Source organism: Cygnus olor, chromosome 5 (genome assembly GCF_009769625.2).
Source record: "Cygnus olor isolate bCygOlo1 chromosome 5, bCygOlo1.pri.v2, whole genome shotgun sequence".
Lineage (NCBI taxonomy): Eukaryota > Metazoa > Chordata > Aves > Anseriformes > Anatidae > Cygnus > Cygnus olor.
In genome coordinates this window covers 14,281,805-14,394,554 of record NC_049173.1, presented here as the reverse complement: position 1 = coordinate 14,394,554, position 112,750 = coordinate 14,281,805, and the positions used below count along the sequence as shown (strand labels likewise).

The 112,750-nt window shown below is 38.4% G+C and overlaps 1 long non-coding RNA gene across 1 annotated transcript; it reads left to right on the top strand.

Moving 5' to 3' along the window:
- Nucleotides 1–23,035: 23,035 nt before the first annotated feature.
- Nucleotides 23,036–107,557, top strand: LOC121071385. The gene is made up of 3 exons (XR_005820559.1): nt 23,036–23,246; nt 63,000–63,087; nt 107,515–107,557. It is a non-coding gene; the product is annotated as an uncharacterized LOC121071385 (long non-coding RNA).
- Nucleotides 107,558–112,750: the final 5,193 nt, after the last annotated feature.

Here is a 112,750-nt window from a genome sequence, read left to right as displayed (position 1 = left end):
AATTATTCTGATTTTGTATGAGGAATAAGAATTCAAGGAACAATTCAAATACACAATACAATTATTTAATCTATGCAAATCTATCTTTGCATTCCAACTTTGAGACAAGGTTGAAGGTGGATTTCTTCTTAGGCGCTGGGTCTACAGGTTACGTATAACTCTCCAGAGCTCAGGCAGGACCGAAGGATAGTCACAGCAGGAGCAGGTGGAGTGCAAAAAAGAGGAGTAGGCAGTGGGTGGAAAGCAGGTCAGAAGGCCCTTGACTCCAGGGCCACGTTAGCTGGGTCTGGAGATGTTTCCTGAAAACTTTTTTTCCTATGTGACTTAAGAATGAAAACTGACTACCTGTTTTTTCTATGCATGGGTTTGAACAGGAATATTACTGAAGGTAATAGCATTTTGGAGGTGGGTGCTGCCAGATCCCTGTTGCTTTCATATGCAGTGACTCATCAGGTCTTTCCTCTATACTAAGCATGTTTTTTATTTTTTTCATCCAGAGCATTACAAGTGTTTAAAAACCTTAACTTAGCTACGATTTCTTTTTAGAAGAGGAAAAGCTAAAAATAGCAAGTGGAGTCTGCAAAGTTTATATGAACATTCTATCAACAAGAGAGATCTCTAAATCAGTCTGTACATGAAAAATGAAATGAATTCTGTTTTCCTGTGGAGTTAGTGGTTATCTCCTGCTTTTGTGCACTAGTATGTAAAGAACCCCACTTCTCTTGAGGGGCAGAACGCAATTGACTTCCTTAGGGCAGAGCCTTTTCTTCAGCATTTACACTGGCTGAGGACCTAGCTCTGATGTTCAGCAGAGGGTGCAGTTATTTGAACATTGTTTTGATGGCAAAATCAATTTAAGGAGTTCTGTATTCCTGTACTGTAGTTTGCTGCATTCTAGGCTGAACAACACCAACCCTTCATGGAGCTGCACTGTGAACTGACTCTTTGGCATAGACTGTCTTTAATCCACGTTTGTTACCAAAGCAAAGAGCATAGCATCAAGGACTGCTTCTTGCTCACATCAGAGAAGCCTGTAAGCAGTCAAAGTAAGCTTTTATTTTCTCTCTCTCTTAAACAGAAAAACGGAAAATTTGTTGCAGGATTTTTCTGACTGTTGTTACCAAACAGGCGTGAAAAACTTTCAGAGGTTGTTGCTATAAGGTTGGGTTGTGATAGTCTCACTCATTCAATAATCCTTTGCTCCTATAGACTCCATGGGATTTCCCTGGCAAGTTATAAATAAAGGTATTAGATTCCAAACCAGTTTAGCCAGATTGTCATCAAAACAAAAACAATGGGAAAAAAAAAAAAAAAAACACAAAAAAAACCCCACAGATTTTGTACCATATATCCCCTGAATCAACTGTGAATAAAACTGCTGAGTTTGTTTTGTAGGAAACACAATTTGCTAGTTGTGAATGTGCAGGGCAACTCCCTTGCATTTCTGAAAGTGCCTGCAAAAAAGGAAAGATTCACAGAGTTTGCGATGAATGTTTCTCAAAATTTGCATGAGAGTGTGTAATTTGCCTCTTGTTAATCGTTATTTTCCTTCTTAAAATATTTCAGTTGAGTAACGGCAATGATAGTATGACGTGGATTAGCTTTACATATTTGTTTACATTTAGTATTTATATTGCAGTCAAGTGTAGCAGCTCTCCTCAGGGACTGATGTCTATTCACTGCCTCCAGAGCAAATTGCTGAGTGCTTTTGTCCAGATCTGATTCTTGTAGTAGAGCTACTCTCACACTTGGAGGTCTCTGCTGGATGGGATCAAAGATGACCAGCACCTTGCAGCCCAGGTCTGGGACTCCCTACCTCAAGACTTTGTAGGAGCTGGTCCTCAAAGGCTGCAGTCCAGCAAAGACTTACGTCTGCTTCACTGTATGTGCTCTGAATAACTAAGTTCAAGCTAATCTTTTCAGGATTAAGATCCCAAAATTTAAGTAACTAACTCAGACAGAATGAATGGCAAATAATCTATATAACCGGACTGTGAACAATCCAAAGGCTGAAAGCTCTTGGTCCTAGCCTGTGAATGAAGTAACCAACACAGAAGAAGGCTAACTTCAGTTCACAAAGAAAGATTTACTAAATAGAAACAAAACGGGAGGGAGAGGATGGGGTGGTGATGAGGGTGACGAGAAACAAATTCTTAGTGAATAGTTTCATTTGCTCAAATATTTCTTTGCTGCCAGGGCTTAATTTAACTGCAGGGTATTCGGAGTTACAGAGAGGCAGTGCTACTAAGAAAATGTGCACATGTGAGCTTTAAGAGCAGCAAGTGAATCTGTGAAGAAATCATAGCCCTAATGCAAAATTTATAGGAGCTTATTTCCAAGTAGATAATAGTGTACAAATTCCTCAGGACCAAAGATGAGTTAAAGGAAGATGTCATGCAAGAGGACACTGTAGAAAACAACCCATCAGCTGCTACCCCACGTGACAGACCCAGAGGCAGCTCCAGAGCCATTAACACAACTGCCTGGGGACTTTGACAAGGAAAAAGATTCTGACACTGGAATAATATCTGCCAGCACTTGGCATCTGTGTCCCGTGACGACCAACCATCCTCCATGGGTACCGACTCCACTGCTGGAAAAAGGAGAGCAGCAGTGGAGAATTATCTTTTCTTATATGAACGGATAATTTTCACAGTAATTTAGAATCAGGTGCTGGAAACACAAAGCATTTTGGCAATACGTATTCACAATTTGTATTTACCAGAAAAAGAAATAGCAAAAATGTGTATTTGAAAAATATTCTGGGAGCATTTGACTTTATAACATGGTGGGTAATAAAATCATTGATATGGTATTTTTGCAAGTCCCAAGTTTCACAGAGGGTATGTGTCCTGACCCTGTGCTGCAGTAGTTGCGAGTTTCTGGTGTGAAAATTATTTAGCAAAGTGTTTGGTTGTCATACACATTTTTCCTACTTGTGGTCAGATTGGTAATCTGAACATCAGACAAAATGTAGTAATAATTAAGAAGCAAATTTGGCAGTTCCTATGCAGCCCTTGACACCACTGGTATTTGGGAAACAGGCAGGAGGAGAAGTAGTTTCCATTTTGAGAAGTTGCCTTTCAGGTTGGATAGTACAAATGGCTGAAGTTTGGATGCTGCCCAGTACTCTGAAAGGCTTTTCTTATGGAGGTCACCCCAAGCCCCTTGGAAATCTGGTCACCCCGCAGTATGAAAATTGTACACTTTGTTTTTAAGTATATTGGCTATTTAAAATCTTGATCAAGCACTTTATTCCACTGCCAAAGTATTTTCTGAGTAGTTTATCTACTGCTACTAAATCAGGCCCTATGAACATCCGGTGGGATAGGACCGGGTGCTGAAGCCCCAGTGCCTCTAACACCAGTGAAGGACTGGTCTAGCAGATCCAGCCACCAGAGACTCCTGCTGAAGAACGTTCCTCCATAAGCTTGCTGTGCTAATATTCCTTGTGAAAAACAGCAAAATGCCTGCAAATATCCTTTGAGCCAAGCTGCAGTTTTACTCTAAACTCACATATGAATGCCTCCTCGGCAGCAGCATTTGTCCAGCTCCTGTCATCTCAGCAGGATACGGCCTTAAGAAAGCTCCTTGCTTGAGCCAGCACCTTGTGTTTTGAAAATGAAGTCCCTCCATTCCAGAACCATTTATCTTATTTGTTGCCCTTGTGGTACTGGAAGAGGTCCCTGCTCCTTGTGGCTGCAATTATCATTGCGGCTGAGCCACTGGTACTGGAAGCAAGACCCCAGCCCTTGAGAACAGGCGGCTGTAGCCTCTAGCACGTTGTTCCAGTCCACTGACATCTTAACTAGACAGCTTTAGTTTTAGCATAAAATCCATATTCCTAACCTTATGGAGGAGTGAGGCAAATTCTGTTTTCTTTCTCCTTCTACCAAAAACATCAAGCAGCCTGACACAGAGTTCACAAGAATGAAGGCTGTTTTTCCATCAACTTTTTGCCTCCACATCTGCCTAATTTACCTGCACCTTGAGAAAGGTGTGGTTCATGCTGTAACTGCAAGATGTAGTGAGAGAATAACCCTATCCTGAAAATAGATTGAATAATTTATTATTTAAATGAGATTTTGTGAGGTAAAATGATGAAACCAGTACGGCCCCCTTCTGAGTTTTAAACATTGTTTCTTCGAAGGCATAAATTTGCTTTGCAAAGGTTTCTTGATCTACTGTAGACGGTATTCCTACTTATGCTACATGGTGACAAAACCTAAAGAGGGAGTCAGATGTGTGCTCTACAGTACTTGAGAATTTAAGTTAAATCTGTAATTTTTCCCCCTGCATTTCCTCAGAGAAATTAGCTATTCTATTCACTGCATAAATTTTCAGGTTTTGCTAGCACGACACTCAGGGTGTTGAATTTTTTATGACAAAAATGCTGTAATAATTGTTGAACAGATGTAAGTGTTGGAGAGTGGGCTCTGGCAGACCTCATGAAACCTCTATTAGCAATTTAACCCTGTCGTTACTTGAAAAAAATGGAAAAGGAAGAGGACAGAGTTTTGAAATGTTTCATTCAGACATGCACAAGGGGTTCCCAGGTGGGGGTAAATGACCTTTAATTAGACATAGTCTTAATGAAAGCAGAGATAAAAAAAAAATTAATGAGTGCTCACCCAATATTACTGCACTACTAGGACTTTCGACCGTAATGTGTGGAGCTAATAATAATTCTGGATGGAAATATCCCAGTCCAGTGATCTGTGATATCTGAAATATTCACAAGATCTAATCCTCGAATTTCAGGTCTGTCTCTGTAACACGCCTCCTTGTCACTGCAGCTGAATTAGCAAATGATGACAAGACAAAAAGTTTACATTCAAGAAACCAGAGAAGCTTTAGATTTTCCACACCTACCACATTAAATAAGTGGCTTTTGAAGCCTTCAAGGCAACATTTAGCAGTTAGACCTCAGAAAAATAAGCATTTTTGGAAAAAAACTTGACTTGCTGTCTAAAACCAGAAATGTTGCCCAGGAACGTTGTCCTTGAAGTGATTAATTGGTCCAAATTCCTCAGAATCAAAGAAGAGAATTGATGAAGAAAGGACAGTCCATCAGCAGTGCAGACACAGGGCAGGGCTTGTGGCCACCCAAAGTACGTAAGAGAACAGCCTGGGATTTCTGCCCTGCAGATCGATGACACCAAAAGCTTTGTATCTGAAACAGAGATTTTGTGTATTTGTTCATAGATATACACACACACACACACACAGACATCCACATAAACACATCAATTCCTAAAATATGCACACTTTTAAAGCTAGTATTGGTGATGAAGTCTTATTTTGAAATAGAAGACAATAACTAGTAAACTATTACTCATGGAGTCCTAAGAGGAAATTGTCTGTGTGCTTGGCTGGGAGAGCCAGAACTACATTCTGCACCACACATGGGCAACTTAAGAAGGGTGGTTGTTTTCTGATTCTTTTTTATATGCATATACTGTGAGTTTTTACAATTAATGTATAGGTTTGGTACAGTGAATTCCACTTTGCAATCCCAATTAGGAAAGAAGCTTAAAAAAAATAAAAATAGCGTGTCAGGAACTACGACAGAGATAAAGATGCAGAAGCCCATCCTGAGGGATGATATCTTTCAAGAATTAAGTTACTTCTCTCATTTTTGCATCAAGTGTACAAAAGGCTAAAACTTATTTGGCTTTTATTTGTGTGTTTATATATATATATATATATATACACACACACACACACACATATATATATAAAATGTATGTGTGTGCCTGCTCCATCTGCTTTTGTTTTACATGCTTCTGTGGTGCTTAGTGAGGCATGGGGAACTTTAGTGCAGTGGCTCAGAAGTTTTGTGGATAAAAACGGGCAAATTATATTCCAGCCCTAATTTATGACACACATGATAACATGCATCTATAGGATAAGATGTTAAAAAAATAAATAAAAATACATAAATGTGTTCAAAGCTCTGTATGTATGTATTAAATGTGCTAAAAAGATGTTCGAAGATCTGGCTATTTCTTTTATAAACATTTATCCAACCAGTTGTGTTAGTAAGCATAAATAGAGGTATTTCTGTGCATCTACATTTTCTACAACATATTCAAACATTTGTAGGGGGACTGCTTCAGAGAGATGCTTTCACAGCCCATCCCGGTTGAGTGGCTTGTTTGAAACCTGGCATTTTTCCTGCTTCTTTTTGTTTTTCTTTTCTATGCTGACTTCTGAGAGTCTTATAGGTAAAACAGTCTTAAATAGGAAGCAATGTCCAGTGGAAGTGAAGGAGAAAGTAAGATAACGGTCTAAGGAAAATGTCACTAGTGGCTTTGAATATGTTTTCAACTTATCTGCTGCCTATTATCCATATAGATATAGCAACACAAAATATTTGTTTTGAGTGATTTGCTAGAGTGATACTGTTCTCATCCCCAGAACACAGCACTTGTAGTTACACTTCAGATTTTCTAAAAGAAAATGAGGCAAGTACTTCACAGGGTGCTCTGGGTTGAAATGGGCACTGTCCATATGGCGTCACTCTGTAAAACTGATGTGATGATGTCAAAATTTATGACAAAAGCATGCAAAACTTGCCCCATGGTTCAATGTTCTGTGTCCCCCCCTCCCCCTAACTCAAAACCCCAAATCCATGGATGCTAACTTTCTGGGGGAAGTGTGGGTGTGGGTGGAGGTGGAGTCTAATGAATGTGTTATTTTGCTTAGAAACTCTGATAGATACTAACGTGGCCAACAGCAGGGACTGAACAGATGATCTCAGCAGCAAAATCTGTGTGGCTGGGTGGACAGGCACAGCTTCTGCAGCTACAGCACCATGCACAGGAGATGCCACGCACAGACCAACAATCACATAAGAAATAATGTGACTTCTGACATTGCAAGATATCTTGTGGCTTTGCAAATTTGGATGGTCAAGTCTTCTTAGAAAGGGCTCACTTTGTTTGCTGTTTTTCAGTCACTATTGAAATCTGACTTTATTTCCCAAGCTTTGAAGAATCTCTTCAATCTCATACAGACCACTAGAGAGACATGGTATTACAGCTAATTGCATTATTTGTTTAAGCAGAAAGAATATTTAAGAGAGCATGAGCTGTTTGAAGCTGTCTAGTTTAAAGGAAGTTGGATACCTGAAGTATTGAATGCCGCAAGTTTGAATTCATTGCTTCTAAATTCATTTCTAATTGCTTCTAATTCATTTTCCTTCCTGTGATTTACTGGACCAGGCATAGTTTAGCAAGCTTGTGGAAGTACATTGGTGATTGAGCTAAAACACAAAATGTCACTTACTTGTACCTCCCAGCCACGCAAAAAGGGAAAAGTATCTTCAGTAGCTATAAGATTTGCAGCAGGGAGTATTGCTCTTTAGACGCCTATGTGTGAGTTTTTTTATTGCACAGTGCTGCAGCAGAAGAATTATCAGGAGTTAACTTGACAGATATATTTTAAATATTCTTGTTGTCAGTAATCAGATATATAAAGAATGCATATTGTTAGAAAAGAGCTCAAAGAAAAGAATTAATCTGATGTTTATTATCTCTACCAAGGTTGTCCTAAGATCACAGCTGGAAAATTTGAGTTTGAAACTCAAAAATCAAAAAAAAAGAAACTGGTTAGCAAATGTACCTGCCACTGTGGCAAGGGCCATGTAAAAATACTAGAAAACAGATGCTGTTGTATGATTTTATGTTGTGAACAGATGAAGAATGGCTTGGTTTTGCTCAGAACAGCAATGCCATGCAGGTGCAAAACCAAAACTCTACCCCATGCTTTCTAAAGAGGCTTCTGGGTCATTTCTGTTCCCTCAAGTTTAGCATGGTTTTTGGACGCCTGGGTGCCAAAGCAGCTTGTTTGTGCTGGGTTGGTAGTGTGGAAATGAACCTTTAGTACTCTACAGCAATTCACAGCACATAAGGAATGGTATAGGAATGTACTACAAGACAGTTAATGAGCTTGGAGGCTTTTTGCCAGTGACACTGAGGCCTGAACACTTGTTATACAGGTGAGCAGACTGCACCTAGGGGTTGACCATCAAGGACTTCCAGTACTAAAATCTGATATCTCACACGCAATCTCGAAGCCAAAGTGGAGCAGCCCTTTTCCTTTTCTGAACAGCCTGTATGCCCCTTACTCAAGGACTGAAGGTGGGGAAATACAGCATAATATGTTCCTGAGGCCAGGTCATTACAAAGCTGTAGATTAGAAACTGTAAAAATAATAGGCCTAAAGAAATGGCACTTAAGTTAATGAAAACTAGAAGACTCTTGTCATAAGTCAGAGAATGAATCTACAGAGTAAGTTCAAACTTCATTTTAATCATGTCATCTTCTTATAAGCATTGACTGAGTGGCTAATGCAGAAAAAGAATATATTCCCAGAATTTCAGCTGTAATTCAGGTCAACCTAGCTGGAAAGTGAGCTGAGCTTTGATAGTTTCATTACTGATTTTCACTGTTTATCTTTCCAAAGATAAACCAAATCAAAGTGGAATTCTCACATGTAAAATAGGGAAATCAAAAGTGAAAAACAAAGCCCAGGCCTCAAAGAACATTGCCAGTGAAGTCATTCTGTTAGACATACACACGATTAAAGCATGGAGGGATAACGTCAAGATCATGCCCTTTATCCTGAGACTTTTGGCTCAGTACTCAAGTATGAGATCTGTTGTCAAAAACAGCATTTGCATTATTGTTTGTACTGATGCGGTCAAAGAAAAGGGCACGTAAGTAAAATTAATTCATTTTTGGTTCAGGAATTTAGGCTTTACCTATTTATTTTTCTCACATCTGGTGAGCTTACCATTTCTTTTATTTGCCACAATATTATGGCTTGGTTGGTTACGTTCTTAAACTTTGACTGTTCTGCCATCACTGCTGCTTCTCAGCGCTCATGCATTGACTTTTTCTTTGGACAAAATGCTTTGGTTGGTACGGGTTCAAGGGCAAACAGCAGGCTAATTTTTCTTCAGTGTATGTGAATCATGCTTTGCCTAAGCTCAGTGTAAATCTGGGGTCAGCTGTACTATGTGTAAAGCTCTCTTTATACTGTTGGAGCGTGTCTGCATTAGAAGTTTACGTTGGTGTAGTTACAACAGCGTAACTTCACCAGTGCAGGAGTCAGTGTAATTAACGCTGGGGGCATAACTACCCTATTGGTTTGATTCATAATGAAGACTAAAGATGGAGCTTTCAAAAGTGCTGAAGTGACTTACAAGCGCGACTTGCATTGTATTGCAGGTTGCAGATTCATTAATCACTCTTAAACCATGTCTACACACAGAGATTTTATCCCCACCAGCCAGAGTACTGTAGTCAAATGGCTTCCATTCATAGTATGGAAATAAATCTGTGATTTCATATAAGAAACTCTATCACAAGTTACTTTTTTATGGCACTTTCCTAAATAACATATGCATCCATACTGAGACAGTTGCACCTCTTGAAGTGAAACAGCACAACCCTCCCTGTGAACAAGTTCTAGTGTATTTTGATAATCCCACACCTTAACATTGTTGTTCCTTTTGCTAAGTAGTGAGGGTTTTCGATGTGATCATGTTTTGTTGGTTTTTTTTTTCAGAGGGGTGAGGGAAGAATCTATAAACCTCTGGTGTCTGAAAGAAAGATCTGAAATCACACAGCTTGCTGGTCTCTGCACACAGTTGACCAGCTCTGTCCTCATCAGCAAGTGGCACTTGTGTTAGAGGGAATCCATATCAGGTTTCAGCGAAAGGGAGACTTTTTGCAAGGAGACCATTTTATTTCTACACGTTGCTGTATTTCTGCTAGCAGTGCTAGAAAAACAAGATTATGGTGTGTATGTGTTTAATACAAAAAGTAGATTTGCTGATATAACTGTTATTTGCACTGTTTATATTCAAATGTCCTTTAAAAAAAGCATCATCAAAATTTACAGATAGTGAGAGTGTGCAAATCAGAACACTTATCTTCTTTTTATAGACTAAAATCAAATTATTCCTTACATTTTTCTCAGTTACAGAATATTAGATTGCAGTGTCTGTAAGTTACTTGCCTTTTTGAGAAAGGTATATTTTAAAACCAAAATTGAATACCACATCGAGACTTTTTAATTTAATTTTATTTTTTTATTTCTCAGCAGTCATTACTTGTCCTACTATATCAACCTAGTATGGTTCCTAATCCTACCCACGGCAGAGGAGAGTAGTTCACATCACAATCAGATTCCTAATTAATTACCTTGTAGTCTGCTATCTTAAAAATACAGGTCGAAAAATGGTATGTTAACCTTTTAATTTTTTTTTAACCTAATAAAATAACCAACTTGCTTTGTGACCTGTAATTCTGAATCTGATTGAGTTTTCAATATACTGTAATTCACAGATTTTCTCCCCTCTAGCACTAGGTTTGTATCTGTCACATGGTTTTCAGTGTTCCTAATGAGCTGTTAACAAGCTGTCAATTACCTATGCAAATGAGGCAAGCAGAAATGGAGGGGTTGCTGTACCTAGAATTAAAGTGTGCTACCTCGGATTGTTACGAAATAAATCATTTCAGTTTTAATAGCTGTCTGTGCCCATGTGGCTTGTGTCATGTAGGCACTTTTTCATTATATTATTTACCCAGCAATAAAATGCTGCAGGGGATTTTGGGGGTGATTAAAATGGGGAGGGGGAGGGGAACTTGCACTTGCAACCTGATTCTTCTGTGGTTTGCACCTTCTGCTCTTCTTGGGTTGGGGCTCCAAGGCTACAAGCTGTCAGGTGCCCTTAGCCCTGGTGAAATCAATGACAACTCAGGAGTCTAGGCCTGATCCTGCCAGAAGATTTAACGAGCATCCTTGCCTAGGTACGTAATGGAGTCGCATGAGTATATAAAATTAAATAGAGTAAATAGGAGTTGAAATATTGAATTTTAGAGAGAAGGATACATCTTATATATAATATATATTATATATATTGTATATATATATATTTTTTTTTCAGTCTCCTAAGAGCTTTCTACAGAAAGACCTGGCAGGAGAAAACTTGCAATTTTATTTGTGCTGTTCTGTAAGGAATTCTTTCCCCCTTGCTAAAGTCAATGAAATGTTGCCTTTAAATTCTCTTTCCCTTTGCTTTAGCTGCAACTGATGCTTACTGTAAAACATTTTGTGATACTTTGTATGAAGAATGTTATATAAAGTGAAATTGCATTGTATTTATGACCGGCACTATAATAATGGTCTATCAGTGTTTCCATTATAAGCCCCTATTGTTGAGGGCTTTAAAACTTACCCATAAAGATTCACTCAGGACTGCAGCACAGTGTACAAAGGATAAGCAAATCCTCTTGGCTATTTTTGAGTTATAAAAAGTGAAATTAGGAATGCAAATTAGACTTTTAGAAGTTGCCTCTCTTTTTGGTGTGTGTATAAATGTATGTATGTGTATATATATATATATACACACATTTTAAAAGGTGGTTCAGAAGCATTGTTTCCATTATTTAAAAGTGTGTTTTCAAAAAGTACCTAAGAAAGTTAATGGATTGCACTGTTTTGCACCATCGCATGCCTAGGAAAGGATGCTCGTTAAATCTCCTGGCAGGATCAGGCCTAGACTCCTGAGTTGTCACTGATTTCACCAGGGCTAAGGGCACCTGACAGCTTGTAGCCTTGGAGCCCCAACCCAAGAAGAGCAGAAGGTGCAAACCACAGAAGAATGAAGTTGCAAGTCCAAGTTCCCCTCTCCCCTCCCCATTTTAATCACCCCCAAAGTCCCCTGCAGCATTTTATTGCTGAGTGAATTTGCACACTCAGCTACCTCAGCTGAAACGTCATTGACATATGTACAGTTCTTCTGTCCTTATGTCCATTATGTTTAAGGTTCAGGAACCTGAAACTGTACACACTGAAGCCAGGAAGCCTGGGGTGTAGCAGAGAGAAATATTCTGGTAGGAAGCCAGGACGAGAGGAATTTGAGAAATATGATGACATGAAAACCAGTAAATGGAAGTGAATTAAATAAAAATCAAGAATGCCTCTTTAGAAGAGAGAAACCCCAAATAAATGGTCTGCGGGGGAATTAGTAGGCTAAATCTTTCACTGATCAATCCTGATGGAAGCTTTCTGGTCAAAATGTCAGTGGTAACTTTATTTTCTGCTGGTATGTACAATAATCCTTTTGTTCCATCTGCAAACACTAGGGGGTAAATTTTTAGCGTGATGCTTAGGGATTTAGCTGTAGGACTCCCATTAACGATAATGGGAATCATGTAGCTTGAGCACTCTGCATCGTGCTGAATATTTACCCCTCAGTTCAGAGCACTCTCTTGTTGAATTTTTAATTATATTTACAGATAAATTCCATAACCAAATATCATCAGCTCTCAAGCAGATTGTTTTATTAAAAGGTGCAGATTTCCAACTTCATTTTGAGCTGCAACCTACGGTGATTGGTTTAGCAGCTGAGTAATTTTTTTTAAGTGTCTATTTAAAAATGCTTGATTTGTCAGCTTCAGTGCATTTGCAAGACAATAAATGTTAGAAAGTGTCACACCCTGCATGCATGTGCCAGGGAAATGCAAAATGTAAATACTCCACCTTGTACTGAGCTTTCAAAAGGTGTGTCATGACACAGCTTCTCTACAAGCTCTTTCTCAGAAAGCACACCTTTGTATAAACCTGTGGTTAAAATCAGCAGTCGTATACATTCAGTGCTAGTATGGCGTAGCCAGTGTAGTTTTATTTTCATTTGCGAAGATAAATGATAGCAGCCAAGAAAGTTAGGAGATTTGCACAAGACCAAAGAGGTTGATGTAAGAGAAGATATTGGAATTCAAGAGTCCTTTGCTTCTATACTGAATAGCCTGTGCTTACACCAAAATCTAACACCAGCAGAGGCAGATATAAAAGAGGTGATATACATACAGATCTACTTAGCTCCTCCCTGAGGCACACTTTCATTGGCTTTTGCAGATCTTAATACTTGAAGTAACTACAACCAGCTCTGCTGTGACCCTGTTGAAGTCATCTGAGACATAAGAACGGTTCTGGCTGCCTTAGTTTCTGCTTGTCTGTGTAGAATGGTAGAGCTGTTCTTTGTTCTAAGGTATGGGCAAGATAAATCTCTCTTTCCAGGTGTTTTGCAAAGGAGTCTAAAAGGCTACTCAACTGGTCATGGAGGGCTGCAATGTCAGTATTTTTCTAGTGCAGCAGTTCTGAGAGCCCCTGTGACAATCCTCAGCTGCTGTCAGCAAAGATGTTATGAGCAGGAGCACAAGCTGTAACAGCTTTATAGTGCCACTCGTGCCTGCTTTGTTTCACATGTTGCTTTGGCTTGTGCCAAAGGACTGGACTGACACAGAACAAGTCCAAGATCAAAAAAGCACAAAGACGTTTTGAATGAGTCTTGTTGCCCCCACCAATTTCTTCCCAGAAAATGATTAGTTGTCCTCAGTTGAAACTGCAGTTTCAAAGTGTGCGTCTATAAAAGCATGCTTGCACAGGAGGTTGTCTTTGAAGATTTTTTTTTTTTTTGTGAATGGACCCAAAAAATCTATAAACTTAAAGTTGCTGTATCAATTAATGCTCACGAACTGCCCTTGTGAAAGTGCACACCTTGGTTCCTTCGGGATGTGTGATGCTTCCTGTGAAGAGGTGACTGCATTAAAAAAAGTGACTTGAATGCAGAGCCCCTCCCAGGATATGTTCTCTTTTTATCCACTCGACTCATACTACAGCTACCAAAAAGTTTGGATAAAACATGATGCTTCATCACCCTTTCCTCACTGTTGTCATTTTGGGCAAAGAAAATATGCTGTCAGTAAACAATGACCTAGCACTATGTAAAGTTTCCAGATGTTATGCCTCTGCTTGCCCCCAGCATTCGGGTTTGCATTTGAACAGTTCCCTCCCCACTCCAGAGGGACTGGTGGGGCAGCCACTTGACTTTGGTAGAGAAAAAGTGAGCCCAAATCTCCATTCATGGCAGCAGTCTTTAGTCAGCATTGATTCCCTCTCAAAGTCAGTGGCAATCCCCTTCATGGTCAATAGCCTGAGATCAAATCAGAATATCCTTTGAAAAACAATGAATAGTGATCAATCTGTCTTCCCACTGCTGGTGACTGGCAGGACAGGACAAGGGGAAGACCTCCTTAATATTTCCCCCAAGAAAACTTATGTTAATCTTATATCTGAATATATAGCCTAATCCTAGTATTCATATCTCTGCCCTCAGTGATCATCAGCCCATCTCTAATGTTTCTTTTGTTCAGAAAAGGTAAACTCTTCTTACTTTCCAGCAGCAGATTACACAAAGGGAACTTTATGGTATATATTACACTCACAAAGCAGTTTTCTCCATCTTGCAATCACTTTAAAAAAAAAAAAAAAAAAAAAAACTTCTTATCTCATCTTCCTTCCTGCATGAATGTCTGAGATAATCAATGAAGTTCCTGTGTAGAGAATAAATTGAGCTCGAATGGCTCCTCTTAAACTGTACAATCAAAGAAAGAGGAGGTTTTCTGCTGATGATTTTGATATTCAGTTTAACTTTCTTCGCCAGGCTGTCAGCTCAGTGAAAGTGAGGTCAATCTGACCACACTCTTCCTAAAGGATCCTCTCCTGAACCATCTGCTTGAGTATACATCTCCTGACAAATCAATGGCAGAATCGAGAGGTATGTACTTTGCACAGAGACCTGGGGGCTGATTGTCCTTTGCTGTGCATCTTGCGTAGCCATTGAGCCATTGAGTGCAGAGTGGGCGTAGGATAGTGCCTGAAAACAATAGTAATATTTAGCATCTGTGTCCCAGTGATGTAAATGCCTTCCTGAAGATGCAGGACAACAGAGATGCAGGCTTCTGTCCTACAATGCAAAGGGACGTAGGTCGTAGAAATTGTTGGAGGGGGGTAAGGGTACTCACACACAAATACAGAAGGCAACTTTCTGTGACAGGGTGGTAAATGGATGGCATTTTTAAACTAGGTTTCTGGAGTTGCTGATTCAGAAATCTGAGTCATTTGCAGGACAGATGTGAGGAAGTAAAGCACTAAGCAAAATACAGGAGCTTACAGAGACAAAGAAACCTGCTTTTCGCTCCTTTAGGGTAATTTTACGTTTCTTGGCCACGTGCTGGGCACCCAATTGCAAGCTCTGGGTAGAGGCTGTCTTGCTGCTGTGATGTTATAGTATGGTAGGCTTGGTGCACAGGAGTAACACAAGTGTAACAAATGTGACTGATTCTGTTATCCCCTCCATCCCCATTCTTTTGGTAAATTATCCAGATCCAGTCACATTTCTCAGGAGTGAATAACAGTTGTTTCAAACAATTCAGATTTGTCCCTAGGGTTACTGCCCTCACACATTTACCGGTACAGCATTTTCTTGCTCAAGATGAGAAGGGAGCTTACAGAGGAGCAACAAAACTCAAGGGCAGAACTGGAGTGTTGGAAAATTGGTTAGCTGGAGAGATTTCCTTAAAATTCACACCCAATGTCACTGAATCTGTGCCTTCCACTTGGGCCTGAGAGGTTTTGTTAGTGAATCAGATGCATCTGTTCACGGACAAACCCTTGTCCCTCATCCTCCCCCTCTCCTCCCATAAGTTCTCTTCTGAGTTGTCTGCATCCTGATGTGAAATGAGGTGGTATGTATGAGAATAAGGGTATTACATCTTGGGTAATATCCATTATGTTGCTCTCTATTAGCTCTCAATTCTTGGGAGTGCATTACTGCATTATTTCTTTTGTGCCAATGCTATTCCATCAAGGCCAGTGCTGGTTTACTCAGTTGTATCAATGATTTCTTCTAAGACAGCCTAGACAATATGTTGTAATATATATTATACTATGTGATTTTTGAATCAGCCTTGCAAATGTATTCTAAAAATTTTGCAGCTCTTCAGACAAATCCTATTGTCCATCACTTATGATGTCTGATTAGCAGAAAACAAATAAGAGGTAGTTTTTATCCACACAAAAAAATTGCCTGACTGAACACGATTCTTCAGGGAGTTTAGGAGTGAAAATTTTTGTTATGACCCATATTGTAGAAAGCTTTTCAGTTGTCTTGTAAAAGAAGAAACAAAATACATTAAATAATTTGGGAATTGTACATGTTACAATACAAAAATGTCAAAAAGTTAAATGCGAATGGAAACATATTTTCACTTACTCTGAATTACAATTGTATTGAGATAATTTTTTCAGCTGAATAAATGAATTAAACTTTATTCCCTCAAATTTAAGACCATTAAAATAATGCTACATTTCTCTTTTTTGAACATATTTTTAGATAGCTAAGATCACATTTCTGTTCGACAAATGTTGCAATTTTTAAAAATAAAGTTGATATTTAGGAACATTTTAAAGCTTTTGAAAAACAGTTTCTTACCATGCTTATTTTCTTCCCAGGAAAAGTTGTGGTTGCTGCAGTTTCTAAAATTTCTTTTGTGTCCCGTATTAGCAGTGAATGATGCTAATGTCCAGCTATTTTTCCTAGCAATGTATATAATATAGCCCTATATAATATTATATACTCACTATGAATGGTTAGTGAACCTCACTAACCCAACATATCTTAAGTCAAATGAAAGGAATGGCGCAATCTGGGCTGTGTGTAGCTGGGTTGTCACTCACAAGTGGAGAGGGCAAGGCTGTTGCACACAATTGTTGCACTCCCAGCTCCACTTGCACCACTTACAGCTGCCTGGGAATTGTTCTGGTTTGCGCCAGATAACCTGGTGTGTGTAATACGGTAGCTGGAAGAGGCTGCAGCACATTGTTTTTCTCCTACAGAGAAAAGTGCTGCCAGCTTCCTGTGGGGCAGGTGTGCTGTGCTCCAGCTGAACGCTCCTGGGGCTGCCTTGCACCCACTCCCTGCACAGAGGCTCTGTGGTGGAGCACAAAGGCAACAACCTCACCGATGGCTGCAGTAGGGTGGTAAGAGAACAGTGTTGGCAATGTAGAAATGGTTTTTGCTAATTGGATCAGAAATAAACTTTTTGTAGTCACTCCTAGTGTTTTGTAAATAATATTTGATGGCGACACTAAACGAGGCTGATGTGCAGGACTCCGGCACTGTTCCCCATTGATGGTTGTGCTCCACCCCTCAGTGCTGAGCAGATGAAGTTGAGGAAGCTCCCTGCAGTCAGAGTCCTGACCTCTCATTTTGACCACTCAGCCTACCCGATATGCCTTTGTGGTGGGGACACCATTCTACTCAAAGGCAGAGCTCCCCTGCCTTCTCACACTGATTTTTCACGTTTTATTCTGTAATGGCCAAAATCACACTGCAAGTTTATTTGGGAGATGAAAGTTAAGAATGGAAGCATATTTGAGGCAAGAGAGAAAAGAGGGGTAGGAGAGAGGACAGATACTGAAAGGATTAGTTGAAGAGCAGGAGGGATGCAGGACATTTATCAGAAAGATGAAGCTGAAATGCATGTAAATCCAGTTAACAGCTTGAAAACAGGTAGCTACATTAAAGGGAGTGGAAATAAAGTCAATTAGTGGCAGGAGGCATTAGTTGAGGGTGTCAGCTGGTGAACGGTGACTAATTTGATATAGGCTAATCACATAGTTTGGCTATTTGATTACCAAATTGAGATCCAAATGCCGCTCCTTCCAGGGCAATCACTTCAGTTAAGAGGGTAGCTGGAATCATTGAGAGATTTGATCCATTCCTTAATTGAAATTAGTTTTAAACAGCTATGACATATGTGATCTAAAACATAAGGAATAAATAGTTGCTGAGACACAGTGTGAAACATGGCTGCGCAGGGAAGCTGAGGGTGCAGCAGGAAGGGCCGTGCAAACCTGTGAACGTGTGCATGGTGGTTTACGTGCACGTGTGTGCCAAGAGTGAGCCTGTGCAGACACTTCCTTGTCTGCTGTGCTCTGAGCTGGGGGATAGTCTCTGACCCATGCTCTATTGACACTTGCTCCTATTTGGATGAAATAGGTCAAGAATGCCATGAATCAGCTCCTTTCTTGATAGCTCACCAGTGGAGAAGAGCTAAAACACATCCGAATTTGGTATGTGCCATGCACCTGTTTGTACAAGGCTGGGCAGCATCTTTGGCTTTGTTTACGGTCTGGCATTAACAGGAATGGATGGTTGGGAGAAAAGCAGAGGAAACAGGAGACATATAAAGTGATTTTTTTCTGACAGTCAATGGTTTTGCAATTTCCTGAATCAGAGGTTATATCCAGACTTAAGAAGCTATCTCTCACGAATTTATCTAATCTTTTTTTCCAAATCTATTGGTGTATTTGGCCTCTTATAATCATCTCACAGAGAAAATTGCACAATTATGTGCTCTGTGAAAAAAAAAAAAAAAAAAAGAAAGAAAAAAAAAAGTCTTCCTCTGCTGTAAATATGTTGTTTGCTCATTTTGTCAGGTGCCCCTTCTTTCTGCTACTGTAGGAATGGGAGAAATCAATGGCTATGTACTTCCTCTGGGCCATTTGTGGTCTTACACATCTCTGTCAAGTCCTCAACCACCCATCTTTCTCACTAAAACATGTTAATTTTCATATGTATCCTTTGTCCTTAGCCACGCTGCCCTTCACTCTACTGTTTTCTAGCTCTTTTTAGACTTGATGGTCTGGAAATATTTTTCAGGATATTGTTCCCTCTGCCTTGTCTGCCCATCCAGTCACTGTTGGTTATATATGTGCTTCAGGAGGAAGGGCTTCCAGTGGAAGACAGCTTCTCCAACTCTTTTGCCATTGCTTTCCTGAAAGAGTTTTGGCCACTGTGGAACTTACCTCAAGGCCGGACACAGCAAAAGCTCTGCCCAAGTCATAGGCATAATTTCTAGTGTCTGTGATCTATCAAACGGAACCACAGAGTATAGTGTGCATCTCCTTTAAAGGGCCTATCTGCTGTTACTTTGTGTCTGTAATCATTCAGGCCATGATTCAGCAAGAAGTTGCCCACCATTGTGCAAATAAACAGCCTCAGTGAGATGCTCTGAGTTAGGCATGTGCTTAACGGTTCTGCTAAAGTGACGTGAAACCCGACGTGATCTGCTAAACCACTGACATGAAAGGTAGGCAAGGGAGCAGAAAGGTGGGAGAGTTTTCATTCCCGCTTTCTAGCACATATCATAAGGGGGGACAAAGCTAAAGTGATGCTCTACAGAAACAGCAAATCACCCTCTAAGCATCTCCATGTATAAGGTTGCTGCTCCAACTTACACCAGAGCTGAAATGCAGTCTACGTTCTTTCTCTTTTCAGGTAGGGATGAATACCATCCAGGAACAAAAGAACAAGTGAATAGAGTGTCCTAAGCAATTTTTGCAAAGAATATACATTTTTAAGTTGTTCTGGAGATGATAAGGATTGGACCTTAGCACCAGCAACCTCCAGCAGACTGCAATGGCTCTGCCTTTAATACACTTCCACCCCTGTGTGTTATACAGCCATAATACTGAACACATGAGGCAGACAGCTGCCCTGAGGCATTCTCTGTTAAAAACTTTCATATCACAACGGAACTGAATGCACCATTATAACACCACGTCTTCTCTTCTTCACTGTAAGAATTGTTCTGAGAACCAGGCAATGTCATGGAAATGTTATAATAGACACATCCAGAATATATGGGTGAGTTAGTCATCCCCAGTGATATATTTAAGCTGTTTCTTCTACTATACATAGAGCAGGTTAAATATAATTAACAGTGGTCAAAGGGTCCTTTTACTTTACATACTTTATGAATGTATTATCTCAATTATCAGGAAGAAAAAAGGAAAAGTGTATTTCTCCATATCTTCTGGTACAAGCTCCTCTAAGTCATTTACATCACAACACGATTTTTTTTTGCTCTCCAAGAAGCAGGAATATTTTCTCTCTCCCTAAATCCCATAATTGTTTTATTGCTACATTAAAAAATGTAAATAATCATTCCCCTCCCCATAATAAATTAGATGCAACCTGTCTAGCTCTGAAAATGAACATTTCAATATCTTCAGACACACAATGACATCATATCAATATTTAAAATCATTTTATGCATGTATTCCAGGTTGTCCAACTTCATTAAGGGCATCCATCAGCCCTCCGGCTACAGTGTATTCCCATTGGAGTTGTAGGCCTCAGGCCCTACCAAACAGAAATTTAAACTAACTTGCCTTTTTAATTCACATTATTCTCAAATATTCTCTTTTTTTACCCCCTGCCATGACTAAGGCATTTAGACCTGGCTATGATTTTGTGCACAGCAACATTTAACAGACAAAATCTCCATTTTTATGTCAGAACTTGAGTACATGAAAATAATAATCATTCCCCTTTAATTTCCCTCCTTCTCTTGCCACATCCATCCCTATTTTCTGGGTGCAATAACAGCTTTGCTTCTTTTAATGCTGAATGCTAAGTTAATAATTAGAGCTACAGCTTGATAGGGATATGGGGTTGCTGGATTTTTATATTTAAAAATTTACAAACATTTGAACAATATTAAGTTTCATTATATTTTTCTCTCTCTTTCTCTTTCCAAAATAATGAAAAAAAAAAAAAAGGGCAAAAAAAAAAAAACAACCCTACTCTTGATCTATTTTTTATACTGCTGAGGATGCGCAGCATGAATATGTATCCTTGCTAGTGGCATCAAATACTGTTGTATTAGTATAAAACTTTTTTTCCTCACAAACAAAATAAACAACCTTCCCATTGTTCTGCTCTATGGGATGGCTGTGGATCTGCTCACCAAGATGTTTAATGACCTTCAAAATTCCAGAGTAAAACTTTCAGACACTACACAGGGCTGGAAAGAGAAAATTGTGATATCAAAAAACTTTCTTTGCCATTGGTCACACAGTGTAGATATGACTGCAGGCTCTGATTTATCCTCCCAGACTTATGTGGAGAAGATTTAAACATCCTGCATTTGTTACAAAAAAGGATGGAAGCATGCAAAAGTAGCCAGGTTAATATAATATGATTCTGGGGATGGAACAAGCCTGGAAGAGATACTGGGCGCTGAAAATGTAAAAACTAATGTAATATAGATCAGTGTTACTAGGTCTTCTGTCCAAAATGTTCTGACCATGGCCTGCCAGTGTACATGGCCAGAATCCTGAAAGGCATATACTGATGGATTCTGGCCCATTTGCATCCAAAAAGAAAAGGTGAAAGAAGGAGGAATTAAAAGAAAAGGAAAAACAGTAACTGCAAGTTCAGCTTTTGGATACTTTTTCCACAAGTAGCATTTTTTTTTTAAACCACTGTCATCCTCAATTTTCTTCTTTCTGCATCTCTTCCCTCTCCCTCTCTGCCTTGTTCCACTGTTCCTGCAGCCACTTTTTTTCTTTATGTCACTCCAACCCTCTCCCTTTTTACATTTTTTTCCTTTGGCTTTCACAGCCTTCTGGATTGAAGACCTCTCTTAGTTACAATGCAATGCTGACTGTCAGAGTAAGGGAATTTCAACCTTCTCCAGTTACCTGGGGTTCCTTTGGATGTAGTACAAGTAATCATTGGCTAAGTTTTATCCTTCTAGAGAGAAGCAGGTCTTGGGTATCATTCCCATCCAGTACAGCTGTGAGGATCAGCTTCTCATAGGCATAAACCCACAAAAAGATTCAGCTTCCTAAGGCCAAAGTTGGCTGTCTGAAAACCCTGGTCAGCTCAAGGCAAGTGGAAGCAAGTCAAGGGCTGCCATAAAACCATACCTTACCACAGCTAAGAAGCTGCTTGAAATACTCCCACTGCAGCCCAGAAAGCTCCACAGTGTTTGCTTGTTTGTTTTAAACACAATTATCATCAGACTCACTCCTTTAAAAATACCCAGGCAAATGTTCCATTCTTCAGCCATAGGTTGCTCTGAGTCATTTTGTCTCCCATTCCTTTATTTTATTATTTTATTTTATTTTATTTTATTTTATTTTATTTTATTTTATTTTATTTTATTATTTTATTATTTTATTTTATTTTATTTTAATTTTATTTTATTTTTTAATTTATCCTTCTTGTGGTGGAGTGTACTGGGCCAGACATGCACAGATTCACTTATAGTCTTCATCTTGAGGGCAATCCTAGAAAAGAGTAATTCTGCTTGTGACAGCCACGCAGTCAGTAAAGTCAGTCTGGAGTCTGCTAGTTCCCTCTCCACAGTCACTAGCCAACCTGATTTTGGAAGAGGTAGAGCTGTTTGAGGAATTTATATCCTTTGAAACTACTGGCAGATACTCTGCAATAAATGAGTTGGTGTTCTTCCTGGAGATCATGTCGCAGTGTGGCCCCTTCTCCACAGACTCCAAAGCAAGCTGTCCTTGCAGCCAGAACCTATTCTCCTGACTTACTGGAAGGACAAGATAATCCTAATATTTTCATTGTCTGGCAGCTTCAATCTGCAGATAGTAAAAAAGGAGAAGGAAAAGAGAAGATGTTTGAGACAGAATGCCCTTGACTGTTCATGTAGATCCCTGAGAAGGGTTATGGTGGTGGTGTTGAGAAGACAGTCAAGATTATAACTCTGGGCACTAAGCTATATAAATAATAATAAACACAGGAGATGAGAAAGGGAACGGAACATGTGAAATGATCACAGCAAGTAACAGGATGTAAGAAGAGGGTTTTGAAAACAGAGCTAGGAAGGAATAGAATCACTGTCAGAGAGAATGAAGAGAGAAGGCAACAGATAAAGAAAAAGAGATGTAGGGAAGGGGCAAGCAGACAGGCAAAGAACAGAGAGGAGGAGATGCAGAAATACAAAGTAATGAAAAGAAGTAGAATACTAGAAAAAACAGATCCAAAATCGAAGCTAAGTGAGAATAAAGAGGATGGAAAAGAAAAGAAAATGTCAACAAGAAAAAAAAAAAGGACTCAATAAAGAAATACATGTATAAAATCTGTTTAAAAGTGAAAAAAAAAAAAAGAATGATTCTATGGAGATGGAGAGAGAATGAGATTGGGAAACAAAGGGAGACTTTCTATTTTGTAAAGTAGTAGAAACTTATGCATAAAAAGGGCTATATACAACTTCTTATTACTGTCTATTATTTATTGCTCCTTTCTCACTGGGCAATCTACACTGCAATGATGATACAGCTATGTCCAGGCCTTAGAAAAGGATTGAGCCACTTATGGTACAAGTTTAGATAAAGAGGTCCATTTTTATGTTTGCAGACAGACTCCTATTTTTCTACGCAGCTGCTGCTTCCTCATAACTGAGACCTGTGTAGTGCAAATGAAAGCAGTTTTCTGGATGAAGCAACCTTTTCCTCAGAGTCTTGGGCTCCACATCCACTCCCTGCCAGGACAGGTGCATCCCACACAGGTAATACCCATATCAGTTATTTACAGGTTTCTCTCTCTGCAGTGCCAGACTGCACTGTGTCTGGCTAAGACCAATGCTTTTTACTCTCTCATTTTCATGAACACATAATTCATTCATAAATTTTTAAAGGAAAAAGAATCATTGTTTAATGAACTTAAACAATGGAGCAAGGGAAGAAAGAAAAGAAAGTATGAGTTCCTTACTCCCTAGATTTATGACCTGCATAACTCCAATCATTGTGTTATTTAGACTGCCTTCGTATTTAGCCAACATTAAATTTGTATGCTCCCACATGATTGTGTTGCTACTTTTATTTTTTGATCTACACTGCTGGGATTCTCTGAGGAAACATGATGGTCAGGAGGAGGAGGGGAGGCGAGGACAGCCATCTCAAAAATGAGGTGGATGCGCCTTTCCGGCTCTACGCTGGTTGCACTCAGGCAGGTACAAGCTGACGGGAATCAGTAGTGGCAGCCATGCGAATGAGGTCAGAGTTGGTTCCTCTGTGGCTTTTTTTTTTTTTTTTCCCCTTCCCCAAGCTCTCTGAAAATGTGGGTGTGCATGTTAAAACTGCCCTATGAGGCAGCTCTGACAAGTGGGGCTGCCTGGCACCAACGCAGCACATAATAACACGAAGCATTTGGCAGCGTTACAGGGCTAATCTTTACGTAACTGTTCCTGAACAACTTCTTTAGTGTACTGAGCACAAACAAGCTTTCCATAAGCCTTTGGCTGCATGCAGATTGCCGTGTGTCACCTGCTCCTCTGCTGAGCAAACACTAACTCTGATCAAGGCAAGGAGAACCTTGTTCTGCATTTGTAGCTGACTCTCCCTAAATGACCTAAAACACCTCAAGGGTGTTCATGAACCAGAGGCGCACTTGTCACGAAGGTCCCTTTTAATAGGATTTTTCCTCATAAACATGGATGTACGCAGGAAATTATGTTGTAGATTGTTTTTGGGAGAGCTGTGGTAGAATGGTTTGATTTTTCAACAGTTGCTCCACTGTGGGCTAATGAAGAAGTTATGTCTTTTTTAGTTAAGACACTGATATGAGACTTTGGGGACCTGGAATTGAAATAATGTTTCATTTGTTCTACCCTTTGCACATTTTGTCAGATGTCAATGTAAGTTCTTTACCGTCATCTCCTATGGTTTTGTTACCTACTTCAATGGGGCCTGGTCTCCATTAATACTTTTGTGCTGCAGAGAGCAACACCAGGCCACAGGCCGACAATAATGAGATTAGGGTGAGGAAACAGACCAGAGCTTCCCAAGCACCTGGTAATGAGGCTTTTGCTCTTTTAAAAAGGCAACTGAGTGCAAACTTCCCCTCTGGCAGGCAGAAGAGGAGCGTCTCTAGCTGCCGCCCCGACCCCAGGTACCGGGGCCTGCCTGTGCCACTTCCCCACAGCAGCACTTCTCCAGCCACGTGCTCTTTTCACTCTGCATTGCATAGCCACAACACATGTGCTGCCGCACAGCAGAACCATGTAGCAAATACATAAAAGTGTGTACGTTTCCGAGTGCTGGAAGAGAGCCCTAATTTTGCTGGCAGCGAGGCCAACTCTTCTCCTTTCTTCAGAGTGAGGCCCGCAGCGTTCGTCAGTCCCACAGCCATGAACCCTTCCCAGATGCTTGCTGGTGTGGCTGTGGGCCGCCAACCTGCGTGTCCGCCCTCGGTGGCCTCGGTGTGAGGGGACGGAGATCCTGGCAGGCTCCTCTCCTCGCCGTGTTCTCCCTTTCATCTTAGCTCGCAAGGAAGTGTTGCATACCGGGAGGGAGGCAAAGCAGAAGGGGTCTGCCAGACCTGCATATTGCAAAGTTGTGAAATTGGTTTTGGAATTCTGAGCTTTAAAAATAATTTGGGTTGTGTGGGGAGGAGTGAGAAGGGGGAGATCTTCCTATTTGTCTGCTAGAATTTCGAGTCTAGCTTCCTGGGGATATGTTTCCAAGTTTTTCTCATCAACTGCAGGGACTAGAAAATACACTCTCATGTTAAATGAAAGCTGAAATCCCCCATAGTCCTACACACTGAAGATCTAGAGCTTTAACCCTGACTAAATCACAACAAAATCTTTAGAACCAGCCCATGCAAGATGTCTTGCACCAAAGGAAGAAAAATCTATACAAAAATGTTGTTAAGCAGTTGTGGGCAAGTGCAGCTGTTAAGGGAGCAGACACTCAGATGCAACCAGGAAGGAGGAGAGGCATTTTCTGTGATGTGAAGGAAGTTCATATAGCCAAAGGTGAGGAGACAGGGTCACCATGTTCTATTCCCAAAACCATACTGTCGCTCCAGCAGTGTATTGATTTGTGGATTTCTGCATAGCATACAGACCAGGTCAGAGATGTCCCTACAATTCCTTGAAGGTATGTTTTTTTTTTCGTTTTTTTTTTTTTTTTTTTTTTTTTCCCCTTCTTCTCTTGCCTACGTTCTTTTCCATCTCCCTTTTACTTTCGGTGGCTTTCAGGGCAGGGGGGTGAGGAGGTAGTGTTATTATTTTAATTATCCTCGCCCGCCCGCCCCCCCCCCCCCCCCCCCCGCTTTGTTTTGCATAGGGTTCAATTTTTAAATCATTCATGAGTTTGCCTACTATGATAGAATGCTTTTTGATTCACTTCCAAAAAGAAGTGCATGCTAAAAAAAAAAAAAAAAAAAGAAGCTGAAGTACTCCAGTAATTTTAAATTGTTCTGCATAGTGCATGCCCAGACCTCTGATTCTTTCCAAATGCAATGCTTCACTTTTTATTTATTTATTTATTTATTTATTTATTTTAAGAGCACTTCATTTTGGAAGTGAATAGGGTGCTCTGGGCACGGGCACTGTAGACCAATTTAGATTTCCTAGATTGCTTCAATAATCTGAAGAGTACTCCAGTCATTTTTAACTATTCTCCACCACATGCCTGCAAACCCATTCATTTTTGTACTGAAGTGACTATAGTTAGGACAAACTCTGCTGTTCATTTGAAATTGTTCCATTCTCCATATCCATAGACCTCAAATTCCATTACAGAAACTTAATACAACATTTTGCTGTAAGAACACATTACCATTTCATGGCATAACATTACTGGCCAGCCTTTTTTATGTGTTGCTCCTTGTTGTTTCAGGCAGGGCCATGTCACTACTGCCAGTTTGCTGGAGGAGACATTCCCATAATTAGTCAAGCCATTTTTTTTTTCAGTGTTTCTGTGTTCAGCCCTGAGATTTAATTTATTTTATGTCTTTTTAATCCACAGATCAAAACGCCTTTTGGCACATATATTTTATTTCTAGTTTTGGTAGGGATTGAAGTGCATCATTAAATATCTCACAGAGTATCAGCAACAGAGCAAGGAAATAATAAAACACAAGTAATGTTAGTCCATTTCCTCCTTCCTGTGGCACTCAGCTGCACTTGTATCAAATAGGGTATGGCACTTCCCAGTACTAATACTATTGTATCTATACTGTTACTTACTGCTTTTCTTCAGGGAGTACTTCTATTTCAAACACTATCCTGAAGAGAAGGCTCATGATCTGTCCTGTGAGGGTTTCATGCCCTAATTCCCTTCCCTGCCTTTACCTTGCATATATTAAAAAAAAAAAAAAGAAAAAAAAAAAAAAAGAAAGCCCTTATTCTTAATTCATACTTCTATAAAAGACTGTCTGCATTTCTAAGAAATATGAGCATCTTGTTCCAGGGAGGCTCTATGCTGCCTTAACTAATTAAAGCTTAACAGTAGGGCAGTGTTATGCTATACTTTGCAGTCCACCTAATGTCTTACTCAATCATGATCCAGCATTAAAATTATTAGAAGGAGGCACGGTTGCATTGATCTGCTGCTGGCATAACTTTTTGCTATATGAGTGTCCATCTTTCACAAGAAACATTAAGAGGACATGGAAGACACGTGAACGTGCTCTGGATTACGACCTCTGTGGCAGTCCTGTGCTGCTCCTGGGGAAGCAACTGCCCCGAGGCTGGTTTTGCAGTCTCTCTCCCACAAGGACAGGCTTTGGTGATGCTTTGGCAACTCTGTTGCTGAGACACTATAGCTAAAATAAAGCTTTCTTTTTTTTTTTCTTTTTTTTTTTCTTTTTTTTTTTGTCTCACCATTTTTTAATTTTTTTTTTTCTGATGGAGGTGCAGACCACTATGCATTTTCAGTCTTGAAGACCAAATACTTGTGGCATGAATTAAAGAATCTTCGGGATTGCTATATCATGCCCCTGAGAACACAGCTGGAGCTGAAACTCAGGTTCCAGAAACTGCCCAAAGTCAGTTCCAGTTTGTTTTGCTATTTGCTTCAGCTGAATTTTGCAGTTTTCAATTGCTACTGACAATTTTAATGAGAAAAACAAAACAAAACAACAACAACAACAAAAAATTATTGGAATATGAGTAATTGATGGACAGTGAAAAATATCATAAGCATAACAATACTGTTTCCACTTAATAATTACTGATGCAGCCTGCATAGGGAACTCATGCTGTTTTCAGGAATCTTGCAGGCACAAGGTTAGTTCTTCTGTGCCAAATGCTCTCTTTTCTTGCCTTACAGAATTTCTTTCTAAATGTAATGTTTGAAAGAAAGAAGGAGCTCCAGGGGCAAGAGAGAAGGTGAATCCTGGGTTTGAACTTGTGCAGTGTTAAGATTTCAGCCAACGATACCGTTTCCTCTCCATGTCTGTCCCTGCTTTGTTGGGAAGAGTATGCTGTTTGTGAGATCCCACCTTTTGAATGAAATGTTAACTTGTCCTAGCCACTTAGAGAAACTAAAGGTCTCACAGCTGAAAGAGTGGTATCTTAATCAACTTCTGACTGGGTGATTACATTCTCCCTACTTATATTCCTTGAGATTTCAATTGGGTACAATCTTTTTCTTCACTTACAGTTATCCTTTTTTATGTGTTAAGTGCTTGCTCTGTTTCACCTCTGATGGAGATGATTTTTAGAAGTAGCTAAAGAACTTTCATCATCTACACGGAACTTTGTGCTCTTTTAGGAAGAAAGTCTCTAATATATATATGTTTTACTGTGTTGCTACAATATTATGACATGAATAAGAGGGACAGACACAGGAGAATTATTTCACATAGTTAAATTAATTTTGAAGAAAAAGTATTTTTTTTCTTTTTCAAATAATTCTTCTAAAGTTAGATGATGGGTAATAGTTGTTTAGTCAATTTCTCATATAAATATTATGATGATGTTGTTTTAAGTTCTGTTTCCCACCTTTCTACTTTTAAGATTAAAAACACTGTTTCATAAACAAAACTCAATATTATTCCCTTATGCTTAGCTTTGCAAAACTTAATTCTGCTTAAATTTACCTTTTTCAAAATGCTAATGTAACTCCATGGGCATCAGTAGTTTTCGTATTTAACTCAAAAGTAAACGAAGCATCATTATAGGCTAGAGTTTCCTTCAGAAAGTTAAATATTAAGGCAGCATTTGCTAACATATGTCTTATCATTCATCCTCGCACCTGTCCAGTTAGCCGTAGATCCATCCAAGCATAAGATATAGTGTAGGAGGATTCAATTCTGCAAGGTTAAATCTTCAGTTAAATGAACCTAAAGTGGCTTGGGGTGGGTCTGGCAAGCTATCCCACTGAGAAATAAGTTAAAGAAAAAAGAGAGAGGAGGGGATAAGCATATATCCATAAGGCTATGTCTACAATCTGGAGAGAACTCTGTGTATTTCGTGCTGTTTTACTTGTACTCCTAAGGAAATGGTTTATTTTTGAATCTAATTTGGTGGCGTTTAAGGATGTATATATATAAAATAAGAATAACCTCAATCTACTCAGTAGAAATACATGACTGTAAATCTCCTATGCAAAATAAGAATCAGTCCTTAGATCTGTTAGCGTTCCTGAAAGTATCAGTAAGATTCAAACTTCTAGGGGTCAAGTAGCAACCTCAATATAAGGAAAGAGAGGGTGCAGCCTTCTGATTGCTTAGGATTCTGCAGAAAGACAGAACAACTGCAGAAAACTAATCAGCTTTAACGCTTCCAAAATGCCTGTTTTTTAAATGTCTCTTCTCTTATCAGAATAGCACCTCCAGTTTCTGTTTTTCCCCATGTGTGTTCTCTATCTCTAATTATCTCTATACCAGTTACTGGGTAATGGAACCAAATGAGAAAAATGTGCTGGAGTCTGTGCAGACATTAAGGTGTTTTTTTGTTGTTGTTGTTGTTGTTTTTTCTACAGGGGAATGGTTTAAATGTTACCATGTCACTACTGGTTACAATATGGAGTTCTCCATAGTGCATGTCCTTGGAGATATTCCAAACCCAACTGGACAGAGCCCTGTGTAACCTCTTCTAGATGATGCTAGTTTGACCATGGGGTTGGACTAGATGATGTCTAGAGGTCTTTGCCAACCTCAGCGATCCTGAGATTTGAGGAGTGTTAGTGTTGAGAGAGACAAATCCAAATGGTCATATGGAAAGCATTTACTCACTTTCATTCTGACAGGCTGTGTAAGTTTGGATGGAGATTTCTCAACGAGTGAGTTCAGCTACAACCAGAAGTACTAGGAGACATGTGCTGACCGTGTCTATACAGAAATGGCCCCATGAGCAGCAGGGGACCCAGGAAGCTAGAGGTCAACAAGGTAGCTGTTAACAAATGCTAAAAAGAAGGGAAGCAGGAAAAAGGAGACAATGGGGAGCTAAAAGCCCAGTTTGGGAGAAGGGGTCTGGATGCAGGGAGGTGTTATGCATTGCCAATTCTCCCAAGCAAGTCTTGACTGCAGAAAAATTGGGAATCATTGGTCCGTGATACACAGGCTTTGTTGGCTGAGCTCTACCAGGGGAAAAACATATATTGGAGTCTTTTTTTCTTCAGCTACCTTTTTGAGTGACATAAGCCATGCCAGCAAAGGGATTCTTGCATCTATACAGAGGGTGTTGCTGGCTTATCTGTATCAATTAAGGGTGTGATTTTTTTCATGCTTGTGACTGAAACAGCTTTGTCAACAACACTTTATAATTTAGACCTGGCTTGAGAGCTGTCCTGGCTCTCAAGCAATTGCAGAGCGCTGGGGATTTTAGAATGAACTCCTTTATTGCTGGCAAAGAAATAAAAGGACACAAATGCAGCATAGTCATTTTGAATAGATTTTTTTTTTTTTGTTATTCACATCACACGCAGAATTCCTTTTTTGTTTGGAAAGGTGGTGACTGAAGAAGCAAAAATAGCACCCTCATAGCTGCTGTGCAGCTTCATGGCAGGGCATCCACTGAAATATAGGCTTTCTTCGTAATCAAAAGCCTAAAGGTTCCTGTTATGACCATATCCTAGCTAGAAAGGGCTTGTGATATAGCTAGACTGTCAGACACTTCCATTGGAAGCTAAGTTTACACTGGCACAAAAAGCTGATAAACTGATACAACTTCCTGAACAAGATAAGTATAGGGCAAAAGTACTCTTTTGTAGATAAAATGGCATATATGTCAGGGGAGTTGCAGCCATAGCAGTGCTAGTTAGGAGAGGAAAGTGTGGTTTGCTTTTTCTTTGTCTTCTTTTTTTTTTCCCTTCATCATAAACTTAACCAACATAGCAATGCCAACAACAAATCTCAACTGCCAGGCTGCTGTATTTCCCTGTGTAATTCATTCCCACCCTGAAAAAAAATATGGTTGTTTTTGTGTAAGTCTTGTCTTTTTTTCTTACCAGATGTCCCTGTATTTGGTTAGAACAATATCTCTGACATGAACAAAATGGTAGCTCTAAATGCAGTGACATAGCACTGTTAAGGGGAATGGTGTCCCCAGTGAACTGATCCATCCTAAAATCCTGTTGATACTGTGAGGAAACAACCTGCCTTCTCCCTCCTTCTAATGGTGGTTGTGGAGCTTGTTTGATGCCCTAGTAAGCTACTTCAGCTCACTATAGAGGCAGAAAACAAATTCAGCAAATAACAATGCATCATTTTCTGCCCATTTGGTGAACTAAATCGGTTAACACAGGGATCAGATGAGCACCAGTGTCCATGCAAAGCAGGGTGTAGCAGTGTAGAGCTAGGTGCAAGGGATATGAATGTCAGCATTAGATAGATTTAACTGTCTTGCAAAGCTTCCTAACACTGGCTTAAACGTGGGTCACAAAGTGATAAACCAGTGCAAGAACGTCCATCCACACCAAAATGTGGATTTGTTTATCTGATTCTGAATATCAGTGCTCCTAGTGCTTGTCTGCACTTGAAAGTATTTCTTGATGTGTCTTGACTGTCACACTCCCATCCCTCTGAAGAGATGCCATTTATGAGAGTCACTTGCTGAGGAAGCTCAAACCCAATTCCAGGAATAGGACCTCCTTTTAATATCAGCATTACCAGGTCTGCCTTAGTCTCCTTTTTGCCACAACCATTTTGATCAGAAAAGGCATTTTTTTCAGACTTGTAATCAACAGAAATGATTATCATACTAGTAAAACATAGAAATGGAGACCAAGTTAAAAGCAGTGTACTTAGAGTTCTTCTGCTGGATAAGAAAATAAGTGTTTCCTTGATCACACAGAAACGGGAGTGTTGTCTTTAAGATGGTGTGCTTAGAATTTAGCAGTGGCCCATACAGCAGTTTCTGTCAGAGCTGCAGTTACAGAAAGTGATGCTTCTTTTCCATGCAAGATGTTTTCATTCTGTAAAGTTATAGTTATTAATTTCTCCTTTTTTTTTCCTCTCTGTAAAGTGTCAACCTTCAGATCAGTGAACACTTTTTTTTTTTTTCTTCTTTTTTTTAATTGCATGCATTACTTTGTTAATTTTAATTGGAGAAAGAAATGTGTTTGGCTAGAAGACTAGACCAAACTGGGGACTGGGGGGAGACTGGGGGAGGGGTAGGACAATGTGGGGAGCTTGAGCAGAAACCAGTTTGGAGAGTGAATGGTGGAAGGTTGTTTTTTTTGTGAGTCACAGGAAGCTCTTTAGTTGGAAATACTCAGACAGCTGCCCCCACGGCAGGGTAATATTTGTGAATGCTGAAAGTTGCACAGATATTAATACGAATCACTTCACATCTGCAAATTTCTCCCTAAAAATACACAGTCCATTGCTTATTATTAGTTGCTATGTAATATTCATGTGTCTAAAATCATTCGGCACAGGAGGAGAAATAATTCCCTGGGTTTGATCAATTTCTCTGTAAGAGCAGTGACTAAATTTACTGGATACTGAGCCTGTCATGGAGCAGAGGTTGGAGTATTTCTTACCTTTACCTTAGGGGCTCTTTTAACAGTACTTTGTGTGTCATAAATACTGTGTGCTTAGCACCGGGATAGGAGTGACTACTGAAAAGCTGAAGCAAACAACCGACAAGCTGAAATGGTTGGGTGAACTATTCAACAAATACCTATGACAAATAAAAGCAAAATCCATTTGCAAATGATTTCCTAATCAAAATGAGCTGAATTCTTAACTAGTATTATTTGTAGCTAACAGTTTGTGAAGCTCTAACGGGCAAACAAACACTTGAAAGAAATGAAATACCATTGCTGATTTTAATTAGAATTTTTTTTTTTTTTTTTACCATTAATGCACCCAGAGATATTAATTTGCTTCTCATTATGAGTGAATTAACTGAAAAAATATCAGGCCATGAAACAATATATATATATTTTGAATTACAGAGATGGGAACAGCCACAGTGAACAGGAACTTCTATTTGTGGTAGTCTAGATACATCAAAACCTAAAAGTGACATTAGCAATTGAAGCAGAGATGTATGGTTCCTGGGCACTTACAACACCTCCTGAAGTCTCTCAGAGGCATTTGTGACCACACTTCTCAATACCCTATTTCTCTATCAGAGCTGGGAGATTGTCACCAAGACATACACCAGGGCAAAACTACCCGCTACCCATCCCTTTGACTACATGCAGCCTAAATCAGCAGCTCTCAGGCTGATGTCATCGCCCAGTGGTTTTGCACAAGGCTATAGCAGAAGGTAGCTGAGGATTATCAGCTCCTTAACATTTGTGTGGTTACTCTGATGGCTAGAAAGTTGGCTTCACAGGCTTGGGAACCACTAGACACAGACTTATGTGTGAATCCTCCTGAAATTTGAAGAGTACTGTCGTAACCACCTAGCATACATATGCATTTAAATGCTTGTATTGGGATGCTTAGAGGTATTTTAAAGAGACAAGAATGCCCTTAATAATATTGACTGTAGGTGCCATTTAAACAAACAGCTACATGGCTGTCTGGCAAGTGAGAGCTTTAAAAGTATAATTACTGCTTGGCTGTAAAAGCAGAACTTTGTTCAGGTCAGGATGTTTGGATCAGAACATGCTGTTTCAAGTTTTATTGAATAGTATGGGAATCATTACATCTTTAAGGTCTGCCCTGAACCACTATTGAAAGAGAAGCCAAAATGGAGTAAGGCTCATTTTAACTTATAATCATTTTTTTTTTTCTCAGTCTCTTCAGTTTCTTCCTCTGAGAGACTTCAGGAGGTGTTGTAAGTGCCCAGGAACCATACATCTCTGCTTCAATTGCTAATGTCACTTTAGGTTTTGATGTATCTAGACTACCACAAATAGAAGTTCCTGTTCACTGTGGCTGTTCCCATCTCTGTGTTTGCTTGCTCGGTGTATACATCCACTGTCTTTCTCAGACGTGGATGCAAACTACAGATAAGAATATGCACTCCTTTTTTTTTCTTTTTTTTTCTTTTTTTCTTCCCCTTATGGCTGCTGTGAAGTTACAGTCACAATATTAAGATGACAAGAAGTTCAAGACAAGATAAAGGACCTCAGTGTGATTGGACACTGAGAGAGGTGCACCAGACTTCCTCCTTTTGCTTGGCACTTCTCTTTTTATTCTTTGATTAAAGTCTTTTTCCTTTACTTACATCCTCCATTAAGATGTCTCAGTGTCATTTAGGGTGTTAATTGAGAGGAGGTTTAAGCTCATCAAGGCGATTATAAGTGATAGTTAAAAATTTCTATATATGGCCTATGCTGGAATCAGCACAGTAGGATGCCATTTTTCTTTTATCTAACTGACATTGGTAATAATAGATGAAATTATTACTAAATCGCAGCTGCAGAGATGATATCATGATTTTTTTTTGTGTAATCTTTGATGAAAAATTAATTTTTGAGAGGGATAATTTAAAATGATTTAAATAGTATTATACTGAAGTCCTTACTGGTAATTAACACCAATCTTGTCAGAAGTGAATCCACTTTTGCAGCTGTTTCTAAAGATACCTACAGTATTTGTAACTTTTCTGGGAGTGAAATTATAGTGTTTGGACATTATTTTTACTGCATAAGGACCATTAAGAGAAAAGGATGCTAATAGAGAAGGCTTTGTTCTCCATTGGGGCCAAATTCTATTTTACATTTGCAGTGTTTCTCTATGTATGCCTTTAATTAGCCATGCTCAGCATGTAAGCCGAGTTTAAGCAGAGTTTAGTATATGCAAAGCAGACTTTACATGGTATTTATATGTATGTCTTTGCATGCCAGTGTACACATAGATATGTATATCTATCTTTATGGGCTCGCTATATATGTATACACAACTTTATTTGTGAGGGGTTTAATTGCTTGAACAGATGGCTGATCAGAAATGCTTCTTCATCTTCATCAGTGACTCGTCTTTCTTTCTTTGCATCGACTTTCATCACAGTGGCAAAAAAGTGCTCTAACGAGAAACAGCTGAAAATAGATTTTTCTTTGGTACTTTCATCATGCTTTAAATGACAGAAGTGGATTTTTTTGTCCTATATATAAAGACCTGCAGGAGAAGGTTAAAAAAGGAAATATAGTGAAATCTAAATAGAAAAATTTGAATGAGAATATGGGAGAGCCTCAGATTATTCCTCTTATCTTCATATTTTACTTTCTTCTTTTTTAAAGTACATGCTGATTTTTGACAAGATATATAGTCGTGGTTATTCACGCCAGCTACAGTACCTGCCAATCAGTTTTTCTTTTCCTCGAGTTTGGTGCAGAAAGGGGGAGGGAGGGACATGAGTTGAAAGATGACACAATGGCTTAGAGGACTGTTACTTTAGGTATTCATTAAAATAGGAGTTACATGGCCAGCTTCTGCTGTTTCTGCAATTTTATTGTATTCAAATCAAAGTCTGGCTTCTGTAGGCTTTATAAAGGAAACAATGTGCCTTATAAACAGAGTGCAGGGTTCACATAGGAGTGGTTCACTTACAAGCAGATTCAAGGCTTAAGTTGATGTGTAGATATGCAAATAATCTTTCACATTTTTAATTTCTAAGAATAAGTTATCCAATATTTTATTTTTTCCATTTTGGAAGTCTTTCTGCAAACATTTGCTTTTCCTTTCTGCTTTCCTGTGGAAATGTCACTGTTATTGTAGCATGTTTGCAAATTGGTAAACTGAGGAACACTTTGAAGAAGGGAACTAAGAAAATCTTACATCTGGCTGAGAGTTGAAAGCAGAAGTAGAACCTGGGGATTCGGGTCTGTCTTTTTTTTTATTATTATTATTATTATTTTTCAACAGCTGACCGAAACCATTGGAAAAGTTTGATTTACAAAGGAAAAAATTGCTCTTTGCATTTTTAGATGTGTTTGAATGGAAGATGGAAGAAAGACCCTATGGTTTCATGACAGCATAATAACCTGAGGCTTATTTTCCATGTAGAGCCTAGATTTCATAGGTTTTCTCCTCAAGCTGAGTCAATAACATGTCCTCATACTCAGTGCAGCTGTAGAAGGACCATGGTCCTTGAAAAATGTACAGGGGACCCAGAGGAACCTTTCTACTGTAACATGGGATGAGACCTAGGGGCTGAAAGCACAGGTTTTTCTCAACAAAGAGGAAACAGCAGGAAAAGCATCAGAGTACCTTACAGATTAGAGGAAGATTAAAGCTCTTCAGAACCACTGTGGTGTGTCAATCCAATGCAGATGCTTTAGAGATGAAAGGGAGAAATATATAAGCAAGAGATTCCTGTAGGTTAAGGATGTGTAGGGACCAGTCAGTGTATCACAAGCATGAGATATGGGAATAAGCAGTGCGGTCAAGCAAACAAAACAATCCTTAAATTCTATTACTAAAAGTCTTCACTATAGAGAGACTGGGATTCAGGTATAAGTAAGTATATCCACCATCTGGGTCTTCAGTTTCAGTTCTTTGGGTTGGGACAGTCTGGAGATAGAGAAGATATAATTAAGACGATCACCTCACAGATTTGCTGGGGCTGCTCATATGCTTAAACCAGCAGCCAAAAGTTGTAATGAAATTTTCGTTTTCCACCAGAACAATTACTGCAAGATGAACAGGATGTTTGTGTGCTGGAAAGAGAAAGAAAAGATGCTGGGAATAAGAACAGCAGTTTCAGATTTTTTGAGCCTTTCTTTTCAGATTGTGACCCCTTGTTTGTAGGCTTTGAAACCCTGATAGAGAGGGTGTGGGCTTAGGAGAAGGTAATCTTGGCTCAGGAGGTCCAGCAGATGGTGTTGGCAAATGGCACTGTGGGCTCCTGCAGTGTGGTGCAACACTCTGGAGGTGGGTAGGGGAGCAACGAGGTTGTGGGAAGCAGCTGGTGGCAAATACACTCAAGATGGCTCCAGCGAGCAACCACAAACAGCTTGGTAGGGTGGAGAAGGAGCAGAGGATAGCTCAGAGTAAATGAGCCAGTGCTGCATCTACATCCCACTTCAGGAGGATGCATGAGAGATGAAGATCAGTAGCTGACAAAAAGAGAAATTCATTGCTGTCCTTTTGACTGTTACCCTCTGTGGAGTAAACCTTTCTTAGTGCAAGCCTAATGTCTTAGATCCTGGAAAGGTTGCCATTAGAAATGTATCTTCATGATTGGAGGCACTCAGTTCCTTTTCATAATGAAGTAAATCTATAGGTTTTGCATTGAAGTCTGTGACATACCCTGATGAACATCTGACGCTTACTCAGAATCGAGCATAAATGAGAGACAGTCGGAGGACTGAGCTTCTTCCCTCTCTCCCTCTGTCCCAACATTAAATATAATGAGAATAATCAAGGAAATTCATATCAAACATTTCTTTCTCCAAAGAGATTAGTAGCTTGGAAAAAGTAGTGGGTAGTTCTTTTTTAAGCTATTGCTACTGATATGGCTTCAGCTACAGAGGTTTTCAGGAGGTTGAGTACTTGGGGATAAAGAAATAAAAACAGGCAAGAAGCATAGAATTCTATCCTGATTTGTTCAAAGCACTAAGACAGGTAAGACAAAGGGATCTGTCAGCACTTACACATCAGGCAGCACCAGCTAGGAGCTAGAATATTATGGGCATGAGTTTACGCAAAACAGCTTCACACAGCTTTACCAGTGCATCTCCATCCAAAACAGCAGTAGTATTCACAGCTGTGGACTTTCATCTGCAGAGCCTTGTGAAACTGATGAACTTAACCATTTTATATTACTTGCAACAAAGGTTTTCTGTGACAGTGAAGACAGGACTAGTGTCACTAGTCCTTCCTTGGGATTGAGCTGTCTCCTGCATTTCTCAATGCCTCAAGATGCCTCTTGATATTATTTACATCACCTCTCTTTTTAAAAGGCTATCTCGTCATGATTGTCTTTTACTTCATAGGGACATCACCTTAAGTACTGACTATGGCAATTAGGTGTTCAAGCCAGAAGACCTCAGGCTGCTGCCTGCAGAGATAAGGAAGGCAGACACAAAGCACTCTTGGTTAGCTGAGTAGGGCATCCTCATTGCAGTCCTTGAACTAGGGTCTATGCCAAACATGCTATGCCGTTGCTTCCAAGATGGATGGATGAGGACCTTATAAATTAAGACAGGATGATTCTTCCTTGCCAAGGGAAATTGGCTGCCTCCATACCTGTTTCAGGTGTTGATGTAAAGGAGCAAGGTGAGTCTCTTACACATCATGCATAATGTGCTCGGTTAAACAGAACTGAATATCAATTCTCCCATCTTTTGCTACTGCAAATCAGTGCCCTAGGTCTTCAGTCCATTCCTAAGTAGAAAGAACGGCTATTGGCTATAATAACCGTTAAAAACTGAACAATTTGAGATCTTATCTGTATATGTTAGGCAGTAAGGTGTTTTTTGTTTGTTTTTAAAGTAAGAATGAGTTAAACATAAACAAGGAAAAAGTGAACATAGCTTGGGTTAAATTTTAGCATTTTATTAAATGTAAAAAGGCTTGACAGTTGTATTACATCCCCACCCCGTTCCTTCTTTTTCCTGTTATATGTCCATTTACTATGATCTATGTGTGAAGAGCTGGTGAACAGATGACATCATAAGAGTTAAAAAAGATAAAGGGAGGAATGAATCAAGGAAAGAAAAGGAGTTTAACTGATAATCCCTGATACTTTTTGTATTTTTCTTTTGTTAACGCTGTAGTAGCTGTAACGCAGAACAACCTTCTAAAAGGGTTAAAAGGAGGGTAAAAAAGTATAAAATCTTTCTTATTTCTCCATCCTCTTCAACCATGCTGATATGGATTTTTTAAATCGCTAATCAGTTCAGTGATTAAAATACAGGAAAATGAAAACTGACATTTAAAAATATCCTAAAGAAAAAAAAAACCAACACACCTTACACAAGTAACAAGTATAAAATAAACCTTTGGCACTCTTGATTCATTCATCATAAAGTATGAGCTATATAAAACTAACTGCTGATAAATTATTTGTAGGTCACCTTTAAACAAATTCCTGAGATAATAATACGTCCTCTGAAATAAAAAGGCAAATAGACTTTATTTTCTTTATATGAAGCATGTTTATACTTTAAAAACATTTTACATTGGATTTAAAGAATGATAAAGATGTTTCACTGTTATATGATGTTTGCAGTTATTCACAGCATTGCCTAATGATCTTAAATACACACACAAGTGCAAAAACAATCTTGAATACTTTGGCAGACATGTTCACATGTTAGTCACTGCAGAATAGTTTCAAATTATCAGAAATGCTGCGGCCAGCAGGACTATGGAAGTAATTGTTCCCCTGCACTCAGCTCTGGTAAGGCTTCACCACGAATACTGTGTTCAGTTTTGGGTCCCTTACTATAAGAAGGACACCGAGGTGCTAGAGTGTGTCCAAAGAAAGGCTATGAAGCTGGTGAAGGGTCTAGAGAACAAGTCTTATGAGGAGCAGCTGAGGGAGCTGGGGTTGTTTAGTCTGGAGAAAAGGAGGCTCAGGGGAGGCCTTATTGCTCTCCTTATCGTGGGTGGGGGTCAGTCTCTTCTCCCAGACAAGTGATAAGACAAGAGGAAATGTCCTCAAGTTGCACCAGGGGAGGTTTAGCTTGGATATTAGGAAAAAATTCTTCACTGAAAGTTGTGAGGCATTGGAACAGGCCACCTAGAAAAGTAGTTGAGTCACCATCCTTGGAGGTATTTAAAAGATGTGCAGATGTGGTACTTGGGGACATGGTTTAGTGGCAGACTTGGCAGTGCTAGATTAACGGTTGGACTTGATGATCTTGGAGGTCTTTTCCAACCTAAAGGATTCTGTGATTCTACGAAATTAATGAAAAGAGTACAATTGTTTCTATATGAGTGCCTCACTCTGGGATATAATTGAAACAGAAACTTAGTGTAGTAGTTTACTAGGCAATGATTAATATTTACATTTATCACACGAATAGCCCCAAAACATTACAAAAAAAGGATAACTTTATGAAGCAGAATTCTTGCTTCCCTGCTATTAAGCAACACTTAGGCATCTAAAGTCAGACTCTTTCTCTCCCCTTCCCCTCTTACCAGAACAATTGTGATGCTGACTGTAATGCCAAAGTCATGTACATTTTTCTTCTTGTTATGCCATTAAGATGACTCATTTGCAGTTAGACTATATAGCTTCCTCCTTTTAAAATTTATTTTATCTCACAGTTGTACTTTACTTTTAACATACTTTTATTTGATTTGTATATTTTTTAACTCCATACATAGTGCCGAAAAACTTATTTATTCTAAGCTGTTCATGAAGAGAATTTAAATGCATCACAGGATAGGTAGATGTACTTGAACACTCATAGCCAAACACACTCAAAAATATTGTTGTTTCTACATTTGATTGTTCCCTTCTACATATTCAAGAAATATTTGATCCAAATGTATAACAAATATGAAAACATATAAAAGCTTTGAATTTTCTATGAGGAAAAGAAAATATGATATTGTACTATACTTAGGGGCACTGGTTAGGGTGTTTATGCTGGAGAAAACAGCAAAATGTAAAGAGTCTGACTAGTTTCTTGGAATCTTATGTTTAATACTTCTTCAGTATGGAAATCATGCAAAATTATTTGAAAATGGCTGTCAAGCATTTGATCATATAGCAATGTAGAATCCCCTGGAAGAAAGAAGAAGAAAAATCCCAGTAAAGTTCTAAGAAGGTTTGAATATCAAGTAACAGACTGGGCTGCTGTCTTCATACTTCTGGTGCGTTCTTAACTAGGCTACCTTGTGTTCTTTTCTTTCCTTTCCAAACCCAGTATTTAAAAGTCCCATATGGCAATAGATATTGCTGGAATAGAATGCATACCGTTCTGGAATCAATTTGATCTGAGTTAACTTTATATGTTTTAAAAGGCAGCTGATATTTTAAAAGGCAGCTGAAATATTTTGCCTCCTTTAAATTTTCTTTTGTCCTGCTCCTTATCCACTCTCCATCCTTCTCACATCTGCAGCCCTCCATATGGGTGTTTCAGCAAGATACAGAACTTTCTATTTCAATCCTTTCAATCCTGGAAAGAAGGTGGGGGGAGCAATATAAGTGTTCTTCTGCCCAATAGCGTATATGCTTAAATTACAGACAGAAGGGGATTGAAGGTTACATGTTCTATATGTGATAATACCAAACCTGGCACATTAGGTATGTGCACTTCATCATTAATGGGATGAGGATGGAAAAGAATGTGAATAGAAAAGACAGGATTTTACTTGGAACTTATTGATGCCAGAAGCATTATTTAACTTTTAAAGAATGAATTTGATGTTTAAACTTAATTTTCCCTTGTGATCTGTACTGACGACTCTGCCTTTTATTGGCAGACCCTTATCATAGGAGTTAACTTATGCCCTAGGTCAATAAAAAATCTGAACTGGGACACTGTTAGGGAATAATCCCAAAACGTGCTTGTTTTACTTCATATACTGCTTAGCAGAGACTTCAGTGTTAGTGACTGACAGCTCTTTTCAACTATCAGAGTTTTTGGGTCAATAGGTCAATAGATTTAATATCCTGGGGATATCCCCTTCAGATTGCTGATCTCCACCTTACAACAGCCAAAGGTCTGACCTTGGACCATTTGCAGATTTAAGCTGAACCAAGTGGATGTCAAACTAGGACTTTGGGAGCCTAATCAGTACAAGGTATATAGTCTCATAGTACAACCATGATCTGAACTGGGCAGATGCTGAGTTCACCAGGACCTTTTCCTTGTGTAATAAAAGTACAGAGAAAAGAAACCATGTATTCTTTAGCTGCTCTTTTCTGGGCAAAGCTGCTTGTGAATTTGGACTAATATCCTCAGCTGCACAAAAGCTACATAAAATTGGAAAACTAGTTGTTAGTGGAAAGCTGCTTGCATATTTCTTAATGTACATTTTAATGGTGTTTTTGACTGATATCACTTATGTCACGTGTATACTTTCTTCTTGTACCTGATATTATACAAAAAGTAAACGTGACATTATTACTGACGAAAGAATGACAGAAAATTTCATCTGATACCTAAAACTCCAGATCTTATCCATAGTTTTTCAAAATATTTAAAAGATAATAATAACTTCCAGCTTTCTTGAGAAATCTCTAGTTTAGCCAGATTTCTGCTGGAATCAAAGCACAGGAACAGACCCTTGTCAAATTTACTTTTTTTTTTTTTTTTAGATTCTTTTTCCCCTCAAGATGGCTTTTGTCTGTCTGCCTAAAAACTTCTTGTTTGAAGCCAGCTGATGGTGATTCTAAGGTCCAAAGATACAGCATTCTTGCTAGTTTTATGAAAATAGGTGGAAAAACAAAGAAGGGACACCCAAATCATGTCCTTACTGAAAAACAATACAAAACTGATACATCACTGTAAGCTAAACTGCATTATTAGTCAGCAGAGAATAAGCATGGGATAGAGACATTACCAATGCCCCAGTTACAGTAAAGGCTTCAGACTTAGCTTGAACCCCATTAGATAAAGATAATACAATCATGAGTCAGGAAGCCATAAGCTTCATGAGTTGTATATCTCATTGTTTCCTTTTCTGAGTCCAAAGGAAGGTCTTGTGCAGGGTCACCAGAAGCTCAAGGATGTGTCACTGACAGCTTGAGGGGAATTGGAGTTGTTAGCATGAGTAGCACTGTCACAGGAGAATGTTTTTTCTCCGTTCCCAAAGGATCTCCAGTGCTTCCATACACTAATTAATGATGGAGGCTGCTGTTGTGGGAAAATAATATAAAGGCCCAGATTTTCTGCTGCAGGCAAGGAGCAAGGAGTGCTAATTGGGAGGGAGGTGTGAGCAAAGATGCCACCTTGCACTGACTGATCATTAGCCAGCTTTTGTTCCTTGCCATGAGTTAGAGCAATCTGAGGGTGACTGTAAATTATGTGGACTGCTAGTGGCACCAAAGGACCATTATGCTAGTTAGACCTTGCTGGTGTGTGAGATATACTTGCTACAGTCTATACATTATCCACCAAGAAGCAGAAGTGGAGAACATCATACTTTGATTTTGAGACTGGGCTAAGCTGCTTTAAGGACTATTTTGAATGAGTGGGAGGAAGCATTAGGTCAGAACCTCAGCCCTTTACTGGGATTTTTGCATTAATGTAAGTCTTCATGTCATTCAGATGCTTAGGAAAAGGGCCCTTTACAGAAGATATCGATGTATAGAAAAGTTATCTGGCTGAATGTATAGCAGTGCTTTAACTTCTGATACTGCCTTAGTGTAGTGGGTTCAGCATCTGTTGAACATCCCATGCAGTGCATTAGGCTGTGACTCTAGAGCAAAATCAAACTTCTCAGATGTTCTGCTGTTAAAAATCCCTTATGAGTTTCTATACAGTGTCCTTTTTGTTCCTTTATGCCTTGGTCTTCTTCCCCTGCAGCTGTCTCACAAAGGTAGGGGTGACAGGATTTGGCCAATATGTATGACGAATATGTGTAGGTCAAGGATGACATGAAGAAGTAAAAAGAAAAAAAGGAACAAATTACATGTTGTGTGTCTAAAAAAAAACAACGGCCAGTCAAAGATATGGAAGTCTTGTTCTGAATAGGGTTTATGAAATCCATCAGATATGTGAGCTGTCATGTTAGTTTTACATTTTATTTTTTCTATCATATTTATCACAAAGAGTCAGAGCAGAGACAGAATCATTACTGTTCCTGCACGTTATGGTACTTTGGCACTAGGCCATTCTGAGCATACATGCCAAGATGCTTTTATAAAACCATTAAAACAGCAGTACTAATTAGATATTTAGAGGAATAGAAATTCTGAAGGTTAAAATACCAGTGAAGCAGTTATGACCACAAGTGGAAGCCCATAAAAGGGCTTTCTTCACTGGTGAAAGCAAACGCTATTAACCCAACATAGATTTTAGTACATATAGTACAGTGTATAGTGTATAGTATAGTGTATAGTACAGTGACTTAGTCTTTAAATGTTCTTATATTTGTGCTGCTATTCCATACATTTGTTATCAGTATTTACTATCTTTGTAACAGTCATGTTTAAAGGCACCACCATCATAGGTGTTACTGTACATGCAAAGATACAGTCTCTACTTTGAATTCTTTGTAATCTCTTAATCTTTCCATTTATACACTTGTTCAAAGGCATATTTTAAGATAGCAGATGGAATGCTCTCTATGATGTAACAGAGAATTAATATGAGCGTGATGTAAAAGTTTTTTATTTAAAATTGTATGCTTTCATGCATCAGTTTCCATATTCTGCAAACTTGTAAGTACACTAGGCTACTTAACTGGGCAAAACAAAAGATAACCACAGAGAGAAAAGTCTACTGTGTCATGAATGGCTTGGAGAAGGTGAAGACAGAAGAAAAATTCAAAGAACAAGAACCTGGGAACAATCAGTGAAAGGACCATGGAACAATTTAAAAAACAAAACTACTCCTTGTACTTTCTCTTGAAGAAAGCTTGTACTTTCTCAGAAATATTGTGCCTGGCTGCTAGAGGGTATTGTGGGGACCAAAAAGAAAAATGGTTTCAAAACAAGATAAGACAAAGTCATGTAACACAAGGTCACTTTGTCCTCCTGTTGGGACTATTAGACACAACAATCTGATGCAACTCCCTACTAGATATCAGTAAGTAGTCAAATGCTGGAAGCAAGGAGGGTATATTTAAGGAATGACCATTCTACTACATTTCTTCCCTAAGCATTTAATACCATCAATGGTCACAGAAGGGATAATGGGTCTGATCCAGTTTGGCAGTTCTTATATGTGTGACACTGATCCCTGCATATAGTTGTGGCTGACAACTCATGTGAATAATGTGATAAGGTTTAAACCTGATTTCACCGTGGATACATTTTAGAGACTTGAGTCCAAAGCTGAGGAGTGTTCTGAGGGTAGTAGTCCTTCACTGCAGCTGTGAGGTACAAGCATCACTCTTGCAACATATCATGTGGTTGCAGTCATGGAGTTGTTCCATCCATCTTCTCCTCCCCATTTAAATTGTTTGCATCTACCCTTACCTTCTTTGGTTCATAATAAATGTGACTGCCTTCTGAAGCATGAATCCAGAAAATTGGACAAAGCCTTTCCCTGCAGCAACATTTGGCCACCCACTGGATTAGCCCAGTTTTATATCTTTGTGTAAAATTAACAGGTCCAACAAGTCCAAAACTGATAGTAGCTTAGCTCACAGCTTGTTTAGATTGTAATCCCTGTATCTCACTGTGTAGCGTGAGCTTTGGTTTCAGAAGGTGACAAAAAAAGAGGCTATTTTTTCCAGCTGAGTACAGAGTATAGCTGAGAAATAAAGGTGAGCATATTTCTGCTACATGTCCTGATTTGCCTCTCTGCCTGTTGTTTGATATTCTGACCTTGCTGTTTGTTTCCCAAATAACTTTTGTTTCCAGAAATATTGAGAGGCTCTCCCAAACAGCTGCAGAAGGTGTCACAAGCACTGAAAAAAAGTATTATATAAATCTAAATATCTGAAATGCAGAGTAAAATTATTGTCTGGGCTGTGGTGATTCAGACTCACTGTATTCACACTTACAGACTAGCAAGTACACATGGACTCAAACACACGCAGACACACATAAAAGCACAGAAATCACAGGGGGAAAGGAAAGAAAATTACACAATTATGAGGCTCACAGAAAACAAGACAACAGGGCTGTGATATTGTACCTACAGTGGTGTTTGATTCAGAGATTCCTTGCCTTAAATGAAATACATTATCAAAGTTATCCTGTGTGGATGTCTCTCTGTTTTTGTTCCCTGGATTTTGTAATCCTCTTTCAGCTTGACACCCTACTTTCCTTAGCCGCAGGGTATAATATAATAAAACAGGTATGCATCCATCTATAAGCTGCACTTAAGTTGATGTATGCAACTGTGTGTACATATACATCATATTTTTAGAAAGTATATAAATGTGGTACATATATAGGCATATATATATGCATACACAAATTAATACTTTGATGTATTTAGCATTTTCAACTAATTATACCTTGCAGTCTCATGTTAATTCCCATTTGAAACATTTGGCACTGTTCCTCCTAATTCATTTATATTAATGAGGGGAGGATCCTCTGAGCAATAATCAGTTAAAAATCATGACTAGCTTTGTTAATAAATACCAGATTGGTACATGATACTGTATTGGCTTGTCCTTAATTAGGAAGCACTGAAAGGAGTACCAAGAGGGAAATACTCATAAATTTTTCTTTTAAAGTCTAACTGCTCTCTTTCTGGAATTTGCATCTTTGAAACAGAGAGAAAAATGATAAATTTGATTTTTTTTAATTTTCCTGCACTTAAAACAGCTTATCTTTAATTAAGATATACATTTGATACAGAAGTTTTTCTAACCCAAGTCCATGTAGGAAAAGAAAAATCAAGAGAAACATAAGCAGCATTGCTAAGTATTAGGTAATTTAAATACTTAATTTAAATATTAGAAATCTAGAAGTTTTATGAAGCATTTGGGGAGGCTGGATGGCTCAGGGAACTGGTAATGAACTAGTGAAGACTTCATTTGTAGGTGATTGATTGCAATTGCATCTAGTAAAGGCTAGAAAGTCATTCCCATAAGCCTGTGTGCAGCAATGGCTGGGCCCTGCTTTCATAGACCAGCTCCTTACTCTAAGACGGGGGAGCAGGAGTGAGCAGGCATCAAAACTGAATTACAGATGCCAGGAAGAACAGGCATGATACATCTTTGGAGCCCGAATGGTCTGGAATGGTAATAAGTAAGTTGCCCATATACTCATGGAATTTTTCTTGAGTTTTTAAATCTCAGAAACCTTTGGAGTGGCAACTTTTTTTTTTTTTTTTTTTTTTTGGCATCAATTACAATGATTTCTTTTTCCTCATGTCTTCTTAAATATTTAACATCACTGTAGGCTTGCCAATGTGAAATCCAATGGTGCTTGTTGATGCCAGATACCTCCAGCTTATGTAGGCTTATTTTATTAGTAATCAGTAATATGAGTTATTAATACAGGAAAAACTCAGTTAACTAACACCACTTGATCCCCTGTTTTATGTTATGGTGAAAACTGATGTCATCACCTTTTCTTATAAGGAATCTTTACAAAAGGTTAGTACTTTGAAGCTTGACTTGGGGATATGCTGATCTGGAGCACAGCAGCAGTGAACTCATTTCCTGTCAGGACAATGGTGCTATAGAGAAGATGCAAATATGAACCTTTATGTTGTGTTTGAAGATGACCTCACAGGGAGCCATAGAAATATTGCTTATGCATCCATTTTATCTGTGACTCTTTTTTGGTCTATCCATAGCTCTTTGCTCTGTGACATGCATATGAGTGGGGAAGATGGGGGGGTTATTCATGGACAGGCACTTGGCATAGTGCTTATTCTAGCAGGCAGCTCAGATTACATGAGACAAGCCTGAAAGGCTGCTTGTGAAGTTATACTTCTATTTTCCCCTTCAACGTTTGTTTGTCCAGTCTGTTCACCCTGGAAGCAGCTTGAGCAAGACAGTGTTTGCATATGGCTCCTGGCACCCTGAACTTGACCTCCCTTTGAGCCTCAAAAAATGGCTGGAGAACAGAAAGTCCCTTGATGGCAACAAGAGGAGAAAAAACTTGAGGAACAATGTGTGGGAAAGGGCAACATGGGAGGGATGGGACCACAAGATGTTGTAATTATGGTTGTGAGGAATGACTTTCCAGGGCAAACCAGGGACATGTCCATTGATAGGAATGGGGTGGTGATGTCCTTTGGTCTAGTGATGCTCAGCTGGCTCATGGCATGGGGTGGCAGGCCTTGGGTGCTCTGGGAATGAGTGGAGAGCAGTCATGAAAAGGCAGAGTGCAGAGGAAAGGAAAATAGTTCTGTCTTGAGAAATTGTGGTTTTAAGGGACTTCCCTGTATCAAATGTTCTCTGAATGTCTCTTAGCCCCCATTGTACCTTCTCCTTTCATGCCTTTTCAACCCTACTGTCCTTACCCACGCTCTCTTTTCTCTTTCAGGACTTCATCTTTCCTGAATGAACAGTATAGAAAAATCTATTTGTTTGGGACCAAAGTGGGACTGGATTATGCCTCCTAATCTGACCAGTCCTGACCCGGTCTTCCCTTCCTCTGGTGCTGAGATACAACATCAGTTTTCCCTTGGGCTGGGAGGGAAGTGCCAAGGGATGAGGAAGAAGAGGGATCCTTGAGACTAGGACAGAGGAGGTGGTCTGGTCACTTGAATAATCATCAGTGCTTATGAACAAAGAAATAAACAGCAGTACTGTAACAATTTCAAATGCTTTTTAGCAGTTCTGAGGAGCAACTCCCACCGTTTGTCAAATAAGAGTGAGGAAAAACAAAAAGAAAGAAATTACTTAATTCCAACTATTTTTTTAATTGTTCATAACAAATGATAAAATATTTCTAAAATAGTAATCTGAAAACTGTTTTAAAGTCACTTGACACGGTCTTTTTAAATTTACCCAAGACAGAATGATTGCAAATGTATATCAAACAGCTGCTTTCAAATGCAGGTAAGCTGTTGTTGAAAATAGGTTTAATCCTAACTGTTTATGCCTGCTTTTGATGATAGTGCAGTAGAGTATTGTGTTATTTAATAATGCATTCAAGCACCTGTTTAGAGAAGGTATATTCCACTATGGTCTAAAATGAAAACAACCCCATTACATGTCGGGGTTTCATTCATAATTCTTGTATCATGCTCTGATTAGAGTATACATTGAACCTCAGATGAGCATTACCTAAGGCACATTGAGTTAAATGCACTGTATAAACTAGGCACAAACCACAAAGCTACCTTTAACTTGCACAAAACAGCAAGTAGAAATTGATTAAAATATGCATTCTACTAATATAATGGCTGGTCTCAGTATAGAAATTAATTAATGCTAATAGTACACAATCAAAACTGCTTTTAGAAATCTTCTTAGAACATTAACTAAAATGTTCATCTTTTTAATGCATTTGACTGAACCTCCGAGACTAAAAGCTTTGCTTCCTCCATGCAAATGTGAAAAAAAAAATCACAGCCTGAATTTTCAAGTGGTTATTTTATAGCAACCTCCCCCAGCCATTTGCTTTTGGATTTCTTGTTAACCTGAGCCTGGTCCCAGGCCATGTGTGAGGTTGTACTATTAGCTACTACAGATTAAGGTGGCAGCCCTGGGAATCGAGGCCAATAACATATGCAGATTGAGCCACAGAGCAGAGAAGGAGATAACTAAATGAAAAAAAGGGAAAGGGTATTGTGTTTAAAGAGGCAGCTCAGCTATATTCTAGGCTTTCAGCTCACAGTTGTTCTCAGCACAACATATGAATGTTTGTCAAAAAAGACTCCAGGGTGCTCTCTTCCTCGCAGTCATGTTATGCTATATATATATTTTTTTCTTTTACATTTGGACAAGGCATTACACGTTATTGGCATGAATTTTCCTTAGCCAATTTCATTTCCAAAACATAAAACTTTAAAGAGCCACCACTGTGGGCACAGCAAGGGTCTACTTCTATGACTCCCACAGGACCTGGTTGAGAGGTTGTCTGGACTGACCTTGGACTTTGAGTCTCCAAAGCAAGAATTCCCTTTGGATAGTGTCAATTCTGGTGGTATCACTGGTGCGTATCTCCAGGAATCTCAGGATGAAAAAAAGCCTTCAATCTGAGGCACCAGTTACTTAATAATAGAAGTGTTTTTGATACATGTATTTTATATATATACACACAGGCACACACACGTGTATACATATGCATAAACTTCTCATTATTCACAGGTACTGAGTTATTCCCTTTCTTCTTCTCACTATTTGACCTCCCTCCTTCCTATTCCATATCTTTTCCTCTTCATTTTTCTTTTCCTTCCCAGAATCCACCTCCCACCTCAAACCTTTCTGAGTTTCAGGTCCTTGTTTTTCCTTATTCCCCAGACACTTCTGCCTCTTTCTGAAAACCCAGACAGGCTTAAAAACAACAATGGCTGGCCTCAGGAATGTACTACTAAAACCTACAGAGACAGTAGCAGTTTACATTGCAAAATGTGTTTGTATGGATCTTAATTGCAGCAAAACTTCTTAGATACCTGCTACCATGAAATACACGATCTTTCATACTTCTAATGCCCATCAGATTTTTTCCCATGCATTTTTTTAGCAATATGAGGTGATGCAATTTGATGGCTTCATTTAAAAAAACACACATCTCTGAATGATATAAACAAAAGCAAACTCCCCACTTTGTTGATGTGCTCAGCAATCCTGGAAAGCAGGAGGACTGGATTCAATTTCCAGCTATCGGAGATCATTGCTTTGCACACTTCATTTGTCAGCTTTTCCTCTTCAGAGGAAAGGACTGTCTATGAATGGCTTCTTCTTTGCTCCATCCCTATTTAGTTGAACTAATTTTGGTTAGGTTCCTCATTTTCCTGAGGGAACTTAGGGAAATTCATCCAGAAGAAAACACTTCTTTGTCTTAAATATCTACCTCCCTGCTTCTGCTCAGGTATGGTTGGCATAATAGTAGCTAATTTGCCACCTTCTCAGCTTTGCCTTGCGTACATATTTTGCTGCCTTATGCCTTCTTTACAGTTGCATCTTATCATCTTTTTTTTTCTTCCTTTCTAAACTTACAGTGACCTGGCTCATCTCAACCATGAATATCTATCACTATTAGAGATCCAATGTGCTGTTCTTCCATGGAGAACTACTGTCAGTGCAATCCCTGATGCTGTCCATTCCATGTTTTTTTCCTGTGCTTATATGTTTTAATAACCAAAACATTAATATACAGAAGCATTTCATTATAAGCCAGGTGAGAGCTAACTAAGGCTTTTTTTTTTTTTTTTTTTTCATTTGTTCTAAGTTTCAAAGACAATTTAACATTGCAAAATTTGAACAGATGACTTAAGGAGACATTATTGATGGAAATATTAAACAATTAAAATCAAATGCCTAATGTAATTGAACAAAATGTTCATCCACTCTGCCAAATGGAGTGAGTAGTTATAGGTTCTGAGAAGACAGATGGATGTGTGGTAAGCTATCTAAGTTCCTGGGTAGCTAGAGATACCGGCAAGCTACCTAGAAAGACATGGATAACTGGACCTGTGGGATACTCAGGACTAAATGATCCTAAAAAGAAGATGGCTTTCTTTCAAAAGTATTTACAATTACACATTAGAGAATTTGCTATTCTATAAGAAGAAAATACAATCCATGATTACATACTTTACAGTTCCTGTCTAGGGATGATGATTTATTGGTAATTCTGTGAAAGGCTGCTTCCTTTTCACTATTTCGAAGCAGACAGAGATAAAATTAAGTGCTAAGAAGCCTACAGACTGTCACTTCAACTTCTTCTCAGAAAGAGTGGTTAGGCATTGGGAAGGGTTGCCCAGGGAGGTGGTGGAGTCACCATCCCTGGGGGAGTTTAAGGAAAGGTTGGATGTGGTACTAAGGGACATGGTATAGTGGACATTTTTTGTGGCTGGGGGGACAGTTGTAGTGGATGATCTTGGTGGTCTTTTCCAACCTTAATGATTCTATGATGAACTTGTCTAAAAGATCAGTGGAAATACACTATGAAGGGTATGAGCAGCAAATCTTCTGGCTTCGGCTCGAACCTATCTGAGAACTGATGGGAGCTACACTGTCTATTCCAGCTTCATTAAGCAAGATTGATAAAAAAATACCTCCAGTTAAGGAAAGTCTCATTGCTTCAAACGAAGTCCTTACAACTTCTTCTCCAGTAGAGCAAACATTTTCTACTGGTATTCATTGTAGTATTTGGATCTTATTTGAAAAATTTCTTTGGTCATATCTTACCAAATTACATTAAATCTAATATAAGAATGGAAATACTGGCAAACAATCGAAGGTCCATCAAATCAAGTCTACTGTCTTTAAAAATAGCCTGTAATCATTGTTTAAAGAAAGAGTATCAGAAAGAAAGCAAGTACAGATGCTTGCCCAGCATACTAATCTCACAGTTTCTGGTAATACGTTTTCCAAGGGAATTCCAAGCTGACTGTGATATCTGATATATATCCTGGGAGATTTTATTTTATTTTTTTTTTCATAAAGATTCCAGCTATTGTTTTGTTGTTGTTTTTTTTGAAATTCATTATACTTTTATCATCCAAAACATATCCTGGCAAGGAGTTCCACAGTTATATCAACAGATAACTTTGTTTTAAATCTCATACTTGATGATTTCACTTCAAACTGACAATCCAGGTTACTTTGTCACTTCTTTTATTTTTTATTTTTATCTTTTTAATTTTATTTTTAATTATAATAGCTACTACAGGACCTATCATTAACTAGCTTTATCTGAGAGTTTTTTCCTTTATATCGACTCGAATTTTTATTGTCTCTGCTGTTTTACTGCCCAGATACTCAGAAATTAATTCTCTAAAATCTAAACTTAACTCTCTGGATGTCAGATATTACAATATTACAATATTTCCAACCAATTTGCCCAGTGGAGAAATTAGGCTTACTGCTCTACAGCTTTCTGGATCTACCCCCCCACTCCAAAATGCTTTTAAAAATTTGTAGCATGTTTCCCACCTCCATTCCTTTGGTACTGAGGCCAATTTAAGCACTAGGTTACACACCACAGTGTGTAGTTTGGCAATTTCATATTTGAGTTCATTTAGAGCTCTTGCGTGAATACCATCTGGTCCTGATGATTTGTCACTATTCATTTTATCAATTTGTTCTTAAACCTCTTCTACTGACACTTCAATTTAAGACAGTTCCCCAGATTTGTCCCCCCGTAAAGAATGGTTCCAGTGTGGAAACCTCCCTAAGCTCCTCTGTAGTGAACACTGATGCAAAGAATTCATTTAGCTTTTCTGACATGGCCTTATCTTCCTTGAGTACTCCTCTTACACCTGTAGGCCTGATTGACTCTCTGGCAGGTTTCCTGCTTCTGATGTATTTGAAAAAAAAATTATTATTATTTTTATGCCTTTAGCAAGTTATTCTTCAAAATTTTGTATCCCCTGTCTTCTTTTGGATTTGTGTTTAGGCTGCTAGAGTTTATATTCTTTTCCATTTTCCTTTGTCAGGAAACATATCATGAGACACAACAAATAAAGGAAGCAAACAAGTAGGTTATTGGGGACAGGGCAAGAGAGAGAAAGTAACAAAAAGACAAGAGTGTCCGTATTCTTGAACAATCATGAACGCTATGAAATGTCACTGCTTGCCTGGTCTCCTTCAGATATTGTGAAAAAGGAGAATTTTACTAAAGAGTTAGACTGGTTGCTAATATTTATTTGATAGGTTCACTAAGAATCTTGAAAAAAAAAAAGTTCATTTCAAATTTTAATTTTCTTATCAGGTTTGAGAAAAGTCACTGGGTATTTTTGATATCCACCGATTAGTAGAAAAGCCATATCAAAAGGCAATAACATTTTTCAGTTGTATTTTAAAAGAAAATGAAGTGACTGAAGAGGAAAGAGCTATTGTAATGAGACATAATTTTATTGGTTGCAAACTTATATTTCTTGGCTTCAAATGTTTTCAACCAGCTTTCATTTCAACTTTACAGTTGCATCTGTATGTTCTCTCTTTCAGTTCATCGTCACTCTAGATTTTCAAGAAAGCTTCATTAATGTCAGCCTTTTCTTTGTGTTCTCTTTCTCTCTCCCTTTTTGTCTTTTATTGGAGGAATAGATAATAGCTGAGTGTTAGTGGAATTTTCTCCTCTATATCTGATTTCTATTAACTGAGAACCAACATGGGTTCATCAAGGGAAAGTCCTGCCTTAGTAATGTGATTTTCTATGATAAGGTCACCTGCTCAGTGGATGAAGAGAAGGCAGCAGATGTAATCTTTCAGGATTTCAGTAACTTTCAGTAACCTTTGATGTCATCCCTCATGGCATCATCCTGGACAAATTGTCCAACTGTGAGACAAACATGTTTACACTATCACCCATGAGCTGGGTGATGAACTGGCTCAACAGTATTGCTCAAAGGATTGTAGTAAATTAAGCTCCCTTTGGCAGGTGGATGGTGACTAGTTGTGTTCCCCATGGCTCAATTCCAGGCCCAGTTCTGTTAAACATTTTTATCATTGATGTGGACACAGGAATGGAGTGCGTCCTCAGCAAGTTTACCTATAGTACTAAACTGGCAGGTGCTGCTGACTCCCTGGAGGGATGAGATGCCTTGCAGAAGGAGCTAGATGGATGGGAGCACTGGCTGATTAGCAATGGCATGAAGTTCAACAAAGGAAAATACTGGGTGCTGTACCTGGGACATAGCAGTGCTGGACCCAGACACAGGCTGGGGACAAGTGGCTGGGGAGCAGCTCAGCTGAAAGGGACCTGGGGGTACCAGTGGGCTTAAGGCTCAGCATGAGCCAGCAGTGTGCCCTGGCAGACAAGAGGGCAACCTTCATTTTGGAGGGCATTAAACCCAACGTACGTAACTAGCCAGTCCAAAGAAGTGATCCTCCTATACTTAGCATTGGTATGGCCTCACCCAGAATATTGTGTACAGTTCTGGGCTCCATAATATAAAAAGGATGTTAAGGTTCTTGAAAGTGTCCAGAGGAGGGCAACAAAGCTGATAACAGGACTGGAAGACACATCCTGTGAAGAGAGGCTGAGGACACTTAGGTTGTCCGGTCTGGAGAAGAGGAGGCTCAGAGGTGACCTCGTTGCTTTCTGCAGCTCCCCAAGGAGGGGAAGCTCAGAGGGCAGTGCCGCTCTCTGCTCCCAGCACCCAATGGCAGAAGTTCATAAGGGGAAAGTTTCTTTCCTCCACCTGGTTTCTCCTCTGTGAAGCTCGTCACACCACGTCCAGTGGCCACAGTTTTTTTCATCTAGGAGACCTTTGTGTGAGGTGTCAAGGGACCTAAATTTACATAGTGTCTTTACCTTGATATTTACCTCATCAGCATGCCCGATGAGAGATTGAAGAAACATATTTCTGCTTTCTCTTTGCACCTCATAAGGGCAAAGGACAATCATCAAGGCAGCTATTGTGGCCTACTATGAACACAGGAGAATCAAAAGACTTTTGTGGCTAGTCTTCCCCTGGTCATTTCTTCAGCAGAGATTTTAGTAGACAGAATTTATTGTTTGCAGTTATCTGTCATGTTTAAAACTTGAAAGAATAAATCAAATCACTCTTTTTTTTTTTTCTCTTACCAGTCCAGCAGTAAATAACAACACACAGAAGTCGCATTCTTGTAATGTCTTTGCTTATGCAAATTGCTTGACTTTCATGCCTAGTTTAATTGATTTTAATGGGAGCTAATTATGTCAAGGAGGTGTTCTCACTTGTGAAATAATTTTCAGGATTAGATTTTTGGATAACGTAGATAGCAAAACCCCATTTTGGACATATACCTGAGGCAAGGCGGAGAATCATAATTAAAGGTGCAATTCTTGTTAACAGACTAGTGCAAAAATGTTTTATTTCTTCTTTAGTGTGTGGCAAAATTTTACTGTGTGTAAGTATTGGAGCTGGATTAACATCAACTCTTTGCTGACTAGATTATCAGAAGAACTGGTGGTTGCTTCTGTGTAAGGAATTCACCATTTCAAGGCAGTTACAGATGAGTATGTCTCCTCACTTATATCTGAAAGCAACAACAACAACAAAAATCACAATAAACTACGTATTCTGGGAGAACACCATTTGGTGATCATTTTGGTTGGTGCTTTCTAACAAATTAATGAGAATATAAATAAGAAAGAAAAACATTTTATTTTACCTGTGTTTTCCCAGATTTTCTCTGAAGAACATGTAACTTTCTTACATAGGAATCAAGTATCTCTACACTATAGTGCAGAAAGAAGTGCAGATGGTGGGGAGTGGTGCCAGCTAAGGCGACACTTCAGCTCACACAACCTGGTCACAGTCACACAGCTGTGCAGAACCCTCCATCCAGAAGGCATCAGGATCTAGCCCTGAGAGAGTCGAAGCCAGATATCAGGATTTTTTCATGCTAAGAACAAAAAAGGGGGAGAAATGGTCACAATTTTCTTCTTATACTGCTTTTAAATTACTAAATTACACATTCACAGTTAGTGTTCAAATGTTTGAAGTGCCTCTGGATGCTCCTGTCCTCACCTGAAATTGTGGGTTCTCTCTGACACGGCAAAATGGATCTTTTGGAATGTAGTGTTTGCAATGTATTTAGATAATTAAACTTTTTTTTTTTTTTTTTTTCCTGTTTATTTTATTACTTTATTTTGCTTGGAAATGTAATTAAGCTGTTAGTAAAGAAGAGAAAGTATTTGTAGGTATATTGTTGTTGTTGGCCCTCTACTATCTAAAGTTCTAGAGAACACCTTATTTTTAATTTTGCTGCCTATCTTTCCATATAACATAAAGTGTTATTAGTACTGCAACATAAAATGTCTCAGCGGGTCATCGGTATGCTTATGGGCCTCATAGCCAGAGGTATCAAAGCTAATGGATTCTGAACCATAATATATTTTACTTTGCTTCTTTATCTCAGACACAACAAAGAATCTGTGAATACCATTGTATGGTATGTAGAAGGTTTGATGAGTTAGACTTCTCAACTTGGGGTTCCGTAGTTAGCTGTTTCTCTGTTTACACTCAGGTTACAATAACTTAATAATTCTGCAATTGCATAGATATTTTTGGACTGGCAAAAGTCAGACATTGTGGAGTGGCAAAAATGCACACCACTACTAGCCAGTCTGACCCATCAACTTGGCATGATGCAGAACGTGAGTAAGAAAATACAGTACTGGACTGCTTTGGGGGGTATAACCTCTGGTTCAGGAGGGAGCAGGGACAGAGAAATGGAAGTGGAGCCCCTTTATTGCCTACAGCACAATTTGGAAGAACTCCATAGGAGCCGTAACAGTGGAGTGACAAAAATGCTAAGTGTAATGAAGATGTATTATTGGCTGACAAATCTAAACACCACTGCAAAACACAGAAGCATTGTCATCATCATAATAATCATCATCAAAATATTAATTTTCCAATAGGCCCAACAACATCTAGTTGAATTTCTGAGAAAAGATCAACAAATTTCTCTATGCATTTCACTACAGTCATAGTGACAGAGACATGAGTATTCCATCTCAGGATTGGACAATGATCAGTTCATTGCAGAAGGGTATTTGCAAGCACATTCTAACAGAAGAAAGTAACAGCTGCACTGCATTTACAGAAAGTTACCTTAGCTTATTTATAGTCTTGCGCTCAGGACAAGCTTTTCATCTGCCCTCATCTGCAAAGGCAAGTTATCATAATGGAGGCCACCAGCAGGCTAAGAAGGGAACGTATGGAAGAAATGCATGTCAGAATCTGTTTAAGACAATATGAAAAACTGCTCACGTACATACAAATAGGTGAAAATTCTTTTTCAGCTTTATTTACCTGAGAATGAATTTCAGTTTGAAGAGGCCTTTATGTCGTTTCAGGCAAAGCACCTAAGATATAAGCAATTTTCAACAAGAGTACTACACATTTGTCTTTATAACAATTTGTATGTAACAGCTTTTATGCAAATGACACTAAAGTGGCACCTTTTTTCTAAATTGGACATTTTTATGGTTATAATTTTCTCCTGTAATAACAGCAAAAAAAATGGCTGTCCCAGTGGAGTTGAGAATTTCATCTCTAGTGCCATTTTGTGAAGTTGGAATGACAAGTTTCTTTCATTTGTGCAAAGAATGACAAAAAATACTTTTTTTGTCATTCTTGTCTGACTTGGTTGAGGCAGTTACACTTGGAAGCAGCACCAGTCCCCTGACACCAACCTCTTCTCTGCCAGCAAGAATGGTCTCATAAAATCATAATAAAACTTAAAGGAACTAAAAAATATTGCATTCTGTCTCTTTCTGCTCTTTGAAGGACATAAATTACTTTGTTAGTTTAAGCAGTTGTTGCTTCGGTTTGGTCTTTGGCATTGATTCCCACTCATTCTCCAGATGTCAGACAGGTGACTTTTACAGACCGTGGTCTTGGGTTTAATTAACTACAATACAAGAGAATTTATGTATTTCATGCAAACATCCCAAGGGATTAGTATAATATACCAAGTAAAATAGACAGGTTATTGTTGCTTAATTGACTACGCAGTTCTGCAACAGCAATGTATGAAATTGCAGGTCTTTAACAATGATTAAAATCTATCTCAGTTACCAGTTAATTAGTGATCTGTAACCAAGAAACTTTGTGATGGATGATTTTACCCTCACAAACTGATAGATTGGTAGACTTTAATTGAGGCATACAATTAGGTTAACAAAGTCAAAGTTGAAGTCTGATACTTCATCTCATAAAATAGAATCTCATAAAATGTAATTAACTGTAATTTTTAGTAAAAAAACCACAAACGTTTATTTTAATGGGAGCAGCCCATAAATGCTAAAAGGCCTTGTGCCTTTCTATATAAACTATGCATATAATGCATATATATTTTTTTGTTATATAACCACTTTTCTGTTAGTGCTGATTTTTATTCCTACTACTCAAGCATTAGCAGGAGCACCAAGGCTAGCTTAGGAAAGCACATATGTACCTAAATGCAGCATTTCTTACAGAGAAACTAGCTGACTCAGCCTGGGTCCATGAATAGTATGTTTTGGCATACAGAAGCCTAGAGCTGCACTGAAATAAACCAATGTTTCAGCTGCACCCTGAAGCCCCCAAGCCCAGGGTACACTGTCTCTGGGAAATAACCCCCTGCTATCTGCAGCAAAGACTATCCAGGGTTCTATCATTATGGCATAGCACTGCATAGTGCATATAAACCCAGTTACATTCCTTGTCTTGAACACAAATGAAAGAATAATTAGTCAATATATTCAGCTATTACACACAATGCTACATTTTGAGGAATAGAATTGTTACTGCTTACCTCATCCATATGAGCTTTCCTAATGAGTGGGATAAACCCCCAATATAGGAGAAGAAAGACCTAGAAGAGCCCTGTTTCTCTTGAGCTTGGACTAGAGGCAGGGAATGCATCCTCACAGCCAGGGGATGCTTTAGGGGCTGAAAAAAACAGCAGCTGCCAGTTTCTGAGACAAAATCTGGCCATTTTTAAGTGAGGCAGAAGGAACACCAGAGTTCAGTCTTCCTGTGGTACAACCAAAGCAACATGCTGCTCATGGCTTGTGACACCCTGATTTCAAAGCTGCTGTAGTTGCTAATCCAGTTGTCCTAAAAAGGCAAGACATAGTTGCTGATCATTTTTTTCTAAGCACCAAACAACTACACAGTCGGTGTTATCATTTAGCTTTTCTGAGTCTGGACATCCAGTACAGATAACTTGCTCCACTTTCATTTCAGGAGGTAAAGTTATCTTTGAAACAAGTGGTTTGTGATCCATAAGTCACTCAGTACGTGGGGAACTTCTTAGAGCTAACTCTGGTTACTGGTTTGATGAGTTCAGCCTATAGCCTGAGAGAGTTTACATTAGAAAAATAAGATGTTCTCTGTCTGATCAACAGTTTCTGTCTCTGATGTTTCTGTTTTGCACTATACCTTCCATTTCAGCTATACAGTATCTATATATATAATTGGTGAACTTCAAGAGTGACTTGAGACATCTTAGTATTCCAGTCAGACAAAGCTTCAAAGCAATTAAAGAAATAACTTTCTACGCAAGAGGAATTTCCTGAGAATAACGACTGGGGGGGGGGGGGGGGAGGTGACATTAATAAGTATATTAGAACATTAACACTGAAATTATGCTTTAAAATCCCCAGAAAAAAATTAAAAAGTCCAGAACAATTCACATTCTTAAAGAAAGATAGTGGAAACCTCTATCCTTCTGTTCCTCCTCTCCTCCCACCCACCACACCCCCCCAAAAAAAAAAAGAAAAAAAAAGAAAATGCAACAGTGTGGATACAGATGAATAGGTGAAGCAGTCTGTATGTTTGGAGCACTTCCATGCCAGAAGTTGTGTTCATTTGGATTACTGAAATAATTTCTCAGTACACCATATAATTTATAAATATCTGCTTATGAAGAAGCACTTACAGTATTATAGATGGGTTTTAATGCATTATTTACATTTTAGAAGCACAAATGTCGTTTTCTCAGCATAATATTAATTAATAAATACTTTGTGCATTTAATAGCACCTTTCATCTGAAGACCTCAAAATATCTCTAGACTTTTACAAGGGGGCAGACTGAGGCAGATAACTACTAGGCTGCATTTTCAAGGTTATTCTCTATGTTCCTGGTGGAGCTAGCAATGGATACCCTCGTGTGTTGACTATGAATCCTGAAACCAACCCCCTGGCCCATTGCACTGCATGAGCAACTCTATGTAGACTAATAGATTATTAATGTTCTGACAATCTAATGGTTTACTTAGTTTGACGTACCTTTAGGGCTTTACAGTTAAAGAAATGTGTTAACATTAGTATTAAAAAATACTTGTTGTGGTCAAATATTCAATGGAATCAAGTTAACAAATGCTCTATTTGCTCTCTGAAACCTTGTGATGAAGACTGCTCATACAAGGGTAGTGAACAAAAGGACTGATTTCACAAAAAAAAAAAAAGAAAAGAAAAGAAAAAAAAGACGTGTTTTTTTACCTCTTCTAAATAAAATGTCATAAAGACTTTGAAGCTCTGCATTGTCACTCAAACAGCAGGGCTAGGAAAGAAGGCACATTCTAAAAAAAGAACTACATTAAATTTTTTTTTGAAAATCCTATCTACCTTGGGCCTAATCCTCATTTGAACTAAGGCCTCTCTGCGCTTGCAACATAAAGTGACCTCGAAGTGTGGGTGTATATTAAAATACTTTTCCCCAATAGTATAAAGGGATTTAAGAGTCTGAGGAAAAAAAATATTGCTTCAATGTTACCCTCTGCTATATTCCTAATTACTTTAACTCAGTGAGAAAACAAAAGAAATACGAGCTCTTCTGATAACGTTTTTAGTTTCATGCATCATATCTACCTTCGATTAAAAGGTTTTTTGGTACAAGCACTGCTATCTAGAGTGATCATTGCATCATGAATAATCAAATAAGATTAGCCAACTGTGTCCAGGTCCAAAAGTCCTATTATTGTCTGCAGGAAAAGCATCATTTGGTTTTAGACTATTTTATAGTCTACCATAATCCTTGCTAGCCTATCACCAGAAACCCACCTGAAACCCACTTTTTTTTTTTTTTTTTCTGAAAAAGCATTACATGTCATTTTTCATTTTCTGTTTATCTTCTATCTGTAGCATGCATGACAGTCCACTATTCCTGTCATACTGGTGTGTTTTGTGCTTCGTTAATTATGAAAATCACATGGTGATTGCAAAGCCTTCATGTGCAAATCAAAAAACGTAACACAAACAGTTACATATAGCCCTTGACTGAGCTCATCACTCACTACAGGGCTGCAGAAAGAAGGTTCACAATTCCCCTAACACCATTATTTCTCACAAGTGTTCATTTTCTATAGCAAGGTAACCAACTGAGGAACGGGACAGATCCTGATCTTACCTTGATCCTGATCTTATACCTTAGTGTAAATTAGGAACAACTCCTCTGAGATTGGAGCGGTTACTCTGATTAACCAAGCGAGATCAGAATCTGGCTCGGAAACTTTGCATAGTCATTATTTAATTTGGAAGAGGGAACCCCTGTCTGTCTCAGTTTCTCAAGTGCTATCTGTCTGTTACCAGGCACATGCACATTAATTGTGTGTATTAAACTTTGTTTGGTTGAACCTGTCATCCTAGGCTAAAATTGTGTGACCTAACTTGTAGTAGCTTTTGCAGTGAAGGTATCATTTACTGTTGAGTATATTTTACTGTGCTGTTATAGATCTTTTCACTCAACCAGCTGTCTAACATGTTGAATAGTCTTTCATCTTGTCAAACACTTCCATTCCCCTTTCTACAGCTTTCTCAGCCAACATGTACACACCTAATCAATCTAATGCCACTGTCTCCAGACTTTAAAACCAAAAAACACTGCCCAAACTACTTTTTTAAAGGGACAGTCATCCTTTTCCAGTAAATTAATCATCAAAAGGACTGATAAATTGTTAAATGAGAAGAAACACTTCTCTGAAACTGTTACTCTAGGTCCAGCCTTAGAGCTCCAGTTCACTGAATCTGTCATTCGGTAAAGGCTGGTGGGGGCTTCCCTTCACACCAATCGTGTATATGTTAATGTAATTTAATTTAATAAACAACTTACCCATGGAACTGAGCTTAAATCCTTTTGCTTTTGCTTATATATACTTTTTTGTTGTTGCCATTTTTAGGCAAACAAGATTAGTCTGTCTCAGTCTGTTCAACGCTTTTTTTTTTTTCCTTTTTTTTTTTTTTTCCTTATCCTTCATCAATGGGAACTCCATTAGTAGATTGATATTGACATCGTATAAGAGACAGGTGTAAAAAAAGCCATTGGCACTGCTTTCAGGTGTCTCCTGCTATGTGATATAGTACATAACTAACACAGTATGTAGTATTCATTAGGGTTGCTTTTATTTTTATTACTTTTATTTTTATTAGATATATTACCTCCTGAGACTGTATGAAGTGAACCATGTCACTGGGTGAGATTACTACTCAGTTAATAGCAGTTCTGAAATCAGTCAATTGGGAATAGGCTATGTTGCAAGAACCTCTAAAATGCGTATATGTGCAGTGGGGGACAGGGCAGCTCTCTAAAGGGGAAGGTTTTCTGCTGTTGCTGGATTCTCCAGTGGAACATTTTTCAATTGCATGCTCATTTCTATATGTGCTTTTAGTTAAAACAGATAACAACAACTGAAACAAACACTTTTATAGCCAGCAGGTACACATGAAATAGAAAGGCCTGAACAAACAGGTAGAGGTGGGTGCTTTGTATTTTCAGCCTGGTTTTGAATTACTAAGGATGGAAGGAGGTAAAGACACTTCAACCTTTAAGTCCCTTTGACATTCACAAAGTGCTAAAAGTCAGCTGGGGTCTAAGCTCTGACAAATTTGCATCTCTTTGAATATGACGCTTGAAAAGCCAAGCCGCTAGATTAAATTTTGCCATGGAGAAAATGAGAAAGGCTTCCATCTCCCAGGTCTACTGGGAGGATCTTTATGGTTGATTTACTTTTTTTAAATAAATGTTTCTTTATGTGTTTTCTCTAGTTTGTGTCCAGCCTTCCTCTACCAGGCATGCTGTAACTTCCGCCGTTTTTTTTCAGCCCACAGTAAGTCAACCTGGGCATAGCTGAAGGTGAGAGAATATTTCAATCCATCTGTGTTTTCTGATTAAAATTTGCAAACAAATCTTGGAATAAGCTATACCTGATATGACTTCTAAAATAATTTACACAGTTTATAAACCGGGGTCTAAATCCTCCAAACCCTCCCCACGCTATTTGTATGCAGAAGTGATGTGGGTTTGCAGGAGTGAGCCCAGCTGTGTAGCTGAAACCTTACTAGGACAGCAAGCAAAATAATGGTTACAGTGAACCCATAAAAATAATAAACTGATTGTCCATTCAACAAAATCTACTAAAGTGTGAATTATCTAATGAGCTGCTGTGGTTCAGGCTGACTTGTCCTGCATTAACAGTGACATCACTGACATGTGGACATGCAGCAGTGAGGGTGAGGGCAGGATTTGGCACTGGTTTAGGTGTGGAGCTGTTTCAGATAATGACAAATAAAAGGGTGTACATAGAGGCAATTTTTGGGGGGTATATAGAAGCTTATAATATGGACTCAATTTATTTGCTATTTATATATGGCAATTCCCAATTTATGGCTATCTCAAGAAAAAAAAACTTCACAAATGTTGAATGTAAACATTGTTTTAATGTTCATTGAAGAAGCCCCAAATACATTGCTGTTGTCCTTGCATTATTAAAGAAGTGTAGTGCTTGCAAACAATCTAGATTTTACAACAAAACTTAATACCACTCCCTTGTATCTACATTTGCTACTACAGGAGACTCATTATTTTGGGGATTTCTAAAGCAGAACAAACCTTTCCTGTGAGCCAGGAGAAGAATCCCTCAATACTCTACTGTCTTTGAATCTTAGCTATACATGAAACGTGTACATAATAGAGATCATACACAGAGCCAGTAGGAGATGTTGTGTATGAAAGTTTGTGGTTTTTTTTTTTTTGTTCTCTACACAAAAATCATTTGCAAGCTCTGTGAACAGCATAAGTAATGAAAAAAATCAAATATAGCTAGTTTCTCTCGTATTTATTTATTTATTATTTTTAATTCCTTGCTGGGTTCTTATAATTTTCTGGCAGATCTTATAACATTAGAATGAAATGTGTTCTGGAGTTAGAACTTAGCAATGCATCCTGCAGTTTTAACTCAAGTCACTTGGGTTCTGATTTAACTCAACATGTGTCTCTCAAAATAACTCAGGAGAGCAGATTGATATACTTAGAAGAGGAAGAACAGCACTAAAGACTGGCAGTACTAAACAATCCAGTTATTAAATGCATTTAAGCATCTGAAGAAGTCTAACTTTCTGGGGAAAATATACATATATATATTTAGGAATCCAACAAAGCACCTGCTGACATTGAAGGAAGGTGTAGGGAGCAGGACTAAATTGTGTATCCAGCTACTAAGCTGATCCTGAGCATTTTAACCTCAGCATGTTACTGTCATATCGGGGTATCATTCAGGTCTATTTGCTTCACTTGACACTGTGGCACTCCAGTCGCAGACCCTGAAGTTTCTTATCTTTAGAGAAGGAAACCTTTTAGAGCAACTAAGTGGTTTAATGCTTCATTTATCCACCTAACTACTCTTTTGCCTTTCAGAGGCCGTTACTCTTGGTACTTTGGTTTTCCTCCCTCAAGTCCAGTTGCTCTTGGTGTTCTCAGGCCAGCTTCCACCTCTGCATGGTCTTCAGACTGCAGGCTGTGCATTCATCCACATCATTCTCTGCTCCCAGATACCCCACCTAAACATGGCATTTTGTTGGTGATAGCCATCACCTCCAGGATTATAGCAAACAAATAGCAGTGGGCTCTGCCAAGTGTATCCTTGCTGAAGGAGGAAAAGCATATTGCTACCACCCAGATACATCCCTCCACAGACCAGGAACGCTCAGGTGTGCAGTGATCTGCTTGCCCCAGCTCTGAGCCAGCTGTGGTGGGATGGTGACCAAATGCTGCCTACCAGGTTCAGCACAGCCCAGCAGGTACTTTTTCTCAGAATTAGGCCCCTAACTCCTGGCAAGTCTGCTTCCCAGCTAGGATAATGACTTGGATGACCTTTTTTTTTTTAGAGAAAGAAAAAAAAGTGAGTGATCTGGGAGCCTCTGAGAAAAAGCATTTCAATACCTCATTTGAATAGAGTCTTATGAGATGTATTGGAGTTTCTAGGACAACTCTCTTACAAATGGATCATTACAGCGGTAAAAGCCAGTTTATTATTTAACCAATTCAGGCTGAGTGGAGACTGGAGAGTATTAGCACTTGCATTGATTGTAAGTAAGAGTCTAGTAATTAATGATCAGAGTTTTCAGCAACAGTCTTGAGGAGAGAGTGCAATGTGCCCAAATAGGTATGACTGAGGAGGTGGTAACTGAGGTGGTAACTGAATTCAGAATTAGCCTGAAGACAAGGGCAATAAAAAGCAGGACATTCCCATAACCCATTGCCAATACTTTTCTACACAACACAAATGTTACTCAGTGATTGCTCACTACTACACAGTGAGTGGATTAAACTAGGCCCTTTGGATCTGGATTGGCACAATAATTTTCAGCCTTTGTATGATGCTTATCCCTGGTAGTTGCTAGAATACTTTACAGAGGAAGGCAATTGCCTCAAAAGCCTCCTGGGAATTGATCTGAGTGGTCAGAAGCCAAACTAAGGGGTGAGGAAATGTCTCTGGTAGCCAAAGGCTGGAGCTAATGTACAGATACGACTAGAAAAGGCCACCTTTGTCTTAGTCCTGGCATGGTGTCTTGGTCAGAAGTGGTCAGACCGTGTTACAAATCTTTGCCTACATTTCTTCAGTAAAGAGCAGTTCTGAAAAAAAAAAAATAGTTTTTGACTGCATTCTTTTTCTTCTGCTTATTTCCCATTTCTATGGTAATATACACCAGGAGCTCCTTCTTTAAATCTACCCAATGGATCCACATTTGCTAGAGCCTTTAACCTACTTTTCCTCTGTAATAACAAATTTCAAAATTATTTTGTGTTTAAGAATATAGGGTGATATAGATGACCCTACATTGCATTTATACATATGGTGGAAAAGTATGGCTTGGAATCAGCCCTTTACCACACTTTGACGTGATCTGCTAATTTCTAAAGCTTCAGGATTTACTGTGGTCCATTTTAATGCTTAAAGCAGTAGGCATATTTATTTATTTTAATGAAACAAGAGATGTATAAAAATGCCATGACTTCTGAACTTCCAGATTTACGAAATCCTCCTTTTTCTTGAAATATTTTATTCTGAAGGGATAGGCACATTTGGGACAAATTTCATCCACTGTATGACAATAATACAGCTGTCTTTCCGTATCTAAGAAAGAGATAGACATTAGTCTTTTAAGGATTAATTTATTCTATAATTCTTACAGTGCAGGTCACTAAATACTACTACTACTACTACTACTACTACTACTACTACTAACCCCTTAAGAAATAATTAATAATTAAAATGTAATCAAAATGAATAATAACAAAAAAAGCAACACCCCTTTCCCCTCCTCCTCACATCATCATTGTGCTTGAGTTCTAACTGTATTTGTCCTTCAGAAGGCATGATCTTTAGAGTACTAGCTTAATTTCTGATTCATTCAGTGGAGACTATATAGTCAACATATAGCAAAAGAACACATAATAATACACAGAGTTATGATAGGTGCAGACACACACTCTGGGTGCAGTTCTTCAGTGGCTATAAATCTGAATGCATATATGGTTGCTTGCACATTTAAAATCATGCATGTAAACAAATGAGGACAGACACATACACATGAAATGCTATCCTCATAGCACCCATGTCAGAGTTATGCAAATTTTTTTTTTTTATTTTTTTTTTGCGTGTGTGTGTGTGTGTGTGATTGAGGTAGAAGCAGATACCCATGATCTTAAAATGTTACTATTAACATGGCATGTTTAAATCCAAATGGACAAGTTTATGTTCCCTTCTGCCCCTTTCTTTCTCTCTCTCAGTCCCCCTCTCTCCCGCTCCCCCCTCTCTCACTTTACCTTCCCAATGGCACTATTTTATTTCAGAAGAAAACTTATGAAAATTGTTGAAACACACACTACAAAGCATTTCCTTTTTTTTCTCTCCTTTTTTTTATTTTTTATTTTTTATTTCAGCAGATAGCCCCCAAAAAAGGCAGGGATGTCAAAGGCTTCGAGTCCCCCCTTTGACATTCACGCAGTGCTGAGAGTCAGCCGGGGTCTCAGCTCTGACAAATTTGCATCTCTTTGAATGTGACGCTTGAAAAAAGCCAGAGCTGCTAGATTAAATTTTTTTTTTTTTTTTTTTTTTTTTCCGTCGAGAAAATGAGAAAAGCCTCTATCTCTCCGCCGAGTCTACTGGGAAGATCTTTATTCTGATTCTTGTTAGAATTGTTTATCACCCTGACAGACCAGACTCGGACGAGATAAAGGCGCTGCTCCATCACGGGGCCTGACAGTGGTAGGACATGCAGAGAAATGAAAGGAGCAGGGGAAAATATTATTAATAGATGCCGACTTGATTTGCCTCTATGGCACGTCAAGGAAGGAAAGGAGGGGGGAGCCACGGCTTGATTGCAAGCCTATGAAGTTCTGTCCAAAAAAGAAGCTATTTTTCATTAAGTGATAGAAGGGCTTTTTTTCATGTTCTTTCCTGAGGAGCTGATAACTTATGCAGTTTATTCTAACCCTGCTGATTTCTGTCAGGGAAAGAAAACTCCTGAAAGATGGCTCCAGCTCGTCCTTTTCAGAGAAGGAGGCTGTCTTGTCAAAAATGGTAGCAAAGCTTTAAAGCCCTGGCCTTGACTCCTGCAAGGTCCCTTCGATGTGATTGGGTGTGTGTGTTGGTGAGCATGGGGGGCCAGGGGAGGAAGGCATTATTATGTGCCCACTATGGCCCTCCTAAGGAAAACAAAAAAGCAAAATATATATGCAGAGCAGTGCTTGCACACATATACATGCACGCAAGCACTGCATGCACTGGGGCTTTGCGTGTTCGAGCATACACACAGAAACATTCATTCTGCTGCCTAATTGCTCTGCAGTTAGAAAATATTTGTCTGATATGAGCATGTTCTGAATTTGGGAACAGGAGGCTGGGCATAAATTTAGAGCAGCCTTATTCAAAATGAGCATTAAAAATATAACCAGTTCCCTGCTACCTCCTTTATGTAAGGGCTCACATAGAAAACTGACCAGCGATACCAGCTGAGGGGGTACTGCAGTGATGCTGACTCTGCTGAGACTCTCATGTGTTCTGTGGCAAAACTGCCTCTACATGACTGTCATTACTCCTAGGCTAGATTTATTCATTTTCAACAGGAAAAGCAGGAGTGAGAAATACCATTTGTGGGCATCATGGACACACTTATTTTTGGATCTTTCTTATCTGCAGCTCTAACCATTTGGGGCATTCGCTGCAATCACAGTGTTGCATGAACACAGTTCCTTACTTTTAATTTCCTTGTTCTTTGTCTGAAAGGACTGTGTTTGATCACTGAATTTTAATTCCATTTAAATTAACTGCTGGAGAAATGCTTGCCTGAAGGCAATGGAGTAGGTCTGTTTCTGTGTACCTGCTCTTTGAGATCACTTCCCACTCGCTCCATCCTACAACATGTTGAGCATCCCCTAAGAAGCTGTGAATGCTGCTTAGCTCCCTTTGGTTTTAGTAGGATGGGAATATCTGCAGCTCAAGGGAATTACTCAGCACTTTTCTGGTGGAAAGGAGAATGGCTTTTTTTCTGGAAAGCTCATAGACAGTCTGACTGCTAGGCAGGTCACTTTCTCTTCCTCCTTCAGATTTTTCCTAATGAGTTGTTCTTTATAGTAAGACCAATAAATACTTATGAAATCCCAGATCTTTTCTATTCAGTTCACAATAAAAGATGAATTACTGAATTTGAAAGTGAAAAGTGCAAAAAATTAAATGGTAACATGTCCACACAGTCCACAGAATTTTAATCTTTGTCTTTTTTTCTCACTGCCATTTGTTTCCCTTATTCATTGTATTATATTCAGAGCTAAAGAGATTTTTTTTTTTTTTTCCAAAGAGCTTAAGAAAGACTTGAGGCATCTATCTAGCTAACTAACTGTCTATCATGTCTCTCCCATACAGCCAGTAGCATAGTCAAATCTGGAAATGACTTTCAAATTCAGATGCAGAGGAAAAAGATAGGGTCTACCTTGGGGAAGTCCTGGTAATACTGCATGTAGGAAGTACACGGATGCTTAGGTTAAACAGTTGCCCAGTTTGGGGTTACGAAAGATTTTTACCACCTTTTGAATCACTATTTTGGTGACCCTCCTGACCCCTCCTGAATATTTCTCTTGGTACATTGTTGCTTTTCTATTAAAGATGTCATAAAACATTATGCAGCCTGATGTGCCTGGTGTTGTTGGAGAATTATGGACTGCTGTGTGCTAAATGCATGTGTCATAGTTAACTGTAAGCTGATAACTACACGAGACTGAATTTGATAACCCAGTTATCCAGCTGTCTATTCCTTACTACATTGGATGAGAATCCTTATGCAAATCTGTTGAACTACTCTTGGATTTAAAATTAAGGACATTTTTACCTACTTCTGAATGGTACTCTAGTTACTATTACATAATAGCAATAATAAAGGTAAGGGTGCTGGAGCGCTTGATCAAGAGAGCATAGACTGGAGAGCTTGACCAGGAGAACATACGGAGGGAGAGCATAGACTTTGCTCAGATCATCTCAGGGGAAGTTAAGGGGATCTGCAAGCTGAGAAGGGGAAAGCAGCTACTGTAGGTTGATATTCTGGTATGCAAAAAAAGGCACTGAAAACTTCCAGCTTGTGCCCTTTCTACATTTTCTGTGTTATTTACTGGGCTGATGTCTGTGAATCCTCAAGAGCCTTGCGCATGGAAGATTTGTTCTGACTTCAGGGGCTACATGAACATTTTGAGCAATCCTGCCTTGGCTCTGTGTGATGAGTCTTCTGGTAAAACATAACGACCAATTATAATAGATAGCTCCATTTATTGATAGTGAAATGACAGAAGCATTGTGTGAGCTCAGGATCATATACTCAGTTCTGTACAAAGCATGTAGCAAAAGACTGTCTACACACATCAGAAAGCCAAAGGATGGGAGAAAAGACGTATAATGACTGCCTTTTCATATCTCCGGATCTGAAGGATGTAGATACTGAGCAACCCAAGATCACACACAAAGTCTGCAGAAAGGCTGAATGATTGAACAGAGACCTTCAGTCCCAGTTCAGTTTCCTAACCACAGCACAGCCCTTCCTCAGCCCAACCCAGGGTGGCTCAAGGCTGTTTTGGCTGAGCTATGTTCTTCATATCATGTTCTGTTGTAATGTGGACATGCAAAGCAATTTAAAAAGCCCCCCCTTTTTTATGACCACATGTAGTTTACTCAAATTCTGTGAGAAGCATCATGACGTAGGTAGGGATTTGCCTCTTTTTTTCAACAGCATTTGTTTACATTGCTCCAGTGACAAAGGGGGATATTGTTAATGTAACTTTGAGAAAGAAGGCTGAGTTATGCATCCCCAAAGTCCTCTATTTGCATACTTTTAGAAAGTGGATATATTTGGCAGGCGTTCTCTTTATTCAGCCAAGGTTTTGGCACATGCCAGAGTACAGAGGCTGAGTGAGCATCATGTAGCAATTTAAACTGAGAAAACAGATGTGGTTTTGCATTTTGGTATGTGTGGAGTCTCAGGCTACCATGAAAATATCTTTGGGTAATCAGCACACCCAAACTGCACAGTTCTCATGTAGCATAAACTTACAGTTATGCTACAAAAGGAAATATTTTACTGAATCTTTTACTGATTTTTTTTTCATTAACTTATGCTGCTCCAAGTTAACTCTGCTTTGTGTATAATTAGAATTGAATTTATGAAGATTCATTTAGTGTTAGATAATCATCCAGAAGTTTGGGTAGTTTTGTACTATTCAGATCTTTGGATCTATAGGGTAAGAATGAGAGAGGGTGACATCATAAGATTTTTGAGGTAATAATTCCATATGATCATACTGCAATACCCAGATGAAATTATTTTTCTTCTGGTACTTCAGCAATTCTAATGCTGAGTGGGAGAACATTTTACACAATGTGCAGAAACTAATGAAATAGTGAGTTAGTTAAGCAGCACTGAACAGAAGAAAAATACTTGCTTAGAAATCAGTTCAAATTTAGACTTAAGAGCTTATGAGCGAAGTACAAATTTAACAAAAGGAGTTTAATACCCAGTCCCATATCACTGGCAAAATTACCTTGATTTAAATGCACATCAGTTCAGGTCAATAAAAGTCAATTTTTTTTCACCTGATGATAAGTAAGATAACCTGAGTAATGTCTAGAATGTGTTCATTGCTAATTTGTCTGAATTAGGTGCGGAAAATAGTAATCTTTGCATTGTTATACACTCCTTTATTAGATAATGTTAAGTGCGATGGTTTCAAGTTGTAAAGTAGGAAGTTAGGACTATTAAATCATGACTTTTGTGTATTTATGGAAAACATGTATTTCTACATTAGAATAGTTACTGGTTTGCTAGGTTTTTTGTTGTTGTTGTTGTTTGTTTGTTTGTTTTACAAGATTGTGTGGAAAAAGTGCTACTAACATGTTCAATAGCACTTAATTTTCAACTGAAAAAACAATTGCAGATTGACTCAGAGCAATCTCCAAATTAGGTTTAAAAAGTTGCTGTAAAGTTACTCGCTGGCTGAGTAAAACGCATTCATTCACACTAACTGTCCAGTTGGCTGCCATTGTGAACATTTCCTTTTTAGTTCCTACTTTCATCAATCTAATTTGTTTTCCCATAGAAAGTTTTGCATATGTGGCAATAATTTGTGGATGTGGCCCTAGAGGAATTCATTAAGATTGTATTTTTAATATCACCTCTTACTAGAAGGGAGTTAATAATTCATAACCATTTATCTACAAATTTGACCTTTTTTGTCTTCTTCTGAAAAGGTCTGCAATCACACTGCAGGTTTTACAAAAAACAGTGTCAGCGGAAAATGCTTTTGAAGATTATTTTGCCAATTTCTGGCATTTGAAAAGCAGACTTCAAGAGATGTAACAAATGTAGCCGTCAGTCACAGTTGGCTGTCACATGGTTTCAGCTCTGGTGAGGGCCAGTATTAACAATACCACTTCAAGGAAATGTATGTACAGGTCCATCTATTGCTGCACAGCCTACAGGAAAGTGCTTCTGGGATATCTGATCAGGGACTAGATCCTGTTTAAAGACTTCGTTCAGCTCTTCTTGTTTAAGGACTCATTGAAACTTGATTAAAACTTTGTTTCTCTCTAAATATCAAAGCATGGAGGACTCATTCATTTCTCAAAATAACTATGTTAGGGTATCTGAAGTAACTTTTTAATGATATCCACAATACGCACCCTCCCACTCCAAAAGTGGCATTAATGGAAGAATTGTAAAAAACTCATTTGAAACCACTTTCAGTCTCCAAGTAACTCTACTTCTTAAGTCATCAACTTTAAGTGAGGAAAGACTGACAATAGAGTGTGCTTTTTTTAAGGGGAGCAAAAGACTGGGGGAGAGCTGTCCTTTGATATTGGTTCATATTCAGGAAACAGCCTGGGTTAATAATTTAAAGGTAGGAAGTTAATTTATGCATCCCTGAAAACCTCCTTTTGTGCAGTTTTAGAAAATGCATACATGTGACAGGATATCTCATTGTTCTCAGGATGTGTTATCGTGTATATGTGGAGTAGCTTTAGTGCGATATGAAATGCAAATTTGCCTCACTTTGTTCTTGCCACTTTTATGAATATTAAAAATATGGATAAAATAATTGTGAACACTTTTGGAAAAGGTCTTTAGCTCCTAATTTCAGTGCTATGAAATTTTTATATTGGTTCAGTAGAAAAAAAAAAATGAAAATTTTACCAGCTTATATTGGCATGAATGTAAGAAATTTAATTGAAAATTTGCATTTTGAGTGCACTCTGAGTAGAATTTTATGGTGGCATGAAACCCTAATGCTAATAAATGGCACAACAGTCTCTCAGGTCAAAACAATATAGTTCATTCATGTTAAGTCAAACAAAACATCATTATTTAGTTGACTTTAGACCAGCAACGTGTTTGTAACAGAGGAGGGGCTCAAGAAGAGTTGATCCTAGACAGATAAGGCAGTTATTTTGCAGCATATGGGGCAACACCAGTGCTACTGTTCTGAGTGTTTTAAGACTGTATCCCTCACAACCAATCCATCTCAATCCTCCCTGCTAAGTGGACTGACTTGATGAGAAGCCTTTGTGTAGCAGTTTCCACTCTCACTAGCAAATTCTTAGTCATAAGGGTGTCTCTAAGGCTGTCATGCATGCCTCGTTTAACATTTAGCACTACCTTTGTAAGCAGTTCCTGATTATAGACATATGCTGAATAGTGCTCCAGAAATTGAAATTATGTTAAATCAACAGACTAGGCTTGTTTAAAATATTGTGGGAGACCAAAAGGCCAGGTCATTATTTTTGCATGTGATTCTTTAATGTAAAAATAAAAACCCGTAGACTTTGCTTTCCTAGCATCCACTAATGTTACACCTGTGCATTAAGTGCAGTCTCAAATACTTCATATTGCAAGACAAAGAATTACAGTGTAAGTACTAGAACAGACTATGGCTATGCAAGAATATGGAGATGATCCTTTAATTTAATAGCAGTGTATCTGGGAAGCTTTGGACACAGAATCATTGGTCTTATTTGTTTAGATTATTGAAATAATAGTGTGAATATAATTCACATCTTGGGCTGAGATTCTTTTCTACTTTAACTCTTCGGAAAGCTGGACCTATTTCAGGACTGAACACCTTTTCCTCAGTGCAGCTTTTAGGCTGCAGTTATAAATATCTTCATCAGCATGTAGTGACTTCGCACATTTCTTTGATAAAAGGCTGATAATTTGCACTAATGGCTTTGGCTGACTCATATATTTAGCTCCTAACTGACTTTGACTGACAAACTGAAGAATATTAGTAATATGGAAATGAAGGTTGATCATGGGAGGAGACGGACAAGCATGCTGAGCCAGATTCTATGTTCCTTCCATAAGAGTTTGCTTCTTTCAGAGGTTGGACTGCTCTTACACCATATTTCCTTTTCTGGTAACATAAATTTTCAGGTCTTCTCAGATATAAAGTTATGCTTGAGTGTGAACAGACACTTACCCCTTAAGAGGAAGATATGAGAAGTATGAAAACCCCTTCATTTTCCTTTGAAAACCATTCACATCCAGGATCTAGATTTATAACCACTTGTCTAGTTACCCACTTCATGAGGACCTTAGAGTATTCTCCGTTATCACCAGTGATAGGACCTGCGGGAACGGTGTTAAGCTGAGGCAGGGGAAGTTTAGGCTAGACATCAGGAAGAGGTTCTTCACCGAGAGGGTGGTTGCACACTGGAACAGGCGCCCCAGTGAAGTAGTCACTGCACCAAGCCTGTCTGAATTTAAGAAGAGATTGGACTGTGCACTTAGTCACATGGTCTAAACTTTTGGACAGACCCGTGCGGTGCCAGGAGTTGGACTTGATGATCCTTATGGGTCCCTTCCAACTCGGGATATTCTATGATTCTATGATTCTGTGATTCTATGTGTTTTCTTTCTTTGCTTTAATTTTGGAATGGTGATACTCTTCTGAGCTTCTCGTCCATAGTAAACTCATGCAGAAACTCCTACAAAAAAAATTGACACCAACTCTGGTATCTCTTATAGACATCAAGTCCTGTGCTAAGCCACAATTTCCAGCAATAGCAAACCTGTACACCACCTTTTCTTTCATGTAGGGTTATAAGAATATGTATTCTAAGACTTAATGATTAAACTGGTGAAAAGTTCTGTACAGAAGAATTTTATTGTATACATCTATGGGTCATAATAACATGTGCCAAAAAAAAGGAAAGGATTATGGAATCATAGAACCACAGAATGGTTTGGGTTGGAAGGGACCTTAAAGACCACCCATTTCCAACCCCCTGCTATAGGCAGGAACACCTCCCACCAGACCAGGTTGCCTAAAGCCCCATACAGCCTGGCCTTGAACACCTCCAGGGATGGGGCATCCACAGCTTCTCTGGGCAACCTGTTCCAGTGCCTCACCACCCTCATAGTAAGGATTTTCTTCCTAAAATCTAATCTAAGTCTACCCTCTTTTAGTTTAAAGCCATAACTCGTTGTCCTATCACTGCACATCCTGACAAAGAGTCCCTCCCCAGCTTTTCCTGGCCCTCTTTTCTCCAGCCCCCCTTTAGGTACTGGAAGGCCACTATAAGGTCTCTCCAGAGCCTCCTCTTCTGCAAGCTGAACAACCCCAACTGTCTCAGCCTGTCTTCGTAGGAGAGGTGCTCCAGCCCTTTGATTATCCTTGTGGTCCTCCACTGGACTCCTTCTAATATATCCATGTCCTTCTTGTGCTGGGGGCTGCAGAGCTCAACACAGTATTTCAGGTGAGGTCTCACAAGAGCAGAGGAGAGATTAAGTGGACAGTGAGCAAAGATGTACTAACACAAAAATTCAGAAAGATAAACATCATCCAGAACTACGCCTAGCAGCTGGACTGTTCCTCTTAAGTAAAAGGTATGGAAGTTGAAGTTTAGGCTTTGCTACTGATTTAGATGCCCTATAAAATAAAATTTGACAAAAATAAAACTGAATTATAAAATTCTAAAATAAATTCAAGGTAAAAAAAATCACTATTTCAAGGTTGGAAAACAATGGTTTAAATGGGTTATTAGAAATGACACACAGGGAAAAGGGGAAGATGTGCAAATCAGCAATGGTTTTGCATCAAGAAAATATTACCTGTGCAAAAGATAAAATTTCTTTTTAAGGAATATACACATGAGGTTCAGACAGGTGTTTAAGCTTGACTTTAGTTTATTGGCAGGTAATTTTGAGGAACTGTATACTCAAAATAATAGAGAAGACATTAAATTATTTCTGACTGTAGGTACCCCCCTGTCTTAATTAGATAGCTTTACATAAAATATGAAGCATTCTGAGAGTAATGGGGCCCATTGACTTTCCATTTCATTTTGAGCTTACTCCCCCACGAGCCAAATCAAAAGGCTGAGAACTTCAGTATGAGAAACTGAAAAAAGAAATTGTTGAAAAAAGTGAAAAGCCAGTTACTGAGTTTGATCTGAAGTTTGTCTGTCTTCTTGTCTTTGACAGGAGCTGATCAGAAGAACTGAAAGACAACGGTTCTTTTACAAAATATATATATATATATATGAAGGACAAAAAACCTCTCTCTGTCTCTGTGGCTCCAGGGACAATTACATACACATATACATAGAAGTATAAAATACGTGTGATGTTACATATCAGTTTGCAGTGGTGCTGTAGTATTGTATAGATGAAGACATAAACCTGTCAATTCAGATTTTATTGCTGGGAGTGCCAGATGCACTGTCCAGGTATGCAAACAAACCAGCCCATGCCACCAGCTCAAGAGGCCATGTCAGTTATTTCCTCTGCTGCTTTTGCAGTTTTCGCACTTGATAGACTCATGTTCTCACACTGTAAGTACCATGGCCCCACTTTGTGAGTTTTTGCTTTTGATAAAGATGCTATTGTATATAACAATGTTTATGTTTCTTAAGAGTTCCCATATCGGCTGTAAGAAAATCCTTAGGTGCTGACCTAAAACAGATGCCATGAGTGCTCATTTTTTCTACCCTTTAAATGTTTTAATGGTTTGTGTATTTTAATTTTACCACTCGCTTAGCCTCCTTATTATATGCTGCTTCTCTCTCAGTTGCCTACAGGGGAGACATGGAGAGATAACCTTTCTCTTTCTCTCTTTCCAAACTCAAATTAAAAGAAAAACATGGGAAAAATTAGTAGCCATGGTGTGACTGTGGGCAACAAAGCTTGCTTTGCTTTGCCAGAACCTGTTAGCTCTGTTTCAAATCTTGCACAAGAAGATTGGGCTTGTCTGTCTCCCATTCAAGGAAATGCAGTGGGCTCAGTTTCCTTGGGTGTCACCGCTGAAATGTCCATGAACAAGGCTGACAGCACAACCTGAGACCCAGAAAGATGGCTGAATATATAAAGATCTCAGGATAAAAATAAAGTGAAGATATCGTCACTGTCTTTCAAAAGACAGTTCCAGCAAGGAGATCAAACTAGTCTGCAAGAAGATTGAAAAGCTGGAATGCCTATAGCCTAGATTCCTGGTACCATTAAATGTTGCCCTATGTTTTCACAGTTTTTATCAGCTCTCCACAATGCTTCAGTTCGATCACAGAAAATACAATGAAATAGAAAACACAGTGGGATTTTGAAAAGCACTGCTGTGTTTTTGAGACTCTCAGCTAAAAGTTACATTCACAACTGGCTGACAAAATTTGTTGTGCCTTAGCTCTGTCTTCCTGAGTCACAGAAACTCCATAGGAGTTATTGTCTCATCAGGAAAGGGTTTTACTCCCATTACGGAAAAGGAGAACAAAAAAAAGCCCATAGACACAGTCAAATCCACTAGGCCATGAGAATTTCACTTCCCCTCAATGACACTTTGCTGCAACTGTGGGCAGCAGATTGTGTTTGGATTGTCAGGGAAACAGTCGGGCCATTATTGTTGTTTAATTTTTTTTTCTCCTAGCCAAAGTATTAAAAAAAAAAAGTAGGAAAAAAAAAAAGTTGATTTCTTCAACAAGCAGCTGCAATGACAGATGGCTGATGAATGCACTACCAGCAGTTCCAATGGAACTCGACTCCGTGGGAGTCGGGGCACCACGCACCTTCCAAAGGGCGCCACGGTAGTCGCTTGGGAAGGGGAGTGAGAGTCGGAATTTCTAACCATGGTGAAAATGTACTGAAGGAAGAGAACATGATGACAAGGGGTGAGAAAGGGAAGGGAGTGATTGAGATCCATCCAGCTGAGTCTTTATCCCCAAGGATGAATTAAGATGAAATAGGGGCCTGGAGCCATGAAAACTTCAGGAGCACTTTAAAAATAATGCCTCCTCTGCTAAAACATATCATTTTAGCCACCCACTTGCCGTTAGGCTTTGTTGATCTTTCTTCCCTAGCCCCAGATGGACTTTTCCTCTCTCTATTCCTTCTATATACTTTTCTACTCTCTTTCCCATTCCTCCTTTTCCCATAGCTTCTTCCTAGCCTCATGACTGCATGTGATTGTGAAGGAAATAGCTAGGCTGTTGCTCTTCTCAAAGCTGTTCCAAAGCTAGATGTTTCCTGATGCCAGTCAGACCTCCCCAATGAGTGTTCCTTTATACCCCAACAGCAGGTAACCCCTGATCAGCCCTGCCAGGTAGGTTAGCCCTACCTGTGCTTTCACTGCTGATCTGTTATGCTGTGCCCTCCTCATAGTGCCCAGACTTGAAAAAATGGTTTGCCCTGGTTAGTAATCATCTCATTGTCCAAACATGTCCTATTTAAATGGATAGTGAGCAAAGTTAATGATGCTCTGTAGTGAGCCTCCTCTTATTGCCTGCATGTTTTCGCTCATTGTGGTGTCAGAAACACAACAGAGAAGGAACAGAAGGCCCACTCTCAAAATAAGTAGATAGTTTCCCACATCAAGCAGAATTTCATATCCTGTAAACCCCCCAGCCTGTGATAGTCCCCAAGACTGATGTTCTCCTTTCTTCACCTCCCCGTGTGGAGAATGAAGTGAAAGGAAATAAACTGATGGTGGTTGAAAAAACAATAGGGGTTTGCAACAGGGCAGTGAGTACAAGAGGCACAAAACTCCTCAAGCAGTAAAAGCACTCTGTAAACATAAACAATAACAACAACCAAGACACATATTCCAAATCCATCTCCAGTGAGAATCAATTACATTATATATGAATCAGGAGATGGGGCTAGTGTGCGAGAAAGGGGACCTATTATTATTTTCAAGTCAAGTCAACCAGACAGATCCGCAAACAAAAGCATTTTCTGTCTTTTTCTCTCTGTTTTGTTGATCGCTTCCCCTCGTCTCTCTTCCTTGGCATATTTCCTGCAGTTTCCCCATCCAGCAGGAGTTATGTACATCTGAATAACAGTTCAGATCTAACACCAAAAGAATTGTTTTCCTATGGCATCTAAATGTCTTTTCTATTTCCTCGTATTCATAATCCTGGCATAAGCAGTGCTTATCAAGGGGTGTTCTATGTTAGAAAACTCAAGTGTGTCTGTCTACGTGTGTGCATGCGTTTGTGTGTACCCACACATGAGTACATGTGATCAAGGAGGCAAGAAAATATTGTAGATCATTAATGAAATAATGATAGATATTTCTTTTATACCTGTGGCTGAAAAAAGGATAGCTTTTATTCTTGTACCTACACATCGCTAACTAGTGCTAACACACACACAGGTTTTTTTTTTGTTTGTTTGTTTTTTCTCCTGTATCCCCAAAATCACTAAGTGGGAAATGAAAAGGGGAGGGGAAGAAAGAGAATTGCTGGAAATGATTGTCTCTTAGGGTGTTCTCTAATAATGAGAAAGGAGCCCCACTTTGAACTCTTGATTCTTTGCCAACAAAAGCCTTACAACAAAAAACCTTAAAGCATTTTGCTACCTTTAATTGTATTACTCTTCTAGTAATCAATAAAGATAAAAAAGGATCATTCTATGTACAATATGAAATCACACAGGGTCTGACTATGTGGAGATAGATTCCACTTATCTGTCTCTAGGGGTAACTTATCTTGTAGTAGAAAACTCAATTTTTATTTGGATTTTAAAAATGTTTCAAATTATCCAGTCAATGCTACATGCATATTAAAAGATTTATTACCAAATATTCTCATCTTGATGTACTGGATCTATGCACCCAATTCCCACTAATGTTAATGGAACTGCATCTGCAAATCCCTGTACATCAAAGCAAGACAGTACCCATAAGTACTGCAGATACAGAGGTATCTGGATAAACAGCACAAAGATTAACCACCTCTAGCATTACTGTTTTTCATCCTCATGTAAACCTTGATCTCATCTTTCTAAGGAGTAAGTATCTGACATAGGACGCTAAAGACATCTGGGCCAAGTTCCCCCACGCTTGAGCTGAAGCATTTAAAGGAGACACCCAAATGCAGCATGGCAGCACCCATTCTAATTAGAGGGGAGAGTGTGAGGGGCACCTCCACAGGGTGACTCAGATTTCAGGTGGGCTTAATCATCCCTGGAGGTGCCTGTTCCTCTCCACTGATTATCCACCGGGGGCGTAAAGAACGCTGTTAATTTAAGTAGCTAAAGGTAGATAGGTGACATCAGGCCTTAAAGTATTAACCCCCGTTCCTATCCTCTGCCAGGGGGTGACTCAGAGGATCCAGATCACACAGTGGCTCTTTGAGAATAGGCTGCTCATCTCCTGCTGGGGTCCCTATTATCTTTTAATTTTAAAGGTGAGAGGAGAAATGGAGAAAGGGCAATGAAGATTTTCAAACATGGGTTTCTGGAGTTTTAAACTTCAGTCCCTAGGTGGGCTTCGTAAAAAATCAGCTTGGATTTCACTACTCCAGAACTAGAGTTTGGATTAATTACCTAACCTTAGGCATCCATGTTTTGTAACATTTGGGTCATGTTTTAATATTAAGAGAAAATCCATGCATTATTATTATTAATATTATTAGTAGCCCTATTAATTAAAATCCCTATATGTATGCCAATGTAAACTCTAATTAAAATAAATTAAATATACTAAAAACAAAGCTAAATAAACAGACACATACCCTGTTAGAATTCAAAGCAAACAAATGCACATTTTAAAATGAAAAAAAAGGATGAGGTAGAAAAATGAATTAAGGTGGTGCCAATAAGTATATTAATTGTAGGAAGAGGATACAGCTGCAATAAAATCTGAAGGAGTGCACACTGAATTTGCAAGATGGGTGGGGCAATTAGAGCACTGACAGGCTAATAAGTGATAATTAATAATACCTCTGAAACTTCCATTTCTTATCTGTAGATCTGCAAGTACCTTACAGAGGAAGCATCGTTAGCCCCATTAGGCAGAGGAAGGAAAAAGAGGCATAGAGTAATGAAGTACAGTGGCCAGAGTCACCCAAGGGTATGGCTACACAAACAAGTTACCACAAGTTAAATTAGGATATAGATTAACAGTCAGCTGCTCTGCTCTAACTTCCTATTTGCCTGCTCTTAACCTGCGGTAAATGAAACCCAACTTAGCTTGGGTCTAATGAGAGACTAAGCCTCCTCTCTGGCTACAGGAGCCAGTACCTGGTATCGTGAAGCTACGCTGGCTAACTTGCTCTAATGACAACTCCATCAAAAACCTGCCATCCCTGTGTTTGTGGGATGGCAGCGATCGCTCTGCTAGCACTGGGATGAGCACAGTGTATAAATGGAAAGGGTTGCTGGGAAAGGAATGATGTAGTGGTGGTGAGACACATCATGCAGTTCAGCACAGAAAAGTCAAAATCTGGTGCAGATCTGCGATGTGACGGTAGGTTTCCAGCAAAAGCAGGTGGTGTGGGAACGCAGCTTCCCATTAGGACAGGGCTCAGAGAGAAGGGGATCAGCAGTAGCCAGAGCCTGTATTGTTTAAGGCTTTAAAATCCAAGAGAACCAACTTAAAATCAGTCTGCCACTTTGGAGGCAGGCAGTGTAAAGCATGCAGAGTGGTGTAATGTGTTCCTGCTGGCTCACAGGGCTGAGCACACATACTGCTGCACTCAGAGTGAGTGGCGAGCAGTGCTGAGCAGCCTGGCTCTTAGCTCTGCTACGTGGGTATTACAATAATTGAGCTTTTTGGTAACAAGGTCTGCCTTGCTATATTTGTGATAGGCATGGGATAAACTAAGCGTGCAGCCGGTGCATGCAGCATAACTGGAGGAGGGGGGGAAAGTGCCTTTCTGACACTTGAAGTGGAAACCTGGCTTCAGCTTAAGCAATGGCAAAACTCCATTAACTTCGGTTTGAGCCTGTGCTTGCCAGGTATTTTTCCAGCAACACTATGGCCTAGCAGAGTACCAACACGTAACCAGCTCATGACCTCTGAAACACATTTCTTCAGCATTCACAGAAATAATAGAAATCATTCCAACTGAGAACCCTCACTCGATGCCTGCGTTTACCAGCTCAGCAAAGGAACATACCCTGCTGCATGAGGACACCCTCCTCCCCCTCTACAGTGGAAATAAAAATCAGGACATTGTTGGCATGGGATTATATGTTAATTTCACTATTGCATTCTATTTTTTTATATTGTATTTTAATTTTCATCTGTTCCAAACTTACAGCATTACAAAACTTACATTACATAACTTACTTTATTACTTACATTACTTACTGCCTTACAAACTTACTGCATTACTGCATATTATATTACAAAAATTTGTGACAAGATCTGACACTGAGACAGTGTTTTCCCACATGCATTTTCCTGTGGCTCATTTTCACTCTGAAAACCCTCTTCATCTAAAAGATCGAATAGTTTGTCCAATCATAGCTAGTGACATAAGGTCTGAGTCAGAAACTCTTTAGTTATCAGCGCTCTCCTGTGAGTCTTGTGTTCCTTCAGATCTGGATCAGGCAAATGCCTAAATGCACTCAGTTGTGGAGGCTGCAGGGACACTGGCTCTCCCTTGCTCTCTGCAAACTACCTTCCTTTCTTTCAGCAGTTTGTCTGGTTTTGGCTTGATGCATTAAGTGCACTTACAGAAATCCAAAGGGCTGCAGATGTACAGAGGAAAACTATTCTGAGGGAATGCTATCCTGACAGATATCCTGACAAAGCCAGGTAGGCAGCTCCTCCTCACTGCCAGCACAAGGGCCTCCTGGGCTCTCTGCTTACCCCAGTGTCTCTGTGCAGCCATGGGGTGGACAGGCATCTCCAGAGCTAGGTCAGCATATTGGAGACCTGCCATGCCCTCCACCAGTGCCTGTCTTGCTCTCAGAAAGCTCCAGCAGCTGTGCTCTTTCATCAGGCTTCTTGGCTAACAGATATAGTGGACCTGGGTGTTTCTAGTGGCTTAAACTAGGCACTTAGGTGCTTTAGTCTTGCTAAGCTTATGTGGTAGTAAGCTAGGGATTTGAAGATCAAAAGTTGGGAGTTAGATAGGATTTAGGTATTCAAGTCTTCTCTGGATTGAGCCCTTTGTCTAACCTTTTTGGCTAACATCATTTACTGCTCAAGAATAGGCATCTCAATATTCTGTAGTCTGCAGTGTCAGCCACAAATTAGAAATGGAAAATACATGAAAAGAAATTATTCCTAAATACATGTATTATACATAGAAACTATGTGTGTATGTGTGTATGTGCACCTTGAACAAAATGATTGATTTCTGTACAAGCAGAAAAGCATTTTTTGAAAATGAATGTATGGTACTCTATGTGAAGTCTACAGTCATAACAGGAAATCATGCAATTTCTGCAGAAAGATTTTATTAAAAAAAAAAAAAAAAAAAAAAAAAGCAGAGTGCATCTCATTGACCTACATTCAGCTTCCCTAGCATACACTGTACCTGCAGAACTTTTCTGCAGAGATACATTGTAGATACAGATCAAAGGGAAATGCTGGTGTCAGAATTGTCTAAATGTCTCTTTTTGGTCCTGAAAACCTATATTGTTGCCATGCATTTGCACTGACTTTTTAACTTTAATCAACCTGTAAACTGTTCCTTGGACTGCTGTCTTTAAAAGCCAGGTAGGCTGTACATAGGGATAATGAATGTCTGTATCTATACAGCAGACAAATGAAGCTCTCTGTTGCCTCAGAATGAAAATACCTATTTTTTTAAAGAGCTAAGATACATACATTTCCATATGTAACAGTAGCAAAGTAAATTTAACATCAGTGTTAAAAGAACTACCATCCACAACTAGTTAGATTCATCCTGTTCAATGTGTACGCTAATTGTTTTGCAGAACATTTGGTCCCCTCTAGTAAAAAGGCCATGGAGGTGTTAAACGTCACCTGTCAGGGGTGCTGGATTTTATTGCATGCATATCTCTCTACTGTGACTTAGAATGAGACCTGTCAGCTAAAAAAATAAATATATATATATATATATTTCTTTAAAAAAATAGCATAGAAGGGGAAAAGAGGAGTTACTAAATATCTTCCTCTCCAAAAATAACTACTTTGAGCTTTAGAGAAAATTATTTTAAACATGAAATATTTAGAATATTTCAGAGAAGTATGTCACAGAAAAGTATAATTGAGAAATGACTTTGTATCACAAAACATTACCATTTTAAATGATCTGTAATTGTTATCAAGTCTCTAAACCTGTAAGCCACTGGGATGCAAATCTGAACTGATCTGAAAGCATCCTGGAATTTACTTTTAGAAAAAAATTATCACTTTTGTGTTGTGTTCTGTCATGCTAATCTCATAGGCTCATAGGTTCAGCCAACCTCTAAGATCTGTCATCAGCACTTCCACAAAATCATAATCTATTTTTTTAAGGAATAGGAATTATTTTGTGCTGTTTGTGCATGAAGACCTTTAAGTAAAATCAATTTCATTGATAGTTCTCTTTCTACACCAAGTACTAGAAATTCCTCCTCTTTGCCCCTAAATGCCTCCTCAAGACAGCTTGAATTTCTTTTGACTTTCTGATGGCTAGTCGCAAGATAGATTTTAATCTTATGAGCTCAGTTTCCATTGAACCTAATCATCAACCTCTTTCATGAAGTTACATTGACAAGTTAGAATTTTCTGCCAGAACATATGATACATTTTATGGGATTCTCCTTGGGTAGTGTTGGCTACAGATAGTAAGTGTTTTATGCTTTTATGGCCTTTACACAGTCACTTTTTTGCTAACAGTTACCAAGTAGGAAGTCTAGCATGGATCCGTGCTACCTCACCCAAAGGAAAAAAAATAAAAAATAAAAAATCACAATTTGGTCATCCACATTGCTAATGCAGCTTGTAGGAATGGCACAGACATATCCAGGTGAACCAAGGACTGTGAGTTTTCTTTGATGGGCATAAAGGAAATGCTCTACCACTAGATAAGTCCATGTTCTTTATTTGTACTGAATCAGCCTAAAATCATTAACTGGAGATTTACTTACTTTAAAAAGGGGAGCAGGAAGGACACAAGTGGGAGGAGAATATAAGTATTAACACCTTTGTTTGAAAAGTAGCTAAGATAGTGAATCTGGGTAAAAGAACTCGGAAAAGATTTTTCAAAAAGGAAGTCTAGACAGGAGAGGAAGATTGCATCTTAAAAAAAAACTAAAGGGTCCTAAAGGGAATACGTTCATTAACTTGCACGATCATCCTTAAGCATTCAAAAATACGGCAATGAGAAATCAGGCTATGGGAAATTAGAGATTAATTTAAAAATGTTCAAATGCCATTACTGTCAAGCAAAATGCCCCAAATATTCATATCTGTTGAAAAGGAAGGGCTGTAGAGTTCAGTCCTTCCCTATGTATCTATTAGATTCATGCCTGTGGCCCATAGATTGTGCTGCAGAAACTTCCAATTTTTTAAGGGATCAGGGAAGTCTGATATGAATGGGACAGCATCTCTTCACATTCATTGCTTCTGGTTTCGCTTGTAAATGAAAATCCATTGTAATTTTGCGCCAGAATCCCTCTGCTGAGTATTGATGGGGTCATGGGTAATACTCTTGTCAGTAAAGTACAACCGAGTAAAGATGGGAATATTCTGACCTATTCAGTTGGTACTTTGGGATAAACTGGTAAATCCATTTAAACTACAAATGCCATTGCTTGTAATTAAGATATTTAAATAGGCTCATAATGTATACTTATTATTAACAGATAATACCTTAAAAATTCTAAATTCCCATGGACTGGAGGAGAGAACAGCTGCATGTCTCTTTGTCCTAGGACACTGTGCATTTTATTAGTCAGGAAATGCTAGAATGTCCAATCTCTTGATGCCACTAATTAAATAAGAGTTGCCTTTTGGGGAGCAGCATGTCTATTTCTTTAAAGATATAAACTAATCCCAATCACCTCAGTTCTCTGAAGTGTTCTGAAAAAGAAAAACATATTTTTCAGAAAATGTTAAAACATTACCCTCTGAAAAATGCTCACCATGAGTAACCTAAAGTTTGGACACCCAGAAATGAAGGCACCTGAATACTATTAGTCACTAAAAATTTTGCTCTTAGGCACTGACTAATTAAAGGTTAAAGTCCCAGACTAGTTAAAGGCAATGGAATATATGCAGTGATTTAAAAGGACCTTGGACCACATGAAGAAAGAGAATTCAGCTGCTAGGAGTCAAATTGCCTTGTTTTGGTGTATTCTGCAAGTGATAAAGTTTAAGAATTAGAGCACTGTCAATATGTGCTATAAAACCACATGTCCTTTAAGAGGATAATGCTCCACTAGACCTTTCGCCACAAATTACTCTATATAATTGGACCTAAGATCACAAAGAGTGCACATTTACGAGATAAATTGAAAATTAATGAACAAATAATATAGTAATTACCAAATCCTTATTATTTGAAGAATATACACACTATGGGGTCTATTTCTTCCTCGATGAGCATGTGTAACCCCCATTAATTTTAATGGGAGTTAAGCGTGCACATCAAGGGAAGAATTAACTCATGATTTTAAAACTGACTACCAAGATTAAGACCTGCACTTTTGGCTTTGAGTTGAAAATGTGGCATATCTTTTGATATTTATCTATTTTTTAATTGTGTATTTGTAACTGAAGCAATTTGCAAATCATTGTTATCCCTATCAGTACAAGGCAAAGATAAATTGCATTATATACTCTACTTCTTGGACTCCTTGATGTTCTTTTCTGATTAAATTGAACTGTACCAGCAGTATCATAATTAATAATCTATGCTGATCAGGTTGGCAGTGCTAAGGCCGTTTGGTATCTGATGGTAACAAAAAATTGTTCAAGCAAGGTGTGTTGTTTATTTTTTCACTAATATGAGAAACGTATAATTAATAATACCGAGTCATAGATATTGTCAGATAATGTAAAACCTGCAGTTTAGATTTGGACAAGGAAAAAAACAGCCAGTTCATAAGACCTCTCAGGCAATTCACAAACTATGATGTTAAGCCTATGTAAAAATGATTTTACTCCTTGGAAAGAGATTATAAGACTCTCACATGGAAGCTTTTGGTTTCAAATGAATTAGATACTGGTGTCAGTTGTTTTTTCTACATCTCTACTTGGGGCAAGGACATTTCCTTGTGCCTCACAGCTGTTGCCCATTAATAAGTATTAGTTAAATGGCTTCTAAAGTTGTTCACAGTCTTTTCAATATTGATCTAGGTGTTGCTCCCCCTTTTAAAGCAGGAGCTGAAAATCTTTGTAAAGTTAAAACCCACATGGTTTAGATTATAGAGGAATACATTCTAATTTATTAACAAACAACAACAAAAACAACAGTAAAACCTAGTTAGTGCTTTTTAAAAAATGAATTATCCAGTTCAGTTATATTTTTACATTGGAACAAAACATTGTTAGCTGCGAAGAGCTCAGAAATACAACTAACAAGGAGGTGACCACCACTGTGATCTTAATGTGAGAGCTGAATGAACTGAAAAAAAAAAAAAAAAAAAAAGACTGGGGGAAAACAAGTTAAAAATTCAAAAATTATTTTCTTTCATATAGGCTGCTTTTCTTGGCATAAATAGAAAACTAACACTAGGAGCAGATTACAGTAAATAAGATTTTTATTCTATTTGTAGGTCTCTAAACCACTGCAAAGTAGAATAATTTTCCATTTGTTTGGTTGTGTAGAAGTACATCAGAAAGAATGCACTTGCAAAAATTTTTGTCCAGAGCTATAATCATTGAATAGCTATTTTAAATTCCCCTTCATTTTGTTCATGTATTCTTTTAACACTAAATGTTTTGAACTTTTGCAGCTTCTATCTGCCATTCACATTACCTCAATCATTCATGACCACAATTTAGTACTGTTTTGAGCCGGAGAGTCAGGTTAGCGATGGGAAGACCTAGGTCTCAGCAGTGGAAATCAGCTGAAATTGTATCAACTCTATATTCTTAATAGCGACTAGTTATAGAAAGTTTCTCCACGTTTCTGCACACACAATAAGGTACCGCCAAAGGACACTTTGCAATACCTTCAAACATCCAAAATGGAGGCAGTCAGTATCATTAGTCAGTTATTCGCCTCATGAGGCAAGTCCCGTTTTGTCCTATGGTTAGCGAGGTGATGTTTGAAATAAATGAGCTTCACCATTTTGCTGCGTCTGTCCATCAGAGGATGAGAAGTTAGAAACTGATCAAAATGAGAGTGTTCTGAGTGACATCTGTAGTAACATTTGAATACTGAGTAATGTGAAAAGGGTTCAGCAAGAAGTCTCTTGAGTATTTTCTTGAGGGAAAAATAATTATGGACTATCAAAATGAGGGTTAGATGTAACAATAAATATATATATATATATCATAAAACAACTTCCAATGCAACCAATGTAGATTAGTCATTTTGAAACAGGCAGTTCAAGATGCATGATCGTTATAGTGGTGACTTGCACTTGTGTATCCAGTCAACATAAAGTTGCAGAAGGTGAAAGAGATATTAAATCTTCAAATGGGAAGATTATGTTTTAAGGTATATGTTTTAAGACAGTAAGCATGTGTCCTTCCTCTATGAAATGTTGCTAAAAAAAGTATTAGTGGATCTCAAAAAATTGTTTAATGAAAAAAAGATCTCCCCCCTGTTGTGGTCCAAAGCTAAGAAAATGGCTAGAGATCAAAAAACAATCTCTGAGATGATTTTTGTTGTTGTTTTTGTCATTTGTTTGTTTTTTTCTTTGTATATGATGATATTAGGCAGACTTTTAATCTTGTTCAGATGTGATTTTGTTTGTTTGTTTTTGCTTTTTTATTTATTTTTTTTTTTACTTTTATTTGCCCATGTGGACAGGATAGGACCTTAAATGATGCAGCATTTCAGGAATTAGTAGGACCTTCTGAGCTCCATTGCTCTGAGCCACAGACCTTATCATAATTGTAATGGTGTCATCTGCATGTGCTGTATTCTTGCTGCATCCTCAGAGCAGGCACTACTGCAGTGCACAGTAAAGCTGAAGGAAGAATCTGCTGCTGTCTACAGAGGCATTCAAAAATGTTTCGTTCTAAGATTTCTCAACTAAATCAAATATGTTATTGTGAGGCTGCTCTCTAACATTTGTAAAAGTTGTGGCAATGTGAGAAGGTCCTTGATGATTGGAAAAAGGCAAATGTTATGCCTAACTTGAAAAAAAAAAAAAAAAAAAAAAAAAAAAAACTGTAAGAGAAAGAATCTGGAGAACTACAGGCTGGTCAGCCTCACCTCAATTCCAGGTAAGACTAGTATTCATACTGGGGCAATCTGAACAGGATACATTGAGAAAAGCTTGATGGGGTAACAGTGATTGGCAGTTTGAATTTCAATTGGTTACTGGTTCCTCAGTAGCCAGTTCTGGGGATGTTTAATATCTTCATGAACAACTTTGATGGTGAGATGAAGTTCATGACGACAAAAAACAGAGGGGACTGTTTGATACAATGAATGATGTGGGTGTTATTTGGAGGGATTGTGACCATCTAGTCAAGATAAAGGGGACTTCATGAAATTTGATAAAGGTAAAAGTATAAAGTCCTGCAGGTGGGTCAGAATTATGCCAGACTGAAGTGCAGACTGACTGGGTAGGTTGCAAATCTTCCTAAGTGTCTTGGTGGACCATAAACTGAACTTGAGTCAGCAGTATGCCTTCAGAGAAGAGTTGGCTGGCCACAGACTGCACAAGGAAGCTATAGCCAGCAGGTCTGTGGAACCAATTCCCCTGCACTCAGAGCCTATTTTTGGGGAACCCAGTACAAGATAGACACCAACAAAATGAAGATAGACCAGTGAAGAATCACTCAGCTGAATAAGGGGCTGGAAATGACAATGAATGAAGAAAGGATGGCTGAGTTGTGTTTTTCTAATCTGGAGAAGAAAAGTCTAAAGAGGGGACCCACCTGCAGTTCACCTGCTGTTCAGCTGCAGCCAGAGGAGCACTGTAGAGAAGGCAAAGTCAGACTTTTCTCAGATGGTTACAGAAAAAGGATAAGAGACAAATGGATGTGGAGTCACAAATTACAGAGAGGGAAAGTCCAATTGAATAGAAAGAAAAAAGTTTTCACAATGAAAGTGGCTAAGCACTGAAACAGGGTCCCAGAGTGTCTGTGGGTTTTCCATGCTTGGGGATTTTCTGGAAAAGGTCTTGAATGACCTGGTCTAACTTGGAAGTTAGTCTTGACTTGTACTGATGGTCAAACAACTTAATCCATCATTTCCAACCTAAATTACCTAAATTATGATTCTATGATTTCACAACCAATTTTCTGACTCCTTTTATATTATGAAAAGGAGAAAAAAATCCTGTTAAAGTGTATTACTCAAGACTTACAATTTCTAGAACCAAAATTCATTTGGTTTTGCATTTGTTTCTTAGGGGATTTTGGTAGAGTATGGAAGGAAAATAAAAAAGAAAAGAAAGATAAAAGATAGATATTCATGGCATGTACTTATTAGTTACCTATATAGACATCATCACCCACAGCTATCTATTTATTAAATCACCTAAATATCTATTAAAAATCAAAATGAAGCCCCAATTTTTAAAAATGTCCTAAAAATACCCACAAAAAGCCTTTGAATTCATGCCCATCTGTGCACTGGCAAAGGATTCAGCATCTTACCCATGAAAACTGTGACCTTCAAAACTCAAAGAGTTATAAAAAAATCAGTACGTATAACTTAGAAGGACCTGTGCAAAAATGCTGAAACTTTTTAAGCTGACTTCTGCATAATTGTTTATGTGAAACTTGTTGTCTTTAGTATTACCTTTGAATTGAGATAACAGTATTGTAAAATAATTATTAATTTATTTTTCATCAGAATGTGGTTGGTATTTAGTAAGAACAGCTGTAAATCCTAGTCATTGTGAAAGGATACAGTGTGCTGTATCGGAAAGCAGAATTGATTCTTAATGCCATTTTTTTTGTTGGTTTATGATTCAAACGACCATTTGCTGAGAACAGTAACTAGTGCCTGGTATTTTGTTTTGGAGATCTGGATAAATACCCAAATAGAATGTTTGCTTCCAAAAAATCTTAGTGTCCTTTTGAAATATTTACATGTCTGACTGCCTCTGAGTTTGAAAGGATGGATTGCATGTGTTGTGGTGAAAAGAGCCCCAAAAGCCACTTGAATTTTCAAACTGTGTCCCTTCAGTTCTTCTGATAACGACCTGAGTTTCCGAACAAAAACATCATGGCTTCAAAATGGCAAATCTCTAAATTTGCCCATCAATGACTTGATTTAGTGCCACTGAAATCATTTGGCTCTTTGCCATTGTCTTCATTAGGCTCACTATCTCAACCCAGAAGGTCTCTGCCATTAGCAGGAGAAAAAGATACTTAGAAACCCCCCCTTTTTTTTTTTTTTTTTTTCCCGGCCAAGATGTGATTTTTTGACAGCATGAGCTTTCTCTATTTTTCTCAGCAGTTTGCATTTGGGGGTCTGACACAGCAAGTCTGCCATAGCAAGACTATGTTACACAAGCATCGCTGAAAGCACTGTGAGGAAGGCTGCTATAAACTTCCCTGTTTGAGCTGTACAGTTCTTTATTAATGACACTGTCAAAGTTTGTATTGTGCTCACATTGGAAGGGGAAGCTTTATCCTTACAAAACCAATAAAAAGTTGATTACATACATATGAAATCTATGGATTAGGGGCAGGATTCTTGGATCCCTTACAAAGGAAGTGTCATGTTTCATCTTCTGTAGGGGAGGGTTATGGGAATTTGTGTGTGAACCCACAGAACTCCCTTTCAGTAAAGATCATACAAATAGAACGAAGTTCTCTTTAAAGCACAACTGCAGGATTACAGTTAAGAGGAGAAAAATTCTCTTTTTCTTTTCATCTTCAGTGCCACCTGAAGGCTGTCAACAGAAATTAATGACTTTGCTTAGGGGACAAAGTGTAGTAGATTATTCCTAGTTAATAATAGTATAGCAACAAATTGTATTAGTCCATGCAATTCAGAATGGCAGTTGGTGAGGAGAGGGATTGTGACAGACCTGTGACTGAAGGGCCAAATATTCTAGTGGGACCAGTTAAACATCAAAGTTAGATTTTTCAAAAGCAAAGTGAACATTATGCTGAATTTGAAATTCTCTCCTTTGCTACATCTATAGGGAATCATTTTGGTTCCTTGAAAAAATGCAGAGTCTTTTCAAAATTTATTCTAATGTTCAGTTTCAGAATACCATGTGTTTCCTAAATAGAGGTGTTTTGCTAATATATTGCTGTTCCTATAGGATCCCAGATTATCTCTGGGAGATAACATTCTACCTTGTATTGCCATTGTCTAAATCCAATTCCTTTTAAAAAATGATTCCAACTCTACAGCTAATTGATGAACCCGAATGAAATGAGTGCAGTACCACAGAGTAAGTTTAGGACATATAGTCAAACAAAATAGCCTTTTATAGCAGGAGAGGTTTTGGCATAGTCTGTATGTAATAATCAAATACATAACATAAAGCCTAAAAGTTAAACGTCTGAGGTTGTGAAATATGTGATGAAATATTTTTCACATATGCATGTATTTCAGAAAGATATTCGGCTTGATAGTTATGTTTTATTAATTGAAGGTAAATGTTGAAATATATATAGCAGACTGGGAAATTTCTAAAGGGCCACTTTACATTTATTTAATCTCATACTGCCCTTCTTGACTTCCAGTGACTGCATGGGAAGGAGGAACAGGTCTTCAAGCAGTCAGACCATTTGATAGGTAGCAAACTACAGAAAAAGGACGAAACCTTTTTTTCCCCTGAAGCTGTAGAGCGGTGATGCTGTCCATTGGTTACTACAAATCCAGCGACTAAAGTAATCATCCAGTCTAGCCCAATAGCCACAGAATTCGCGTTTAAGATCCCCTAAGACATTCAGGACATTTAGACTTTCTTACAGTGGCTGTTCATATAGTCTTTCTCTCTGATTTTCTTTCATGAAATTTATGAAAATGTCTCAGGTTTGAAGACTGTGAAAAGTCATGGACAAAACACTTTAAGATACCCATGCTTTTAGTGCTGTAGAGGGACAGTTCTTGGTATTTTTTTAAACTATATAATTGTAATCAGCATATACTACCCACAACTTCCATGGCTTAAAATTAAATAAGTATTCTATGTTACTGGATGCAGTAAACAGTATAAATATGGTTTGGATCCCAGTTCTTCAATGCAGGACCACTAAGTCATATGCTTAGATGCTCAAATGGACCAGAGATCACGGAAATACTCATGTTTAGCAGTTCCATACCAATCTGAAAATTTGCTGTGTTGCAGTAAGTTTGTTCTGCTCCTGGGGGAAGGAAAATCACATGACATAATTCGTCACATATCAGACTTAAAAATCCTTGTTTGAAAAAATACAACACTGAGAGTCCTTAATCTGTGATTTCTGGAAATTTGGTAATACTAGGTTGCATCTAGTCAGAGTTGGTAATTTATAGAAAGCAGACTTTCCTTGGAATAATTTTTTTCACACAGGTTTTACAGATTTTTTCCCTCTTCTGAAAAGGTACAGTTCTGAAGTTTAGACCATCAAAGCAAAAAGTTCGAACATCACTACAAAATATGTTTGAAGACAAAATATTAAACATTCAGTAAAAAAGGCACAGAAATGATTACATAACTCTCTAGGTTAAATATGATCCACTTAAACAAATATCTGGGGCTAAAAGAGTTTGTAAAATCAGTAAATTCTTTCTCAGTGGTTTGAATGACATAGGTTTAAACTGATATCGCAATCAAATTTTATCTTCTTCAGCACAGTCATCTCATACTTATTCAAATGAATCTCATCTCAAAGGTGCAAGATCACTCCAAGGTGATAATTCCATTGCACAGTGGGATCTAGGCTAATGCAGTTGAACTCGGGGACAAATTCATGCTTATCCTGGTTTCAGTGGGATCAGAAATTTGCCATCTCTCTAGAATTAGGAAGATCAAACTTTAAAAGAAGAAATCTGTTATTATAACATGTGGTCCATGATTTCAAGTACAATCTTTGGTTTTCTGGGTCTCTTTTAAATAAGATAGGTAGAGGAGAAGATGGAGAGTAATCCCAAGATGTGTTTTCAAGGGAGAAAGAATGAGGAAAAATGATAAACAATGAGGGAGCAGGGGGAATTGTGACTTAATTAGATATTGAAAATATAATTAAAATACATTAAAAGATGATCAAGCAATTCCATATATGTAAATATAATGTATCAAGTAAGCTGTATACATTGGCCCTATTTCAAGGGCACATTCCTGTTTATTACTGTGCATAAGCTTCTGCTTAAGTGCTTTTCTTTGAGGGAATGTCTTAAGCTTTTATTTAAGTGCTCTTGAAATAGGGCCAATGTGTAACTCTATGCCTTTTTCACTCACTGTGAAGACACTCTGCCTTTGCTCACTATGTTCATTTATTCTATGTTGACCCACGTGCAAAAAACTCTTCCAGATGGGAGGCATGGCTCTACATTTATTGGTATAGTACAGTCTCACTGTCTTGAAGTCCTGAAAGGGGTATTCTGGGTTCTCTGGTGTTTCTTCATTGTGCTGTTAATACTAGTAATACAAATAACAGTTAATAAATCAATCTGTTTCTTCCAGGAATTTTGCTAGAAGGCATTAACCCCTTCTCACCATCTTCCAGGCCACACCCCTGCACTCTTTACAATGAGTGCAGCATATTTTTTATTTCTTCAACTGGCATTTGCAATCTGTCCTGACATAATTTACACATTTACACATTTTACAGAGCAAAGCACAGTCATGCAATTTAATTCCAAAAAACATAAGCATAGGAGACTCGGCACACTTGATTAGCAAAGCATATGATCGAGTTTTGCCAGTATGATATCAAAGGCACACGTTTGATTTGAATTTGTGTCAAAATGTACCTGCTGCTCTTCATTTCAAAACAGACATGTGCTGATGTGTTAGCCCACATTCACACACAGGGGGCTTTTATATGCTGCTAACTGCACGTGTAGACCAGTGTCCTTTATAAATGCACTTTCTTTCCCTTCCTTTTCTCTCATCTCAAGGCAGCTGGTCTCCACATCCTTAGGGAGAGAGAAGGCCTGTCATCACCTGAGAGACATAGAAGGGGAGAGCAAGAAATCACTGTTGAACCTAATGAAATAAAGTTCTGACCCAGATAAAGTCATTTGGGTTCTGGCACTGATCATTGCCCTATTGAGCCACCATTCCAGTTCTATTATTTCTTTTAAATAGGGATTTAATGCTCATGAATGGAAGGAGAATGCTTGAAAATGAAAGGTGATCACTGCAGTAAAGGACAAATCAATACAGAACCAAAGTGCTTTACTTATCCACAGGGCAAACTAAAGTGAAAGGAAATGTCTTCAAGACCCTCTCAAGCAGTTGTACTAATAGAAACGATGATTAAATTCCCATACTATTACACTTGGACTTACAAAAAAATCAGTGATTAAACATTTACTAGGAAAGGAATTGGCAGCTACCTGGACTGTGGGCATTTTGTTGTTCATTTTCTTTTAGTGTGATTTAAAGGAAAAGAATTTGATTGAATTTTGTGAACTTTTAATTAATAAAGATTTGTAACTGCAAAGAGCAGTCTTAGAAGAGGCAGGGGAAAAAAATATCCCCTGTAAGCTATTTAAAGTTCAGTTCCTAGGGATGCAAGGAATTGAGTACTTTTCTTGGGTTCTGGGTCATACAAGTATAAATGAGTGTATTTGGAATAATACCTGGAAAGCTTTTTCAATAGGAGTAAAATGGTCTTTTTTTACCCCTGAAAGTGAATAATACTTGACATTGTGTGTCAGCAGTACAAAGTGCTGACATATGTTACTGCTGTAATGTGGTGGCAAGAGAAGTGCTTATGTTCACAGGTAAAATATTTTTGAATTTCATAGAAATTGTAAAAATGAAAATAGAATTTGGGCCAGGAACTTTCTGTGCTAATCTGGGACTGACATTTGGGGGCGTTGGTGTCAAGAGATTTGGTTTGGGGTCATTCTCAGCAGTAGATGAAACAATGAAGAATTCACTTCCTTTGATCCTCCTGTAATCCCTGATTGGCTAGAAGCAGGGATTCTTCAGGAATCCCTGCAGGATTAAGCAGTTAACTTCACAAAGTCAATAAATGTGGCCATCTGGGAGAATGCAAATTTAGACAAATGTGATATATGTGGGATGACACTTTTTGCTTAGAACATGCCACACCATAAAAGCATTAAAATACATTCATATGACCCCGAGTATTTGATTAAAGCCTTTAATATACAATAAATTCAACCCCAAGCAAACTTAAGAGTACAAATTCCAGACCCAGATTCATTCAGGTTTAGTTTTCTGCTTCCTTAGCCTCTTCTATCTGTACTATGTGTTTCCTTTCAATTCAACTAACTGAGTGGAACCTGTGTCTAAACCACTATCCATTGTGCCGCAACTCCTCCTTTATGTGGAAAATTGTTTTTCCTCTTTCAGTTCTTTACATTTCATCCTTTTGAGCCATCAGCTTGGAAAAAAAAAAAAAAAAAAAAAGTTAAGTATCTATGTACATGTGTAATTTCTTCTGGAAGAAGTCACTGCTCCTAAAATGAATAAAGCTACAGGACCTGATATTCATTGCTACTGGTAAGAATATTTTGTGTTCAACAGCATGTCTTTCCCTACCTGCAGGAACATCACCTTGTGATATACTTGGGCTCAGCTAGTCCCCAGGCAGGAAGAAATCCAAAGCTGCGCACAGTCTTTTTCCAAGTAGTAAAACATGCAATGCTGCTATCCAACTTCAAGCTCTACAGCTAGCTGCATAGTAATATTTATCTGTCAATACATATTTAGATCTTTAGATCAGTCATAGTGTGCTTTGGTATGACATAAAATGCAATTTTTCTGTAGACTGGACTGTGTCTTGAACTTGCTTACTTAAGCCAAATATGTTACTTAAAGGGGACTTATAAAAACGATGAACAACTTTTTGCTCAATCAGATAATGACAGAACAAGAAGGAATGGTTTTAAACTTAAAGAGGGGAGATTTAGATTAGAGGTTAGGAGGAAATTCTTCACTCAGAGGGTGGTGAGGCACTGGAACAGCTTGCCCAGAGAAGCTGTGGATGCCCCATCCCTGGAGGTGTTCAAGGCCAGGTTGGATGAGGCCCTGTGCAACCTGATCTAGTAGATGGAATCCCTGTCCATGCCATGGAGGTTGGAACTGGATGATCTTTGAGGTACCTTCCAACCCGAGACATTCTATGAGTCTATGTTGCTTAAAATCTGTTTTAAAGCAGTGTATTAACTACCTCAACTAGTGGAAGTCCTTTTTTTTTTTTTTTTGTGGCAGCCAAATACCTACATTATGTGTCCCATAGCATGTGAATGGCTAAAACTAAGGATCGCCTTTTCCCTACCATGTGCATAGCTGGACAAACATGTTATGTTATGATTTTCAGCTGATGTAAATACTTACATTAAGTCCTTACTTAAGATTTGTAATTTTTCTATAAGAGACTGAACAGCTCTAGTTATAGCAAACACAGGTTTTTGTTTGTTTGTTTGTTTTGTGAAATGTTAATATATTTTTTTTCAAAATACCAGACCATTTGTAGTTAAGAAAATAATAGCAGGGATAAGCTTGCATTCTTTGTTTACATGAAAATTCTACTAATACTGGAACTAGCCACGTGAGTAAAACTTGTCTGATTAATCCTTATTTTGTGTGATAAGAGATAATAGATAATGAAACAAATCAAGAATCTCAAACTGAGGATCAAGATTGCAGTAGAAGGAAAGCTGGTTTATTCCAAAACAAAACAGTATGCCTGGTCTTCAGGTCAACAAAACTGCTCCTGTTGCCCCAAAAGCTCTGTTTTTATGGTAGGTGAGCAGACTACCATGCCAAGGTCATAGCTATAATCCTGAAATGAGAGGGTAAGCTTAACGGCATTTACATATGATGGGGAGGCCTACTGGAAACCAGGATGCAAAGCAGAAAGCAGAGCACATGCCTGTTACTATCTGTGTTTTGAAAGGTGAGATAGACACAGAAAAAAAACAAAGGTTTCTGAAAAGGAGAAAAGAGGGTGGGGGACTCTCCCTTTAAAAGAGCAAGAGTCCAAAGTCCCATTTCCTGTAAAGTCTCTTGTGATCACGTCTACCTGTGGTTAGAGAATTAAATATTCCACAAGGCTAACTGTACATTCATTTACTCTTACTTTCTGCGCACACCGGTCCTCTAACGGCTCTGTGCAATAAAGTGCACAGTGCTAACCAACACAACCTACTTCATCTGCACTTCATCAGATTAACATTAGGTTGAAATCTCCAAGACAATATAAATGAGATCAATAAATAGTGCAATCAATCTCAGGTAGTTTTAAATGTTCAGAGGGAGATTTAAACAGAACTCCTCTAAGCTGATATTGCTTTAGCAGCAAAGAGAACAGCAAACATATTTGTACTGATACTAGCGTGTGTGTTACCCCTTATGATATTTCTTACACTTAACCAGCAAAGCCAACAGGACTCTTTCTGTTGATTTACTGGTGCTTTGGAGTAAGTGTTTAGAATAGAACATTGTTGAATTTGCAGTGAAAAAAAAAAAAATATATATATATATATATTTACAGTTTTACCTTTGCTTTGGATTTCCAAACGTACTCTGCTTGAGTTGGGCTTTATTTGGTTTTGCATTTCTTTTCACATTTCCCAGGTGTTCAGTCAAGGACTGAAAAATTTTGTCCAGCTCTGAGCGCATTGTCATTGGCTAAGGAATAACAAATATATTTCCATGATTTTCCAAGAAAAAAGAACAATTATCTGATATGCTGTAAATGAAGCAAACATACAGAACTCCCTGATTCCAGATATTATAAAGATCAGTGACAGAAAACTTGAAAAGCCAAAGCAATAGCACAGTAACAACTCCTACAGATAAAAAGGACAAAACTAGTTGAAATTCATATACTAAAAAAAGTACAGTACTTGAAAAAAACAAAAACAAAAACAAACAAAAAACAACAACAAGAAAACAATCCTTTTCATGGTACAAGCTTGACAATTTTCTTCACTTGATCTTTAAGCAGAAATCAAAACAGTTGCAACAGCCTCGGTCAAGAACGGCGGTGATTCAAGCCCTGACATAGGTTCCAGACTGAAATAGGGTGAGACAATTCAGAACATTCCACGTTTTAGTATCGTTTCAGTTTCCCCAAAACTGCAACAACTGCTTCATGGGGCTAAAAGAATCTTCCTCTCATAAAAAGAGCTTGTTTTTTTAAATGCAGCAAAGCAGGTAGGACTTTTCTTATATCCTTTCTTTCTTTTTACCTTTCTGTGACCCCTAAGAAGTCACAGTTCTCTCTCAGTCTAATCAGCATGGGAAACTGCAGAATGAATGGACTGGAAAATTTCTTTGAAAGGCAATAATAAGATATATTTTTTTCATATATGAATTCCAGCTTGATTTTTAGGAGCTCACAAATTGAAGTCACGGTTATTTTTTTTTTTAATTTTTTACTCCTTTCTAGAGCTTTCCGAAGGCACTCACTTTTGCATAAGTTGTAAGTTTGTGTTGAAGTCCTACACTAGTCTGTGTTACATGGTTTTAGTGCGTTCTGTACTGCCCTGGGAGCTAACCCCCTCCCCCAAAGAACTCCTTCTCAGCCCCTTCATCTGTAACCTTTCTGCAAGTAAATGCTAATTGAAAAAGAAAGAACACCACTAATCTTGGAATTTAAATGCATTTAACAAAACCAATCTCAATCTAAATTGTTGTTTCACCATTCCCTTTTCCCCAACAGATGTTGAGAAACTGCAATTCCTATTAAGAACACTTGACTGTTTACTCAGCAAGAGAACTTCAGGCTCAGGCTGCATCAATCTAAATGCGTTTCAGGACGTCAGTCTTTTGAAAAGTGCAGACTGTTAGTTGGTTATTTTTAAATGTAATCTTCACATAAAAGAGTTACTGCATTTTTTTTCTCTTTTCACTTTGTCATCCTTCTCTTCCTCCTCCTTTTTTTTTTTTTTTTTTTTTTTTAATGATGGCATCAAACATAGATGTCCTGAATTTTTATGTCCCATTCCATTTAAGGTTCTCTCCATGGTGCTTTCTTTTCAGCTTCGACCGAAAGGGATATTAGTGAAGATTGTGAACATTATTGCAGGAAAAAAAAAAGAAAAAAAAAAAAAAGAAAAAAGATGCTAGAAATGTTATGTAGTAAGAGCGTTAGACATCAAAAGGATGAATATGTTTTCTTACTGAGCTTTACAGTAAAGCCCCCGTGGGCTTTGACCACAGACCTACGTAAAGTTATCTGTTCAGATAAAGGCGACTTTGTGTGGTTTTGTTGTTTTGTACCCTGGGCGTCGCTAGTTAACCATGATCAGGAAAGTAGACGTCTTGTTTTTTTCTTTCTTTTTTTTTTTTTCTCTCTTATCTCTTCACACGATCCCTCAGTTAGTAAATGCAATATTGGTATTTGTGAATATCTCCTAAAGTGATAATCATGAAATGAATCTTAAGCCTCAGTTCTGCAATTACAGTCTGGCTGTAAACCCACATGGTGACACTGGCGTAAACTCCTGTTTAGCATGAGTCCTTCAAGACTGTTTTACCATAGGAGACATTTCACTGGCGTTACTCATCAGGTTTTGAAGTGTGGTGGGTCAAGTCCTCTCGCTGTTACTGGGGGGAGTGGAGGCCAAGGCCTGCAGGCCTCGCTATGTACCTGCATTGCCAGGGGCAGGTCTGCGGTGGCTGAGACCACCCCACCTCCAGCAGTATGTTGCCCTGACTAGGGCTGCTGGTGTTCTGAGGTCTTTGGAATAGCCTCCATTTTCTCTGACAAGAGCACAATCTGTACCGTGCAAGATCAGGCCGAACAGCATGGCTCCACCCTGCCATGGCTCCTGTTGCATGTTGCAATACAAGGAAAGCAGGAGCATGCGATAATGGCACGTCAGTCAAAAAGACAGCTTAAATTATGAATGCGAGCAGGCAACAGGTAACTGGGTGTATGTGTGTGTGTGAGGGTGAACGTCTGAACTTTTGAACTCTCAAGCAGAAACCTCCTACTTGCTGGCTGCTATCTGTATGGGCTGGCTGTACATTTCGGTAACGCCTGGTCTAAACAAAATTGGTCCATCTTGAATCCTCCAGTTAATGAAGCGGAACAAAACACAACCACCAAATAGATGTCTGCTCTGCAGCTGGGCTTCTGCACAAAGATTGTCTAGATTAGGAAAATGGGGGGGGGGGGGGTTGTATTCCAGAAGGCAGAGCTGGTGCTAAAACAAGGGTTCTCAAAAAGAAGTGATCTCAGAAAAAAATAATAATAATAATAAAGGGGGTGGGGGGGAGGGGCCTGGGGATAATCTGGCTGGAGTAAGGATTCTGGAAGATTCTTGATCTGGGAGATCAAGGAGATGATAACACATGCCAAGAGATTTCCGGGACAAGTGCTGAACAACACAACGTTCTGCAGACCTTCCCAGGCCAGCAGTGATCCCTGCTTGCAAAGGAAGTAAAAATGAATTTAACACTAGGCAGGGGAGTGTGTAAATGGGTTTGTGAGATAATCAAGTTGGATAGATGCTCTGATCCTACTGTCACTTACTTTGTCTCACATGTGACAGAAGGGTAAAGAATCCTGAGACAAGCATCAAAAGCTGATACTCAAATATCTTAAGCATCAAAAACACTCAAATATCATAAACATATTTTTAAAATGGAATAGGTATTTCCTTAACATTTCTAAGAAAAAATAAAAGTGAATATGCAAGAAGGAAATCAAATAAACAATGGACTTTGATTAAGATTCAAATCAAGATTGCAATATTCCAAGATAACCTGAATATAGAAGCAGTTATAAAGAAAAATAAAATGAAGAAACATGAAGTGCAATATACAAAGAAATTTCTTGCTATGGCAATCTAATGGATAAGTTTGTAGCCTTTACCCCAGTTACATATCCAGAAATCCATTGGAACCAATTACTTGTGGGTAGAGCAGGCAGGAAAGAGTTTCTTATCTGCAACATGTGAGGATATCAGAAATAATTTCCTTGTGCAGCATAAAAAAAAAAAAGGGGGGGAAAAATCAAAGTTTGAGAAGGTTTTTTCATTTGTGCATTGTATTAAAAGTGTGCAAACCCACAGTATTATCAACTCTGCACCAAAAAAAAAAAAAAAAAAAAAAAAAGTATCTGCATGGCTGCAGAGGATCTGAATTGTATATACAGTTTCTCAAAATAGCCTATACCATACAGTTTGTTAAAACCAAAGTCAAGAGTTCTCCAGTTTCATTGGGTGGCTTTCTAACTTATACTAATGCACCTGATAATCCTAATGGCCAGGGCAAATAAAAATGCCTGTGCAATAAGGAAAATCTACTTCTAAGACACTATTGCTTAGATGACATTTTTTAAAATTCAAAAACAATATGTAGAATCACCAGCACTTCCATCAAAGTTACAAATGTTTAGGTAAATCAGATTTCTATTTTTGGTCCCAAAAGTAGCCTTGGCAAGAAAGTAAATTTTATTAGAAGACTGAGTTGTAGCAGAACAATTTTTCCTTCTAAAATGTTAGAACTAAAAGAGTTCAGGTTTGTGGTTCCATTTTGCTTTTCCTTCAATATCAGGAATGCAGGTGTTTGCTCTCTGCTTATATTTGGTTCAGAAAACACGTTCATTGTGGTCACTGCAAGGGAAATTCCCCTCTCTGTGAATGTGTAGCTCACCTGGGCTCCCCTCTGACCCTCTTTCGTAGCATCGCTGTGTAGCAAGAGTAGAAAATCTTGTACATTTTTGTTTTGTGTGAAGGATCATCGTATTTCAAGATCTTAGTGGTAAAGGTCAACTTGTAGTGTTTAGTTTTCTTCTCCAATAACATTTCATGTTAGGTTTGTGCCTTTTCTGGTGGTGGGATTGATTTATTCATTCTGAAGTGAGAAGACCCCTCCAATACCTGCTCTCTGCTCTAGGAGTCAGCTGCAGGAAAGAAATAGCATTTGTGGAGATGCAGCACTGCCCTGTGACAGGAGAGGAGGCTGGCTCAGTCCCTTTTCAAGTAAACACGTGGCTTCTGCATACCAGTCTGTGCTCACAGCACTGCCTGGAAATGTGAGAGCCTTTCTGACCTGTGTGGCAACACATCAAAAGCTAGAGCTGCATGGTGTGGACGATAAGCAAGATGGCCTTCTACCTCTGGAGACAAAGCAGCCAGACTGACAGTCAGGTACAGCTGCCTCATCCTCCAGAAGAAGGAATGCATCTTCTGGAAGATGTATTCTTGAGTATTCAGTGGAGGATGAATTGTGGAGGGCTGCAACATGTTGCGTAAAACAGGGCAGCCCTGTCCATTGCTGTGTCAAAAATGTTGCATGTTGAATTTGGAGCAAAGACCCATTCAGGTCTATTTTCTTCCTTCTAGTAAAAGTTTGTTCCCTTAGCATCCAGTCTAACTATATTCTAAAAGGTAATTCAAATGATAATTTTGCCCCAGCCTATAGTGTCAGTGGGAGCTGCACCCTGGACTTGCAGGATCAGGGTGGCCAGCCAGCTAGCCAGCCAGGACAGGCTAGATACTGATTAAATTTAAACAATGAAGAAATGTATTTGCAAAGAATAAAAACAGAATCTTCGGGGCTCTGTAAAACAAATGCAGATGGTCATTTTTGCATCTCCCCTTTAGTAATCAGAAAATATGCAGTTCTCAGATCTGCATGTCAAGGTCACTGTTGGCTGACCAGGTTGGAGAGGTCAATGAAACGTCTCTTCGTATATAAATATTTGTTTGCCTTATTGTCAAGGGCCAAATTGAACCCTTTACTGTCACATATTTGTTGCCATGTGAGTTGGATGGTTGTTTATCTTTTTGGTTCCAGGACACTGACAAAAGATCTAAGGAAATTTGTTATTGCTGTGCACAAACCTAGATGTCTCCTACTGATAGAGTACAAATAAGGTGCTACTTGCACTTCTCTGCAGAAGTTTTCTATCCAGAGTGAAACGATGCTTTTTTTTTTTTTTCTCCAAGATTGTCTTGCAGTATGTTCACAAACTGCAGTTAATAGAAGAAAATTTTCACTTCAACAATAGTCACAGCAGTACATGGTAATGGGTAACAGTTAACAAAACAATGCTGAAATTTGTAGGAAATTCCCATTAAAAATTGTTTCTTCAGTTAGGAATAAACACCTGTAGTTTTTATAATTATTTAATCTATCCTAAATTCTTCATGTTGCAGACTGTGTCCAAGAATCTTTTGGGATTAGACATATTCTGTATAGCATTTTTCATACCCTGTTCAATGGAAAGGTCAGAAAATGTGGAAAACTTACTTACTTCTTGTGATAATAAGCTCTCTTACTTCTGTGCCTTGGTTCAACAATTATGTAGGTTTGTTTTACTTTTATTCTGCTTGGTTTTAAGTATGTACTTAAGCACTTGAATTAAGATTTTGATATACAAAGCACCAAAGGAAAAACAAATATATTTTTAGCTATTTAATTCACACTTGGGAATGAAGACTCAGACAAGTTATTTCCTAACAGTGATAGTTATAGCACTAATACAATGCAATAATTCTAATTGGTTAATTAGAATTATTATTTAATAGCAATGTTCAAAAAAAATCTACAGAAATCTATGGATTACTCTTGCAGGGTATACAATTATTATTATTCCCATTTAAGGTGAAAGTGAGAAAGAGAGATTCCTGTTTGGCATTATAGGATGAACTGCTCTGTCTGGAACTAGAAAGCCTAACTTTTGTCTGATGATTAAAATCCACAACAGACTTTAAAGAGAGTGAATAAAAGAGAGTGAAGAGTTCTTTTTTTTTTTTTTTTTTTTTTCTTTTCTTGAGAACTAGACTTGGTCACTAGTTAGCCCACGGCTTTCTAGAAAGTCATTTTAGGTTGTTAAAAGTAAAATTGTACCTGTTTAGTGAATCAAAACCAAAAATAATCACAAACAAAAAGATAACGGGTATGATGAGTTTTCAGAAAAGATTAAAGATTTGTAAGAATTGACACACTTTCAAAAAATGTTTGATTTCATTTAAAAAGCAGTTCAAATTAATACTGTTCTCATTAAAAAATAAAATAATAAAAATCAAGGAACCAAATCTACAAGGTATTTAACCTTTTTATTCCTCGCTTTCCCTGTAAGGGCTAGTGATATGTACCACTCACAGAAATGCTGGAGGTGTCATCTTTTCTGCTGGATTAAGACCACGTATTTCATATTAGGGAGCACTTACTTATTAAGGAATACCCACATTTTTTATACACGAACTATTCATTCACTTGTGGGAATAAAATATTCAGGGCTTCAGGATTCATAATCTGTTTCTTTAAGGTACTGCTGCAATTGTGGATAAAAGGTGATATTGCAGTGAAAAATGCTGCTAATTACCATTTATTATTATCCATTATTATTTCAATTTATAGCTCACTATTTTTAACTTGCTCATATAATTTCTCTGCCTATGACTTAGTCCAGATTGTATGATAATAACTGAATAAATAATGCTAGTGCTTTCCTATCCTGTTTTCTTTTTCTTTCTTTTTTTTTTAATGAAACCAGATTTCTAGATGTGAATCATCACTTTGTATTCCCTACCCCTCCCAAAAACACAGCCATAATTTTGTAGATGTTGCTAAATATCTGAGGTGAGTGTTTGGTAGAATTCTGCAGGCATGTGACAAACAAATAAGTAAATAGAGTAAATACAAATACAATGCATTCTGTGGATTTTGCCAGGATTCTGGGAACATTTTTTACTGACCTGAAAAATATTTTTTTTTTCTCATGTGCTGTTTTCTGTATGTTGTGTCACACAAAGCATATTCTGTACAATCTGTGAGGCCTCACATTAGACAGAGTGAAAGTTAAGTGAATTTTAGGAGGATTATTTATTATATTGCAAATCACAGCCTGGCATAGTGCATTTCTTCACTGAAATATGTTTTTAACACTTTGGAAATCCCTTTGTACGCATCTGAGTCGATTAATTTCTCTGCAAGCATACGTGCTACTCAATATACTTGTTATGTGTTTGTAGCTCTCAGTGTGTAATGAGACATTTTTGCTGTTGCTGATAATTCTGTAGATTCCATTGTACCCAGACATATGGTGTCAGTTGTTTGAAGGCTTTAGAAACTCTCGGATTGGCTGTGATGTATAAATGCAATAATCCCCATAGAAAACTTCGGACTTCTAGAATCAGAGTTTAAAATCTGCACGCTCTCTTGCAGACAGGGGAGTTTTAAAAACAAACGGGCCCTTGTAGATAATTTAACATTAATGGCCCGAGTCAACAAGAAGTGCAAAACAGTGAGCCCCCAGGAAGAGCTATCTAAAGTCTGAGATGTGCTTCTGCAGGGTATGAGCCAGATGGAAATATGTATAACCAGCATTTTATCTGTATTCAGTGTGTATTAAATTAGTGTTATTAAAGGACAATGGTTAAATACTTTAATAAGGAAGAATGATGATTTGCCTTTTCTGTGTAGTCCTAATCCCAAACCAGCAGCAGCCAATCGAAAGACCCCACTGATTTTGGTGGGTTTTCTATTGAGCCTTATGTCTGCAAGCTGGATGAAAGGCAGCTGCAGGGAATTGGAGGGCCCTGGTTTAGCAGATGCTCCTGACCTCCCCTAAACCCATACAAGTCACCACAGTTCCTTCATTGCACGTGTATCTGGGGTGAAATCATGGCTCCATCACAGTCAGGAGGAGTTTTACTATAGGCTAGGGGTAGAGTTCAAATTTCACCCGTAGTGCTCAGTTTATTTTGTTTGCTGTTCTGGATATTAAATATCCCTGATGAAGGTGTTCTGCTTGGATTGCCTCAGTAGGCATGTAAGCAGCAGAGTTTGGCTATTACATGTCTATAGCCCTGTTGCCTGAATTGAGGCATAAATACATTCTTTCTATGTGCAAAACCTTGGTGCAAAGCATTTGTTATTGTAGCAGCCTAATAAAACAAATATTGGTCAAAAGCCCAGACTTAACTGAATAAGGACCATTTTCCCTGCAATATCATGGCCTTAAATAGTGTTTCACCAAGGCTAAGCTGGGCTGCAGTATGATTTGTTAAACATGACTAACTACAGATAATGTTTGAACAAAATAGGAATAGCATTTCTTCTGTCCTCCTAAAGCATTTGCTTCCATACACTGTGGTAAAGCTTTTTTTTAGGAAAAACAAGTACATTAATGGAGTCTTCTATGCAATTTAATGAACCAGTGGGCCTCAAATTATTCATTATTTATACAGCTCCTGTATTTAGGGCAGCAATGCTCTAAGTCCAGGTTGTAACTAGGCCCCATTGTTCTGGATGCAATACAAACACAGAGTTAATCAACTGAACAATGCGTAACGATTTGTAACTTCATTGCTGTTGTATATTGCAGGAATACCAAAACAGGTGCAGCCCAGGAATGTGTGACCAGCTAGGAATTATCCCCATCTTTTCCTCTCCCAGAGAAGGCTACTTAAAACTCTTGGATGAACATCAGCCAGCTGTTATCCAATGAACAGAAGTTAAATATGCAGCGGGGGGCAGGGTGAGGGGAATTAGCCTGCCCATACAGCCTACACGTGGGTGCGAGAAAAAGGGTAAGTAAAACAGGGAAGCAAAAAAGCTTTTAGCCTTATATTCCCCTGGATTCCTCAAGGCTAAATGGGAAGTTTGTCAGGTCTTTTAGGTTATGCTGAGAATAATATCTCTTTGGTGATGACCAGGCATTTTTTCCTTGTGACACCCTTTCACTTGCAATTCCTTCTAGCATCTGTGCCAAGGGAATTTATAGGTGATACCTTTACAGACTGTTTTCTGTGTGCTGCTTAAGAGTAACCTCCCCTCTGGTTAGAGTACTTTCTCCCCTCACGACTTTGTGGAAGACATCCAAATGAGCAAGGTCCATCTAGCATTTCCCATAACACAAAATAAAAAAACCAAAACACTATAAAGCTGGTGTGGAGGAAGCAGAACTGAACTATTTCGTGTTTCTTCTGAATATATCTTCTCTAACTCTCAGCTAAAGATGAAAGATTAGGATTATTCAGGTAAAAGATTCAGACAACCAAAAATATTTGTAAGTTACATACATATCATTAGCTGAAAATGGTTGATTCAAGGGGAAAATTTAACCCAAATTTAATTTTACTTTCAAGGAAATTATTTTTAGAATTTTGTTTTAGAAAGGAAAAAAAAAAAGGCAAATTCTATTGAAAATATGTAGGTGATAAAAATACCATTCCATGATCCTGTCAGAGAGATACAGAGGTGGAGGATTGTTTGCAAACTGCAATTTTCCCTCTGCTTGTTCTCTGGACCATCAGAAGGACCAGTTGTACCCTCACCTGGAGCTGCCACTACAGTAGTCTCTTGTGCTCATGTCAATATGCTGCTGTCTGGAAGGGAAGATAATGGCATCTTTGACAATGGGGAACTGCCTCTCTAGAGCCCAAAACAACCTTATTTGGGTGTATAGTTTATCCTTTCCCTCACATATGTAGGCAAGAGACCGTAGCTGATATCAGAGGAGTTGCACATGATGGGTTTTATTTTGTGAATAGGAAATATTGGGATTCAGAGCGCTAGTTACTTTTTGCATGCAAATGCCCTGTTTCTCTTACATAAAGGGCTGTATAAGTTGCAGATAAGTGTTTTGTGAATCAAGCCCGAAATCCTCTTTTTATTTTAACTGAAGACTTTAGCCAGTGGATAAGCACCATCAGACATTATTCAAACATTTTACAGCTTGCAAAGAAATTATTCTTTTTTTTTTTTTTTTTTTTTTTTTTTTCAAAGAGCAGTTTAAATAAGAGAAAACAAACAGTTTCGTTGGAAGTGGCCTGGTTATAGATATCTTCTTTCCACCCCAGTGGCTTGATGTGACTGTTAACTGGCATTTGGCTGTTTTATAACTAGTGCAATTATTTTGTCAAAGGTTGTAGGGTTTTTTCCTCCTTTAAAAAAAAAGTTAGTTTACAGTTTATTAACTTAGATTACTGCTAATAGCTCCCATGGGTCTTCCTACTGAAACAAGGACCAGGATAACTGATTTCTTAAGACCAATCTGGAAGACTTTAAAACGCATTAATAGCTATCACTGAAACAGCAGGAGGACGAATAGTCTGTCGTGTTTTTTTTTTTATTTTCTTTTTGCTCTTCTTGTTCTCTGAATAAAGTTTTCCCCCCCAACTTCATCTATTTATGTTATCCACTTTCTCTCTCTCCCTCTCTCTCTATTTCAGCTATTAACCGACTAAGGTGCAAGTGAGTGCGAATAATCAGCAATGACTCTTTTTGACTGCTCAGGAAGCACATTAGCACATAAATAGGAAACATGGACTGATTCTAAGATGGCTCAAGGAAAAAGTTAAATGGTAGTTTAAAGTGTGGAAGACTGAAGTCAAAGCACCACATTTTCAAAAAGGTCTAAAACCACTGTAGGATAATGTTCATGGACTTTAAAATGTTTTGCTTTTTCATGCATAAAGACTTCTAAAAACAACACATATGGGTAAAACATTTAGGCATGTAACTGTGTGGTTTACATGTCTATGAAGAAAGCAATCATTTATTACATGTGTCTATCAGCAGGAAAAATATTTTTCTACTTTCACTGCTTTGGCATGTCTCCTCCAGTCATCCCTTTCCATCCTACTCTCCACCTTCCTGGTCAAAAGAGGAATGTGTGGATGAAGACTGAGCAGAAGTATTTACTCAGTGTGTCAGAACTTGTGTCCGGGAAACCTGCTGAAGACTTTGAGAGAGAACTTTTTTCTCACTTGTATTCCTTTGTTGCTCTTGCTATAGAGAGTAATGAAGAAAATCTGATCTGCTGTGGAAGGACAGTAAACAGTTAAAACAGCAGGGCTGTTTGTTATCCAGGTACTCACATTGGAGTTACTTGGTGCCAAACATCATGAGGAAGTGATAATATGAGTCCATATCTGCAGGAATAAGAGTGTAGGTATAAGCAGTGAAGTTATATTATTCCAACTGTTCTCATCACTTGAAATTATGATGCTATGGAGTTTGCAGCATCAGCTATCCAGCTGAGATACTGGATGAAATTTCATTTCTTCCCCTGCTTCTTTCCTGAGCAGTGGAACTTATGCACTAGTCACATGTATTGATTTTCATGGTTTTAGTGTACTACACAATGATCTAAGGAGGAAAATTTACTATGCTAGGTGCTGTACAAAAGTAATAATCGTCCTTTTCTCAAAGGTTTGTTAAGTTAAAACACCATTAATTGTATCATCTGGAATAAAGAAGAATGGGGGTGGGAATGGGAAGAAGGGATGTTCTGATACTATGTCTAATGGGAAGATAACTCAGAAATAGTTGCTTTGAGACCTGAAAACATCAAGCAAGATACCTACAGCAAAGGTATCAATGCATATAAAACAATAAATAAAGAGACAGTATTGAGCTACTTCATAAGAATCATTTCTGAAAATGTTGCCCAAAAAATAAATTAAATTATGTAGAACTCAGTTATTGACATCACCAGGTGCTATAAATCAGGATAAAATCCTCAAAGTAGGTTTTACTGTATTTACAGATCTTGGTGCTGTAGTCTGTATTTTGGTTATCTGCAAAGGTCTGCAGGCATATATTTTCATTAAAAGTTGTTTCCAGGAGTCCACTTCCAACTAGCTTATTGATTTAGTAGAAAATGTTTCATTTTCAGGCTTGAGTGGGGGTCATACCATTGTGCTCTCTTTTCAACACTTTGCAGTTTTATTCTTTATTGACTCACAGAGGTATATTGAAAGAACCAGTGTTATCAGATATGCAAGCTATAGCATAATCCTATTTTCCTGGAATGAGTTTTGCATGTAGTCTGTAGTGTGCTGAAATGTTTTTTCATTAATTTCAAAAAATGTGAAAATCAAAAAGTTGAAAAAACTGACCAATGGATTTATTGGGAGGATACTCATGTCATTTTCTACTACCAGTTCTTGACACTCAGCTGTTGATGTTCAAGTGCTCCTGTACTAAAAGTGACTACAGTGCATGACAGATAGTATGGTAATGAAATAGCATACTTTTCTGTTACAATGAAATTTCAATAAGGGTGGAATTTTGCCTTAAAAAGAGGACAGTGATCTTCTCACAAACACTGTCCTTTGTCCTGAGGCACACAAAATCCCCAAATCCCTAAAATATTTTATCTGTAGATAAGATAATTTTGCACCAGCCCTGGCATGAAAAAGAAAAGTATATCAGATGCAGCTGGAAAAGTCCTGTTGCTCAGGGAGAAGGTAAATTAAAGGTTTCTATCTTATCTGTATTTCAATTACAATTTTATTTTTGGTCCCTGGCAGTGCAGACAGTTGAAATCCTGGGAAGTGGAGACACTCATAGGTGTATGAAAAAGGAACCTTTAATGGTGGAGATGTATATATTTGATCCATGCTGCTTTTCATGTTGGGTATACACGACATTAAAATAAAAATGTGGACTCTTATGGAGGGGCCCATCTGTTTGAGTTGACTTGAAGATTTTCTTTTTCTTTTTCTTTTTCTTTTTCTTTTTCTTTTTCTTTTTCTTTTTCTTTTCCTTTTCCTTTTCCATTTCCTTTTCTTTTTCTTTCTCATTTTCTTTTTCTTTTTCTTCTTTTTCTTTTTCTTTTTCATTTTCTTTTTCTTTTTCTTTTTTTTTCTTTTTCTTTTTCTTTTTCTTTTTTTCTTTTTCTTTTCTTTTCTTTTTTCTTTTTCTTTTTCTTTTTCTTTTTCTTTTTCTTTTTCTTTTTCTTTTTCTTTTTCTTTTTTTCTTTTTTTCTTTTTTTTTTCCTTTTTTTTTTTTTCCTTTTCAACAGTAATAACCTAGTTTAAGAGTCTGCAGATCTGCCTGTCTCATTCTAAAGGTCAGTCCTGATGAAAACAGCTGTGCAAGGACCAGCAGAACAGTTTATCATAAAGGAGCTGGTCTGGCTTCCACTGGGGGCCATACTGTATATTTGTATCTACTGTCTCAGAGTCTTCTGGGAACTGGATGATGAAGCTCTGAGATAAAAATCTCCTAGATCTTCGATACCTGTGTTTGTGGGTGAAGACCATAGAAGACTTCCACTTCCTCTCTTGGATTGTCCAGTGGCGACATAAGTCTAGACCTTGCTGAAGGTGTTGCTATTTTATCAGGTGCCTTTCTTGTTTATTAACTGCCTTACCAAAGACATGCAAGACTGAGTAAATTTTCATCTTAGTTTTGGATATAATACCAATCTCCACTGTTATTAACAGTATAAAAATGGTCAGATGACACCCCACTGCTACTGTGTCTATAAATGATTCATTCATTTGTGTAAACAGAGAACCTCACTGGTACAGTCTGGAGCTGATTTATCAATATATATTCTGTTGGCTTAGCAGATATTAGCCATAAACCTGGTTTCATGGGCCAGGGGATATGGGGAAGTTTCATGGGTTTCATGGGCAGGTAAATCTAGTTCTTCAGAATGATCCTGGCTCAACAGGAGAATAAAAAAACATCCTTACTATGCCTATATTTCTATCATGAACACCACAAATTGATTGACTGATTGATTGATGGCTTTATTATTATTGGGTGACTCTTGGAGGCTAGGAGGGACTGGTACTAGTAGAAGTACTGTTCCCCATGAACTA